Source organism: Cupressus sempervirens, chromosome 7 (assembly GCF_028749045.1).
Source record: "Cupressus sempervirens isolate cs-2001-9-10 chromosome 7, ASM2874904v1, whole genome shotgun sequence".
Classification (NCBI taxonomy): Eukaryota; Viridiplantae; Streptophyta; class Pinopsida; order Cupressales; family Cupressaceae; genus Cupressus; species Cupressus sempervirens.
The window spans coordinates 764,170,538-764,314,716 of record NC_143124.1 but is presented as its reverse complement, the minus strand read 5'-3'; positions in this window follow the sequence as shown (position 1 = coordinate 764,314,716).

The following is a 144,179-nucleotide window of genomic DNA, read 5'->3' as shown; positions in this document are numbered from 1 at the left end:
CAAGAAGAAAGAAAGCTCAAAAGAAAACAAGAAATTCATGCAATAAGCCTCTATGAAATCTTGGAATGGAGGAACAAGATGAAAGAAGAAATGAATGGAAGAAACAATGAAATTCAAAACCAATCCCATTAGCATGCAAATCTTATGGATCAAATCTCCAATCAAAATGAGGAAATAATGAGGAAAAGATAGATTAATGAAAGATTAAGAAATGATCTAAATTTGGAAAGAAAAATCAATGAAAGAATAAGAAATGAGATGAGGTCTGAAAAGAGAATCAATGAAAGATTGAAAAATGGCCTAAACGTTGAAAAGAAAATCAATGAAGGAATGATGAAATCTCAAGCAAACATCAATCAATTAAATTAAATTAATGAGAAAAATTTCTATAGGCAAAATGGTAAAGAAATAGTTGGATACAAAGAAGAAGGTGAATCCTCTAAACTTGTTGCTCAAAGGAATCAAAGACCCACTTTGAGCCACTATAGTAAGATAGGTCATACAACAAACAAATGTAAGAGTAATGGTAAAGAAAAATTCAATGGTAAATGCTACAATTGCAGCCAAAATGGTCACAAGGCTAATCAATGAAAAGAAAAATCAAAATTTGAAGGCAAGTGTCACAAATGGAAGAAACAAGGTCACAAAACATTAGATTACAGAACTAAGTCATTCAACCCAACATAACAAAATGTGAAAGAAATATTTGGTTGGTACTACAACACTTGGTGTAGATGTCATTACTATGGAGAATTTAGACACATTGGCATGAATTGCATTAAACATCACATGAGAAGAAAAGATACCACCATAAGATGTTTCACTTGTACCAAACTTGGTCATCTAGCTAAAAATTACATGAATACAGGCATAATTGATGATGAAAAGGAGACAAAAGAAGATAAAATCAAAAAGAAGATGAGACAACAATGGATTCCTAAATCTACTAAGCATTCCAGTTCAAGCAATGATGGTCATGTCACTCAAGAAGTGGGTACCTCCACCATTTCCAACTAAGTTATTAAGGAAGAATTGGAACTATGTTGTCAAGATCACATCCAAATAGTTCCAATTGAATGGAAGCAAATATTAAAATTAGTATTCAAGATACAAAAGGATTATCAAGTGAGATCGGTATTAGTTATCACCAATTTGACTTCTCTACCGAGCAAGGTTGGCTCATGGACTCTATTGAGAAAAGTCAGGAATAACAAGAACATGTTTGATTACCAAGTTCTGAAGCCTTTACTGAGAAATCTAAATAGATAGTTGATGACATCCTATCAAGAATGATTTCATCACACCTACCTTCATACCAAGCATTAATGATATTTTTTTAACAAAAGGCAGGAAATCAAATTCATTTTCACCAAGAAATCTAAGTGTTATTGCGAAGAAGTGAATTATAGAGTGACCAAGAAACTTTGAGTGGAATTTGTAGCTAAGTTCTTCAAAGTTTTCACAGCTTACCAAGTACCCATGGCATCAAGAAATAGAAAAAAAGAAAGGAAAGGGTCAAAGATGTTGGTCTAAGGAGTAGAATGGAAAACACCTAATTTCAAACTTGTGCCAGTGATTACTGAAACCCCCGACCCAAATGGAGCACAATCACAAATTCCTCTTGAGGTACTTCTCATTAACGACATCCAAACTCATTTCAAGTGTGTTATTTAGGAAATTGGAACCCTAGAAATGGATGATTCCCTAAGAGAATTGTGTGTTAATGGAGTTCTCAGACCCAAACATAAACATTTGAAAGACAAAGGTTTAACCCACATTCCTCACATGCCCCGAGGTTTCCAAATCAAATGGATCAGATACATTCTAAGTTAGGTGCACAATGGTTAGCTATGGCTTGATCAACCAATTTTGATTACCAAGAAAGTGATTCATCATATCACCAGCCTTTCGATGCTCACTAAAGTGAAAACAACCAAAACCATAGGTCGAGCTGAGCTAGAAAAGCAAATCCTAGCCAAGTGGGATAGTAGAGGTATGAACATTAGTAGCATAACTAAAATTCAACATACATGTGATAGCTCACAAGATTTATAGTTCTAGCCATCTCAATAGTGTGTCATGTGAAGCTGTTGACTTGGCATACAAGGTTGTGAAGAACAACTTGTCATATGATCTTGTAGATTTGTTGTTGAGGCAATTCAACAAGAACATGGAAAGTATTAGGACTTCCAAAAACAACCCTTGCAAATTTGATTCTTTGTTGACTTGTTTATTTTTCTATGTTTAGAAATTCTTCCCTTCAAAAGGCATAGTAGTATGGAGAAAGGATTTGCTAGTATTATATTAGATTAATGAATATATTTACAAATTCGATTCTTTGTTGACTTGTTTATTTTTCTATGTTTAGAAATTCTTCCCTTCAAAAGGCACGGTAGTATGGAGAAAGGATGTGCTGGTATTATATTAGATTAATGAATATATTTCTGAAATGGTAGAGAATTTTTTTAGCATAATGGATAACTATTTTGATGTCTTCAACGAGAAAATGAATAATAGATTTAGGATACCTAGGAAATTGGTTGAAGACTACAAAGATGATGTTTGTTTCATGGTAGACAGTGATAGAATCTACATTCAGGTAGTAAAACTTAGATTTGTATGGGTAAAACCTCTTTCCTATGAGGTAAACATTAATAAAACCAAAGACATTATTGAAGCCCTAGTGAATGAACCTATTGATCTAAAGGCACCATACTTTGGAACATAAGATGAGGCTAAGGCAAGGATAGAGCTTGAAATAAAAATTCCACAAATAGTTAACAAAGGTAAGAAGAGGATAGCTAAAATCAAGCACCTCTAATGTTAACCAAGGGCAAAGGAGAAGATATAGATGAAGAGGTAGGGGATGAGTCTAAAAAGGAAGAACCCTTGATGAAGAAAGGTAAGGTGATCATCACCAAGCCATCCACTAGAGTTTTTACAAGGAGGTCTATGAAGAAAGGTAGTGAAATTGTCTTTAGCAAACCTCCTCCCACCTTCCAAGAATAATTGAAACAATTGGAAGAAGGTGTAGGTATGACAAACTTCAAACCTTTGAAGTATGAAACAAGATTAGAGGTAGAAAAGAAATAGGTTCAAGAACTAGTGTTAACCAAAATGGGAAAAATGGAAGTATTCATCATATTAGATAGCCTCCCAAATCTCTAATGAATTATTAGAGAAAATAAAGCCAAGATGGGACCTTTCAATGCAAACATCAAAAGATATCTATGCACAAACCTAGAGGCAATTGCTACTTAGCATGACAGATACTGAGGTAAAAGTGTCCTTAAAGAAAAATGAGGATAAGATGACTCTTAGATTTAATACTTGTTCAATTTTGATCAAGGATATAGAGCATGTGGTTAAGAATGCCAAAAGTATGTGGAAGAATGTTTATCATTTGCATAAATAAAGTGAGTTCCCAGTAGATGTTAAGGATGATGATACTGATGATGAGGAAGAAGAAACTTACAATGAGCCCACACTTTGAAAATGAGGAAGTTGAAGAAGATAAAGAGGAAGAAGCTACTAATGAAGATAAAGAAGATGATGAGGAGACTGGCCCTATGAAGATAGAAGCCACAATCATTACCTCACTTCCTCACTCTCCAAGAAAACTAGCAGCCATATCAAGCTCGAAGACAGCTTTCAAAAGTTTGAATGTGACAATTATAGGTACTTCAAACATCCAATCACTCTTTTCCCCCACACAACTCAGCATGTCATTGATAGAAGTGTCTACCACTTCATCAACCAAGCTGTAGCCTCCCTCTTCTTTAGCTACCGAGTCATCAAGCATGAGTATAGTGGCTTCTACAATTTTGAGCTCTTTTGCAGTAAGTACTACAATTTTGGCTACTACAATTTTGGATACTTCTATAAGTACTTAAATTTTGGATTCAGTAAGCATACTGGTTAGTATTCCATCTATTGGCACTGTAAAAATTTTCATTGCTAGTCCCACTATCTCTACTATTGTTTCCATACCGGATTCAAAGGCATTAAGTAAAAGGGTAGCTGAACCTAAGGCTCAATTGAGTACAAGATTTTTGAAAAGAGGAAAGGAGATAGAAGAGGATATAGACTTAGATGAGGAAATAGAATTTCCCAAATGGGACTTTGATAATCTCAGTATGGATCAAATGCATATAGCTGGTCAACTCCTCCAAAAGATGGCAAAGTAGAAGAAATTGAGAGAAGAAAGAGATAGGGAACATAAAGTCATAGATGATGCCAAGAATATTTTGACTGAGTTGATAGGTGTTGAAGTTGATACTTCTCAACACATTTTGTTGCAATTAGAAGAGGCAATCCAAAAGTTTAATGAGGACACTAGCGGTCAAGATAAATTGATTGAGAAAGAAGATAAGAAATTTGATAATAAAGTACTTGAGCACATTTCTCAACAAATAGCTATCCAACAAGTGAAACTTTCCTCAATTTTGACCAATCTTGAAACCTCTTGCACAAATGTAACATCACTTTCTAGAAAGTTGTGTGATGTTACTGAGTTCACAAAGGAGATAAAGAGAAACCTGACAAAGATTGATGAAGATCTAAAGGCTAGTGCACAACAGTTGTAGCTTGCCTCTAGTTCAAGCTCTGTACATCATATGAAAATCAGATTCTTGTTAGATATGTAGGTATAGTTGTTTAGAGAAGAATCAAGGATTTGGTCTACATTGATAGATATTTAGAATATGGTCCTTACCATTGTGGATACAATGTAGAAGCAAATTGTTTATTCAAAAACATTGATCCATGACAACAACCTCTACATTGTAGATCACATGATACAACTATCTTTAGAAGTGCAAATTGCTCTCCATACATGCAAGATTTTGCAAGAGAATGGTATGTGCAGGATCATGGTGTGCCAAAAAGTGGCAATTTAAAAAATTTGTAGTTCTAAAATATCTCAAACCATTTTAAAATTTATTCCAACTTTTTTCCCACCCACCCAGATACTAAATGAAAACAATTAATATCTTTATAAGGTCTACTATATCTTTTGATACCAAACGTATATGGTCAACTTTAAAAACATCTTAAAAATCTGCTTTTGGCCTATTTTTATGTGATTTTTACTTCAAACATGTAGCTGACAAATTATTTTTCATGAAAATTTGATAAAATGAAAGGGGTTCTGAAAAATGTTCTTATCTTTCCATAAATGTAAGGTTTGTCAAATTATGAGTTTAGTAAGTAATTATTACTTATTTTCTAATGCAGTTATGTATAAAGTGTTGACTGACACACTACTTGAAAAATAACTATAACTTTTAAATGGTACAACATTTTGTAAATCCAAAAGATGCATCACATTCTATGTTTCTTCTACTATAAGGAAAGAAAATGAAAATTTGATTTTTGTAGAGTTTTGAATTAGTTAAGCTAGTCAAACATGAGAGTTTTTAACTCCAAAAATACTAAAGTCAAAAACTAATTAATTAATATTTATTTAGAATAAAAATACCAAAAAATATGTGTAACATCTAGGCATGAGTCTACTACTTATATCAAGAATATTATTTAAAAACATTATCATTTGATTTTGATTAAGGTGGTTACACATACGTCTACTTCTTATTTTTGTTCTAAATTTTTTGTATTATTGCATTAAAATTCAAAATTTTGACAAATAAATTTTTATTTTATTGAGATAAGTCCTAGTATTTTAGAAACTAGATTCAAATTTTTAGAGATTATTTTCTCTCAACTTTTTGATATAAAGTTAATAACAAGTAGAAAATTGCACGACAAGTTGACATAACCCTGATTTTTTGAGTTTTTATTGCCACTTAAGAGCATATTTTGGTTGACCATGATCCTACACATACCCAGAATTGGGATAAAACTCTAGCACTTGTACTTAAGGTACATTCTAAGTTTCTATCTCCTATCTCCATGTAAATAGGTTTTGAATAAATCTTTGGCATTATTGTCAAAAAGGGGGAGAGACACTTAGTGTGCTATATATGGAAAGAGACAGTTATTATGTTATGTATAGTGAGATACTATGTATATTGTATGGGAGAGAATCATGCAAAGGGAGAAAGTGTATATAGTAGAGAATTTTCAAATACAGTATATTATATATACTTACAAAGACAAATTTTGAAAAATCTCAAAAACAGTATACTATACCGAGCTAGTATCACATTGTGATGTATATAAGTTTTGACTGATAAGTTTTTTTGTCAGTAATGATAAAGGGGGTGATTGTTGAAATTTAGTCAAGTTTGTTATTAGTGAAAACACTTATTTAGATTTTGTATGGCTACCAAACTCATTGAATAGTCTAAAATATTTTCCATCTAATTCAATAGCCACCAAGCACTACAGTTCCTACTGAGCATTTCAGTGGTTACCAAGCTTTTAAGTTTCTACCAAGATAGTAGTTCATGTAAAGTGAGGTTAGTGTTAACTAAATTGTATAGAGATTAGTGTTTACCAAGTGTAGTCATGGTAAACAAGTAATTTATTTTATACCGAGTTACACAGTATCTACCGAGACACCAATGTAGAATGAGTTCAAGAATAAATTGAAGTGATTAGTATGGACCAAGCTTCTACTTCTATTGAGTGCATGATGATGCTGAGTAATGATAGTGGACATCGAGTATCAGAACTTCACCAAGTTAGTCCTTAGAACTCAAGTATCTACATATGGGCTAACTTTGTAATATTGTTGTTAACTTGTATGATGGTGGACTTTGTAATTATGTAAATTGGATTGATATATATTTAATGTATTGTATCATATCCAAGTGTTACAATTATGTGAAAAAGAAGCATGCTAATGTGAATCAGCCGCAGAAAAAGTATATTGTAAGGCCATATCAGAAAAGGAGTAGCAAAAGACAAATCCATCACATAAAGGTGATCGGTACTTCAAGGAATCTCTATCAGCAATTTAGTTATAAGTTAGAGATCCACTACTTCATCCTATGAGGTGAACTAGTCCAAATCTATTAACAATGTAGACTTAATAGTCTTTTATCAAATCTCTTTATCGAGTGCATGCTTCATTGTGTGTTTATAAAACCTCTAACAAGGTGGACCTAGTAGTCCTGATTACTCCTAATAGGGAAGATCACCCAAAGTGATCAACGTAAGCCTTAACTAGCAAACTTTATGCTACAGTATTAAAGTTTTGTGGGTATCATCCCCACCCAAGTTTTAGTTTCTATTTGGAAGATTTTTGGGTCACCAAATCATTTTGTTCAAGTGTTAGAAATGTTTTATGTTTCTCATGCATGCAAGTAGATCATATTTGATCAACTAAATGGTAATTGGATTATTACAATTAAGATCTAAATTTGATAAAGTTTTTGAGGTTACTGATTCACCCCTCCCCTCTTAGTAACCTAGCTAGTCTTGAATTTTTCCAATAGGAAGATCATGTTTCTAATTTGCAATTGTAGAGAGCTTGCAAATGGACTGGTGGATGCAAAGATCGAAGACTAATCTTGTTGAGGCATGATCATAGAGAGCTTGTGAATTGAAAATCCATGGTCCTGGTCTTGTCTTTTGGTTTCTAATTGTTCATGTGAGGTGGCAAGTTGCGATCTAACTTGCAAAAAATTTAGTTTTGTCACAAGGAGTGTAGGAAGGATTTTTTGCAGAGGGTTGGACCTTGAGATGATTGTGAATCTTCGTGATGTGGTGGAAAGGAGGTTCTCTAAGATATCTACTTAGTTTGAAGCTTGTTTGGTTGATTAAGCTAAGGAGGTAATTTCTCAGTTTGAAACTAGTTTGGCTGATCTAGATAAGGATAGGATGAGGAAAGCATTTTGTAGATGTTTGTGGAGTTGGAGTCTATCAATCCAGAAGAGAGTTGTTTGGCCAGTTAAGAGACTTGTTTGTGAGAGAAGATGTCATAGCAAGGTTGAGGTGGAGGAGTTTGGTTTTGTTGATTAGTTTGTGGAGTTTGATATAGAACCTATAGAGAAGTTGGAGGTTGTTGCTGAATATATTGCTAACCTTGTTGATGTTGGGATGGAGGTTGGTTTTCATGATCAGTTGGTTGGGTCTGACATGGAAATTCCAGAGAACTTGGTCATGGATGATTCAATTTCTATTCATGGTGAGTTGTATATTGTAGAGCATCTTATTGTGAGTAATGAGATTACTAGTGTTGTAAGTTTGGTATGTGTTGATGGAGATCTACATATTGCTACTGATGTGAAGTTTTTGCTGCTGGTGTGGATTCACTATTTGCTGATGTGGATGAGGGTTTGCTACTGAAGCATTATGTTTAGTTTGTTCTTAGGTGTGAGCATGTTGATTGGGTTGTTGATATGTATTTGATTTTGATGTTTCTGTGGATGAAGCATAGAAGTTTTATTTTCATATTTTCTCTATTGACTTTGATCAAGTGAAAGCCTTTGGTAATGATGAAATTGGTTGCAAATCTTTCTTTGGGCATCAAAGTATGGGACATACTTTTCTATTTACCTGGGAAATTTGATGCAAGAGCATAAAGCTTGGATTTTGGTGGAGTTATTATTTTCATAGTTAGGGATGTTTTGGAGACACATTAGGGAACCTTTCCTCATGATTTCATAGAGATTGGATGGATCGAGTTGAAGTTTGAGATATTTTTTACCTTGTTGTCGAAACTATGTTTTCTAGTTTTGAGGTGTTTGTTGCAGGATATCCAACTAATTTTGTGTAATGAATGAGAGGATACACAATTTAAATATTGAAGAGATCCTAGATTACTATCTATGGGTAAAGGTAAAAGTCCTAATTCTTTATAAGTTGGGAGATATGGCGATTCTCCTAGAGTATCATTTTCTAGCAGTTTGCGCGACATATTTTTGTGCATGACTTTTAGGATGGATGCACATACATCTTTGTTGAATCAACCTTTTTGAATTTAAGAGTTTGTACAAGAGCTAAAGTACTACCTATGGTTCAAATAACAAGTTCTAATTCAATTAGAGCTAGGAGATATTGCAATTTTTCTCAGGTATCAATTTTTTGGGCATTTAAATTATGAATGGTTATTTAGTTTGTGTTGCGGATGACTTGTGGCTTAGTTGGGTATAAGTATGGGTTCTTGTGGATTATTTTTGTCATTCATTCATGAGGGATTGATTCATTCATTTAGATGAGGAGTGAATGTGGGAGCAACTAAATAAAAAGTTTTCCCAAGTCTATGGATAGAGAGTCGAATGTGAGGTAGTTTACAATAGGATTTTGATGAAGTTGTGAGTGTGTGGATAGAACATCAAATGTGAGGTAGTTTAGGCTTGGATCTTGGATAAGTTGGAGTAGAGCTAGGGCTATGGCTAGAAAACAAGGAGATTTCTTGGTGGGCTTGCGAGCACAAGTTGAGATTTCCTTGGTGGTTTCTACCAGATTACTATTTTGTTATAGATCTAGACTAGCTAGAATTAGTGTTGTAGATCTTGAGGGATCTTAAAGAACTATTACTTGCTTTGTATTTGGTCATAACCGAGAAGGCCTTATAGCATGACACATTGCATGTAACAGTTATTTTATGAATAAATTATTGTGATTTGGTATTGCATCTTGCATTATTGCTTCTTGATTATTGTGTTTCCACTGTGTGGTTGGTTGTTGGGGGCTCGGACATCTCCTCTGGGGATTCTTCCTACCCTACACTATGTCAAGACTAGATAGATTATTACTCTTTTTATTATTATTTGTTAGCTTAATTATTATTATGTGTTAATCTTGAGTAGATTTGAACCCAAGTCCTCCCCAATGACAAGCTCACAATTACACCATGCCTTGTAGGCTCTTGGCTATATTGTGCTAGATTCTTAACTAATTGATCTTTTCACATTTTTTTTCAATGTATAACCTAATGCTTTATGTCATTAGTTTGGTACGAAAATGATAGATCTTAATATAAATAAATCAATGTCTAATATTAAATCATCTATCTATTTAAAACTCTATATATGACCATAAAAGGATTTTCCTTACCTGAAAACCACTATTTATCAAAAAAATAGAAGTTTGAATGTAAACTATATTGATTTAAAAATAAACATGGTTCATAATCATATTTATAATTTTATAGAGTTTAAAAGAAATTATATTAATAAAGAGAAAATTGATTCATAATAATTTTATGATTTTAAATAGAGATTTCTAACTAATAAATCAAATTGAATATCATTCAAATAAATATTATTTAATTACAAATGTGTAGATATAAAGAGAATAAATAACAAGGTTGATCTATATTACATTTAATATCATGGTTACATATTTCATTGCATGGTATCTTCCCACCATCTCTTGATAGTATTTGTAGCTAATTTCAAGTCTTATAAAGTCCTTCACACATTATTCAAAGTACAATCAATGAAGATAGGATTAATTCATGTATGATAGTTTTTCCTTCCACCCAGGCAATTATTTTAGGTGGGTTTCAAACATGGAAATAGTGAGAGATGATGAGAAAATGAGTGGAGCAGAAAAAATCAAATGAATGATTAGAAATGACAATTTGTATTATCTTTTCAATATGGAAAGGAAGTCATGTTTTTCCTTAGAATAGATAGAGATGATAATTGTCAAACTATCATGTTAAGGAAGGTGGAAATATATGAATCTATCATTTCCAGCATGAAAATATGGATAGATATTTGAGAAGGGTAAGAGAGACTTAAGGTTGGGTTGATTAGGAGTGAATGAAATACAACACGTCAAACTGCATGTGGAAATTTAGCATTAGAAATAATTGTGACCTTGTGAAAAGTTTTCCATATAGTATTCATTGCAACTACACCTATAATGATGTTGTTTTATATTGTATCATTAATGTTTTAAATGCTTTGTAATTCTTAGATTCTTATTCCAATAAAAAAACAAAAAAAAACAAAAACAAAAATGAATGAAGAGAAGTCTTTAATGAATAGTAACACGTAGTTAAAATGACTTAATTTAATCACAACAGTAAGAGTTTGTCTTATACAAAAGTTAACTTAAAATCTGATTTCAGTGTGCAATGGCTTGGATGGTCAATTTAATAGAGTATATTATTTAGTTGGTGTAGATGGTCAATTTAATAGAAATACATTGTTTGGTAGTCTAATTTTGTGAAGATCTGTTCAAGAGTTATTTTTTATCTTTATCTTTATGGGGCTTCAATATATTAAGAACCACAAAAAAATGTATTGTAAAGGAAAAATTATCATAGGTGTTACAGCAACATCTAATGTAAATATAGTATCAATTTATTGAACATTGAAGAATAGATATACACATAAATTTTGAATATGTAAATCTGAGGCCATACAAGTAAGAACCTAAAAAATAATCACTATTAATTCTTTCAAACTTGAGCAAGATAACCTAGATGTATAAATGAAATATTAGTTCTATAATTTCTTTTGAACAATGCATGTGAAATAGAATTTGATGTAAAATGAGGAAGAATGCATTCAATAAAAACAAAATTACAAGTGGGGCATAACAAGATGTGGTTTGGTGGGCTTCAAGCATTTGAAATTTAAGAATAAGAATGGATTAAAACACATTCAAATGTGTAATTGTGTGTTAATGAACAAAACACAAGTAAAGATGTGGATCTTTAAACTAAAAATACATAAAGAAGAAAAATAATCTCCATCAAGGTTGCGAACCCTTCTGGTAACAATCTTATTAATGTTGATAGACATTCTACAATGGCAAAATGAGTAGAGTGGGATGGTGTGAGTGTATTAATCTTAACGTTTATTCTTCTAGGTTAAATTTGACAACTATCTACATGTCAAAAGTTTAAATCTTATTATAAACAAAATATAGTTTTAATAATAATTTAATAAATACCACATAAAATATTTGTTCAAATTATAATATTTGAAGGTATAAAACATCCATTTTTTTAGAAATAAAAATAAAAAGCCTAAATTAGCAAAAAAAAAAACTAAATAAATGGAGATAAAGAAAATATAAATAATTTTAGATGTACTAAATTAAATTATAATTATTATGGAGTGGATATCTATCAACATTTCTTTAGATAGATTTAAGGTTAAATTTGACAACTATCTACACATCAAAATTTTTAATTTAATTAGAAAAATATATATATTTAAAAAAATAATTCAATCAACACCACATTAAATATTTGTTAAAATTATAGTGTTTGGATCTTAGGAAATATAAATTGTCAATTTTTTTAGAAATTAAAATAAAAAGATTAGGTTAGTGCAACAAAGTAAATGAAGATAAAAGGAAATATAAATATTCTTGGGTGTATGTAAACTAAATTTTAATCATTTTTTAGTGGATATCTATCGGCATTTCTTTAGATAGATTTATTTAAGATATCTATACTAGTTTTACAACCATCAAGAAGTAGATGACCAATACCCTTGTCACAATAATCTAACACATCATATTGGTGTCCCACTTACCTAATAAGATAGCCTCATCTTTACCAAATTACTTTCAAGTATCAATCAAGATATCTTGTTTTAACATGCATTACCAAAAACTTTGGCAAGACTAAAACATAAAAGTCTTATACTATTAAATTTCTAATTGTTTTATTTGATACAACTATGAAGATAGCTTTCTAATTGTTTTATTTGATTTAACTATGAAGATAGCTTTTCATTCAATTTAATAGCATATGAAGTTCAATTAACCAGTTCACATTTCCTTGCATAGTGTCCTTGTTAAGTTTAATATTGTCTCATCTTAGTCTGAAGAATAAGGTTCCCCTAAAACCACTCAATACTAAAAAAACCATGAATACATTAATTAATAGTGCTGATTTATTTGTAGTGATGGTAAGAATATCCTTAGACTTATAATCCTAAGCATAACTCTGCAATATCAAGAAAACTCCATCAATATGCCAATTTTTAACATATAATTTTCCATACATCATTGTTTCTTTCTACAATATATAACTCAATTCCCTTTTCTCCAATGTCATTCCTACAAAAGCATTCATTGAAACACTAACCCCCCTAAATCTTCTCAGAAATATGATAAAATAACAACATGCCTTGTGAAATAGGTCAAACTAGTGAACAACATTGATGAGTAAGGATCCATTGTAGTTTAGTTCCCTTTGTTTATGTCCTTCATGACAACTGAAATATGATCCTTTCAGGAAGCTTGCCAGCTAAGGAAAGAGGTTTGGTTAACCAAAATGCCAATTTTGGTGAGAACAACATTCCAAATCTTAGTGGCCGACCCATGAAAAGAAAATGCAAAGTCCAAAAAGTAGAAAACTTGGCCATGGTGAATTTATTTCTAGGTATACTAGAGAATCTATTATTGGGTGGGGAGGAATGATTGGTGATACAAGGGACTTTTATGTCATTTGATAGAAGAACTAGAGGCCAAAAAAGTCTTAACAAATTGGATGACATTTTGAATTTTATTTTACTCCTCCAATAGGGTAAGGAAATAATCATCGACAATGTTACCCTGCTTTTAACACCCACATTCTAAACTCCCAAGTTATCTCTGCAAAGTCAATTTTGATTGGTCTTTAAGTGTTGATGATGGTTTATTAACTATGATCTATGAAGAAAATAGTATCTTAAAGAGATTTCAAAGTTGAATCATCAAATTCAGACCAAAGTTCAGCTTCAAATTCAGAGTTAAGTTCAGAGAAATAATTATAGGTGTAGCATACTTGTATTAAGTTGAACTTGAACTTGAAGCAAAGGTTGCAACTTCAACTTCAAGTTCAAGTTCAAGTTTAGGTGTGTAGAATCCATGTTCCCATTTGAAGTTCAAGCATTGAGTTTGAGGTCTTTAGCATGTAGATCTATCAATCCAATTGCAGGTTAATGTTCAGGCTTTGAAAAACAAGTAACCAATGCAGGATTCATAACCTCAACCTCCAAGTCCAAAGTCATACACTCACGTCAAATGGTGTCAATGGTTAAGTGGTCCAAGCTCAGTTACATAGATGAACAAGCTAGTGGCATGATTTGCAAGCATCACCCAAAACACTCTCTTTACATTAAGAGCCCAAGTAAGTGGGAAACCATAATAGTCATAAAGCTTGACTAAGCCCTTTACTTTCTTCCACATTACTCATCTGTACTAAACCTCTGATAATAATCGATAGCCACATATATATCGGCCAAAGGCATTGAGTGAGTAACATTGAAAATGGAGATATCAAGATTAGTGACTTCACAGAGTTTCATCCTCGAATGTAAAGGTGACCGGATCTAAAACTGAAATTATGCCAAATAAGAGTCACCAAACAAGTGACATGTTTTAGATGTGCTGTCAACAAAGAAAAACAAAAAAAAAAACAAGTGAGATGAGAAGACACAGGCTGGGCAAGGAAGATCACCGTGAGAATGACATGGAACACAAGTACTCTATTTCTATGTAAAGCTGCTCCAAACATAACAAGAAGAAAAGTGCTTGAATAAGTCATCAATCGGGCCATGTGTTAACATAAGTCTAAGACAGTCGATTGATTTGGTGACCACCAAATATGTGCAAATCATAAGCACCTTGAAAGAGTCGCACGTAATGATAAGTGATACAAACTACAAGCGATGTGTCGGGTTGCATGGAGTGCAATAATATTACAATTAAAAACATCTTGCATGCATAGTGTTGAGCTTGACCTTTATCGGCATCTCCCAATGTCACCTCCAATATTCTTGGCTACCATCATGTGGTGTCTAGATTGGAGAAAACTATCATCCATACCATTCAAGCCACCTCAAAACAGAGACTATGACCACCACGCCAAGATGAAGGCTCTTCTATTATCAGTTTTTGTAGAATTTTGTTATAGGTATACCATGAATCGAATCTCTCAGTGCTGCATGGAATGAAATGGGAAAGCATATCAGTTATTGTCACATTCCCAATTTCCAATGACACTCGCAGATAGGAAAATAGAAAAGATCAAGTTGAAGTTGACAGAGAATATTGTTTGGAGGTTTTTGTTTTGTAGATTGTGGAGCGGATCTTTAAGAACATATCTCCACATCCATACAAAGTGTACTCATATCACCTAAGGTCGACTATAGCTTGTTTGGCAAAAAGATCTTGAAAGACAACTACAGATCCGATATGAAAATTTGCTTGTGGAACATGATAACATGCAAAAATGTATACAAGAACACAAGGAAAGAATAGCTGAACAAAATGATACTAGCAAAGGGGATGGAAAAAAACTTGAGCTGGCGCAGTCATCTTCTTACCAGGTTGATGTAGGTGGATTAGATACTGAGAAGGTTGTGGATGGCAGCAACCCCAAGTTAGCACAGTTGGCTTCATGCTAGGTCAATGTTGGGGAAATAGAAACTAAGGTGGTTGTCACATATGTATACACTAATCTAATGTGCTAGAAATACTAATCTAATGAAAGCATTTGCACATTAAACTAACATAACATATAAGAGAGATAAAGAGAAGACAAACTCAAATGAGAATGTGAGCCATGGATAGGCTCTCTCAATGCGATTTGTTCTCTTGTTTTTAAGATGTGTCTATGTGTAGATTGGGGATGTATGCTCAAATGCTCAAAGTTGCTTCAATGGTGGAGATGGATAATAGCAAATTGGTAGCTTTGTGAGCTCTCAATTTGGCATTATAAGGGTATGGGTATGGCTTTTGGCTCTCAAAAGGGCATGGTAACTTTAGTTCAAAGATTGTTGATTTGAAATGGCTTGGGATGGGATTCAATTTATAGGCTAAGGGCTTGAGGGATGGAGGGCTTAGATGAAAGGATGGGGAGATGGTGAAGGAGGGCTAAGATGCACTCAAAGGGGAGCACATGGATTGTATTTGTTTAGCACCAATGGAAAGGTGACACTTGTCACAAGGAGGATGAGTGTGAGAGGGTAGGGTAAAGGGTTGGTTAAGGGCATGATGAGTGGGGTTGAGTATGTAAGAGAGATGTAAGAGGAATGAGTGTGGAAGAGGGAAGAGTGTGGAAGATGGATGTAAGAGTCATGAGTGGGCTTGTAAGAGTCTTTTATGGTTTGTAAGAGCACTCATGACTTGGTGGTTGGGATTTTTGAGGGGAGACTTTGGTTTGGATTAGGAAAGTCTTAAACTTTTTTAAGGAATGTGACAACATTAGGGGGTGGATTAGGCTTGGGTTTAGGATTAGATTAGGAATGTTAGAGATGTGCAAGTGGATGGCATTAATTAGGTTGGGTGAGTTAGTGGCTAAGCTTGGTTAGTATGGGTGGATGGGGTGGATTAGGCTAAATGGGGGATTAGAGATAGGTTAGGGGTTTTTAGATTTGAGGATTTTATTTATCAAATAGATTTATTTAATAAATGAGGATTTTTGGAATTAGATAGAAGAATAGGATTTAATTGATAAATGATAGGTTATTTGATTTATCAATTAGGACTATAGATGATTAATTAAATTAATCAACTAGGGGATGACAAAGGATTAATTAAATAGAAATTTAATTAATGATGCCTTTTTAGATAACTAAATAGGATTACTAAAATAGTGTAATCAAATTTAGGTGTCTGCAACATATACCTTGGAAGTTTCATGTGAAGGCAATCATATTGCAATGCAAGACAAGAGGGCTCTTAATGATCATCATTCTTTTTCACCAGTCCAGGATGGTGTTGGGGAGGCTAGCACTTCTGGTCGAAACAAAGATAAGGTAGAAGATTCTGAAAAGGCTACAGCTATGAGGACTAAGCATGCACTTAAGTTGGATGGACCTAATGCTATTTTAGAGGATGAAAAAGCTGATCAAATTTGACATGACGAGGCCAAGCAGGTGGTTGTTTTAGATGAGAAGACTCTTGTTTTCCTCGGTGAACTTGAACAAATTGTTCAACATCAGAGTGACATAATGGACAGATTTCATAGCCAAATTTCTATTACAGATGATATGGGTGCTCAACATGAAAAGAAACATAATAGCGATATGGTGGCTCAGGCAATGGGTTCAAATATTGTTTTCTTATATGATAATGTTGAACAATCAGACCAATAGAATAAAAACATGATAAATCAATCAAATGGTGAGAATGGTGCTTCAATCGTTGAGAATGTCGAACAAGAAAACCAACATGAAACAAGGCATATTAGCAGTAGATAAGAGTTCCCTCATGATAGCTCATTATAGGAACGACATGTGTCATGAAAGAAATAATAAATCCTACACCTTTGGTTTCATAAATAACATAATATTGATAAACATGATAGATATTATGGGCCTAATCCGAGAAAGTGAAAAATTATGAATTGTTAATAATGCCAAGTGTACATCTCTATCCACACATTTGAGAAGGTGGAGGAAATTGGTTATTCCCAAGAATCAGTTACAAGGAAATTCAAGGGAGAAAAAGAAAGGAAATTACTTGGAAGGCAGGGGGTATAAAGGGAAAGGAGAAGGTTAAACAAAGGGTTCTTCTTTTCTGGGCTAGAAGTTCTACAGCTGTTGTAATAGGTGAGAAGACAACTCTGGTTGGAGAAAAAGGGAGGGTTGTTCTTTTTCTATTTTGGGAGCAAGTTCTACAGCTGCTTTAGGGGAAGAGAGATTGGTTTTGCAATCTGTTTATAATGGAAGGATGTGATAATACTATTGTCATTCCATTATGTTTCTGAAATAAAGAGGATATGCATGTGTTTGATTCTATAGTCTATACACTCATATTTCTGGTTTAAAGGATCTTATGGTCTTTTATTTCCCTATTTTAGACACAGTGATATCCATTACATCAGATTTGTGATGTATGTAATCTTATGATTGATGCATTCACATTTTTCGCATGCTAATACCTGCAACCCCTCTTAACTCTTCTGTAATGCAATGTGGGAAGTTGAATAAGCAATCATAGGGTTATTTATTTGTCTTCCTTTCTTTATTAATAAATTTGATAATCACATTCACCTGATGTTGATGGGCGGATGTTAGAAACCCTTTTGTGTCTTCAGGTTAAAGGAACAACCAAGTATCATATTCATTGAATATCATTTTTGAGGGAGTTGTACCTCTCAATTTAGAGGAGGATTATCAATAAAATGATAATCCATCCATCTGTTAGTATATTTTGTCTTTCTTTTTGGGTGTATTGAGTCATGTTCTATAATTCTTGTTGAAAGGAAAAACTGTTTACTAATAGACAAAATGGCCATTAACCAGCTAAGTGTTTGTGTTAGGAAGTGAAGTTTCTTGAACCCAACTTATAGAAAATGTATAGGCCAATAAATTTCCAAACTAAATTCTACAATAAGCACATATAATAAAGGTATAAGGAAGCCTTGGCGAATTGACCTATGCAAACCAAAAGTATGTTAGAGTAATTAGATATTTTCTAATTAACTCTAATTCGCTTAAGCTAAACTTTAGGTATCTAATAATTAATATCTTTTATTAATTATTATGTACAACCTAGATTAAATACTCTTCCTATATTTAATAATTATCTTGTAATTATTAAATACCCTAAAGTGTTCTACGTTACCCTTTTATATTTCGATCTTATTTATAAGGATGATCTCTCTTCATATTTTTATCATATATCTTTACTTTATCTGAGAATACAATTTTCATATTTTCAGACCAAACTGTTGCCTCCTCTTGCCTTTTACTTCTTTTTGACAAGTTTTCTACATGCACTTATTCGAGGGCTTCATGGATTTGAGTTGCATATTTGCTCAAATCCTACATGGTATTAGAGGCAGATCTATTGTAGCTTGTCTAGAATTTGGAGAGAAAGGGAGAACAAGGGTTTGACTGATTAGATCGAGATATTTTTAGGTATTTCTTGAGAAAATAGGGGGGTCACTAATTTTTAGAGTATTTTGAGGCAAAATGGACTTCATGGATGGATCCATAAGGTGCTAAAACACCTATGTCTATATAAAGTTTGTCCATTTTGAATAAAATTGATTTGGGAGGCAAGAAACACTTTTCCTAGAAGGTTGTACGATCTCCTACATGTGTTACGACGTGATTTTTTCAAAAAAAAAATTAAAAAGTTGGAAAAACGGCTGTAGCACCATTTTTTGGCACCGCAGCCAGCTTTCGGCATAGGCAACTTCTTTTTCTAGGGACAAAAGCTTTTTCTGACATGGACTCTATTTCCCAGGTGCAAAAGCTTTTTTTGGCCAAACTCTATTTTCTAGGCATGAAGTATTTTCCAGCATCATCATTCATTTTTCCTACCTCTGCCTGTCAATTTTTCTTGCTACTCTGGTGTCACCACCCACAAGCCACCACTCACCTCTTTGGCTGCCACCTCTAGCAGCACCACCACCTGTCACTCTTTGGCCACTTCTCCTCTACTCTATGGCCTCCCCACAAACATGGCACATCTAGCATTTGGGCCCATACTACTATGTGGATTCCATCTGGTAGTCCTTTTTTGCTACAATGGTTGGTTGGCCATCAAATTTAATGCAATGAAATGATGCCATTAGCATGATGTCAGCACTACATCAACCCTCTTGCAAGCCTTTCAGGTCCTTTTTTGACCTACTATTGGTTTTTATGCTGTAACTTGAGCATACAAAGGTCTTTTTTCAATCTAAAAAAAGCATCGAGAAGTTGGTTCTAAGATGGAGACAATGATGTGGGATTTTTCTAGCTTTGATGTAGGTTGGTTGCCTATTTTGGCAGTCAAAGTTGGATGTTCTATTTTTCACTTTGGTAGGCATATCTTGAGCATCCTATCTCCATTTTTCAAGAATGTTATATTTTTGGAAAGTTGGTCTAGTCCTCTTTTCATAAATATTGTAATTTCCTACATATCTTTCTCTATGATCTTTCTATCATGTTTTTCTTCTTTTTTGCACTATGGTGGATATCTTGGGTGTTTTAGGTCTGGGAATCATTTTCATGGCATGTGATCTTTTCTTTTGGGTTGTAAAATCTATTATATCAACTCTTTTCTCTTTCTGATCAATGTTGATATCATTTGTAAGCATTTTTATGCAAACAAACTAAGATAAAGTGCCATATTGCATCTGTATTTTTATTTCAATTTTTTTTCCTTTGTTTTCCTTCTAATTCAAGTAGTGTCATCTAAGGAAACTCATATAGATTGTTGTATTCTTGATATTCATTATGTATTGTGCCTTATTGTACATGCACTACTTTGATAAAATGCCATGGGGGATTGATGTTTTGCCTTTGTTTGTTATCTTCCTTTTTCCAATGAGTGTCCCTTCCATGACATTAACCTCATGATGTGTCTGAGACTGATCACCTCAGTATACACATATGTACTCTTTTGTGCATCTTGATCATGGTTCCTTGAGATGTAGTTATTTTGGCCTACTTTTCTAGTTTCCTATCACCTCACCCTTGTTTTCATTAGGGGAGGTTCTTCTATTGTTTCTAATGCTTCCTTGGTTTGTTGGAGCAAGCTATGTATTCAATATTTGATCTTATTTACTAGGTGATTACAGTGGCTAGATACCTATGCATTTTAGTGAGATGGATCATTTACCATTTAGACACTCTTATTTTAGTTCCTACTTTGGTTGCAACCTTCCTTGGTTTGATTGATCAGCTCTGCAAGCTTTCGTGTTTCATTTCATCTATATTTTTGAGTTTAGTTTTTTGCCTTTATTATTTGATAGAGCTTTGTAGCTTCTAAATACTTTAGTGATGTTCTTCATGATCATCTCTTATTCCTATCTTTTGGGACACTCCTCTAGTTGGATGCTTCTACAGTCCTTCACTAGTTTTTCAGCATCTTTTCCATCTCCTTTTGGAGTAGAGTTTCTCCCATGTGGTTTTATCTATTTCTTCTCTTTTCAAAGATTTGGTTGCGCTTGGGTACCTCATCAAGCCTTTTTTGTGAAGACCCAAATCTACTTTCAATAGTATTTTTTAGGTTTTTAGCTACTCCCTAAGTTTATCTTAGGGGGGGGGTGTTAGAGTAATTAGATATTTTCTAATTAACTCTAGTTCACTTAAGCTAAACCTTAGGTATCTAACAATTAATATCTTTTATTAATTATTATGATACAACCTAGATTAAATACTCTTCCTATATTTAATAATTATCTTGTAATTATTAAATACCCTAAAGGGTTTTACGTTACCTTTTTAGGTTTCGATCTCCTTTATAAGGATGGTCTCTCATTGTATTTTTATCACATATCTTTTCTTTATCTAAGAATACAATTTTCATACTTTCAGGCCAAACCCTTCCCTCCTCTTGTCTTTTTCTTCTTTGTGACAGTTTTTCTACATGTAAGTATTTGAGGACTTCATGGATTTGATTTATGTATATGTTCAAATCCTACAAAGTAGTGGAGTGGTGGTTATTAATGGTCATACAAGCATTGACATTTACAAAAAAAATTAAATTGAGAATATAAAATGTGGGCCAAATTCATGATCTTTTAGCATAGCTAAAATAAAAGGACATTCAATATGATCATATATATTATATTCAATTAATAAAAGTGTTTAATATTTTCATTAGAATTGATAGAAACCTATGTCAAAATTGATAGAATTCAATCACTAACAAACTAGTGTACAAAATTTTTCATTAAATCACCACCCTAGAAAATGGGTTGCAAATGAAAGATATGATCTTGGCCAAGAATTGTAACTCATTGATAAAATTCACTTCTTATGAAATAAACTGTGTACTATACACTTCAAACATAGGTGAGTGTTTGAACATAGAAAAAATATTACCATTAAAACTTCATGAAGAAAAACACTATCACATATAACTTTGAGAAAAGCTCTACCATTTTTAGCTTGCAAGATTAAAAAATTGGAATGAATTCCTTAGGGAGATTGTAGGGAATTCTTTGGAGATGATTGATTTCTAATGTGTTACATTCATGACTTGGTTTTTCATTGATGTCAATATATCAAATTTCTAAATAGTTCTGGTAGAGTAGCAAGAATAGTATTGTTTAGCATAATTCGAGGTTACTGATTTTCTTCTAAAGGGTTAGCAATATGTTATTCAATATTTATGGATTCTATGTCTATCTTCAAGGAAATAAATATGAATTTTCTACTGAGTTATAGAAGATGTGCAAAGGACTTGTTGTAGGACAATTTACAAGAAACTATATGTTGTTGTTCATGTTGTATCCTCTTGTCAAGGTTGAAGCTTGTTTAGAAAGTTTAGATTTTGGTCAAAGACATGTTTGTGATTCTATGTTTGAGTTAGAAGAACTAGAGGATCATTCTCTAGAGGTCATTGAAGTGAAAAACATTTATTTTTCACTATTAGGTTGAATATGTTATGTAATTGATGTAATTTGTAATATAATGTGTGGAGCCTAATTGTAATATCTTATGATGGTTCTATATTATTCATTGTACATTGGGAAATATTCAAGTTTGACTCAATTAGTTATTAGGACTTGGTATAAAGGAAAGAAGTTTCCTTAGTTGTAAAGTTTGTGTGATTTGTGAGAGAATATGTGGTCATATGTTATGTAATTTTATGGGTGTTTTGCATGGAAAATTGTGAAGGTCAAAATAGTGAGTAATGTTGAGAATAATTTATGGCCTTCAAAGGAACTCTATTAGAAAGATTATTTTTTATTTTAGTCAAATCAATTTTATTAGATATGTTATCATGAATTGTTTAGTTATAATAATTCTAAAGCAATTTGGACATTGGGTTCAAATGTCTTCCTATTAAATCCTAATAGGCTTCAAATGTATTCTGGAGTGTGTGCACCAAGTTGGTGTACAAATTAGTGGACACTAATAAAAATGATAAATAAAATCTTCAATAACCTGATCTATTTATTTTGAATTTAAAATAGTGGCCAAGCTTGGTATCCTAGACGTATGGCCTTTTATATTTTAATTATAACCTAATCAGGTTAGGTAGCCTAATTGGGTTATTAAAAAACATATTATTTGATGAAACCTCATTGATTTTTATAGAACTATATGTTTTTATTCAAACTTGTTGCCAAAGGAATTTTTGTGCCGGTAAAAATTAACAATGATTAGAAAAGGAGAAAACACAAACCCAATTGGGCTTTGAAGCTTTTAGTGAGATTTTTGTCATTTTCAAGAATGGCTTTATAAACAAGATATTTGTTCAAGTATTTTTATTTTTTATGTTTATATTTGTTATAAAATTAAGGTTTGTAATGTTTTTTCTTTTTTTTAAATATTAGATGCATCAAAGAATCCAAGAAAAGGAGCTAGAGTTGAAAAATCACATCCTACATAAACAACGCAAGCAATCCTTGGAGCACAAAACTCTCCATTGATTGTGAGATAGCCATAAAACCCTCCACCTTCTATGAAAAGCCTACAAAAACCTCCACTCAATGTTCCCCCTTGACATCCATGACCACCTATAAATCCTCAACTAATCCCATTAGATCATGTAAATGTACTACCCAGGAGGACCTCATCAACCTCCTTACACAAAGTACCTCTTACATTTCCTAAATAATCAATAGGTTGAGCTCATTTACTCTTAATCACCACTCAAACCTGGTGGATATGCTAGAAAGAATGGCCAAAAGTGCAAGTGAGATGTCTAGGGTAGTTACAAAATGTAGTTCATTAAGGGATATGTGTCATGCATTTTATGTTGATGGGTTATCATATCAATAAGTGAAAGATGATGTCATAAAGAAAGGTGATATATGCACTCTTTTAACTGATCCTATTAGTAGAAACTCGCTATAAAAACTACTAAAATATTTCCTATTCATTTGTGCATTAACACTAGGATGAGATTAGGCTTTTGGAATGGGTAGTCTATGGTATTTGACCTATAACCATGTAATAATTTTTAGGTGCCTTTAGTTTTTGAGAAAGTTGTATTGCAAGTTCATCCTTAGCAAGAAACCAAATTACTTTGACATCTACCAATTCTAGGGTGAAGGGAAAGGCTTTGCACAGGATAGACCAAGGGCCTATGTAGGGTGGTACCAACACATGAGAGTAGGTGTACAACATGAAAAACTATTTCTCATGTCATAGTCCTAGCAGTCATAAAGGAGTCTATTGATTTATAAACCCTTCATGTAGTTTTATCATTGACCAATATCATCATTCACCATGGTACATAGTTATTTGGGATAGTGGATGGATCATCACCTACAATACCTCCACCATCATCAAATGTGTCATTGGGGTCATCCCAAGCTATGCCAACTCCATCATCATCACCTATGCCACAAATGCCACCCCCACTTCTACCACCTATATCATCATCAAATGCATTATTAGAGTTATTGGGGAACCATCAACATATGTGTTTTAGTTGTCAGCATATATGTGATGGGGCACATATTGAGGTAACTGAGTATGAATTGGCATCCCATCCATGTATACAAGGTAGAGAGAGAGAGATAGAGAGAGAGAGAGAGAGAGAGAGAGAGAGAGAGAGAGAGAGAGAGAGAGAGAGAGAGAGAGAGAGAGAGAGAGAGATTTGGGGTTTGAGAGGGGGAGAGAAAGGTGGAAAGAGGTAGGGTAGGGGTCAGTGAGAAATTGAGGCTATGGGTTAGGAGTTAGATTGAGAGAGAGGAGTTAGGGGTTTGAGAGGGATGGAGATAGGTAGGTTAGGGATTTGTGTGTGTTTGTGAGGGGTGTAGGGGGTCGTTAAGGGTCAATTTGAGAGAGAGAGAGAGAGAGAGAGAGAGAGAGAGAGAGAGAGAGAGAGGTTAGTAAATTTTATAAAAAGGTAATAGTAATTTTTTTTGAAAATTTAATATAATTATAAGATATTTCAATAAAAATCAATTAACTTTAAAAAAATAGAGCGCATAGTTTATTATTTTTAGGATCTTGAGTCTAGGCTATCTTTAAAATCTTGATATAGATTAAGGAAATATGAAAATATATGAAAAATATTTTTAAGAAATAATTACTAATGATCAATTTTTACATTTTAGATTGGAGGAATGGTGAGTGATTTCATAATTGAAGGTACTTTTATTTATAATACAATAAAGAAGTCTTAAGAGTGTCCTTAATAAACCATTTTCATTAGTCAATTTTATACCCAAAAAAATTATCATCATAAACAATGAGGTAAGAATAATATACAAAGTCTCCTATTAATGATTTAATTAGAAAAGGTTGGTTTGACACCCTCAAATTAAGTTTTAGTGTGATCTAAAATAAATCTTAGAAATATTTAGAAGATAGAAATAAATATCTTTTACTTAAATTGACTTATTTTTTATTTGAAGAAAGTATATATACTTGACATTTTTATCACATATATCAAAAATATATTTGTGATAGGGATATTATATTAACTAATATTTCTTAAATATATTATATGCTATTTTGATAAAAATGTTTGACTTAAAAACTTTGGACATACATGCATACTCTTTTAGTATTAATATTTGCAAACACATTTACAATAAATAACTTTTACTAATTTTATTTCAAAAGCATAATGTCAACATTATTGTATCTTGGCTTCAAGGCATGTACAACATATAGTTTTTTCTATAAGGATATATTTGATCCCCAGCAACACACATAATCTTGAATAAAACAAAAAATTGAATTAAAATATTTTAAAAATGCATATTCTAAGTATCTATCGGTCATTTTTTTGAGTTGAATGCAACAAATTATTGTCAAAACATATTCATGAAAACAATGAAAATAATAAACTAAGTATTTGTACTTCTATTTTGAATACAAATACCCATTTAAAATTTCAAACCATTAAAATTGTACTTTTATTTTATTGATAACTTTCTCAATAGTAATGAATTAACTTTGGATTTATTTATTGTTGTATAAGACATCAAATACTTTTAGTATTTTTCTTCCTAAATCCAAAAAGTAAGATATCAAATTTGTCTAATTACAATAAGATCATAATGTAATTGTTGATGCGTTTTTTATGATTCACCAAACAATAGAACAAAATATTTAAATGTCTTATCCTCTCTTGAACAAAGTCTCATGTATGCTAAGATTGCAAGAAGATCATACGATGACCAATGTTTGTTCAATATCAAGTTGTGATAGTGGATAAGCTTGGTGGTTGATGTGATTTTTTGATGATCATAAGGGTCCTTACATGTGTTTACTCGGATTCATTTCAAATCATGTTGGATGTGGGAGCTATCTTTAGTTTTTTGCAATGAAGTACCTTTTTGGGGTTTTCACAAAAGATGCCAAAATAAAATAGGTTAGAGTTTAGAGATCCTAATCAATTCCTAAAGTAAATTATTATAATAGATGGTATTTTGGTGGAAAATTCCTTAATTTACCAAGCACCACTTTGCCAAGTTATACTACAACTTCACATGAACTAGTGCAATCTTTTTTCTTTTGTCTTTTTGATATGTAAATGGTCAAAGCGTTAAGAATTATATTAATAAAATAAGTAATGTTATAGGTATCTCTGTTCAAACAGGTACTGGTAGGAAAGGATGGAGAAGGAAACCTTCAATCTTTCCTACCCCAGGACTTTTGTCTAATACACTTTTACATCTTGAAAGGGGAATACACTTGTTTACATATATGTTAAGTTCATCGTCATTTTAAATAGTAATATCATAAACATCCTCTTTACTAGGTAGCTACAAGAATTTTAATATATATCTTGATAAGATCAATGATAGATTGAAGCAATGGACTTGAAACTTTTGTGTTTGAAAGAGATGTTGTGATCCCTCCCTCCCTTCCTACTGACATGGGCATGAAACTTATTTGAAACATTAGTACTATAAGAAATTAAAAATGTGTTTAATCTTGTGTAGAAACCATTTTATGACTAGTTAATTTGTGTCCTTTTTCTTAGGTAGTTGTTTCTAAGATTAGAAGTTTTTAGAATATGTGTTAGAGCTTTCTTTTAACATCTAAAATTAACCTTCAACCTATCTAGTTTGTGGATACTTTAATGAAATTTCATTGTTATTTGGATTATTTCTATGTCTTTGTTTCAAATTTTTGTTTTTTGTGCTGATTAGGGATGAAAAGATATCAAATTTACATTGCTTCCCAACATTATGTTAAACTGAGAAAAGGATACTCTTTTATTCTAATTAAATATTTATGACTATATTGCCAAAATTGAGGGTGTCAAAAGAGTCAAGTCAAGAAGTTTCAAAAATGTTTCATGCTTGTGATCATTAAAATATTGAGTGAAAAAATGTAAATAGGGCCAAAAAGAAAAGGTTTTCTACTGATTATATAGTGGTAGGATTAATGCAAGATCTCAAACCATTGAAAACTTAAATTATGCAAATGATAACAAAGATCTATATATGCAAAGAATCCATAGTAGCAAAGAAAAACAAGACACTATTCTAAACCTTGTCTGAGATTAAATTTTTTTATATATATTACTAGATTCAAATGTACATATAGGTTGATCATCAACATTAACATCAATGTCTATAGAATCTTTACACCAAGGGAGCCAACATTAGATAAATAGATCAAATCACATTCTAAACCATAGAGAGAACTAGAAGCGTCAAAGAAACTCAAGCTAGACCCAGATATAACATCCATAAGAAGAGAGAGAGAGAGAGAGAGAGAGAGAGAGAGAGAGAGAGAGAGTCTTAGTGAAACTAGAGAACAAGCTACCCAAATAGAAACCTAACATAAATAAAATATAAGCATGATACATATATTTATCTTGGTTATAGAGATAAAAATAGATTGCAAAGGAATTACAATGAGAAGCTCTAAAGCAAAAATGGAAGTGAGCACTGCAAAGAGTGAGACAAAAGGAAATGAAAGAAGGAAGGGAAAAACAAATGAACATAAGAAAAAGGGAGCTAAACTTGTAAGATGTCTTATGCCTTATGGTACCACTCCATGCCCCTCCAATCAACACAGATGAGTGTGTTGGTTGTGGCCAAAAGACACATACAATTATGGGTGATTTGTTCCATGTGATGCATAAAATACCTCTTGTCCTTCAAAATCAAGATTGGAAGGACTTCAATTGACATGTCCAATACATTTTACTCACTCCTTTTTGGAATGTAGAGGTCATCATCAATGTTCCCTAAAACTAGATCTAGCTTATTGAGAAAGAGTTCCTTAAAAATAGCCTTGCAGAAATCCCTATGAGCAAGTTTATCCCTATCCACATGCAAGATAGTTACAATGAACATGGCCAAAATATGAGTGTTATGCTTGGGCTTGTTAGCTAAAGCTGAAAAATCCTCACCTAGGATAACTTTGATGGCTTGATCAACTAGGTAATCCTTGGATTTGACCATCTTACTAAGGCTAAGGATAGATATTTCCCCTCAAAATGGCATCTCTCTATGACTAGGTTTCATCCTAATGGGCGTATCCATCCCATAGACCACAATGTTGAAGAACTCAAAATAGATAGCAAACTAACCCCTACAATGCATAATGACCTCAGCTACAAATTCATAGTGTTTACCTTGAAGAGTCTTAAATAGTTGGAGCAACATCATTAAAAGATGCCATCCCTTTTAGTGCTCGTGTTGAAAATTTAGGAGATCTTAAAAAAAGATATCTATAACTATTTGATACCATTAACTTGTCCTTCACTAAATACATTGTTTGTTACTCAATAATTTGTAAAGAATAGGGTACAATTTACTAAATTGAATGTTAAGTGGTACATGTGAAATAAATATTTAAGTAGGTAGATTAAAAGAGTCTTAAGTTTTAATGATTGTAGAAGGTGTAGAAAGTTTTAATTTCACCCATAGCTTGCTTAACAATTGGGTCTAAGTTATATGGTTACGTAGTTAAATTAATAAATGACCTCGCTAGAGACTAGAGCCAAAGATTTGATAATTTAAAGGTTAATAAACTAGGTGATTATGATATAAAACTCCCTAAGGATTGAAAAACTAGCCAATTAGTGCACATATGAAGTTTCATCAGTATTATAAATAGTGAAATTTTATCCTTCAGCTTTAGAGTTTGCTAAAGCATATGTTATTTTATTGCCTTCCCTATATATATATATGATGAAACCTAATATCTTCAAATTTGTCCACAATGCTTAGTGTTGTTTTGAGTTTTGAGTTTAATGTCCAATTTTGTCTACTTTTTAAGAGTGCATTAAGGATTATTTGTGGATATCCTTCTACTATTAGTTTTCTAATTCCTACATCCAAGCTTAGTTGAAGCCCTTCTGTGAGAGCTTCCAATTCTGCCAAGTTATTAGTTATCATCCCTAATAGTTTACCCCATTTGAGGATCCATTTGTTAGAGTTGGACATAAATAATCCTAACCTAGGTATACCTAAGTTACCCTTAGAGGCACCATCAAAATTTACCTTTGACTAGTCTAAAGGAAAGGGTTCCCATTTATAGTTCTCCCTAGCTTTCTTATTAGTTTTGTGTTAGGATTAAACCTTAGAAATCAATAGAAATTAAATGCAAATATAACCAATAATAGAAAATAATAGATCAAATAGAAAATAAAACAAGACACTAAGATTTAATATGGTTGACCCAATCCTAGGTCTAAGTTCACCAAATAGAAAGTCCAATATTTTTACAATCTAGCGGTTACAACTTGATTATAATCCATAATCCCTTATAGCTCAATACTACTGCAAGAACTGAATTTTGCATCACCTTATGAAACAATCCCTAACCCTAAGCCCTTTTATACAAGTATTCTTACCACTTTAGGGTTACAACATGCAAGCCATATGTCAGCCATATGTTAGGCACAATATCAGCCACAACCCAATTTTTTTTTTTTAGGGTGATGCCCGAAACCCCAAACAATTTATGAAGTATGTAGAGAACTTCCCTAATTAGTTACCACAAACTAAAAATCTACCACATGTGGAGTGATCAAAATCCACACTAAACAACAATATCCCACCTAGAGACTGATCCCATAGCAATATCACTACCACATGAGGCTCCCATTGGATCAAACTACCCTAGACTTTATTGTTCTTTTATTAACATTTAGTCTAGAAGACCAATCAAAGCTAAAGAGGAATGTAGCTTCTCCCTTGTCACTACCTTTGTAAACATATATGTGGGATTGTCATCTATATGTATCTTCTCTAGCTTTCTTTATCCATCATCCAAAACTGACCGAATGAATTGGTACCATAACTATATTTGTTTGGTCTTTGAATGAAAAGCTGAATTCTTTGCAAGATGAATGGCACTCTGACTATTTGTAAAAAATTAATTATTCTTCTGAGGGTGTCCCAATTCTTCCAATAAGAACTAAAGTCATATCATCTCCTTGGCTACCTCTATAGTAGAAACATACTATGCCTCTGTAGTAGATAAAGCATTAACCTTCTATAACCTAGAAACATAACTCATGGCTATCCCACCAGCAACAAATACATAACCTATAGTACTCCATCTGGTATCAACATCGCCTACCAAATTTGAGTCAACATAGCCCTGTAAATCAATAGGACAACCCCCAAAGTGTAAACACTTACTAAATGTTCCACTCAGATATTAGCGAATCCATTTAATTGCATTTCAATGCTCAATTCCTGAATGAATCATATACCTACTAATGACTCTCACTGCATGTGCAACATCTGGCCTTGTACATACCATAGCATACATCAAGCTTCCTACAACTAAAGCATAGGGTACCTTTGTCATCTCCTCCTCTACTTGTGTCCTACAATACATCTCCTTAGTCAACTTCAAATGACCAAGTAAATGTGCGCTTACAGCTTTAGCATTCTCCATAGAGAAACATTGCAACACCTTCTCAACGCAATCAGCCTGAGATAGTGTAAATTTCTTGTTCTTCCTATCTCTATAAATCTTCATACCAAGGATTTGTTCCATTACCCCCAAATCCTTTAAAGGAAATGTATGTGCTAACTAGTATTTTAGCCCCTTAATGTGATCCATGTTAGACCCATCTACAAGCATATCATCAACATATAAACATAAAGTAATGTAGTTATCATCATCAAACCTCTTAAAATAAACACAATGATCTAAATGGCATTTTCTATATCCATGCTCATGCATAAAACTATTAAATTTTAGATACCATTGCCAAGGTGCTTGCTTCAAGCCATATAAACTTTTCTACAATCTGCACACTACGTTCTCCATACCTTTGACCTCAAAACACTTTGGCTGAGCCATATATATCTCTTCATCCAAGTCACCATGAAGGAAGATTTTTTTAACATTAAGCTACTCTAAATGCAAATCTTCATTAGCCACAATACTTAAAATAGTACAGGTAGAAGTCATTTTAACAACATGAGAGAATATCTCATCAAAATCAATGCCTTGTTTATGTGCAAATCCTTTGACAACTAACCTATCTTTAAATCTTTTCTTACCTCCATCCTCTTCTTTTAACCTATAAACCCACTTATTCTATAAAGCCCTTTTACTTGCAAGAAATTTGCATAAATCCCAAGTCTTATTTTTTAGCAAAGAGTCCATTTCATCTTTCATTGCAAACTCCCACTTAATCTTATTATCCACCTACATAGCTTAATCATAACATTCAGGTTCACCAACATCTATTAGTAAAATAGAATACAAAGAAGGAGATAATCTTTTTGGAGGTCTAATTTGCTGTGTTGACCATCTAACATTCATTGGTGTCTGTGGTATTTGTTGTTGTTGTTGCACATCATGAGGAATGGTTGGAACATCATCTTTTGGAGTATCATCCAACACTACATAATCATCTTCTTTCTTCTCATGTTGCTGCAATAGATCTTTGTACAACACATTCTCATTGAATATGACATCCCTGCTTCTTACAATTTTACAATTTTCAAAATCCCAAAGCCTATAACCAAATTCATTAATGTCATACAGAATAAATACACATTTCTTTGACTTAGCTTCTAGCTTGGTTCTGTTAGTGTTTGAAAATGTTACCCATTTCCAATTACCCTGATGAGAACAAAATGCATCTAGGAGCAAATAACTCCCATTATTAACACATCCATTCAAACACCAGGCCACCTATAAGGCTATACTCCTTCTGCACTTCAGGCTCTGCAAAACCTAGGTGGGTGAACCTCTTTAGATCTGACTATGCGACCAGTGCAATACCCACTTTCAGGATCTAGAAAAGCAGATGAAACCCCTAATATCTCCTAGTGGTTTATGAAACAACATAGATTCTACAATAGCTAGGTGCAAACCAATATTATTCATAAATTGAGTGAGGGTTTAAAACTTTTATGTCCACTTCAACATGAAGGGAAAAAGATTGATTTATATTGAGAAAAGATAGCATGTTCAATATGCAGCAAAAACTTTAATGATCCTACAAACGACCAGTGCCTTATCCATTGGGGCAATCCTACACTCCAGAATTATGCATCCTTGAACATCAATCAACATATGGAATACGTTATTACACTCATGTTCAGTCTGTTCACCTTATGAAATAGACAAAAATATCCAATATAACCCCATACTTTCTCAGATCCTTCTTAATTGAATCTACAACCTTGTCTGAAACCACAAGCAATTATATGACTCCTTGAGTTAAAGGCAAGAAAACTTCAAACATACAACTGGGCAATTGCAAATAGGTTCAAGATCTTTGTTCTTGAACATATAACATTAAAAACTCAACAAGAAAGGAGACAAAATTATATTGAAATTCAAAACTTTCTGCACATTGTATTTATCTACTTGAAACAAGTACATTAGGAATGCATAAAACAAGATACAAGATCACAGTACTATATTAGAACTATCTATGAAATCCATATGCTATTCATACAAGCCATGCTGGGTATGTGGTTTTCATAGCTTGAGTAGAGCTCTAAGAACTGGAAAAATAGAAAACCAACCAACCCCTTCTCTAGCCTTGGGATCTCACTTAAATACTATGAGATGCAACAAGCCTTAGGCATAGAGAATTGACAAGTGTCCCTTAAAAAAGATATCACAAGTTTGTGATGGAAGAAAGAAGAAAAATGATTAATAGAACATCATGTAGATCAAATATTCTCCTGTAAGCTCCTTTTTTGTTACCACTTTTTGTTGATTCGGCTCTACCACTAATTTTTTGTGTGCGCAATTGCTAAGAGCGCCCTATCAATGACAAAATCAACTGTGAAAAATATGCACCAACCTAGGCCCATGGGTTTTGTTAAGATGACTACTGAATGAGAATCATCTTTACTTCCCACTCTTTACTGATCATGCCAGGCTTCAGAAATAACAAAATCATTACTTAGCATGCAGTACAAAAGCTAAAAAACAATGTGGTTTTTAAAAATAACAAAATAGGGATGCTCTGATCCCCAGCCACGTCTTCTTTCTTAACCAACTTCTTGCCATAATTTTCCATCTACAGACACAAAAAGGGGCGATGCGCACAAAAAGTGAAAAATACTATACCCAAGGGTATCAAATCTTCCTCAGCCTTTTCCAAAACTATGCACAAGGTCTCAAATATTTCTGCTACCCGGGCATCAAACTAAGATGCTTTGAAAATTTTTTTAAAAGATGATGTTTTTGCTGAAAAGGTTGTTAGCTTACAAAGCCTATTCCTTGTTCTTCTTAGCACCTTGGTGACTTGACTATGACACCTGATTACTAGCTTTCCTCTATCAAAAAACCATACACAGGCATACGAAGCTAACCATTTTACTTTTCTGAACCATCCTCTGAAAATAAATAAATCATTTTTCAAAGTATCAGTGTCCCAGAACCAACTACTCTTAACGAAAAATCCTTCCGCTATCCATACCCTCAGACTTAGTGAAATCTTTGGAAGCATCTTTTGAATAAATCACTAGGACTGAAAAATGCAGAGACTATGGTATAAAAACTCACCTGAAGCCTTTTCTTTTATCTCTGTAAGTTCTGCAATTTATCCTTGAACCAACTACTTAACACTTGTGCCAAATTTATCTCAATCTCAGCAGTATTTTTTTCCATTCAGAGATGACTCACGAATTTCTACTCGCACAAGTTGATATTGGGAAAATCTCACTTGTTACACTTTGTTCTTTACTTTCACATGTGAAGGTTTTCATGTCTCCTTAATATGCATAATGATACCACCTTCAATAGTAAAATATGCACCGTCGATCTTGAAGATCTTATAAGTTGAAACTGTGAGCATGACGGCTTCAAAATCCACTAGGCAAGCTGGTCCGGGATAACCCAATCATAATTAGCCATGTGTGCAATTTATCTTTTAGTGGGTGCTTCTTGCTTCTAATAAATGCAAACGTGCAAGAACCATAGATCTTAATTGAATCAATGACCTGAGTCTGCCCCACATGTCAAGCTTGCACACTCTCACACTTCTTATCTTGTGAGCATGTTGATATAGCGGGCCACCGCCCTTTGGTGAAAAAATTCTTGAATAACCATTGCACTGTTCCTCTATCACAAAACATGTGACACTTCAAAATGGCATGATTTGGTTAATTGTGATACGTGTCCACAATCCTTTTACCCACATTATAAAATTATACAGAGATAAAACAATGCGGGAAAATGCTAGCCCTTGATGCTGGCTTAGATCGACAGTGATTCAGAATTTCAATAATAGGCAGCCCATCACAATGATCCTGACCAATGAGAAAATACCTTTTATTGCACGTGTTTTGACAAACCTGACCGCAGCATTCAAAACTTTGGCGCCCATGACATCGTTACTTCCTTGCATTTTGGTCCCATTGTGCCATGTGTCGCAAAGTGGCACGCCCGCAATATTTATCTGCCTCTCATCTTAAAAATGCGGGTATGCCTCATTTGTCGATCTCACATAGATTGACGATGTTCATAACTTGTCCTCTTCACTTGTACGAACATCTCCTTGTGTCTTCATAAGGGACAGATGTCACTTATGCGCTTGCCCGCATTTTGTAACTTCCTCACATTTTGAAAATGTAGGCCAGCGCCCTCCGTTGATCTGAACAAGATCTTCAATCGGCGAGACTTGCATTGTAAGTTTGAAAAACAACTTTTTGGATTTAAAAAAATGTGTAAACCCTGATTACCTTAAACTTAAAATAGATTTAAGCAAAACATTATTTCAAGTTTGCCTAAGCTTTAAAAAGGCATGCCCTGAGCAAGAAAATGAGAAGGGGCTAAAGGATTTCAAAGGATGTGGTAAATTTGTATAAAGTAAAAGGTTCTTTGGTTAAATTCTGCATATTGATTGGGGTAGAAAGTAGATTTAGGATTTGTTCAAAATAAGACTTTGTCATATAACTCAGAATGACAAATTATCATCATGGAAGGCCTAGGAAAACTGAATGAAAAGTGTTAGAAACATTGAACACCTTAAGGATCTCAAATGGACAGCTGAGTGCACATTCAATTATGGGCATTCATAAGGCTTGAATTTCTCAAAATTTCAAATGAATGCTCAAAATGGGAATGCAATTTTGAGTGCCAACAGTGGCTCTGTCTGGGGAAGCATGTCCCTTGTGGGCATGGTAAGATTCTAGATCTCTAGGAGAAGCAGACCACATACCTGAAACAACAAAACTTCTCTCGAATAGCTTATTGAAAGCAAGGAAACAACTACTTCTACTATTTACAAACGATGACCCTGGGCCACCGAACTTCAATAAAATTGTTTACCTCTATCATAAACATGATTCTCATCTAAAATTTCATGAGGTAAACTAAAATTTCTTCTCCTATCAGTTTCACCAATCATATTATCATTATATAACAAATCACTTGGCAGAACAAAATCATCACTCTTACTTTCATAATGCATATAAAAACTTACTTCATCCTCAACCATTTTCTCATTACGAAAGTTCTTATCAGCATGCTTAAACATATCAGACTGAAACTGAAAACTCTCTTTATTTAATGACTCATGCATGCTATCATTTTCGAATATGAAGGCTTCATATTCAACTTGGGGAAAAGGATCACACATACCTTCAAACTGTGTATCCCTTTGCATAACTTGATAGGAATCAAATGAACAATCTAACTGATACTCACATATGTCATCAATATCAACATCTGAAACTAATCTGGGATCTTCAAATGATTCTTTGAGATCAGCAAGTGGATTAGTCATCACAGTAAAATATTCATCATAAAAATCATTGCAAGGTATAGGCAAATTTTCAATAACCGTCTCATCAAACACCTTGTTATCATAATCAGATGCAACATCATGATCATATTCACTGTCATATTTGGACAAAGAATAGTCTGACCTCTTACAATAGTAAGACAAAGTATCATCATAAAACTTATTCTCTACTAAATCTGAATCGTCCATGTGCTCTTCAAAAAGAGGATTGATAATTCCATGCAAAGCGCCATCATAGACATTAGGACAAGTGATGTGTTGATCAACATCAAACTCCTCACCATATAATAGATTAGTGAAAACTTTAAAACTATTTCTAACATCACTGTCATGGACACTTTCAGCATATGAAAAAGAAAAATTAGAATCATATGAAGACTCAACATCTACTCCGTCAACGAAGCATGTAGCAAAAAAATCTAAGTTATTTTCATTGTCTCCATATAGGTGATTCAAATGTCTTGCAAGAAAATCATCGTTTATCTTACCAATAGGTGCTGATGCATTAATCTTAGGATCAATCACATACTGATCATCACTATGCGTATCTTCAAGACATTTTTCTACACAATTAAGTACTATGTCCTTATAGATAACCTCTTTGTCTTCATATTGTGTAGACACATTTTCTTCATAACTTTTAATCTCAAACTAAGTTACAAAATTTTGAAATGGATACTCACTTTCAGATTTAGAAATGGTACTCATACCTTTACTAGCAAGAGAACACTCACTTCTATCATTGCTCTCTTCTTCCCAATCAACATCTGATTCACATAAAGATGCATATGTACTATCACAATCCTCTTCTTGACCTAAGCAAAAAGTGTCGCCATTGTCTTCACATGATGCTTCTTCACAATATGTCAGATCAGCAATTTCATCTTTATCACTTGATGCATCACTTCCAGGTTCTTCATCCTCATACTGAGATAAATACCTTCCCTCTTCCTGATTCGTTATGTTTTCAACACAATCTGAATCATCAATGGGAAAATGAATGACTGGATTTATATCTTGCCTGGATAACTCATCAAATGAATCAATTCTATCATTCGCTGTTGCAATACCATAAACATGTGCATTCAATTCAGCATGAATGCAATCATTTCCTTTTTGCAACAAAGAGATATCATGTTCACATGTTTTTATTTCTGAATCTTCAACAAAACTATTTACAACAATAGGAGTGCTTATTTGCTGATCTGAAATTAAACATTCTATATGACATTGATTTGTTCTTTGCACCTCATCTTGCCGGCAAACATTTCTAGAGAAGTGACTCTGAGTTAAGCCATATTTTATGTTATTCTCAATATCTATTGCTATCATAAATGCCTGATGCAAAGTTCTAGGTTCCTTATCTCTCAATAGATAGTTCATCGTTTTATCAAATGCACCAAGATAAACCACTAAACACATTTGATCATCTGGCTTGTAACTTTCAAGAATTTCATTTAAAATCTTTGCAAATCTCATATTGAATTCAGGAACTAACTCACCATTCCTGATTTGAATTGTCAAAAACTTATCAAAATAATTAGAGATGCTTACTCTTTCCCCGAACTACATCATGAAGGCTATCAGCAATTCATCACAAGATGAAACTTAACATGATGGTAAGAACGAAAACTAGTCCCTAACATTATCCTCTAAAATTTGAACAAACAATTTTATCTGAATGTCTTTATGAGCAATTTCAAAATCACCAACCAAGTCACTAAACAACTGAACATGCCGACTAGCTGAAATTTCATGGTTTCCACTAAACTTAGGTAAATACTTTCTGAGATCATAAGGCATAATATTTGGAAAACCATGAACACCATTAAAATTCAATGGCATATATCACCTGGTAGAGATGGATCTAGGAATTTCACTAACAGGCTGCATACTAGATGAGATGAAACTTGACATTCTTCAACTCAAGACTCGTTCATCATTAAATACTTTTAGAATTCATAATTTGCAGCAGATCTTCACAACCCTCTACCAAATGAATGCTTCAAATACACTTCAGAACTTTAAAACAACAATTGAAACCAAATCCAGCGAAATGTATAAAACATAAAACTATTCTCCTCTTCTTAGTGCTCAAACTTCACTTGATGGAGAATACATACGTAGAACTAACTTTCATGGGAAAGAAGATTGCATGAAAGTATAAAATACCTCAAGTGTTGCTATATGAAACCACTGATCTGCTGATTGGCCTTGTGCTAACATGAATTCTTCACACCACTGATCATAACCTTATAGAGTCGCCATCTCATTGAAGAGAGAAATGAAATCATAGCTGTGATTCATCTTTATCATTACAAATTCTTGTGACAATAGATCAAACAACACTTCCAGACTTATTTGTCAGAAACTTATAATAGATCTCTCTTCTTGCTTGCAAATTCATCTAATTTTCAGATCTACTTGATTCCAATGAAAACTCTTGAAAACAATTTATACATCACTGATCTACAATGATTCAGAGATCCTTTAGATAGAGTTGCTACTCACTATTGTGAGAAAGATTTTAAACATGATTCATAACACTACAGATCTGAATTGAAAATTCAACTTGAAAACTTTGTAAAACTTTTAAAAGCATTTAAAAGAGAGAAAACATCTTTCACCAATTCTGACTTTGAATTACAACAGTATTCTGAAAATGACAACTGGTTGACATGATTGAAGATGAACACTCTTACCAACACAATCTATATTCAAACTTGAAAAATACTACTGTAAATGGATAAAACTTACTGGGGTGCATGATTTGGAGTAAGAAAACTAAAAAGAACATCAGAGAACTTACTACTGAAACTTTTTAATGCACTTCTCCTGCTGTATTGAATCTCTTCTTTTCAAATTCTCAAGGTTTGTCTTAAATCTGATTCAATACATTCCCCAGCAGAGTCACCATTTTGTTGGTGACTCGGATGGGCCAAACCCAATTGAGAATAGGACTGAAATTTTCAATGAATGCCAGAGATTCTTGTCCTTTCAACAAAATACATTCCATCTTATCTCCCTAGCAGAGTCACCATTTTTTTGGTGTTTGAAAATGTTACCCATTTCCAATTAACCTGATGAGAACAAAACGCATCTAGGAGCAGCTAACTCCCATTATTGACACATCCATTCAGACACTAGGCCAACTATAAGGCTATACTCCTTCTGCACTTTAGGCTTTACAAAACCTAGGTGGGTGAACCTCTTTAGATCTGACTATGTGACCAGTGCAATACCCACTTTCAGGATCTAGAAAAGTAGATGAAACCCCTAATATCTCCTAGTGGTTTATGAAACAACATAGATTCTACAATAGCTAGGTGCAAACCAATTTTATTCATAAACTGAGTGAGGGTTTAAAATTTTTATGTCTACTTCAACATGAAGGGAAAAAGATTGATTTATATTGAGAAAAGACAGCATGTTCAATATGCAGCAAAAACTTTAATGATCCTACAAACGACTAGTGCCTTATCCATTGGGTTTAATCCTACACTCCAGAATTATGCATCCTTGAACATTAATCAACATATGGCATACGTTAATACATTCATGTTCAGTCTGTTCACCTTATGAATTAGACAACAATATCCAATATAACCCCATACTTTCTCACATCCTTCTTAATTGAATCTGCGACCTTGTCTGAAACCACAAGCAATTATATGACTCCTTGAGTTAAAGGCAAGAAAACTTCAAACATACAACCGGGCAATTGCAAATAGGTTCAAGATCTTTGTTCTTGAACATATAACATCACAAACTCAACAAGAAAGGAGACAAAATTATATTGAAATTCAAAACTTTCTGCACATTGTATTTATCTCCTTGAACCAAGTACATTAGGAATGCATAAAACAAGATACAAGATCACACTACTGTATCAGAACTATCTATGAAATCCATATGCTATTCATACAAGACATGCTGGGTATGTGGCTTTCATAGCCTGAGCAGAGCTCTAAGAGCTAGAAAAATAGAAAACCAACCAACCCCTTCTCTAGCCTTGGGATCTCACTTAAATACTGTGAGATGCAACAAGCTTCAGGCATAGAGAACTGACAAGTGTCCCTTACAAAAGATATCACAAGTTTGTAATGGAAGAAAGAAGAAAAATGATTAACAAAACATCATGTAGATCAAATATTCTCCTGTAAGCTCCTTTTCTGTTACCACTTTTTGTTGATTCGGCTGTACCACTAATTTGTTGTGTGCGCAATTGCTAAGAGCGCCCTATCAATGACAAAATCAACTCTAATAAACATGCACCAACCTAGGCCCATGGGTTTTGTCAAGATGACTACTGAATGAGAATCATCTTTACTTCCCACTCTTTACTGATCATGCCAGGCTTCAGAAATAATAGAATCATTACTTAGCATGTAGTACAGAAGCTGAAAAACAATGTGGTTATTAAAAACAACAAAATAGGCATGCTCTGATCCCCAACCATGTCTGCTTCCTTAACCAACTTCTTGCCAAAATTTTCCATCTACTGACACAAAAAGGGGGGACACGCACAAAAAGTGAAAAAGACTATACCCAAGGGTATAAAATCTTCCTCACCCTCTTCCAAAACTATGCACAGGGTGTCAAATATTTTTGCTACCCTGGCATCAAACTAAGATGCTTTGAAAATTTGTTTAAAAGATGATGTTTCTGCTGAAAAGGTTGTTAGCTTACAAAGTTCATTCCTTGTTCTTCTAACCACCTTGGTGACTTGACTATGACACCTGATTACTAGCTTTCATCTATCAAAAAACCATACAAAGGCATACAAAGCTAACCATTTTCCTTTTTTGAACCATCCTCTAAAAATAAATAAGTCATTTTTCAAAGTATCAGAGTCCTAGAACCAACTACTCTTAACGAACAATCCTTCCGCTATCCATACCCTCAGACTTAGTGAAATCTTTAGAAACATCTTTTGAATAAATCACCAGTACTGAAAAATGTAGAGACTATGGTATACAAACTTACCTGAAGCCTTTTCTTTTATCTCTGTAACTTCTACAATTTATCCTTAAGCCAACTACTTGACACTCGTGCCAAATTTATCTCAATCCTAGCAGTAATTTTTTTCGTTCAGAGATGACTCACAAATTTCTACTCACACAAGTTGATATTGGGAAAATCTCACTTGTTACACCCTATTCTTTACTTTCACACGTGAAGGTTTTCATGTCTCATTAATATGCATAATGATACCACCTTCAATAGTAAAATATGCATCGTCGATCTTGAAGATCTTATAAGTTGAAACTGTGAGCATGATGGCTTCAAAATCCACTAGGAAAGCTGGTTCGGGATAACCCAATCATAATTAGCCATGTGTGCAATTTATCTTTTAGTGGGTGCTTCTTGCTTCTAAGAAATGCAAACGCGTAAGAACCATAGATCTTAATTGAATCAATGACCTAAGTTTGCCCCACATGTCAGGCTTGCGCACTCCTGCACTTCTTATCTTACGAGCATATTGATATAACGGGCCAGCGCCCTCTGTCGATCTAAAGAAGATAAATGGTTGATGAAAAAATTCTTGAATAACCATTGCACTGTTCCTTTATCACAAAACACGTGACACTTCAAAATGGCATGATTTGGTTAATTGCGATATGTGTACACAATCCTTTTACCCGCATTATAAAATCATACGGAGATAAAACAATGCGGGCAAACACTAGCCCTTGATGGTTGCTTAGATTGACGGTGATTCAGAATTTCAATAATAGGCGGCCCATCACAATGATCCTAACCAATGAGAAAATACCTTTTATTGCATGTTTTCTGAAAAACCTGACCACGGCATTCAAAACTTAGGTGCCCATGACATCGTTACTTCCTCACATTTTGGTCCCTATGTTCCACGCGTTGCAAAGTGGCACGCCCGCAATATTTATTTGCCTCTCATCTTGAAAATGTGGGTATGCCTCATTCGTCGATCTCACATAGATCGATGATGTTCATAACTTGTCCTCTTCGCTCGTACGAACATCTCCTTGTGTCTTCATAAGGGACAGATGTCACTTATGTGCTTGCCCGCATTTTGTAACTTCCTCGCATTTTGAAAATGCGGGTTAGCGCCCTCCGTCAATCTGAACAAGATCTTCAATCGCCGAGACTTGCATTGTAAGTTTGAAAAACAACTTTTTGGATTTAAAAAAATGTGTAAACCTTGATTACCTTAAACTTAAAATAGATTTAAGCAAAACATTATTTCAAGTTTGCCTAAGGTTTAAAAAGGCATGCCCTGAGCAAGAAAATGAGAAGGGGCTAATGGATTTCAAAGGACGTGGTAAATTTGTATAAAGTAAAAGGTTCTTGACTGAATTTTGCATATTAATTGGGGTAGAAAGAAGATTTAGGATTTGTTCAAAATAAGACTGTCATATAACTCAGAATGACAAATTATCATCATGGAAGGCCTAGGCAAACTGAATGAAAAGTGTCAGAAACATTGAACACCTTAAGGATCTCAAATGGATAGCCGAGTGCACATTCAATTATGGGCATTCATAGGGCTTGACTTTCTCAAAATTTCAAATGGATGCTCAAAATGGGAATGCAATTTTGAGCGCCAATAGGTTCTATTTTCAAAATCTATATGAGGAAAAGGTTCACAACAGAAGGTCTTGAGAAAAGAATAGCTCACCTTCTTACCATTCCATGCTTCCTTTGGAATACCACAAACCAAAGGAGTAGAGGGACCTCTATTAATCAAATATACAACAATATTGACAGTCTTTTCTCACATATATAAGGGCAACCCAACATGCAACCTCATGCTCTATGCATGCTCCATTATAGTCCTATTCATGCATTTAACCACTCCATTTTCTTGTGGAGTCCTTGGAACAATTTTCTATCTACAAATACCATTAGTGGAGCAATAATCTTAAAACTCATGACTACAATACTCACCACCATTAATAGATTTGAGACATTTTAATTTCTTACCAATCTCATTTTCAACCAAGCATTTCCATTTCTTAAAAGTTTGAAATACATCAGATTTCTATCTAAGGAAATTAACCTATACTTTTCTAGTTGCATCATCAATAAATGTAACATAATAATGAGAGCCACTAAGAGAAAATACCTGAGCCGGTCCCCATACATTGGTATGCACAAGCTCTAATTTCTCCTTTTAAACTTCGTTCCCAATCTTCACAAAACTCCCTCTCTTTTGTTTTCTATACACACAACTCTCACAAAAATCCATATTAACACATTTTAGACTTGGTAAAACTTTCTTTGAATGAATTACTTTCATATCTTTCTCACTCATGTGCCCAAGTCTGTTGTGCCACAACATTGTATCACAAGTTACAATAGCTATTTGTTCTCCTTGATCAATTGTAGCAACTATTCCTAAACATTCATTTTTCTCTAAAATAATTAAAGTAGAAGGAACAATATCACCTATACAAAGATATAAGGTGCCTACTTTCACACCTTTTGCTACTACAATGGAACCTATTGAAGTGTTCCAATTTTTATCGTTAAAATTAACTACATAGCCCTTATCACCAAGTTGTCCTAATGAAATTAAATTCCTACTCAGCCTTGGGACATGGCTTACCTCATGTAGTAGCCAATGATTGCCATTTTGTAACTTAATCTTAACTTTTCCCTTTCTAACCATTTGGTAGGGTTCATTATCCCCCAAAAAAACTAGTTCAAAATCCCCTGAGACATAATCAATGAAATAACTTTTATGAGGTGTAGCATGAAATGAAGTACCAGAATCTAAAACCCATGAATCGTCAACACTTTCTAGAGATAGAAACAAAGCATCCTCTTCAAATTTTATACTTACCACATTTGCCTCCTTGTCTCCATCTGGTTTATCTCCTTCATTTTTCTTTTGAGTCCAACAATCTTTCTTTTTATGCCCTAGTTTTCCATAGTACCAGCAGTCTTTTGGTCCTCTTGATTGAGACCTTCTTCCTTTTGACTTTCCTCTTGATTTCCCACAATTTCCAAAATTATTTCCTCTCTCAGTTGTTCTGCCTCAACTTTGTGAGTTCAAAGTACTTCTTGATGTAGATCTTCTTGAGGATTTCCTATGAGTCTTCTCACTCAAAATAACACTGATAACATCATCATATTTTAGGGTACTAGATCGAGGAACATAATTACTCATAGTCATTACCAAGCCATTTTGGCTTTCAGGCAAAGAACACAAAATGAAGAGAGCCCTAATTTTTTCATCAAAATTGATACCCATAGAAGATAACTGACTAGTAATAGTATTATACTCATTTAAATGATCTACAATAGATCCACCTTCTACCATTTTCATATTAAAAAAATCCTTCATGAGAAATACCTTGTTTGAAGTGGATGACTTTTCATATAGTTTCACTAGGGTTTGCATCAATTTTTCTGTCATCTTCTCTTTTGTAATAGTAAATGCTACTAATGGTGCCAAGCATAATCAAATGCTTCCAAGTGCCTTTTTGTCCAAAATATACTAGTCGTCATTTGACATAGATCCATGATTCTTGGTTTTGCCTCCCAAAGGCTTCCATAAATCCTTTTGATAAAGATAGTCTTCCATTTGCATCTTCCATAACTAAAAGTTTTATGCATTAAACCTATCAACCCTTAGCTTACCCTCATTTGCTATTTCTCCCACTCAAGTGTGAGACTCCCACTTAGTTGTGAGACTTTTCTATAAAGGATAACTAAAAATCAACCTTGCTCTGATACCACTTGTTAGGATTAAACCTCAGAAAGAAATAACAATTACATGCAAATATAACCAATAATAGAAAATAATAGATCACATACAAAAGAACACAAGGTACCATGATTTAATGTGGTTCACCCAATCCTTGGGCTATATCCACCAAATAACAAATCTAATATTTTTTTGATCTAGAAATTAAAAACTAATTACAATCTGTAATCCCTTACAACTTAATACCGCCACAAGAACCAATTTTTGCATCACCTTATGAAAAAATCCCTAACCCTAAGCCCTTTTATACAACTATTTTTATCACTTTAGGGTTACCCCAAAGAATTTATGAAGTATGTATAGTGCTTCCCTGATCAGTCACCACAAACTAACAATCTCCCACTTGTGGATTGATCAGACTCCACACTAGACAACATTTTGGACTAAACCCTAGTAGATTTGATTAGTTTATTTCAATTATTTTTCATTAGAGCATCCCATTCTAAGAAAACTCTTTCTTCCTTGGTATGATTCCTCATATAATTATTAATAACTTCAATGATATTAGATTCTATTTTTTTGAGGAAAAATTTAGGTTTGTTGAAAATAATTAGTCAATTGTATATTGTCTTTGATGTTACAAAAAATGCCAAGTATCTACCAAGCTATCAATGTATGTCAAGCTCACTCATGTGATGAAAAAATTTTGTAGTATATGATGAGATGATTTAATGTCTACCAAGCTCATTCAGGCATCAAAGGAAAGTTAGCATAGATTTAGTGTTAACTGGGCTCACTCGGTTAACAAAGGAAAGTTGGTGTGGAACTACTATTAACCAAGCTCACTTGGTTACCAAAGAAAGTTTGTGAAGATGCAGTAATTACCAAGCTCACTTGGTTATCAAAAGAAAACAATTTTTCAGTTAGTGTCTACCAAATTGGGTCAGCTAACAAAGGATTTTTCCTATGATAGCATATTGAGTTTGATGAATTTATTTGTCAATTCTAACTGACTCAATGGATGAATATTAATTGTTTAAATTTGTATTCAAGCCAACTTGACAATGTACATTATATAAGTATAAGGTCAAGTTGTGGATTGAAGAAGAGAATTTGTGGAAGATAAGAAGATGAATTGATGCATTGCAAGGTAGGATAATGCCCAAAGGAAATGTCTTAGCCCCCAAAAATAACCATACAATTGAAACACACAAAAAAAGTAAGACAAATGAAAGATCTGATACCAAATCATAACTCTTTATTAATAAAATAACTATTTACATGCAATATGCCTAGTTGTAAGCCCTTCTGGGCTATGGCCAAATACAATAGAAAATACAATAATAGTTCTATAAGATCCCTCAAGATCCAATCCAAACCCTAATCCCATATAGTCTAGATCCACACTCTGGTAGAAACCTCCAAGGAGTATCTAAACTTGTGCTCGCAAGCCCACCAAGCAATCTCCTTGTTTCTAAACTACAATCACTAGCTCTTCTCAAAAACTTGTAACCCCACCACAATATTGCTATAAATTGCCTCACATTTGGTGCTCTATCCAAAGACTTAGGAAAAATCACCCTTAAGCTACTCCCAAAGTTTCTTCTCTCTCATCACTACTTAACACTAAGCCTAAACACCCTATTTATACTTATCGAAATGGCTTACAAAACATTCTAGATCATTAAATAATAGAGATGCTGACCCAACAATGGTCTAGACACATCCCAACATAAGGTATTATCATAAATTTTGTGATCAAAATTAATCCCACAAGTTGGCTTGCTTCAAAAATTCAAAAAACTCATCCAAAATGCTAACACTCAGCATCAACAAGAAAACTTAGCACATGAAGGATAACTCGGTATGCACTATGGATCTCAACACACACTGTAGAGGAAGATGGAATAACATGCTAACCCAAGTGTTAACATGACATGGGATAAATTCAACTCGGTATAAACTACAAAATTATTGACACTTGGCAATTTTTGTCACTTGAAAATGACTATAACTCAACAATAACTAGTAGAATGAACACAAATGAGCATGATAACATGTCAACCTAGGATGCTCCTACATTAGCCTCCCTAGGTAAATAGAAAAGTGTGTCCCACACTTTTGTACCCAAAGAAAGAGAAACAACCATCTTCATCTTTACCAAAGGCTTCCACTCCAATAGGGATAAGAACCAATCTGCACATCATCCACATTTGCATTAGTCTATCAAACACTAGAATCTCAACCATCTGATCAACATGCTCACTCCGAGGAACAAATTGAACATAATAGTTTAACAATAAAACATCATTCACATTAGCAACTAGTGAATCCACACCACCAACAACAGACTCCACATCAACAACAATATGTAGATCTCCATCAACACATGCCAAACTCACAACACCAACAATATCATTACTCAAAACAAGATGCTCTACAACATACAACTCATCACCAACAATAATCAGAACATCCACGACAAAGGGCTCTACAATCTTAATGTCAAAATCAACCATTTGATCATGAAAACCAATCTCCATCCTAATATTGACAAGGTTAGGAATTTTTGGTCTCATATTGGTTTTGACAATTGAGTGTCAACACACTTAATAAATTTCTAAGTTGATTATGACTACAATATAGACACCAAGCTACAATATGTGTCGAGCCAAAATTTTAACAAGTGATGAGTTATTCAAGTGCTAAGAAATTTTCAAGTGTCGAGTGATAATTGATGCCAAACCAGTGTATGTGCTAAGAAAAGTATAAGAGATGAGCAAGATAGAATTACTATAGGAGTTGAACAAGATAGAAATCATATATGTGCCAAGCATCATCAATAAGTAAGTTTTGAGTAAAATAGAATTAGCATATGAGTTTGTGCCTTCACAAACTCAAATGTAACCAATTTTTTAGCCGACTCAAGATGAATCTTGAAGGACCTAAAAGATAAGATCGAACCTTTTACATTCCCTATGCAATCAGCATGAAACCAATGAAAAAAAAATGAGAGATCATGCAACCAATTGGAAAAATGGAAAGAATTGAGGGGGAAAAGATGGATGAATCTCGATCATAGATTCATACCTAACCCTAAGTCTCAAAGCCTTTATAAGGAGGTCAAAACCCCATAATTTAGTGTAGAGTGGAAGAGTAAGAGGTAATATGGGAATGCATCAGTGAATGATAGAAAAATTTTAAGGGGTTTAAGGACTAGGAGGAAGAACAACATTGCAGAATCAAGTTGTTTAGAATAGAGTATTAGCACTACAAATAGAGTTATATCAAATCAAGAAGGATCAGATTAGATTGGATAGAATAAGGATCTAGAATTAGCAATTGAAGATTTTATGTCATTAGGTCAACACATTCTACTATACTTTCTAGCCATTGTGTTAGGAGGATAAAAAATGTATGAAGATAGGTTGACTTAACAGCGATTTTGTAGAACCTTTAACAAGGTTTTAAATCCTTTAACAGGGTGACATTCCAAGTGAGTGTTTGTAAATCCTTTAAATAGGTCACTTTTAATAGGGTTTAAAGCCTTTAATAAGGTGGGCCTTTTATAGGGAAAACTATTGATGATGGTCAAACTTTGTAACCTTAACTAGATACATATTGTTGCAGTGATAAGTTGTGGGTTTCATCCCCACCCTAGTTTTACCTTCTCATTTTGGAGTTTTTTTGGGTGACCAACTCTTGTGTTATGTATCTTCATGCATCTCTTTACTTTCATGTTAATTAGATATGTTATATGCATGTGATTGATCTCAGTTAAAAGTTTTAGAGGTTAAATATTGTTACTTCTTATTCACACCCCCACCCCCCCCCCCCCCCCCACTCCCCTCTCAGAAGTAAATCTTCCCAACTATAAATTCCAACAATTATTATCAGAGTTGAGATCTTCTAAGAAGAAGCCTTATAGATTGAAGAAAAGATCTAGAAATGGAAGTCTACAAACTTGGGAAGATAATCAAGAACTAGGAGATTGAGATACATCTCATTCTACATTCTCTAGAAAAAGTTGAAGAACTGAGAAAATACTTAAGGAGAATAAGAGAGGTTCCAATAGCTGAGAATGATACATAGTACAAGGAGATTGACACGTCAAAAGTATTTGCAAATGGAGATTCCAAAGAGTTTGATGTAGTCATAGCGAACCTAATGGAGAAGAATAGAGCTCAAGTAGAAGAGATTGGATCTCTCAAGATTAAACAAGAATCTCAAGCCATGATGCTTTGTGAAGTGACTAAATAGAAAAAAAAGAGCTATTGAAGATAAGGTTATGATAGAAGAAGACAAGATAAACATTGCTAATAGATTGGAGGAAAAGTCAATTGAGCTTGCAAGAATTTCCAACATGTAGCTAGACACCCTAAGCCAAACGATGAATGCTCATCATGGGCTAAATATCAAGGACATTGAGATCTCCACACTAAAGATACAAAATGAACAACTGAAAAATGATTTGAAAAGAGAAAAGAAAATTATAGAGAGTTTCAAAAAACCTAATGAGGCTATCAAGTATTTTGAGCAACTACTAAAATCACCAAGATCTAGTAATGACACTGTAGGACTAGGATACACCAGCACTTAATAAGGAGAATCATCCAAGACTACAAAAGAAAGAAGTGACAAAGGTAAGATTACTAAACCTACTTGACATTTTTATGGTAAAAAGGGACATACCTCTAATGTGTGAAGGAGCAAGAACACCCATCAGCATGAAAAACCTAAAAATATGGGTCACTATCACAAGTGCAACAAGCAAGGACATCAAACACATGACTACAGAACTAGAACCATCAGAACACCAAGATTTGAAGTTCACTACTACAATTGCAAAAATTATGGACATAGAGCTTTTGAGTGTAGATCAAAGCCTATGTGGACACCTAATCAACTAGAAAGGGATAATAATTATGGACATCACTATAATTGGGACTACAACACTAGGTAGAGATGTCACTATTGTCAAGAATATGGACACATCCCTGAAAATTGCATAAAAACATGTTTTTAAGGAAATTATAGTAGATGGTTGAGCCAAACTACATGCTTCAGTTGTTTGAAGGCTGGTCACATCAACAAAAATTTCCCAACAAAATCAAGGCACCCAACTTAGAGTTCAACAAAGGAAAAGAGAAGACAGAGGAGCAATGAATAAAACATGGAATAAGATAGATGGAGGTAGCACATCTAATGAAGGGATCACTTCACCCAAAAGGTCAAGTGGTCACACTTCATCTAACTAATTAAAAGAAGGTATGTGGAACTGATTTACAAAAGCTTTATCATACATCAATTCTAAGACAAGTAATAATTGAAAATGATAGATTAGCAAGAATTGAGATGCAAAGTTAAAACTTCAAGTTTTCACAAGTGTTGCCAAGTGAGACAAGTTTCCTTCAGATGTCAAGTAAAGATCTAGTACATGTCAAGTTGTCTACCAAAGTTAGTAGAAGCCAAGTGGTTAGTTGTAGCCAAATTAGTAGTGGATGTTGAGCGAAGGGAAATTCTAGTTGAAGCTGAGTAAGGGAAACTCAAGCATATGTTGAGTAGTTGGAAAGATAATGGAAGCCGATTAAAGCATAAATTCTTTAAGGAGCAGAGTAGACATCTGTAAATGCACTAAGCATTAAATGTTATGAAACAAGGCTATATGATTTCATTTTGAATCATTTTTCACCATCGCAAGAAAAAGAGCAAAGATGAGAAGAGTGCATAATGATTTCCAAGTAGAGTTTCAAGCATTTGAGTAGACTTCTACATAGATTCAGCATAATTTTGAAGATTCAAGGTATTTATACGTGTGCCAAGCTATGCATTTTCAAAATTTCTTTGCGTAGAAACCCTATATTACACAAATGGCCTCTAGTTCTAGAAAACTTGATGATAAAGAGCCATTTGAAGTTTAGTTAGTTTCAAATGAATTTTTGCAACTCAATTTTTGACCTATCCCTAAGGTTGCCTATAAAAATGACCTTGTTGGAGCCCTATCTATAATTCCTCCTAAGGTTATAATCATTCTAGAAGTTAGAAGTCATTATTATTGTAAAATAGGTGCTATTGGAGACATGGAAATTAGAGAGGCATATGATAGATTTTTTTAAAATGGAGTCTTGAAGGAAGAGTTTTGAATCATTGAGAAGAAGGGCTTAACCAATTTCCTAGAGTTTCCTACCATATTTAAGACCAAATGGATTAGAATTGTGTTTAGTAGGATTCATGATGGTAGCTTGTGGTTAGAAGATGGGCCAATTAAAATATAAAAAAGGATTATTCATAGGGCAATAGGGTATCCAACCCTAGATTGACCCAAGACACCGAGGAGTGACTCTAAAGAAGCTATTGAGAAGAATACTGGAGCCAAGTGGAACAAGAGAGGCATGACCATTATTACTAGTAAGGATCCTCTTGTTGATTTTTCTATTATAGTCATTTCCCACAAATTATACCAACCTACAAAACTCAATAGTGTTCCCTATATTGCATTGGATATAGGTTATAAACTTGTTAAAAAGTAACATATATATGATCTAGCAGAACTGCAACTACAATAGATCAATGAAAATTTGGGAGCTATAAGAAGAACAAAGGAAGCTCAATGCAAGTTTGGAGTAATTTTGATATGTATATTATTTTATGTACAGAATGAATTTCCTTCTTTTGGAAAGGTTAGCTAGAAGACAAATAGGTCCATAGTAGCCTAGGTGAATTAATATATTGAACAAATGGAAGCCAATTTTGAGACACTCATGACCAGCTACTTTGAAGATTTCAAGAAATCAATGAAACAAAGACTTAGGATTCTAGTCTCACTTGTGGAGCAGCATATAAAAGACATTTGTTTTCTTGTTGATATTGACTACACCTACATCCAAGCATCCATACCAAGGGTATGATGCCTTAGACCACTTGGGTATGAGATAAATATTGATGAAGCATCATCAACAATAATAGCTCTACTTACCGAAGAAGTAGATAAAAGTGCCCAGCATTTTGGTACATATGATGTAGTAAGATCAAAGGTGACATGGAATTGAAGACTACTTCTAGACTCAAGAATAAGAACAAATTAGTAAAGAAGCTCAAGGCTAAATTTGGAGAAGGGGCTACAGAAGTAGAAGATGAAGATGAAGAGGAGCAAGGGCAAGGAGCACTAGCACTAACCCAAGGCATGGGTGAAGATGGTGAAGAAGAAGAAGGTGTCGAGGAAGAAGAGGAAGTACCTAGGGCAAAAACTAAGAAGTGAAAGGCACAAAAGTAGCTAGCAACATAGCCTAAAGGCAAGAAGAAATCAAAGCCAAGCCCAGCAAAACCTAATATAAGGGTAGATACAAGGGCTACAACAAAGGTGGTAAAAGAACAAGAAAAGAAGAAAGCCACAAAGTAGGGAGAACCAGTAGAAAAGAAGTAGAGGAGAAAATATGTGGTACCTCTAGAGTTAGATGAAGAGAGGATAGAGTCTGATGACAATGAACAATTTAGAGTGGTAAGTCATCGCACTAAATCTAATTTAAAGAATATTTGTGACAATACAAGAGATAATGCATACTTATCTAGATTGAAAAGTATTGACTTCAATAAGTTGACAAGAGAAGAACAAAATATAGTGGAAGAATCAATATACACTATGATGGAAAAGTTCAAGAATACTCCACTTGAACTTGATAATACTATGCCTAAGGAACTATACTCTATTATAGAAAATAAATGGCATTATTGCCTCAATATGGAGAAGGAGATAAGAGAGTCAACTTTGGATCATGTGATGCCTGGACTAATAAAAGGTGAAATAAGTAAGGCAAGTAAGAAGCATGGGAGAAAATTTGTACCCAAATACAAAGCATTTAGTATTTTGCAAAATAAAATTGAAGATGTTGTGAAGAAGTCCACTCTCATGTGGAAAGTAATTTATGGCCTCTAGACAGTTAAGGAAGGATGAGAAAACTCCTTTGAGGGTAGGAATGATGAAAATAATCAAGAAGAAAATGACAAGGAAGAAGAAATAGAGAAAAGAAAAGGAAGAAGTTACAGTGGAGAAAGATACAATAGAGGGTGTAAAGGCAACTATTGAGGAGTAGCAAATAGATCAAAGTGTACAAGACACATAACTACCACCTCCTAGCCCTCCACATGGAACACCCACACCTATAGATAAAATAATTGTAAAGGATGTTCTTGACAACTCTGGTTAGAACATCAACCCATTGACTACAAAGGATCTTAGAAAGATCCTTCACTAGACTACTTTGTAATCACAACTATGTTACTAATCTAGTCTTGGTGAGTGTAGAGGAACTTTAGAAAGCTATAGATGAGATTACAAAGGAGAAGGTGAATCCACAAGAACCACCTTCACAAAATCCAATAACTACAATTGGAAAACCACAAGAGAAAGCAGCACAAGATGCATTTGCTAGGGTTGACACCATAGTTACAGTGACTTCAACTACCAAGGAGAAAGTAAAGGAGCATACAAGATAGAAGGATACCTCTATCACTACAACACAAGGACAAGATGCACCTCCTCAAATCACAATAATTGATCAAGGAAGAACAAAAGAGGATAAAATTTCTAAGGAGAAGGAACAAGAGGCAATTTAAACATTGATAAATTTGCCTACTATAGGGAGTCCCATTGGAACAACACACCAAATGAGCATTGATCTAGTACCTTTACAAATACTAGCTTTAGGCTTGAGCTCTACCAAGGTAGCAAGGGTACTTCACTATGGAGACCCTGCAATTGATGAGGAGATAGTCATACCATGCTATGACTATTAAACAATGAACATAGATTAGGTCAATGAACTACAAGAGGTGATGGAGAAGAAGAAGAAGCAAGAGATACGTAGGAGTGAGTATACACAAAGGCAAGCATTGATAGAAATTAAGGACATCTTTCTTGATGCTTTCAACTTGCAAGTACCTAATGAGATAAAGCCCATCATGGAGCAATTATCCAACATAGTGGACTAGGTACAAAATGAGGACCTAGACACTAATGTCAAATTACTTGAATGGTCTGAAAAGAAATTCCAAATGAAGGTAAATGAGAAAATATCTAGTGAGATAGCACTATCACAGGTGGAACTGGAAAATAAGGTAGAGAAGGTCAAAGCAATAATTGAGAATATATTCTCACTATACTCCAAATTGTATGACTCCTCATACTTCATACAAGAGACTAGCTAGAGGATATTGAGCTTGGAGAGGATCCTTAAAGTATATAGCATACGGCTATCGAAGTATCTAGCTAAAAGTGAGAATCCTTTTTCTACAACACTTCACACACAAAAAGAATTAGTTTTACTTACAATAGATGAGGGAAACACCAAGGCGAAACTAATACAAATCCAGTCTTCCATAACTCCTCACATGGAAGTTTTGCATAAAGAAATGGCCTATGCAGAGAATATCTTGAAGAAATATCCCAATCTTTCTACATTGGAAGGCCTAGTATACCTTGCAACAGAGACAGTCATCCAAATTAAAGCACTGGAAATTGCATTAGACAATTGTGATGTTTCTTTGAAGATCATGATGGAGGTAAATAAATCTTTTTTGGCTAAGTATTCAATTTATTCATAGGACCCTTTGACATAAATTTCAAAAAGGGGGGTTGATAATACATTATGAAGATATGGGGGAGATAATACATTATGGAGATAATAAATGAGGCCCAAAGGGGGAGATAATAAAATTTTGAGTTTTGAGGAGAGATAAGGAGATAAAGCCAAAATGATACAAAAACTACAAGGGAAGATGTGTTAAAGGGGGAGTAACAACAGAGCAGATAGAAATAGAGAAGACAAGGGAAGGAGTGACATGGTAGAGATAAAAAGTATCAAAATAATTAGCATGAGAAAAATTCAAAAAAAGGAGTTTTGGATACAGAAATGGCACATCAGCTTAAGGGGAGTTACAAGTTTTTGAGGTATATAGTCTCCTCCAAAATTTTCAACAAGTTTTTGAAGTTTTGTACATATGTCAAACAAGATGTATATTGTACTCAAAGAAATCAAATTAATAATGCTTAGTTAAGTGTTTTCGAAATTCATGTTAAAGGGCAAGATTGTTGGTCTCAGATTGGTTTTGACATTTGAGTGTCAACACACCTAAGAAATTTCTAGGTTGATGCCAAGTACAATATAGATGCCCAGCTACAATATCTGCTAAGCCAGAAGTTCAACAGGTGTCGATTTATTCAAGTGTTGAGCAAGTTTCAAGTTCTAAGTGATGATTGATGTCATGCTAGTATATGTGCTGAGCAAGACAGAGTTACTATAGGATTTGAGCAAGAAAAAAATCCTATATGTGATGAGCATCATCAATCAGTAAGTGCCGAGTAACATAAAATCAACATATGAGTTTGTACCTTCACAAACTTAGATGTAAACCATTTTTGATCCAACTCAAGATGAATCTCAAAAGATCTAAAAGATATGATTGAATCATTTACATTCCCTATGCAATCAACATGCAACCAATCAGAAAAATCGAGAGAGCATGCAACCAATTGGAAAAGTGGAACAAATTGAGCTGGAAAAGATGGATGAATCTCGATTGTAGATTCATACATAACCCTAAGACAAAAAGCCTTTATAAGGAGGTCAAAACCCCATAATTTAGTGTAGAGTGGAAGAGTAAGAGGTCATATGGGAACGCATGAGTGAATGATAGCAAAGTTTTAAGGGGTGCAAGGACTAAGATAAAGAAAAACATTGTAGAATCAAGTTGTTAAGAATAGAGTATTAGCACTATGAACAAAGTTATATCAGATCAGGAAGGATCAAATTAGATTGGACAAAACAAGGATCTAGAATCAAATATTGAAAATTTTAAGTCATCAAGTCAACACGTTCTACTATACTTTCTAGCCATTGTATTAGGAGGATGAAAATCGTATGAAGATAAGTTGGCTTAACAACTATTTTGTAGAACCTTTAACAAGGTGTTAAATTCTTTAACATGGGGACATTCCAAGTGAATGTTTGTAAATCATTTAGATAGGCCACTTTTAGTAGGGTGTAAAGCCTTTAACAGGGAAGGCCTTTTATACAGCCGACGATTGATGATGGTCAAACTTTGTAACCTTAACCAGTTACATATTGCTATAGTGATAAGTTGTGGGTGTCATCCCCACCCCAGTTTTACCTTATCATTTTGGATGGTTTCTAGGTGACCAAATGTTGTGTTATCTATCTTCACATATGTCTTTACTTTCATGTTAATTAGATATGTTAGATGCATGTGATTGATCTGAGTCAAAAGTTTTAGAGGTTAAATATTGTTACTTCTAATTCACCCCCCTCTTAGAAGTAAATCTTCCCATCTGTAAATTCCAACAAGGAATATCCTCAACAAAAACCTCTAGTTTCTCTTCAAGTTTTGTATCAGACTCCCAAAACTAATCAATAAAACCAATCTCTTACACCTTGACCTTGTTATGCCATCTTCTCGCTCGAACAAGTCCTTTAACTAGCTAGACAACTCTCTTCCATATCAATACAGTCCAACTCCAAAAACATTCACAAAATATCTTCCCCACCCTATCTATAACTCGATTAGCCAAGCTATCTTCAAACTGACCAATCATCTTTCTCCATCACATCACAGAGATTTCCAATCATCTTAGGGTCCAATCCTCTCAAATCCATCTCCCAAGATCTTTGTAAACCCTCAACAACAAATCCTTCCCTTGCTCATTGTGATAAAACTAAATTGTTTGCAAGTTAGATGACAACCTACCACCTCACATGAATAATTAGGAACCACATCACAAGTCTAGGACCATGGATCTACAATTCACAAACTCTCTACAACCATGCCTCAACAAGATTAGTCTTTCATCTCCACATCCATTGATCTATCTGCAAGCACTCTATAATTGCAAGTTAGAACCATAATCTGCCACCTCACATTAAAGAGATCTAGGACTCCAAAAAGATAATTCACCACGAGATCAAGATCTTCTTAGATCTACTTCTCTAACCCAAGTCCTAATAAAAATTGCCACAACTTCAATGATCGATCTACACACTCAAACAACTAAGCTTTGGTACCACTTGACATAGTACAAGGTAGGAGAATCACCAAAGGAGATATCCTAGCCCCCATTCATAACCACACAATGGAAACACAACAAAATAGTAGGATAAATGCAAGATTTAATACCAAATCACAATTCCTTTTTAATAAAATAATTGTTTACATGCAATATGCTTTGTTGTATGGCCTTCTATGCTATAGCCAAATACAATAGAAAATAAAATAATAGTTTTGCAAGATCGCTAAAGATCCAATCCAAACCCTTATCCCAGCTAGTTGAGATCCACACTCTGGTAGAAACCTCCAAGGAAGATCTAAGCTTATGCTTGCAAGCTGACCAAGCAATCACCTTGTTTCTAAACTCCAAAAACTAGCTTTTCTCAAAAAATTGCAACTCCACTGAATTGTTGTTGTAAACTACCTCACATTTAGCACTTTCTCCATAGACTCAGGAAATTCACCCTTAAGCTACTCCAAAAATTGCTCCTCTCCCATTGATTCTTAACACTAAGCCTAAACACCCTATTTATACTTGGAAAAATGGCTTACAAAATATTCTATATCATTATAGAATAGAGAGGCTGACCCACCAACTATCTAGACAAATCCCATGATGAGATCTTATCATAAATGTCATGATTAAAATTAATTTTGCAAGTCAGCTCACATCAAAAATATAGAAAACTTTTCTAAAATGCTAACACTCAACATCAATAGGAAAACTTGACACATGAAGGATAACTTGGCACACATCATGGAACTCGACACATAGTGTAGAGGAAGATGGTATAACATGCTAACCTTAGTGTTAACATGAAGTGAGATAACTTGAACTTGGCTTAAACTAAAAAATTACTAGCACTTAGAACTTACTACCACTCGATAATAATTGTAACTCGACAAAAACTAGCATAATGAACACAAGTGAGCACAATAACACGTTAACAAAGGATGCTCCTGCATCATGAATAAAGGAAGCAAATTGGAAGGATAAGAACAATATCCTAGTTGATTGAGCTACAAAGATTAATCTAATTAAGGAGGATCAAGTATGCAAGCTAGAACTAAGATTTGATTTAGAAAAGATATTTGCATTAGCAATCAGGTCAAGTCATAGTTACTCTCTAACAATTGTAAAATTGAATCAAATCTCTTAACAGAGTTAGCCTAACAATAATTTTGAAAATCCTCTAACAATGTGACAATTCCAGATTGAAGTTTCTGAAGACCTCTAACAAGAGCACTCCTAATAGGGTGAACTAAATATTTTAATAGGGTCGCATATAATAGTGTGTTTCATAACCTTTAATAGGATTGGCTCCTAAGAGGGCTCACTTCAAAAGAGTGAAAAATAGTAACTAGTTGCAATTGGTGGTTTTTTGAAATTGGGTTTCCAAGTTAAATCTTGGTGTCCCTTGGGTTCATTTTATTTCCTTTATGTGTATGAAACTAAATTAATAAAGGTTAAACACATTAAACATCTTAAGAAGTTTTTATTTCAATACTTACTGAGTGATAGTAATTTTTAGTGTTAAAACAAAGTTGTGTTGTGTTGACTGAGAGTTTCTATTCTAATTGAGTTACAACAAGCTTTCAGTTTTAGTAGAGTTTTTCATTGCATTTATATCTTGAGGGATCTTGGATTTATTTTGTGGTAACTAATTCAGCCCTCCCCTCTCATTTACTCTTATATTTCCAACAATTGGTATCAAAGCTTTTAGTGCTTGCAAAGAAGGTTTAAAGGACCTAAGCTAAATATCGAGATGTCTTATAGAAGAGAGATCACCAAGCTGATCATAGATAACTTCAAAGCATGGCAAGAACTCATGAAGCTACATTTGGCATCCATTAGTGACTCGAGCCTACAATACCTTGAGAACAAGTATGTGGCACCTACTAGAACTTTGATTGTGGAAGAAATTGTTGAAAAGAAGAATCATAACATAATGATGATTGTCATTGCTTCTACTCTCAATTATGTTGAATTTGATGAACTCAAAGATTGTGCTACTACTCATGAGATGTGGATCAAGCTAAAAGATATCTATAGAGGAGATGACAGTGTGACAAGAGCAAAGGCAGAAAGTCTAAGAAGTCATTTTGATTAGATGAAGATGAGAGAAAAGGAAAACATTGCAAAATATAGTAAAAGAATCAAACCAAGTGTTAGTACAATTAGAGCCTTAGGAGGGATAATAGTCGATGTGGAAGTGGTCAAAAAGGTACTCAGAACTCTTCTTCCTATTTATGCAATTAGAGTTTTAGTTATTCAAGAAATGAGATGTAATCCTAAAAATGATATAACTTTGGATGCACTGGTGGGAAGGTTGACAACCTTTCAGTTAGATAACTATGACAACTATGTTCCTAAATCTAGTAGCATTGAGTCTACATTTGAAGATAAGATTTCACTCAAAAAGAAATGTGGAAAATCTAAAAGAAAATAGTATGAAAGTGAAGATAGTTTTGATAGTGACATTGAAGCCATTAAAGCCCTACTTGCAAGAAGATTTCCCAAAAGCAAAGGAAAGTACAAAGTTAAAATTCCTCTAACTTATTTTTCCTATGATGAAATTGGTCAACATGTTGCAAGGTGTCCAAACAAAGAAGGGGAAGAAGAAAAGAAGTACAACAAGTACAAAGGAAAGAAGGATTTCAAAAACTACAAAGACTACAAGGACAAACATAAGAAATCCTATTACATGGCTAAAGATTCAGATAGTACTGATGATGATGAAATGGTTTATATTGCTATTAAAGATGATGAAGATGATTAAGATGGAACTTATCTCTCATCTTAGTAAAAATGACACATCAATTATTGATAGTGGCTATTCTCACTATATGACTGGTGATAAAATAAAATTTCAACAAATGGAACACTATGATGGTGGGAGTGTTGGATTTGGAAATAATGAACCTTGTTGTATAAAAGGAGAAGGTTGCATTGCATTAACCAATAATTTCAAATGTGACTATGCCTACTAGGAGGACTAAAGAATGATATACTGAGTGTGGCATAGTTGAAAAATATTGGATTCAAGGAAGAATTCATGAATGGGAAGGCCAAGCTACTAGATAGAAAAGGAAATCTAATTGGGACTGGCAATCAAACAAAAGGTAATCTATTCTACCTACATCTAAGTGAATGTTCATGTTTCATAGCTCAAGTAGAAGAAAGTTAGTTGTGACATAAAAGATTGTGTCATGTGAATTTTGATAACTTCATCAAAATAAGCTAGAATGAAAGAGTGAGAGGTAATCCAAGTTTGAGGAGACCTAGTATGGGCATGTGCAAAAATTGTAAAATTGGAAAGATGGGAAAGACATGATTCAAAAGAAAGAATTATCATTCTAAAGAAGTCTTGGAGCTGGTTCATACAGGCCTTTGTGGACCTATTGGCATATAGAGATATAGTTGAGATAATTATTTCATTTTATTTGTTGATGATTATTCTAAGATGATGATAGTTATGTATTTGAAAGATAAGTCTAAAGCTTTTGAAAAGTTCAAGTGGTATTTGGCTAGAGTTGAGAAAGAAATTGGAAAGAAATTAAAGTGCTTAAGGTTAGATAGAGGAGGAGAATTCATCTCAAATGGATTCAATGAATTCTGTAATGAAAGAGGAATCAAGAGATAAGTATCAGCCCCTAGTACACCTCAAAAAAATGGCATAGAAAAAAGAAGAGATGGATCTATCATGGATTGTACAAGAACCCTAATGATAGAGAAGAATGTTGCAATCAAATACTAGAAGGAAGCAATTAGTACAACAATGCACACCTTGAACAAAGTATAGGTGTAGAAAGACTCAAATCAAACTCCTTATGAACTATGATATGGCTATAAACATAATGTCAGTTATTTCAAAGTATTTGGAAGAAAATATTATATCTTGAAAGAGACTACGAAAGGGAAATTCGATGCAAAGAGTGATAAAAGGCATACTCTGAGGATACTCTAGCAAAATCAAAGCATACAAATATTTAAATCTAACTACTCATAAGATTATCGAAAGTGCACATGTAATGATTGATAAGTTTGCCAAAAAGAGTCAAGAGGAAAGCAACAAAGAACCTGAAAAAATTGCAGAAGCTTATTTTACTTTGAACCTAATACATTTCCTAATGTTCAAACAAACACAATTGGATATGAATAGACTTCACTCTCGAGTCCCCAAAATCTCTAGAAGCACCTGAGTTGTAGGTAGTGCAACCCAAATCATAGTCTAAAGGACCTAAGTCATAGTTAGAAGGACACAAGTTATAGCTAGTGCAACCTAAGTCATAGTTTGAAAGACCCAAGTTATAGATAGTAGGACCAGAGCATGATTCAGAAGATCATGAACTAAGCATAATGAGCCAATGAAACTATTTCTAATTCTAAGGTAGCTATACTTGCAATACATGTTGGAAAGCATCATGCACCTAAGAAAATAAATGGAGACAAATCAAAAGGCACTATGAGAAGGAACAAATTAAAAGGTAAATGTTTGCATAGTAAATTTGAAGCTAGAACTATTAAATATGAATTGGATAATTAGAGTTGGATTGAGGTAATGAATGAAGAGATTGAATAAATTGAGAGGAACAAAACTTGGACTCTTGTACCTAGACCCAAGGACAAAAATGCAATTGGCACAAAATGGGTATTCAAAAATAAGATGAATGAAGATGGAGAAGTATCAAGAAACAAGAAAAGGTGAGTACGCAAAGGTTATTCTCAAGAAGAAGGTATATATTATGGCAAAACTTTTTCTCAAGTTGCAAGATTAGAATGTGTTAGGACACTACTTGCTTATGCTACACATAAAGGATTCAAAGTGTATTAGATGGATTTGAAATGAGAATTCTTGAATAGAATCCTAGAAGAAGTCTACAATGAGAAACATGAAGCTTTATTAGATCCTAGTAAAAAGGATATGGTTTGTAGACTAAAAAAAGCTTTATATGGTCTCAGAAAAGTCCCTAGAGCATGGTATGAAAGATTGCATAGTTGTCTAGTAAAGATTGGTTTACAAAGCACAAGTGAAAATAATAGTCTATTCATCAAAGAAGGACTAGAAAATAAGATATTATTGTTAGAAGTATTTTTAGATCATATACTATTTATTAGATATGATGACTTATGTAAATCTTTTTCTAAAGAGATGAGTTTAAGGAATTTGAAATGTCAATTTTTGGAGAGGTCAAATTCTTTATTGGCCTATAGATTCAAAAAAAGAAGAATAGCATTTACATTACTCAATAAAAGTACATAAACAAGATAATAAAGAAAATTGGAATGGAGGATTCTAGACCAGTTGAACACCTATTTCTACTAGACATAAGATTTCCAAAAATGATGATTCTAAAGAGGTAGATTAGACTAGATACAAATCAATGATTGGAAGACTTCATTATGTAGTACACACAAGACTAGATATTGCACTAGCAATTGATATGGTGGCAAGATTTTCAGCCAATCCAAGAGAAAATCATATGATGGAAATAAAGGGAATCATGAGGTATCTAAAAGGAATTGAAGATTATGGATTATGGTACGAGAATAGAGGTAACTTTGAATTGAAAGCCTTTACTAATATAGATTGGGTAGGAAGTATTGTGGATAGGAAGAGCACTAGTGGTGGTGTATTCTTTCTTGGAGAGAGTCTTGTATCTTGGACAAGAAAGAAGCATAATTGCATCTCTCAATCTATAGAAGAGGTTGAATATTTTGTAGCAGTCGTTAATTATTCCAATATTGTTTGGTTCAAACAACTATTGGTAGGTATGAAGGAATAAATTAAGTATCTAGTACTCAACTTTTGTGATAACACTAGTGCAATTAACATATCAAAGAATCCTATGATGCATACAAAGACCAAGCACATTGAAATAAAGTATCATTTTATGAGAGAACTGGTGCAAGATAAAGATGGGAGATTGGAATATGTGAATACAAAAGAAAAAATTGTAGACATATTCACCAAGCCATTACCTAAGGATGCATTCTTATATCTAAGAGGTAAGTTAGGGGTCATTCCCCTATTTGAAGCTCACTAAATATAGTTTAGTGATGCATCAATTATGTATTTTGAAGATCAGTCAAGTTGATGCAATAGTGTAAGATCATATTTTATATGAATCTGTACATCAACTACATTTATATCCATTAGATGCAGTCTTTGGCATAAGATGTCAAAGAGGGAGAGTTTACTATTGTTATATATTAGAGAAATTTTGTGAAAGTAAAGTTTGATATGTCAAGAGGGAGAATTTCAAAGATGGAGAGCTTGCTAACATATCAAAGGTACTACAATCAGAAGATTTAGAGAATCGTTCTAGAGGGAGAGATTGATGAAATAGGGAGCTCACACTAATAGAGAGAGTTCTCATGGATGAGAATTGTAATGAAACTAAGGATATTATCTTTACTTTTGGTTTTCTATAAAATTTCATTTTATTATGACATGTTGTGTTTCCATCAATGCCAAAGAGGGAGACTTTTGAAAATAATGAGTCAATTGTATATTGTGTTTGATGTTAGACAAAATGTCAAGTATCTATTGAGTTGTCAATGTCTATCAAGCTTACTCAGGTGATGAAGATAGACTACAGTATATGATGACAAGATTTAGTGTCTATTGAGCTCACTTAGGCATCGAAGGAAAGTTAGCAAAGATTCAATGTTAAACTAAGCTTAGTCTATTAACAAAGGAAGGTTAGTGTGGAACCAGTGTTAATTGAGCTCACTCAATTTCCAAAGGAATTTGGCAAGCATGTAATGTAAACCAAGATCACTTGGTTAACATAGGAAAATCATTTTTGAGTTAGTGTCCACCAATTTGGGTCAACTAACAAAGAATTTTCTTTGTGACAGGATATTGAGTTTAATGAATTGATTTGTCAGTTCTAGCTGACTCAAGGGATAAACATTAGTTGTTTAAATTTATAATCAAGTTGTGTTGGCAATGTAAATGATATAAGTATAAGGTCAAGTTGTGGATTGAAGAAGAGAATGTATGGAAGATAAGAAGATGAATAAAGGAAGTGAATTAGAAGGATAAGAAGAATATCCTTGTTGACCAAGCTATAAAGATTAATCTAATGAAGGAGGATCAAGTATACAAGCTCTAACTAAGATTTGAATCAACAAAGATAGTTGCATCACTAATCAGGTCAAGTCATTGTTACTCTCTAACAATTGTAATAGTGAATCAAATCTCCTAATAGAGTTAGCCTAACGCCTATTTTGTAAATCCTCTAACAAGGTGGCATTTCTAGATTGAAGTGTTTGAAGAACTCTAACAAGGCTACTCCTAATAGGGTGAACTAAATTCTTTAATAGGGTCACATCTAGTAGTGTGTTTTGTAAGCTTTAATAGGGTTGGCTCTTAACAGGGATCACTTTAGAGGAGTGAAAAATAGTAACTAGTTACAATTGCTAGTTTTTCCAAATTGGGTTTCCATGTTAAATCTTGGTGTCTCTTGTGTTCAAGCTATTTCCTTTATGTGTATACTACTAAGTTAATAAAGGTTAAACAAATTAAACATCTTAAGAAGTTATTATTTTAGTGCTTACTGAGAGGTAATAATTGTTAGTGTTAACCAAATTGTGTTGTGTTGACCGAGTGTTTCTCTTCTAATTGAGTTACAATAGTATTTCAGTTTTAGTAGAGTTTTGTATTGTATTAACATCTTTAGGGATCTTGGATTTGTTTTTGTGATAACTGATTCACCCCTCCCCTCTTAGTTACTCCAATTATATTTCCAAAACGGTTGTAATTCCTCATTTTTAAATATTCTCCTATTTCTTTGCTTCCAAATCTCCCATAGGACAATGGATGTTGATATTTTGCAGAGGTTATTGTAGATTTTGGATTGTCCATATTTAGGCCAACTTTTAAGATGTTCCCAAAGGTTTGAATGGAGAGATGTAGACCAATTAAGTTTCTTACATGGTCATACCAACATGATTTAGAAAAACTACATTGAAAGAGGATATGATCTACCATCTTTGATTCCTTTTTGCATAAGTGGAAATCAATTTGTTGTGAGGATTCTATTTTGGGACATTGGCCACAAAAAATCCCCACTTTAGGAAGACTAGTTGGGTCCCAGCAAAGAGTGAGGGGGATTTTGATATGTTCCCATCTTTGAGAATTTATGATAAGATCATAGCCTAACTTAACTTTGTAGGTTCCTTATGTTGAAGCCCCCCATATTATTTATCATGACAATTGATGTTTTTGACCAGTCTTTGATTAATGAATTGCTTGTACTAGAATTTTTATTATTTCGTTAAGTTGTTGTTTTCCACTAATTTCTATTTCCAAATTTCTTTTTGGTTATTTATTTCTCTATATTTATAATCTTTGATAATTCTTCCCCATAGCTTTATCAACTTGAGTTTTGTGGGATCCAAGAGAGAGGAGGAATTGGCAGAGGGAAGCCCATCCCATTAATATTCCTAGAATAAAGCTTCTTCTCTCCTTCCTATATCCCAAGTAATATAATTATTGATTAAAGGCCTACATGTTGATCTCAGATTGGTTTTGACAATTGAGTGTCAACACACTTAAGAAATTTTATAAGTTGATGCCAAGTATAATATAGATGCCAAGTAATAGTATATGCTGAGCAAAAAATTAATCAAGTGCCGAGTCATTCAGATGCCAAGTGAATAAAAAATGCCAAGAAAGTTTCAGATGCCAAGTGACTAATAGATGCAAAGCAAAGTTCAAGTGTCAAGAAAGACAAAATTTAGTATGTGTTGAGCATCACTAACTAATAATTGTCGAGTAACATAAAATCAACATAAGAGTTTGTGCCCTCACAAACTAAGATGTAAACTATTTTTGAGATGACATATGGATAAATCTTGAAGGATTAAAAGATAAGATTGAATCTATTTAATTCCCTATGCAATAAAAATGTAACCAATTAGAAAAATGGAAAGATTTGAGTTAGAAAGATAAATGAATCTTAATTATAGATTCATACCTAACCCTGAGTCATGAAACCTTTTTAAGGAGGTTGAAACCCCATAACTCCATAATGTATACGAGAGTATATGAGAAGAGAATGCATGAAAGGAGAGAATACTAGCAAAGTTTGAAGGAAGTGAAAGGGGTGAATTGACTTAGAAGGAGGACAATATTGCAGTATTAGTTAACAGAACAATGAATCAAGATCACAGTAGTTTCATACTAGATCAATAAGGATAAGATTGGATAGAACAAGGATTTAAAATCAGCATTAGCAGATTGCAAGTAATTAGGTCAAGCATTCTACTATACTTTCTAAAAATTGTATTAGAAGAATGAAATCCTATGGAGGTTGGTTTAACAACCATTGTATAAAGCCTTTAATAGGGTGACATTCCAAGTGAGTTTTTTGTAAATCCTTTAGCTAGGTACACTTTTGATAGAGTCTTAAAATCCTTTAACAGGGTAGGATCAAACAATCCTTGTAAGCTTTTGACAAAGCAGGCCTTTCATAGGGAAGATGATGAGAATGGTCAAAATATGTAACCTTAATAGGTGAACTTTATTGCTGAAATAGTGAAGATTTTTGGGTGTCAACCCCACTCGAGTTTTACCTACTCATTGGAGGGTTTCTGGGTAATCATATCTAGTATCAAGTGTTTATATGGATGCATTTACTTTACCTATTATTTTTATATGTTAATGCATGCAATGTTTTTAACTTAAAAGTTTTATTGGTCAAAGTTTAAAACTTATGATTCACCCCTCCCCTCTCAGAAGTATAATTCTCACTTATTAATTCACAACATTACATTATAGCATGAAGTTCCAAGTGTTCGACCCTTGCGGAAGATTAATAATACAAAATAGAGAAAGGTGGTCATTATATTTGAGATATTTATTATATAATATTTTTTCCCATTTACTATCATTATTCATATACATTCTCCATACTAATTTGGCTCCAAAGGATTCATTCTACCAATTGAATTTTTTTATTCCTAACCCTCCTTGAGTCTTGGTTTTAAATATATTATCCGACATGATTAGTGCTTTTTTTTACTTCTCTTCTATCCTCTTCTAGAAGAAATACCTTAATTTCTTGTCTAGTTTGTGTCCAATTCCTTTAGGTAATGGGAGACATGAGATGTGATCAGATGGTATTGCTAATAGTAAATATTTGATCTTAGTTACTCATCCTACCTTGGTGAGCCATCTTCTTTTCCACTTGTCAGTTTTTATTTCAAGTTTATCAATATGAGGGTCCCATGTTTTCTCATTTATAGACCCTTTCTCTATCTATATTCCTATATACTTGCAAGGGAAAGTCCCTTTCCTATATTACATTGTTTGACAACTATTATTTTCCATATCTATTTTTTTGTTTAGGAAGAAGATTTCTAATTTTTCCTCATTTAGTTTTTATCTTGATGCTCTCATATAGGTGGAGATGCTTTCTTTATATTTTCTAGCTTCATTTAAATTACTAATACCTTCTATTAATGTATCATCTACAAATTGCTGATGTGTGAAATTGTTGACCTCTTTTGTGACATACACTCTTGTCGTCTCATTTTTTACTAGAGCCTTTTTTATGGCTCTTCTAAAGGTTTCTCCAATAATGATAAAAATAAACACTGAGATTGGATCCCCTTGTTTGATTCGTCTACAAGAGTTGAAGAATCCCTCTAGTGTTCCATTGATAAGAGTAGAAAATTTAGGTGTTGAAATACAATTATAAATTAGGTTAATCCATTTCTACATAAAGCCAAAGGCTTCTCCAGTCCACTTTATCATAGGCTTTGTGAATATCTAATTACATAATCATGCATGCTCATATTTTAGTTTATACCAAGTGTATTGATTCTTGGATGATAATTATTCCATCCAAAATAGACCTATTTTGTATGAAACTAATTTTCTCCTCACTAATTAATTTGGGGAGGAATAGCTTAACCCTATTTGTTATTGTCTTGGAGAGAATTTTTATAGATGGTATTGTATAGAGCTATAGGGTGAAAGTCTCCTAGATTCATGTGTTCATTTTTATTAGGGATTAGTGAGATGAAGGTGTTGTTGATTTTTGATAATAAAGAACTTGAGTTTCTAGTATCTTCTATGGCTTCACATAATTCCTCACCTACTATATGCCATCATTTTTGAAAGAAGAATGCTTGAAATTTGTTAGGCCCTAGAGATTTATTAGGATTCATACTAAATAAGGAATTTATAATTTCTTCTTTCATGAATGATTTATTTAACATCTTATTGTCTTCTTTAGTGATTAGTTTTGGTATAGATTCTAGCATCATATTTTGGGCTGTGAGGTTTGAGTGTTCATTGTTTAAAATGTCTATGTAGTAATATACAAAATTTTACACTATTTGTGTTGGGTTATCTATTATAGTACCTACATTATTCTTGTTCTTTGATATTCTATTGAAATATCTATTCCCAATTGTGTTGTTATGGTAGAATTTAGTATTTCAATCTCCTTCTTGAAGCCATGTTTCTCATGGTTTTTGAGCCCAAAATATTTCTTCTTTGTTTAGAATGTCTTCCTATTGTGCGTAAGTTCTTTTTCTTTTTCAAAATTTTCATTTTCTATTCCTTGCTGGATGACACTATGACACTTTTATTTAGATTATTTAATTCATCTTCTATCTCTCATTTTTCTTTAAATGTGTTTTTAAAGTGTTTTTTATTCCATTTTAGGATGTTCTATTTTAGTAATTTAAGTTTGGAAATGAAGAAAAACATTTTGGACCCTTCCACTTCTCCTTCTATTCACCATTTGTTAATTTTTTCCATGAAACTTGCATCCATAAACCACATTTTCTCACGTTTGAATGGATTTCTAGATGGTTTATGAGGTCCAAAAATTTCTAAGCTGGCTAGGAAGTGATCAAAGCCATAGATGATTGAATTGTAAAGTCAAATGTCTGCATATTCCCTTTGAGGATAAACCTATCCATTCTTTCTCCTATTTGGTAGAAGTCCCTTCACCTATTGAATCATGTGAGCTGACCATTCATTAAAGGAATGTCTATGAGATTGTCTCATTAGCACCATTCTTTAAAATTGGCATAGTTTGCATTATGGTTTGAGTTCCCCTGCTTTTTTATTTCAAATCTAGTATGACATTAAAATCGCCACCTATCCAGACATTATCTTCTTGGATAGAGTTTATGAAGTTACTAATTTCATTCCAGAGTATTTTATTTTCTTTCTTCTGAACTGGGCCATATACATTTATAATTATGAACTGTATACCTACTTTATAGCTTTAAACTCTTCCCCCCATCCAATTTTTATTTACTAACATTCCTTCAAAGTTTATTTTCAACAAATATCAGATCATACCAATTCCATTTGAAGCTCCCTCTGATTCCTTCAATAAAAATTTTGAAGTACCAAGTTTTTAAGTTAATGTCTCAACTTCTTGTTTACTTAGTTTAGTTTCTTGGATCATTATTAGTTCTAAGTTAAACAAGGTTAAAGTACACTTAAGTAATCACTTCTTGTTAGGGGAATTTAGTCCCCTAAATTCCAAGATGTTAACTTCATTTTGCAATAGATCCACTAGTCTGAATTATTCCCAAAATTCCTTTGAGAGTCTTTCTTCATTGTTTGTTTTCTCATATTCCCAAGGTTGTCTATGCATATTACATTCAGAAGGGTTGCTACTTCCCAAGGTATTTCATTGTCTTTGTTTGAGTATCTCATTTTTTTTATGGTTGAATTAATTGGAACCATTCCATTAGTTGGGGTTGTGTTGATTCCAAATTTAGAGGTTATAGTTTTTGGTGGTACGGGAGTAACTTGGAACCTGATGAATCTTGATCCTTTTGTTGACTCTTCTCTGCTATTGAAAATAGATTTCTTCCATTCTCTAGTGTGTGCCATAATTTATGTTTGTATTTATTAGAATATTTATGGCTATCTTGTAGACACTTTTTTCCTTTTTGTAGTGTATTTTGCATTTTTGATTCATTTGTATTATATTTTAAATTTTTTTCTTGATCTCTAATTACTATTCCTTATGGGGATTCTGGACTCTTGTATATTTGAGAGGAGACATATATGGTATTTGTTATTCTTAGAGTTCCCTTCTCCTTATTAGTGTTTAGTTGCTCTTTATGCAATTTCTTGGGTTCTTCATTGTCTTCTTTATTCTCCTAAGTCATGTCAACTTCTTTTTCTTGGAATGTCCAAGGTATATGTGGGTTATTTTGAAGAGAATGATTAATAAAATTTAAGCTTTTTCTATTCTCTATTTTTCCCAGTCAATTTTGTTTGAAGAGTCTAGATATTCCATGTTACCTATCTAGTGGACTATGTGTACCTTTTCTTATATCTATATCTTATTCACAATATCATTATGAATAAGGGTACACTCATTTATCAGTTGACTGTATCTTTTTAGATTTTCTTTTATATCCTCAATTGAAATGTTATGTTCTACACATTTTCCACATATCTAGATTTTTTTAATTTTCTCCTCAAGTCTGAGGCTCTTCTCTAGGTCTCGATCACTTATTTCTACCCTACTAAAATTGTTGACTTTTGATCCTTTTTCGAACATATGTTCACTTGGGAGGTTGTTGTTTTTTTATAAACCCATAATTTCCACACTATCTTGAATTTCTCCTTCTACTATGAGATTTCTTTCTTGAATTATCATACTCTATAGTTTAGTCTCCTTTCTACTAAAATATTCTAGATGTTCACCTTCGTTTGTGGTTACTTTTAAAGTTTCCTTATTATTTTATTCATTCTAATTTATGATTAGATTTCCAAGATTTATATTTCTTTTTTAAGGTATGAATTTTGATTTCGATGGATCTATTTATAGTGGATTATTAACAAGATATATGTCTTTGATTTTTCCTTCATATTTCTTATATTGTGAATTATAAATTGATCTATTTTTTATAATTCCAATAGATCCATTCACTTCATTTTATGAATTTAGGTTAACTAAAAAAAACTTAAACTATAGTTCTTTTTATCCACCTCTATCCCTATAAATTTTCCTAGTGTTGAATCTAATCTTACCAGAGTTTGGGAGTGCAGTATTTCCATAAGAATGTTTTTGACAATTAATCATTTTGGGAATATGAGATGTTGAACTGATGCCTTAGTGAAATTTGTCCATTTAATATAATTAATCAAAAATCCTTTAAAGAATCATAGAGTAGCTAACATAAATTTCTTTCTAACTAGTTTAGCATTAAAATGAATGTATGATAATCTATGAGATAGTGGAATTATGCTTACCTCTTCTAGTTTGAATGTTTGAAACCAACCCCTAGTATTTCTTCTCTTCTAAATATGCATAAAATACTTTCTTTTGATACTCACACCATTTTTCCTCCATAATATCATTATTGATGGTAATGGTATTTCTAGATTCTACTCTATTAAAATTTGAGGCAACCTCACTAGGGTTATGGTGGGTTGATATAGGGTTTTTTTGGTGAAGAGCAATATACAACTTCAGAAAAATGTGTATGGGTTTAGGTCTATCAACTAGTTTCTTAATAATGGTTTTACGATAGATGATCTGGTCCTAAAAAGGTTTTGATAGTGCTAGATTTATATTGAATTTCTGGTGGAGAGATGAAGAGGCCCTCCACAGCTTAAGATTTATACACATAGGTATATTATTAGCTTCCAAAATTACTATAAGCATTTGATGGTCCAGATTAGGTTTATGAGGGTGTCTAGATCTTTTTTCTAGAGAAGATGGATGTAAGTTGAGAAAGGGTCAAAGTGAAGAATTACTGATCTGATCATAATAATTCAACATTTTTCATGAAACAAACTTGTTACCTTGATTATTTTTGGTAGTCTAAACTCGGATATTTGGGCTAGATCTATTTGTCCCTACCTAGTTTTTTGTTTTGTTTCCTGTAGCCCTATTTAAACACTTTTGTCAGGTGTTTTCTTTTCCTAGTGCCTTAATGTTTTGATTGATGCTTCTCTTGCACTTTCTATATTGCATTATTTTCCAACCAGATCTTTTTTCTATAGGTGGTTTTGATTTTGATTCGGTCGTCCTCAACCTTTGGATTTATTTATTCATTATGTAGCTTTCAAAATGTAAAGAATCTTATTTTGATATTTGATAGGACTGGTTTCAATTATTCAATGCCTAGAGTTTTCTATTTTTCATCATTCTGGATGATCCTCATAGTTTCAAAGAAGCTTTTTGTATGTACGATAAAATAGGGTTTTAAGGATGGTATGTTTGCCTTCTGCTTATTTCCAATATTGTATTTTTTAGGTAGAGCCATTTCTATTTGAGTAAACCTATTATCTTTTATGATTTCTAATACAAATTTCACACTTAGAATTAATATAATTAAGATAAAAAAAGATACATGAACTAGTGGAATCTTCAAGGGTTATGGAAAATATTTTTATACCACCACATACACCATCATAAAGAAAAATATATATGAATAATAGAAGTTAAAAATATACATGAAAGGGGTTTAGGCTAACTTTTCATAATGATTTAGAATCTCTAAAAAGTTAAAAGTGTAAACCAAAGGAATTAATCAATACTATGAGGCCTCATCCTGACCTGTCATAACATAAATATTTTATTTACATTTTGATATTCAAGACTTAGATGGATAGTGGATTGTTTTATCTATCAAATTCAATATTTTTGTAGTGTTTTACATTATGATGTGCACTAAGAACCTTATATTGTGTATGAAATGATCAAACACATATGAATGCAGTTTTATGACATGATAGTATTAGATTTTAATGCAATGCAAAATGTTAATTAAATTATGATGATTTATGATATGCAGATAAATCATAAATTGAATATGATGATTTATGATATGCAGATCCATGTTAAATTTATTATGATGGTTTATGATATGCTGATTTGAGAGTCTAACACTTTGAATGATTTAATTGAATTGAATAGGAAAGGGAACTTAGTTTGAATTATGTTAATATTGATTTCATAAAATTTGAATTATGCATTTTATGATATACATGTTATATGACCTCCTTGGACTACTGATGCTCAAGTTTAATATGCAAGAAGTGGAACCATGGAAATTATTTGGGGGAAATAGGTTCCAAACCTTTGTGAACAATGTTTAACCAAGGTGAATCTTTGGAAGATTCAAAATCCTCATTGTGAAAGTATTTTTCTTTGTAAATGTGAGTTTTATTGCATGTGGAAATGGTTAATCATAAAGATGCTTTAGGGACATGTCATGGTGATGTGGAATGTGTTTTTATGTGTCACTTGACACTTGTGAACTTTGTGTGTTTTTATGGTTTTAAACATGGTAGCAATTTACCCTAAAACTAATTACCCTATTAATGAGTAAGTAAACCCACTTGACAAGGGGTAGGATGGGTCACAATCAAAGGAAATTCGAATTTGGACTTGCCTAAGGTTTTGAGGGATCACTAGGTGGTCCCAAGGTGTCTTTTATGTTAAAATAAGCTACCCATATGATAGTATATCAATTTAGAGACCTAATTTTGACCATGCAAGTGCCTAGGGGGGCCCTTTACCCATGCCTTCTTCCATCAATTTGAATTTGATGTTGTCACATGTGTTTTCTCCCATTCTCCCACTAAGTCAAATATAGAAAATTTAGAGGAGACAAGTTTGTAGGAGGAAGTGGCTAGGTGTCTTTTCTAAAATAGTCAGTGAGAAGGCATTTAGAGAGTCATGGTCAAATTGGTGAGTTGTTCACCCAATCTCTAAGTTTAGAAATAGTTAGGATTTTTTGAGGGATGTTAAAGAAGCTCTACTACAACTATCATTGCCTTTAGCTTGGACAAAGGTTGGTGATTCAAACCATGTTCTTTTCCTTTTCTTTTAGTATTGCAAAAAGAATCTGCAAGTATGGAGGAATTATGGTTGGTTCATGTAATTTTGTTGTGAATCTTGTATTGAAGGATTTGGCATTGTGTTGTGATGTTGTAAATGTGTATTGTGTTCTTGTAATTCTCATGGTTTTCTTTCTTGAATTTTTCTTGTTTTCTTTGGATGTTGAATATGATCATGGGTGTGAAGGCTTCACTCACCCTAGGGAGGGAAGTGAAGCCTTGGTTGAAGGGATTAGTTAGGCTCAACATTGTAGTTGAGATGATTTACCTCATGATGAGGAGTTGTTTTCTTTCATGGAGTATGGGCTCCATTGAATCCATTTACCTTTGTTGTTTGGGAGATACAAGGGGTTTTGTATGTAAGAAGGAGGAGTTTTTTTTATGGCCTTGAGAGGAAAATGCAATTGCAATATGATGTTTATGTTTGGTTATGGCATCTCCTTTTTATAGAGCCCACCTTCACTCAATGTGAAATGATTCCAATGCTGAATCAATGTGCAAGCCATGGAAGGGATTTTTTTTGTGTTATGTGTTGTGTTCATGCAATTTGGCAAGTGATGTGTGGGTGTATCCCATTTGGACCTTGTTTCCCCTACTTAGTGGGTGGCTTCATAGAAGCCTAGGATGGGAGGTGAGCCTCCATCGTTCCTAGTGTGTGTGTATGTGCATGTTTTGTGAAGATGGATTCCTTGAAGATGTTAGGGTTTCACCCTTGACAAACTTGAAAAAAAATCAAGTGGGCAAAGAGAAATAAATGTGTCATTTCACCTCAAATGTATTGTGATATCAAGCTCCCATTGTGGTATAAAAGAGAATTTTTATCATTATCTATTGGTTGAAATTGTGAACAGAAAGATTGAGAGATGGTATATGTTTTACTTGTAAGAAACATTCATTATGAGATTTGATGTATTATGATGAAGATATGAAATAAGATCCTTCTCCCTATTCCATTTGTAAATCATTTGGTAGAAATATTTCATAAATGTTGTGTGAAATAATATTTTAGGTAGAGTTCATCAATTCAAATATAGATGTTGCATTGTAAATATATATGTTATGAAATGGATGAAAGTTGTGATTCCTTGAAGGTTCATTTTGTGTGTTTGAAGATTAGATTATTTGGTTTTCAATTTCTATGGTAAAACCATCACATAATCCTAACTTGAACCAAGAAAATTAAATAAAGGTTATATATATATATATTCCAACTTAATCCCCATTACCTAGGTGTCACCTAGTTCATATTCAAACAAAATAAAATTACCAAGCAAAGGGTGGGTTGTGGTCCTCACTAGGCGGCCTTGCATTGGTATGCTTTTGAGTGCATGAAAATGGGAAATGGTGCCATGTTTGACATAGGAAAATCCCATCCCTAGGCATCTACCTTTATTTGGGAGATGTAAAAAGTGGGAAGACTTGAACTATACACATCCAACGACACCTCGAAAGAGGTAGGAAAACTTAAAAAATGGTTCAAGTTGCTTTATATTGCCTTAAGTCAACCTGCATTGGGGAAACCTGTTGCAAACTTTGTTTAATTGTTCCCTAGGAATTTTTAGAGGGATGTGACTTTTGGCATTCCACTTGGAAAAAGTGTGGAAGGGGAGTGTTGGCTCTTGATTTAATAGTTTAAAAATTAACCAAGAAACTAGACCAAAACATCTAAGGCCAGGAAATTCTTATGATGGATGCACTCAACTACAGTCTTGGGCCAACTATAAGGCATAAATCCTTTACTTCAAGCTATGAAAAACCTAGGTGGGTTAACCTTGATGTTCTAATATATGGTACTAGTGAAATTATACATAAATCTGAACCTATTGATAGCAGATGGAACCCTTATAATATTTTGATACTCATGCAATAACATAGGAATGAGATAGCTACAAACCATAAATTATGAACCCATAAGCTAAGTGAGGGTTAATTCCTTTTAGTCAACTACAAAACATGGAAAATTGAATTTGATTTTTATTAAAAGATTTGTGCAAATGACCTTCATAGTAGCTTGCATCTAATTTAGTGATTAGTGCCTCATCCATTGAAACATAGAGTCACTACCAGTAGGATGATTTAACTTGTTTGCCTTAAAATTATGTTTATCAACTGAAATCCCCAAATTCAATTCTTACTAGCATTCCCTTCATACACCCAAAAAACCTATCAAATCATTGAAGCATTTACTTAACTCCTTCAAACAAAAGCAACAATAGATATAATACACAACTCATCCAAGCTACCTTAGATTCAATGAACTTTATTCATTCAATCACAAAATTAATAACATATGAAGAATAAGAGAGAATAAGAGAGAATAAGAGAACATAGATAATTCATTATAAATCCCCTTTGTATTCATCCTTAAAAAGATTGTATTCATCAACTGGTAAAACTAAATGAAACTTAAGATATGGTACTTGATCTGTCATCAATTTCCATTTATCTCAGAGAAACGAGACATAAAATGACATGAAATCTGCACAAGAGTGGATTTGTGGCCTTCACTACTAGAGCTCTACTCAATTGGACAGGAAGTAAATTTTTGGAATATAGATGGAGTAACTAAGGGGGGGGGGGGGGGGGGGGGTGAATCAGTTACCACAAAAACAAATCCACAAATCCTTTAGATGTTTGATTACTACTATCACTCGGTAAACATACATAAATTTTGTTGTAACTTGGAAAATGTAGTGTATGTTAACTTTAAGTCATCATAAACATTCACAGTGATTAACATTCAAGCAAAAAAGAAATAACATGAACACGTGAGACACCAAATTTAATGTGGAAACCCAATATGGGAAAAACCATGAAGTAACTAGCTATTGATTTTCACTCTTTTGAAGTGAGCCCTATTAGGAGCCAACCTAGTTAAAGGTTACAATACACACTATTAGGTGTGACCTTATTAGAGGATTTAATCACCTTGTCAGGAGTGGCCTTGCTAGAGGTCTTTAGAACAATTCAATAGAGCTATCACCTTGTTAGAGGATTTACAAATGGTTGTTAAACCAACTTTGCTAAGAGATTTTGGAAACACTACTACTATGATAATAAAGTAACAATGAAATGACCTAAATGAGAAGCAATTGAATTTCTGATTACAGATCTTTATTCTGATTCACTAGATCCTTCCTGATCAAATATAACTTTGCTACTCCTCAAGGATATCTAACCATCCTTCAAAGTTTTCTCACACTTTCCTCTTCAAACAATCAATACACTTGTATGCTCACTCATACTTTTAGAATTCTCAACTTGATCTTTATGTTGGAATTATGATATATTTGTCATTAGTTACAACACTTATTCAATTCTGAATGCTTATTGAGCTCATCATTTAGTCTACAGTTCATACCAAGCATTCCATAGTGGTTATTGAGCAGAATAGTTCATACCATGCTGAACAGTGGTCACCGAGAAAATAGGAAGTTCAGTAGTTTTTACCAAGTTCTCAGTGTTCACCAAGTTATCAATTGAAATTAGTGTTTACCGAGTGATCAAGGTAAACGAAGGACTTAGTGTTTACCGAGTAATCAAGGTAAATGAAGGACTTAGTGTTTACTGAGTGATCAAGGTAAATGAAGGAATTAGTGCTTACCAAGTGAAGAAGGTTATCAATGGATTTAGTTTTTATCGAGTGACACAATATTCACTGAGTCACCAATGGTTACCAAGTTCCAAACTACTTAGAGTGATTAATATGGACCGTGCCTCTACTCTTATCGAGTACATGATGATGCAGTATATTGTAGTGGATGCTGAGTATCAGAAGGTCACCAAGTCAGTTTGAGGAACTCAAGTTCTCTACTATCTGGCTGACTCAGTAATGTTTTGTTCACTTGTGTTTGGCTGACCTTGCCAGTGTAAATATTGGAATGGTATATATGTAATGTATTATATCATTTGTGAAATATGATGAAATGTTGTATATCATTTTTGGTGTTGTATTGCAATATTTTGAGAAGAGTAAAAGCAAATCAACAACAAAACAAAGGAATATAGCAAGGTCAACATAGATGCAAAAAAGTTATATCTATCACATCAGGTGATCAGTGCATAAAGGATCTTATCAGCAATCAGTTGTAACTAGATCCACTACCTCATTCTAATAGGTGAATTAGTTTGTAAATCCTTTAACATGGTAGAATTAATAGTCTTTTGTAAATCTCCTAAAAAAGTGCATACTTCATTGTATGTTTGTAAATCCTCTAACAAGGTGGATCTAGCAATCCTACTTGCTCTTAATAGGGCATATCACTAGAAGTGATCATTGCAAGCCTTAACGGGCCAACTTTATACTGTAGTATTGAAGTTTTGTGGGCATCATCCCCACCCCAGTTTTACTTTCTAATTGGAAGGTTTCTGGGTCACCAAATCAGTGTGTTCACGTGTTATGAATGTTTATCTTTTCATGCATACAGTAGATTAGATGGATGAATGGTGAATATGTTATTATGCTGAATTGATTTAAAGTTTTAGAGTTACTGATTCACCCCTCCCCTCTCAGTAACCTTGTTAGTCTTGATTATTTCCAACACTTTCATATATACCATTCAAATTATCAAGTTGGCTTATTTACAACTTACAAACATGAATAATCATTACCTCAGTTAGCTAGAATCAATACTTGAAATAATTAAACTTTATTTATCAAATGAATAGAATCATTCATTGGCTAACCCATCTTGGTAAACACTATTCCTGATATGATTTCTTGTGTTAACCAATAGAAGATTGGTTAACAATGTGAACCCTACAAAATCCTTTGGAGACCAAGTGAACTCAGTAAATACTAACTTTCCTTCATTAACCATGAGAACTTGGTTAACACTACTTTCTGACACAATTTATTTTGATGACTGACTAATCTCAGTAGACACTGTCTATGTAGACTAATTTCTAGGAATGCTCAGTAGATACTAAAAATTGCCTTGCTAACCAACTGATCTTGGTAAGCACTATCCGCCGGCTAATATGACATTTGTGTAACATCAAAGACAACATACAATTAGACAATTGTATCCAACAATCTTCGTCTTTGGCATTGATGGCAACACAACATGTCATAGCATAATGAAATTTGAAAACAAGTCTTTAGATTTTATGCCACAAACTTCTCTAATGCAGTAATCTCCTTCTATGAAGGAATTACATAGCTTCTTCTCCAAATAGTAAACTTTCCCTCAAACAAATTTTAGAAAGATATGATAGTAAACTCTCCCTCTTTGACAACACATGCCAAAGACAACACATACCAAATGAGTATAAATGTAACCTGACTACTGATTCATATGCAATATTTCCTTAACTATGCTGCATCAAGTGATAGATCTTCAACTTGGTTCTTGTTGATGCATCACTAAAACTTTATTTTAGTGAGCTTCAGATAGGGGAATGACCCCTAACTTACGTCTTAGATACAAAAATGCATCCTTATGTAATGACTTGGTAAATATATCTACAATCTATTATTTTGTATGGACATATTCCAACCTGATTTCCTTATCATGCACCAATTCTCTAACAAAATGGTATTTTATAGCAATGTGCTTAGTTTTGGAATGCATTACTGGATTCTTTGATATGTTAATTGCACTTGTATTATCACAAAACATAACAACTAGTTCTTTGATCTCAACCTTCATGCCTTCCACCAACTATTTAAACCAAACAATATTAGAACAATTCACTAATGCTACAACATACTCTTCTTCTATTGTAGATTGGGTTGTGCAATTTTTTTTTTTTATTGCACAAGATACCAACCTTTTTCCAAGAAAGAATGCTCCTCCACTTGTACTCTTTCTATCATCAATGTTTCTTTCCCAATTAGCATCAGTAAACACTTTTAATTCCAAATTTCCTCCAATTTTATACCACAATCCATAATCTTCAGTACCTTTCAAGTATCTCAAGATTCTTTTGATTGCCATCATATAACTTTCTCTAGGTTTTGTTGAGAATCTTGCCACTATACCAACCGCAAGAACAATATCAAGCCTTGTATGACCTACATAATATAATTTTTGAATCATTGATCTATATAAGGTTTGATCTACCTCTTTTGAATCATCATCTTTCATAATCTTTAGTCTAGTACACATGGGGGTTCCAACTGGTTTTGAATCTTCCATACCAAACTTCTTGAGTATCTCCTTGATGTAGTTAGATTGAGTAATGTAGATACCATTCTTTCTTTGTTGTATCTAAAGATCAAAAAAGAAATTAATCTCACCAAACATAGACATTTCAAATTCTTTGTTCACTTGCTCTAAAAATTCCTTGCATTGATCATCATCCCCTATAAATAAAGTATCATCCACAAATATTCTACCAAAAACAATCTTGTTATCTAGTCCTTCCTTGACGTACAAACTACTGTTATCATTAGTTCTCTAGAAACTAATTTGAATAAGGTAGTTATGCAATCTCTCATACCATGCTCTAGGAGCTTGTTTTAGATGATACAATGCTTTGTGTAATTTTCAGACCATGTCCTTTTTGTTTGGATCAACAAAACCTTCAAGTTGTTCAATGTAGATTTCTTCTTTAAGAATACCATTGAGAAATGCTAATTTAACATCCATCTGATATACCTTAAATCCTATATGTGCTACATATGCAAGTAAGGTTTTGACACCTTCCAATCTTGCAATAGGTGCAAAAGTCTCACCATAATCTATGCCTTCTTCTTGAGAATATCCTTTACACACCAATCTAGCTTTTTTTCTTGCAACCTTAACATCTTCATTCAACTTATTCTTGAATACTCATTTTGTTCCAATCACATTTTTATCTTTAGGCCCAGGTACAAGAGTTCAAGTTTTGTTCTTTTCTATTTACTCCATTTCTTAATTCATAGCCTCAATCCAACTTTCATTTTCCAATGCATCTTTGACATTTGTAGGTTCAAAATCAGCAAGTAAATATGTACCTTTTAGCTTACTTCTTGTCATAGTACCTTATAACTTGTCTCCAATAATCTAATGTAGTGCATGATGTCTCCTGACATACTTGGCCAATACAAGTTCTTTGCCTTTTGAATGAGTTCCACTATCTTCATTTTGAGTTTCAACTTCTGGCTTTAGTTGATTTGTCTATAGCTCGGGTCCTTTAGACTCAATACACATTCGCTCAGTAGGTTCAGACTATGACTCGGTGTGAACTTCTTGCAACTCATTCACTGAAGACTCGAGAGTTGTAGTTTCTTCATTGATGGATATGTCTGGCAATGTATCAAGTTCAATGAAAATAAATCTCATGTATTCTTTTGGTTCCTTCTTGCTTTCTTCTTCAGTCTTTTTTGCAAACTCAACAACTTTCAGATGTGCACTTTCTATGACTTTGTGAGTAGACAAATTCAAACATCTATATGCCTTACTCTTGCAAGAATATCCCAAAAATATACATTCATCACCTTTCACATCAAATTGTCCTTTTCTAGATTCTTTCAAGATGTAACATTTACTTCCAAATACTTTTAGGTAACTTACATTGGGTTTATAGTCATACCATAACTCATAGGGTATTTTAAATGAGTCCTTCAATTGTATTCAGTTTAAGGTATAAACTGCAGTGCTGATAGATTCTTTCCATTATTTGATAGCAATGTTCTTTTCAGTCATTAGAGTCCTTGCACAATCCATGACAAATCTATTCCTCCTTTTAGCTATTCCATTCTGCTCGGGAGTTCTAGGAGCTGATACCTGTCTTTTGATTCCTCTTTCAATGTAAAAGTTATTGAATTCATTGGAGATGAATTCACCACCTCTATCTGATCTTAGGCATTTTAGTCTTTTCCCTATTTCCTTTTATACTCTTGCCAAATACCATTTGAACTTCTCAAATTCTTTTGACTTCTCTCTTAGATACATAATAGTCATCATTCTAGAGTAGTCATCAACAAAAAGAATAAAGAATTTTTCTCCAGTATAGCTTTCTATTCCAATAGGTCCACACAAATTAGTATGCACAATTTCCAAAATATCTTCAAACTCATAGTTTTTACTTTTTAAGCTAGTCTTTCCCATTTTACCAATCTAACAATTCTTGCATAAACCAATATCAATTTTCTTCAAACTATGAATGCCTCTTACTTTCTTAAACTTTCTTATTTTCACCATGTTATCAAAATTTACATGACATAACCTTCTGTGCCATAACCAACTTTCTTCAACTTGAGCAATAAAACATGACAACTCACTAAGATCATGATAAAATAGGTTACCTTTTGTTTGTTTTCCTGATCTAATAAATTTTGCTTTATCATCTAGTAGTCTTTCCTTGCCATGCACAAATTCCACCTTGAATCCAATATTGATTAGCTATGCCACACTCAATAGACTATGTTTTAGTCCTTCAACCAAATAGGCCTTATCACATACAAGCTCTTTGGTTAATGAGATTCGTCCTCTTCCTTTTATGCAACAAGGTTAATTGTTTCCAAACCTTACACTACCACCATCATAGTCTTCAAAGTGTTCAAACTTTGTTTTTTCACCAATAATGTGATGTGAACATCCATTGCCTATGATTCATGTATCATTTTTTCTCACATGAGAGATAAGTGCCATCTTATCTTCTTCATCATTATCAGATTCATCATTCATAGCAATGTAAAAAATATCATCATCACTATTATCATAATCCTTATATTCCTTAGCCATAAAACATGTCTTCTTACCTTTTTCCTTGAATGATTTGAAATCTTTACTACCATTGCACTTGTGACCTTTCTTCACATGAAAAATAGATTAGGGAACTTTACCTTTGTATTTTCCTTTGCCCCTAGAATATTTCCTTGCAAGTAGAGCTTCAACAACTTCAAGATCACTATCAAAAATTTCCTCTGATTCTTCTCCACTTTCTGACTGAGTGTCCTTTATCTTCTTGCCTTTTTCTTTTAGTGAAATCTTGGCCTCAAATGCTGATTCAATTTTATGGGAACTAGAACATAATTGTCATAGTTATCTAGCTCAAAGGTTGTCAATTTTCCTACTATGGCATCCAAAGTTATCTTATGGTTTGCTTCAAATCTTCTTTCTTGAATTGCAGATACTCTAATTGCATAAATGGGAAGCAATGTTCTAAGAACTTTACTTATAACTATTTCTTAATTGATATCTCCTCTAGAAGCTTTGATTGCACTAAAACTTGCTTTGATTCTTTCAACATATTTGGAAATTTTTTTATCCTCTCTCATTCTCATCTGATCAAATTGTCCTCTTAGACTCTCTACGTTGACTCTCCTCACATTTCCATTACCACTACAGATATTGTTTACCTTGTTCCACATTTCAAAGGTATTTTTGCAGTCCTTGATATCATCAAATTCTTCATAGCTTAGAGCAGATGCAATGTCTATCATCATGGTGTTATGTGTCTTCTTCTCCACAATGTTGTTAACAGATAATGTAGCAAAAGGAGTAGTATATTCTTCATCAAGGTATTTCAATCCTATATCTCTAATGGAAGCCAAATGAAGCCTCATGAGACCCTGCCATGTTGAAAAGTTATCTCTATTAAGCTTTGGAATTTCTCTCTTGTAAGACATCCTGATCTTTATCTTAGGTCCTTGAAACCTTTCCTGCAAGCACCAAAATCTCTGATACAAATTCTTGGAAATATAGATGGAGTGTCTAAGGGACGGGGGAGGAGGGAGGGGAGTGAATCCATTACCAAAAAAACAAATCCCATAGATCCCTTACATGAGATGCCAGATTTAACATGGAAACCCAATATGGGAAAAACCACCAAGTAACTAGTTAGTGATTTTTACTCTTCTAAAGTGAGCCTTGTTAGGATCCAACCTGGTTAAAGGTTACAATACACACTTTTAGGTGTGACCTTGTGAGAGGATTTAATCACCCTTTTAGGAGTGGCCTTGTTAGAGGTCTTTAGAACAATTCAATAGAGCTGTTACCTTGTTAAAAGATTTACAAATGGCTATTAAACCAACTTTGTTAAGAGATTTTGGAAACATTACTACAATGGTAAGAAAGTAATAATGAAATGACTTGAATGAGATGCAACTGAATTGTTGATTACAAATCTCTATTCTACTTCACTAGATCCTTCCTGATCAAATATAACTTTTCTGCTCCTTGAGGATATCTGGCCATCCTTCAAAGTTTTCTCACACTTTCCTCTTCAAAGAATTAATACACTTGCATACTTACTCATACTTTTAGAACTCTCAACTTGATCTTTCATATATATAATTCAAATTATCAAGTCAGCTCATTTAGAACTTATAATCATCAATAATCATTACCTCAATCAGCTAGAATCAATACTTGAAACAGTTAAAATTTATTTTTCAAATCAACAGAATCATTCATTGGCTAACCTAGCTTAGTAAACACTATTCTTGAAATGATTTCGTGTGTTAACCAATAGAAGTTCAGTTAACACTGCAAACCCTACAAAATCTTTTGGAGATTGAGTGGACTTGATAAATACTAACTTTCCTTCTTTAACCATGAGAACTTGGTTAACACTACTTTTTGCCACAATTTCCTTTGATGCCTGAGCAATCTTGGTAGAAACTGTCTACACAGAGTAATTTTTAGGAATGCTCAGTAGACACTAAAATTTTCCTTGTTGACCAACTGAGCTCGGTAAGCACTATTTTCCAAATAATATGACATTTGTGTAACATCAAAGGCAACAAACAATTAGACAATTGTATCCAACAGTAAAACTATTAAAAACCTTGGTATCACAATAGTGGCAAAAATCTCTAGAACTAGAACCTCTTCAAAATTGGGATCAACTGGTTTCGCAGTGAAAAACTAGAACCTTTATAACAAGAAAGAAAGAGAATGATATAGAGGAAAGAATTCTTAGATCTACTCTATGTCTAACATGTGTCCACTTGGAAAACTTCCTGTTGCAAATGAAAAACCTCTTTTTTCTTTCTACCCATGACATCTAATCTAGTTCTCATCATTATTTTGTAATAACCTTGAAATATCTCTTGCTCAATGATGAAAACCATTATGTTTTCCAAAATATCTGAAAACATGTAGAATGTTAATACAACCTTAATTTAACTAATCTAGATATGAAAAAACTTTCCCACAGCTACATTCATGCTACCTTTTATGTTTTTTCGGTTCATCACTTTACTAAAAATTGGATCTGAACTACCACAACTGCATGAATCTAGAAATTGGATACCTAAGACAAATCCCTACATAACTAGAACTAGTGACCAAATGTGCAAAAAATACTCCATAATCAAAAAGTTCATCTTCTCATAGTTTCGGCGATATATAATATGCCTATATGAGCTTATTGAGAACTTGTAGAATCTTGATTTGAAGAATTAGCTCCTATTATGGCTTTGAAATTGCACTTGGACAAAAATTTAACTTTCCAAAAAGTAAAAACTATAGCTTTAAATCCAAATCTTATTTGAAATTTGACACACATACCTTTTTGAGGAGATAATTTTAAAAAAAAAAAAAAAATTGAACTTGGCACCTTCTCCTTAGTTTTATCAATCTGGGTCAAAATTGTTTGACTGCTAGTGACACATATTAATTCTTGATTGGCTAGATTTTTGCTTCGCTATCTGAGATTCACCACGTGGTGGTCACATTTATACCACATGTCACTCATTGATTAGGTCACCCTGTTGCTTGCTAAGTCAGCCTTGTGCCACATCATCTTGACATAGCAACCATGTGACACGTGTCACCTTCTACCACCTCCACTCTAGTCACCTGTCCATCTCAGCTTTTCCACATCAGCACCATGTGTCACTTTATGGTTGGGTCACCATGTTACTTAGTTAATGTTCAAGCAACTTTTCTTTTGCAACATGGTGACTACCATTAGATTTGCCACATGGTACAATCTAGTGCCCTCTAATCTCAAACTACCACGTTAGTTTTTTCTTCACCACATGCAACCACTTGTCAGATTATGGTTCATCATCACCACCGCCACCAAGTCCCACAAACTTTCTTGCCAGATTTTCTAGGTGTTTTGGGAGGTCTCCATGTCACTTTCTTGAAAACCTCGCATTTTTTGGTGGAAACATAGTGACCATAGGATTCCAACCATTTTCTGGAGCTTTTCTGGCAACTCCTCAATTTGCCTGCTCATTCAAAATTTTCCCAGTTGCCTCTAGTTGTCCTAATCATCCAGGTCAGGCTCATCATGCAAGCTTTCCTTCCAAAAGGTTCATGTCTTTTCAAACACTTAGTATGTTTGTGTCAATGTATTTAAAAAATTGGAAATCCCTTCCTATACCCAATGTGGGATAAAGCACTCTCATGCCATCTCTCCAGCATGCCAGAGCTCTTCATAGAATCCTTCTACATTCAATGGGTAGAAGTCTGGTGCTATTAGTTTCAACAAAGTACACCCTTTGCCTTATAAAATATGTGTTGAGCAAGAATTTGGCTAGGTTGTCCTAGAAATAGGAGAAACTCCCCATTGGCGATGCTTGGCACTATTGAAAAACCACGTGGTTTTGAGAAAGTAGCTTTAACCAACATTGGCATGTGGACCAAAAAAACTATTACAATAGGGTAAAATATGCTCTAAAATGTTGGACGATGATGAGGAATCAATTGTGACCTTACAATAGTGGTCAACTAGCTTGAGCACCTTTGCCATTTTGGAGAAAATAAAAGTGTTATGAGCTTCCTACAGAAAAAAGTTGTGCAACACTCAAGTAGTGTGTTATAGAACTAAGAAGATGGGTTTCCCTTCTAGAATCTTGGAGCCTTCTCATAGTCTTGAAAGAGTCTTTGTACTCTATGAATTCTCTTGCAATGTCAAATGTTGTCTTCTCCTCCCTATTCACAACATACTTCTTTACCCCATCTCTTCATCAATTGATAGCCTTAATACCTTCATTTTATGGATTGCTCTCCTACTGTGTGCAGGTGACTTCCCTATTCCTTCCCTTTGGCTTCGTCCTCCTTATGTTGTAGTCTCCTCTGTGATTTGTGGCTTGTTCTCTTGCCACTTTTTTCCATGTTTGCACTTGCCTCTCCATCATGGGCACCTTTGGCTCCCTTGTGGCTACTTCCAAAGCTTTGGCTTCCTTGAAGAAATCTGCCTCTTCTTCACTTTGGACCTTCCTTTGAATGCATAATCCTTAATCTATTAATAATGTATCCATTAGTAGATGTAACTATTCCAAGTGGTTCATATTTGGCAGTTTATAAAGTAAAAGTTGAAAGTTCTTGTTTAATGGCATGACATGTGCATCATTACCATCAGTATTCTTCAATAAATAATTTGCAAGGTAAGTGATCTATGCTTTGATTTTCTTGCTCATTCAAGATTTCTCTGGATTGAAGAAGTTTACAAAATTGAAATATGGAGCCATGCCATGCCTTGAGGTTTTCTAAGCTATTGAAGTGTCCTTTTCAAACCAAGTTAAGGGATTGGAGAAATTGATAATGATCAAACCTAGGATTCATTTTATTTTATAATAGGACATATAGCAAACCCAATAGAGTGATGATCCATTTACTTAAAACAAGTCATAGATTGCAAAACATTTTTGATGTGACGAAACCCTCTTGACAACTTTCGAATGACCAAGTCTACATAAACTCAGATCTCTCTTTCCACGAACCAAAAAATTTCAACATCAAAATTATCAAATCACATCTTCTTTAGGGAAACCATCTTCCTAGTGTTAAGATCACATGTTTTCTAAACATTTTTATATGTTGCTTGCTAAATCTTTGATAAAATCACCTTCATTTTTGCACAAAACAATATGGAAACTTTAGCTCATTTCCTTCATACACTATACATGAGAACTCACATATGTCTATTTAACTCCACTAGTCATGTGTACACATCTTGAAAAAACAACCTCAATTCCTTGTTAATATGGTGAAAATAGCCGAGCCCTAAAGAGGGCCTGATTAAAAAAATAATAATTCAAACACGTGATTTCTCAAACTAGTCTATTGAACATTTGGGACTGATTCAAAGAAAATTTGACCATTGGCAAAAAAATTTGAAATACACTTTATACCTATCTGTAAACTGTTAACTTCACGCCAAGAGGTCATTTGACTAGCCTTAAAAATATAACCAAACATCTGACTATTCTCTGAAATCAAACACACTAATTCTCAGCTCTGCATTCTCTTACCCTGTTGAATCTCATCTCATGAAAAATTCTCAGTTAAAATATATTGACTGTCAAAGTTACCCTTTTAGAATTTCTTGCATGAAAACACATTAGAAAACTATATATTGCGTTTAGGTTTGGCTTTGAAACTAGGTAAAGTGATACTTGGGAAGACGAAAACTAGGGCATTAGTTCATTTTCATGAGGAAAATATAAATCTAGGATTAGGGCTCATGATGAATAACTAGGCACAAATGACAAGTGGTCAAAGTGGGCTACTCAAATTTGTAGACTAAAAACACTGACAAAAAGACATTTTTTGCAAATTGAATGGACCTAGGAAAGTGTGCAAACAAATTTGTCAAGATGTGGAAATTGGCATACTTAAAGAATTTTTAGAGTAGAACATAGTAGTACAATCCATTTGATCTCACCTATCAAGGATTTGAAGGTATGACATCATGAATAGGAGTTTCAACAACTCTACATTTCTTGAGACACGCAAAACATCATAAATTGCATTTGGAATCACATTTGAAAACTAATCAAATAGATTTGTCATAAGTTGAAAATTGAAACATAGTAAGTCTCTAACCTATAGAATGCAATGCAATAGGAATTATCTCATTTTGGTCAACTAAGTCAAAGTTATAATAAGCCAAATAGGGCTCTCTAGAATTTTAAATAATTTGCATCAACATGAAAACAAAAAATGACCAACTTTGAGGGTTTCAAAACCTAGTCAAGTTGATTTGAAATGACTCAAAATCTGAAACATAGGCTCTCTAGTATGGACACTAAACACTCTCAAAGTAGTGAGTCATAAAACATTATTGGGTGCAATATATTCAATTGCAAAAACAACCTCCTATCAATGTTTGACACTTAGGAAAAAATGTAGATTTGGATATTGCTCAAAATGGGACTTCACAAAATGGCTCAGAATGGAAATTTATCTTCATGGAACACATGGACATACTGAATTCAAGGTGTTAGAAACATTAAACAACTCTTAGGCCTCAAATGCAGAGACGAGTACATATGCATTAAAAAATGCTTATAGGGCTTAATTTCTTCAATGGTACTCAAAACTAGGGCTTCAATTTTGAGTCCCAATAGTGGCTCTATCTAGGGATGCAAATTCCTTGTGGACATGGTAAGGATTTATATTTATGGAAGAAGCATACCACACACCTAACAGCAAAAAATTCTCTTGAACAACTTTATATAAAGCAAGAAATCTACTCCTACTATGTACAAACGAAGGTGACAAGCCACCAAACTTCAAAAAAAACTCTTAGCTCTATCAAATACCTGATTCTCATTTACATCTTCTTGAGGTAAACTAAAAATTTCATTCTACTTTGTTTCACCCAACACATCAGCACTTTCAATCACTTTGTTAGGCAAAAAAAAACTATTATCATCACTTTCATAGTGCATATAAAAATCAGCATTACTTTCTTTATTTTTCTCACTATGAAAACATGAATTAGCATGATCATAACTACTAATATCTAACTAAAAATAATCATCACTAACTGACTCATGGACACCTTCAAATAGAAACACAAAATTTTGGTATTCTACTTCATTCAACAAGTTACATGAATCAATTTGTAACTCAATTTGTGCATCCGGATATGAAGGGAACGTAAAATCTGATTTCTCATAATTCGTAATATAAATACTCCATAAATTTGACTAAAAACTCATTACACTTTCCTTAGATTGTAACAAATGATTAGATACCAGATCACAAGAATCATCATGAAATTGTCTTTTCACAATATGCTGATCCGTATCAATGTTTTCCTAAAATAACTCATTAGAATAAACCAATTCATTACAGTGACTTTTCTCATCATATGAGCAATTAGAATGTATCTGAGCTTCATGAAAGAAAGAAGAAAATGAACTAGCAACAAACCTTATCTATATATCTTCATTCTCAACATAGAAGTCGTCATGTGTATTGATGTACAAGCTCCCATCACATGCACCTCCAAAACATGACATAGCACATTCTAAAACTATATCTTCTTCAACATCAAATTTAGGGGAAATGAATTCACCATATGAAAATGCACAACATGAAAAAGCATAAAAATCCTTGGATGGATTCAAATACCTTTCAAAATCATGAGCCAACAAATCTAAAATCTCATCAACACTTAACAAGACTTCATTATTAGTTTCTTCTCCTTGGCTGTGATTATTATCTAGATAACTTGACACATTTACAACAATAGACTCATTAGTAATATATTCTAAAAAATTAGAATTCTAATTATCACATTCATCTTCTTCTTTAGACAATACCTCAACAACCAGTATCTTAGCACATTCACATTCATCACTAGAAGAAAGACTCTTACTACTATTACACTTTTGGTCTTCCCTACAATCATCATCACAATGAGATGAATCCACATTATGCCTATCATCAAATTGTCGATTACTATCCTTCAATTCATAAAACTTAGACTCTTCATCTTTAATATCATTCTCAATGGATTTTTTGCATTCATTATCATTAGATTCATTAGCATTCAAAGCACCTTCAATCTCCATGATAAAATATTGGAATTCAAAAATCTTATCTAACCTTGACTTTGTTGACCAATCAACTAAATGTGGCATAAAAAATTTTAAAAATTACCATTGGCCATGATGACTTCTTGGGTCAGAAAGACTCATTAAGATTCATAACTACTGATTTGAACTTCATGTAATTTTGAAATCCATTAACACCCTTAATATTACCAATTATATTTCTTATGCCAATGACAGTCTTATTATGAATTTCTCTTTTTAGCATAGCAATATTTGCATGAATAATTACAAGAGTTGGCACATCATTTTCAGACCTACACTCTAAATCCATCTTTCAAAATTTTAAACTCATACCTCTATATTCTTAGTGCCGAAAACACTAGATGGAGGCAACCATTTTGTTCATTCAACTTTCTTGAAGGAAAAATACATGAAAATTGAAAATATCTTTATGTGTTGCTGCATTGAACATCTCATCTATTGATTGGCACAAGTGCAAACATGAAATCCTTCATACCATAGATAAAATTCTTATAGAACCACCACCTCCTTGAAGAGGAAAATGAAATCACAATAGTGATTCACCTTTTGAAATCAATTACTTCAACAGATACAAACAACCACATAAACTATCAATCAAGAAACTTATAATTTCTCTTTCCCAACAAACTAGATCTACCCACAAATACTAAAAGTATTTTGATATTTAAAAAAATGATGCACTGGCATAGAGATTTAGACTAGAGTCACCACTTACACTTAGTGAGAAAAGATTTGAAACAATTTACCACTTTTGAATTCTAAACCAAACTTTCAATATGGAAAAACTTGCAGATCATTAACACCTTGAAAAAATAATACACTTCATAAATCAATTCTTGACTCTAAAATTTTCTCAATAGCAATTTCAAAAACTGAACTAATTGAAGATAGACTTATAATAGTCATAGAACACAATTTACATCCAAATCTCACAACATATTGCTATCCATGAATAAAGCTTAACTAGGGAACATAAAATTCAGCAAGGATAAGAAAAGAACACCACAATTCCTCACTGCTATATTATTTTCCTTATGTCTCTCCTACTATATTGAATCTCCTTTTTTTAAATTCTCAAGGTTTGTTTACCATTCAGATTCAAAACAGTCCCCAATAGAGTTGCCATTTTGTTTTCTCTTGATTTAACAATTTTAAAATTAGCCATGAGACCAGACCAATACATCTAAGGCTAGCAAATTCCTATGATGGATGCACTTGATTGCAGTCTTGGGCCAACTATCAGGCATAACTCCTTCATTTTAGGCTTTGCAAAACCTAGGTGGGTTAACCTTGAGGTTTTGGTATATGGTACTAGTATAATGAAACATAAATCTAAACCTATTGATAGCAGATGGAACCCTTATAATCTTTTGATACTCATGCAATAACATAGGAATAAGATAGCTGCAAATCATAACCTATGAACCCATAAGCTAAGTGAGGGTTAATTCCTTTCAGCCCACTACAAAAAATGGAAAACTAAATTTGATTTTGATTAAAAGATTTGTGCAAATGACCTTCATATCAGCTTGCATCTAATTTAGTGATTAGTGCCTTGTCCATTAAAACATAGAGTCACTACCAGTAGGATGACCTAACTTGATTGCCTTACAATTAAGTTTATCAATTGAAATTCCCAAATTCCATTCCTACTAGCATCCCCTCTATACACCTAGAAACCCTATCAAATCATTGGAGCATTTACTTAACTCTTTAAATCAAAAGCAACAATCGATCTGATACACAACTCATCCAAGCTACATTAGATTCAATCAACCTTATTCATTTAATCAAAAAATTAATAACATATGAAGAATTAGGAGACAAAATAACAGAACATAGATAATTCATTATAAATCCCCTTTGTATTAATCCTCGGAAAGACTGAATACATCAACTAGTAAAATTAAATGAAACTCAAGATATGATACTTGATCTGTCATCAATTTGCATTTATCTTAGAGAAACAAGACATAAAATAAAATGAAACCTACTCAAGAGTGGACGTGTGGCCTTCACTACTAGATCTTTGCTCAATTAGATACGAAGTAAAACCAACAATAACCTTGGTATCATAGCAGTGAGAAAAATCTCCAAAACTGGAACCTCTTCAAAACTAGAGCTAATCAGTTTCACAATGAAAAACTAGAACCTCTACAATGAGGAAGAAAGAGAACGATATAGAGGAAAGAATTCCCAGATTTTCTCTATGTCTAACATGTGTCTACTTGGAAAACTTCCTACTAAAAATGAAAAACCTCTTTTTTCTTTCTACCCATGAGATCTGATCTACTTCTTATCATTTTTTTATAACAACCTTGAAATATCTCCTGCTCAATGATGAAAATCATTCTATTTGCCAAAATATTTGAAAACATCTAGAATGCTAATAAAACCTTCATTTAACTAATTTAGATATGACAAAACTCACCCACAACTACATTCATGCTTCCTTTTATGTTTATTTAGTTAATTAGTTTACTAAAAATTGGATTTGAGTTGCCCAAATTGCATGAAATTGGAAATTGACCCGAGAAAAATCTCTACATGACTCAAACCAATGACCACCAATGTGAAAACAATCTCCATAATCAAAAAAATTGTCTTCTCCTAGTTTTGACGATATATAATATGCCTTTATCTACATATTGGGAACTTCCAGAATCTTGATTTGATGAATCAACTCCTGTTATGGCTTTGAAACTGCATTTGGACAAAAAATTAACTTTTCAAAAGTTAAAACTTTAAATCCAAATCTTATTTAAAATTTCACACACATACTTTTCTAAGGAGATAATTAAAAATAAATTACAAGTTTGAACTTGGCACGTTTTCACTCCTTTTATCAATCTAGGTCAAACCTACTTGACCACTATTGACATGTGTCAATTCTTGATTGGCCAAATTTTTGCTTTGTTGTCTGGCATTCGCCATGTGGTAGCCACATGTCTGCCACATTGATGCAAGCAAGGGGAGAATACCTAGGGCCAAAGACTCACCCAACTATCCAAACCACCCTGTAAGAGTTAACACAACAGAAGCAAACACAAGGAACAACAACCAAAGGAGGAAGAAGAGAGAAATACTTTTATTGACTCATTAACACATCTTCATACATGCCTAGCTATAAGGCCTTCTAGGTTATGGCTAATTACAAACACATTCACATTCAAAGGTCCAACTGTAAATTTGCACTTTCAGTTTTGCTCTACAATTTTCTCTCCAAAAACATACCTAACTCTAAACCTAAACACTCTATACATACTTACCAAAATGACTTACAAATTATTCTAGAACATTACATACAAGGAGGGCCAACTGAATAATAGTCTGGACACATCCCAAGAAAAGATATTAACATAAATGTCATGATTGAAATAAATATCGCAAGTCAACTCGTAGAAATCATGTCCAAATACTAACACTCGGCATACACTGGATAACTAGGCATATGAAGAGCCACTCGGCATACACTGGATAACTCAGCACATGAAGAGTCACTTAGCATACACTAGGTAACTTGGTACATGAAGGAACTGCTATAGTAACTTGGCTTCAACTAAATACTATAGTAACTCGGCTCCAACTGAGTGCTACAATAACCTAGCTCCCATTGAGTGTTATAGTAATTCAGCTCCCACTGAGTGCTAAGTAACTTGGCTCACACTGAGTGCTAAGTAACTCAGCTCCCATTGAGTGCTATAGTAACTTAGCTCCCACTAAGTTCTACAGTAACTCAGCTCCCATTGAGTGCTTTAGTAACTCAGCTCCAACTAAGTGCTATAGTAACTTGGATCCCATTGAGTTCTATAGTAACTCATCTCCCATTGAGTGCTATAGTAACTTAGCTCCCATTAAGCACTATAGTAACTTGGATCTAACATGAACAATGAACAAAAATGAGTAGGATAACAAGGAAACTAAAGATGCTCCTGCATCAGACAACTGGGGTTGAAAGAAATGACTCTCTTAAGTCATTGAGAGGTCACAATCTAAGTTGAATCCAACTCAGATTGAGAAATCCATGAAGCATCTTCAATAGGACTGTTCTTCCACTTCACCAAATATTCATAGTAATCTTTTCCTCTTATGCTCTTGCCAACTCTTTCATATAATATCTATTCAACTTCTTCAATTTTCTTCTTAGGATAATCTTTATATACAAAAACCTCATCCTTTGACTCGTGATACTTATACAAATTAGCAATATTGAATATAGGAGATATATCCATGTCATCAAGTAACTCAACTTCATAAGCATTACCACTGTCAAACTTCTTCAAGATCTTACAAGGTCCAAATTTCTTCATCTTTATCTTATTGTATGTTCCAATTGGGAATCTTCCTTTCTTTAGATGAACGATCACCTCATCACCAACTTGAAAATCATGGTGTCTTCTTGATTGATCAGCATTCTCCTTATACTTCTGATTACTTTATTCCAACCTCAACTTCACTTCCTTATGCAAAGACTCCATAAAATCAGCAAATTCTTCTCCTATAGCACTTTTCTTTTCTTCACCAACAACATCTCTCAAATCTGATATACCTCTAGGATGCATTCCAGTAACAATCTCAAAAGGTGTCTTCCCTGTACTCCTTTTCACAAAATTTTTATCTACAAATTCAACTTGTGCCAATATCATCTCCCAATTATTTGGCTTATTCCCAACTAAACATCTCAACAAATTACCCAAGCTTCTATTCACAAGCTTTGTCTATCCATCTATCTAAGGATGGAATGTAGAACTAAACTTCAACTCTGTACCCATCTTTTTCCACAAAGTCTTCCAAAAATAACCAACAAACTTACTATCTTTGTCAAAAATAATACTTCTTGGTAATTTATGCAATCTCAAAATCTCTTCAAAGAGAAGTTTAGCAACATGCTCAACATCTGATGTCTTCTTACATGGTATGAAACATGCCATCTTAGAAAATCTGTCCACTACAAAAAATATGGAATCATACCCTTTCATTGTCTTAGGCAATCTAAGAACAAAATCCATACTAATGTTAGTCCAATGTTTCTCATGAACAAATAGGTGTATACAAACTAGTATTTTGATTCACCCCTTTTGCAACTTGACAAACTCTACAACTCTTTGCAAATTTCTAAATATCCTAATACATTTATGGCCAATAATACATCTCTTTCAGCAAACTCATTGTCTTATTAATTCCAAAATGTCCAGCCAATCCACCACTATGCTATTCCTTAATCAAATTCAACCTCACAGAACTTCTAGGAATACACAACTGAGTTCCTTTGAACAACATATCTTATTGAATGAAATATTCATGATACTTACCTATGTGATCGATTAGATTTGGTGCTTTACATTCTCTCCATGCCTCAAAAAAATTAGGATCAGCATCATACAACTCTTTCATTTCATCAAAACCAAGAACTTCAACCTTCATTTCAGTAAACAAAGAATGTCTTCTTCTTAATGCATTAGCAACTCTATTAGTAACTTCACTCTTATGGTTAATAACAAATGTGAAACTCTGCAAATACTCAACCCACTTCATATTTCTTTGATTCAATTTATGTTGACTTCCCAAGTATTGTAAAGTTTTATGATTAGTATACAACACAAACTCCTTAAGAATCAAATAATGTCTCCACTTCTTCAATACTTGAACAATGGCATAAATTCTTGATCATACATAAAATACTTCCTTTTAGCATCATTCAACTTTTCACTAAAGAAAACGACAAGTTTACCTTCTTGACATAATATAGCTCCTATTGCAATGCCACTTGCATCACATTCATCTTAAAATACTTTGTTGAAATCAGGGAAATCCAATACAGGTAATTTAACAACCTTTTTTTTTCAAAGTCTCAAAACTCTTCTCAACTCCATGTGTCCACTTGAATTCCTTTTTATCTCCCCTCATTGTCTCAGTCATTGCATTACAAACAACACTGGAACTCTTTATAAATTTTTTGTAAAAACTAGCCAAACCATGAAATGATCTTACCTCACCCACATTCTTAGGTGTAGACCATTCCAAAATTGCTTTAACCTTCTCAGGATCCATCTTCAAACCATTTTCTAAAATCACAAATCCCAAATACACAATCTCCTCTTGCATGAAAGAACACTTTTTTAGATTAATCAACAACTTTTCCTTTTTCAACCATTGCAATACTTGTCTAATATCCTCAAGATGTTCTTCCTTAGTCTTGTTGAATATCAAAATATCATCCAAATAAACAATCACAAACTTACCCAAGAATCTTTTCAAAACTTCATTCAACAACCTCACGAAAGTACTAGGTGCATTAGTCAAACTAAAACTCATAACCAACTATTAATACAAACCATCTTTTGTTTTGAAAGCAGTCTTCCATTCATTAACTTCTCCAATTCTAATCTGATGATAGCCACTCTTCAAATCAATCTTGGTAAAATACTTTGCTCCACTCAAACAATTTATTATGTCATCCATCCTTAGCATAGGAAACCTATATTTCACTATTATTTTATTAATGGCTCTGGAATCAATACACATTCTCCATTCTACATTATTTTAGGTGCTAATATAATAGGTACAACACATGGACTCAAGCTTTCTTTGATCAAACCTTTCTGTAACAACTCATGCACTTGTTTGTTATGTTCTTAATTGTCTAGAAGTGTCAATCTATATGGTGCTTTGTTTGGCAAACTAGCTCCAGGAATCAGATCCATGCAATGAGTTATACTTCTTACTAAAGGTAAACCATCAGGAATATCATCAGCAATAATTTCTTTATACTCATTTAGAAATTCTATAATTTCTATTGGTACTTGCCTATCACTATCTGCTATCACTTGGTAATTACTAGCTTCTACTGCTCAGTCATTACTACCAACACTCAGTCCTCTAGGAACTATGGCAAAATAGACTTCATTCCTTTTCATTTCCTTTTCAAATTTTTTCCCATTAACTATGCAAATTTTTATAGTAGTACACTTAACCTCATCTAGACTTTCAATCAAAGGCAGCAATGTTTATTTTTTCCCATTTACCCAAAGAGGATATTGATTCAATATTCCATCATGTGCAACATATCTATCATATTGCCAAGGTCTACCCAACAAAATATGACAACAATCCATAGGCATAATAACCCACAAAACTTCGTTAAAGTAATGTCCAATTTTGAACTTCACAAGGCATTGTTCACTTACCAACATCTTATGCTCATCCTTGATCCATGAAACATGATAAGGTTTGGGATGTTTTAGGATGTTTCAACCTCTACAACTACAACTTGGTAACCAGCTCTTCTGATGCTAGATTTGTAGAACTTCCACTATCAATGATCACTTTGTAGCATTTTCCCACCATCTTACATCTTGTCTTGAAAAGACTTCTCCTTAAAAATGGTTCCTCATCACTTCCCTTATTACATAAGGTTCTTCTCACCATCAAATTTTCTCTAGCCTTAGGTCCACTTGGTGAACCTTCACCATCTTCTTGAATCACAACATTTCTATTACCTTGCCTACTTTCAGAGGATCAACATTCAAAAGATCTATGTCCCTCTTTACCACATCTAAAACAGTTACCATGAAATCCACCTCTAGAATAGGAATTACCTCTTCCTTGGTAAGAATTAGTGCCTCCTTGGTAAGAATTAGCACTTTTCCATTTAGTCTTTCTTTTTTCATCATTCTTCCATTTAGATTTTCTCTTATCCTACATAGAACTTTAAAATAGATACCACATTCACCATAAGATCTACCTCTACCTCTGTAGAATTTGCAACCTCTATCTCTTTGTCTTTGTTCATGCTTCTTTGTCAAGATCTCCTCAACCCTTTAAGGCATACTCGTATGCTTCTTCCACACTTTCCAACTTCACAAAACTTATTTCATCTTGAATTCTAGATCTCAATCCATTAATGTACCTTGCAATTTTCTCAACATCATCATGTACATGTCCAGATCTGATGTCTAATATATAGAATTCCTTGGTATATTCTTTCACATTCATGTCCTTTTGTTTCAAATTTTGTATCTTTCTCAACAAGCTAACTTGGTAATTAGCAGGGAGGAATTTTTTCTTTACCTTGTTCCCCATCTTTGGCCAACTTCTAATCTTCTCCTTTCTTCTCCTTTGTCTATCAATTTGCAAGTGTTCCCACCATAGTGATGCATGACCTTTTAACCTAGTGACTTAAATCTTCACCTTTCTATTATCAGGAGTGTTTTCATACACAAAGAACTTCTCCATATTAGAGATCCAATCCAACACAACATTGGTATCCAATTTTCTATCATAAGGAACAACTTCTATACTAGGCTTCAAATTTTCCCTAGACAACAATCTTAACAATCTTTCCTCATCTTGATCTTCTTCAAGTTCTACATTATGGTTTGGTGTTGCTACTTCATCATCACTTACATCATCAAGATGTGCTCCTCTCCCCTGGGCTATCTCTATAGCATCTAATTTAGCTGCAATTTGTCTCAACCAATCCAATATAGCAACATCGACATTTCTTCTACCATGAACTATCTTTACAAATCAAGTTCTTGCAAGATCATAACCTCTACAAGTTATAGGTCAAATCTATACATCTTCCACCCTACAAAAAAATCCAAATCAAGATTCTACATAATACTATCTCCACAAGGATAAACCTCAAGCTCTGATATCAACTAACATAGGTAAGGGGAGAATAACTAGGGCCAAAGACTCACCCAGCTATCCAAACCACCCTGGAAGAGTTAATGCAATGAAAGAAAACACAAGGAACAACAACCAAAGGAGGAAGAAGTGAGAAATGCTTTTATTGATTCATTAAAACATCTTCATACATGCCCAGCTATAGGCCTTCTGGGTTATGGCCAATTACAAATGCATTCACATTCAAAGATCCAACTACAAATTTGCACTTTTAGTTCTACTCTACAATCTTCTTCCCAAAAACTTACCTAAATTTAAGCCTAAACACTCTATATATACTTGCCAAAATAGCTTACAGATTATTCTAGGACATTACATAAAAGGAGGGATGACCCAAAAATGCTCTAGACACATCCCAAGAAAACATCTTAACATAAATGTTGTGATCAAAATAAATCCCACAAGTTAGCTTGCTGAAATTGCGTCCAAATACTAACACTTGGCATACACCGGATAACTCGACACATGAAGAGTCACTCGGCATACACTAGTTAACTTAGCACATGAAGAGTCACTCAGTATACACTGGGTAACTTGGCACATGAAGGAACTGCTATAGTAACTTTGGTCCAACTATATGCTATAGTAACTCGGCTCCAACCGAGTGCTATAGTAACTCATTTCCCATTGAGTCCTATAATAACTTGGCTCCCACTAAGTGCTATAGTAACTCGGCTCCCACTGAGTGGTACAGTAACTCGGCTCCAACTGAGTGCTACATTAACTAGGCTCCCATTGAGTGCTACAATAACTTGGCTCCCATTGAGTGCTATAGTAACTCGGCTCCCATTGAGTGCTACAATAACTTGGCTCCAACAAGTAGAATGAAAAAAAAAGAGTGGGATAACAAGGTAACCTAGGATGCTCCTACATCATATGTGTCACTCACTGATTGGGTTGCCATGTCGCTTTCTGAGTCAGCATTGTGCCACATCATATCATGACATAGTGACCACATGACACATTTCACCTTCTTCCACCTCTGCTCCACTCACTTGTCCATCTCATCTTTGCCACATCAGAGCCATGTATCGCTTTCTAGTTGGGTCGCCATGTTGCTTGGTTAATGATCAAGCAACTTTTCTTTGGTGACATGGAGACTACTATCAAATCTACCATGTGCCATGATCTAGTGCCCTCTAATCTTAGACTACTACGTTAGTTTTTTCTTCACCACATACTACCACTTGTTAGATTTTGGTTTGTTGTCACCACTTCCACCAGGTCCCAGAACCTTTCTCATTCGATTTTCTAGGTTTTCTGGGAGGTTGCCATTTTTCTTGCTAGAAAACCTCCCATTTTATGATTGCAACATAGTGACCATTAGATTTCGGCCTTTTTTCTGCACCTTTCTAGAATCTCCTCAAGTTTTGTGCTCATTCAAAATTTTCCCAGTTGCCTCTAGCTATGCTAACCATCTAGGTTGGGCCCACCATGCAAGCTTTCCTTCTAAAAGGCTCGTGTCTTTTCAGACACATATTATGTTTGTGCTATTGTATTTAGAAACTTGGAAATCCCTTCCCACAACTAATGTGGGATAATGTGTTCTCATGCCATCTCTCCAATCCTTGGCATGGTAATAAGAGTACCAGCATAAGCATGCTAGAGCTCTTCATAGAATCCTTCTGCATTCAATGGGTAGAATTCTAGTGCTATTGGCTTTAGACAAACTACAACCTTTCCATTGTAAAATAGGTTGTCCATGAAACAAGAGAAGCTCATCATTGGAGATACTTGGCACTATTGAAAAACCACATGATTTTGAGAAACTAGCTTTAACCAACATTGGCATGTTGACCAAGAAACCATTACAAGAGGGTAAAATATCCTCTAAAACACTAGAAGATGATGAGGAATCAACTACGAGCTTGCAAAAGTGGTCAACTAGCTTGAGTACCTTTGCTATTTTGGAGAAACTAGAAGTGTTATGAGCTTCCTATAGAAAAAAGTTGTGTAGCACTCAAGTAGTGTATTACAGAACCAAGAAGATGGGTTGCCCTTCTAGAATCTCATAGCCTTTTCATAGTCTTGAAAGAGTCTTTGTACTCTATGACTTCTCTTGCAATGTCAAATGTTGTCTTCTCCTCACTATTCATAGCATGTTTCTTCACCCCATCTCTTCATCAATTGATGGCCTTACTACCTTCATGTCATAGGTTGCTCTCCTACTGTGTGCATGTGACTTCACTAATCCTTCCTTCCCTATGGCTTCCTCCTCCTTAAGTTGTGGTCTCCTTTGTAAATTATGGCTCATTCTCCTACCACTTCTTTCAAATTTTGCACTTGCCTTTCCATCGTGGGCACCTTTGGCTCCCTTGCAGCTCCTTCCAAAGTTGTGGCTTCCTTGAAGAATGTCACACCTTCTTCACTTTGGACCTACCCTTTAACGCATGCTCCTTAATCTATTAATAATGTATCTACTAGTAGTTGTAACAACTGCTAGCAATTCATATTTGAGAGTTTATAAAGTAAAATATTAAAGTTCTTGTTTAATGGCATGGCATGTGCATCATTACCATTAGTATTCTTCAATAAATACTTCACAAGGTAAGTGATCTATGCTTTGATCTTCTTGGTAATTGAAGATTTCTCTAGACTGAAGAAGATTCCAAAATTGAAAAATGGAGCCATGTCATGCCTTGAGGTTCTTTAAGCTATTGAAGTTTCCTTTTCTGACCAGGTCAAGGGATTGGAAAAGTTGATAATGCCCAAACTCTGGATTCATTTGATTTTATAATAGGATATGCAGTAAACCCAACAAAGTGATGATCCATTTATTCAAAAATAAGTCACAGACTACAAAACATTTTTGATGTGACCAAACCCTATATCTTGAGAACTTTTTGATGACAAAGTCTACATAAACTCAGATCTCTTTTTCCATGAATCAAAAACTTTCAAGCTCCAAATTATCAAATCACACCTTCTTTGGGGAAACCATCTTCCCAGTGTCAAGATCACATGTTTTATAAACATTGTTTTATGTTCCTTACTAAATCTCTAATAAAATCACCCTCATTTTGGACAAAACAATATGGAAACTTTAGCTCATTTCATTCATACACTATGCATGAGAACTCACATATGTCTATTTAACTCCATTAATCATGTGTGCACATCTTGAAAGAAAAACCTCAATGTCTTGTTAATCTAGTGAAAATAGTTGGGCCCTAAAGGGGGCCTAGCTAAAAGAAAAATTCATTTTCAAACACCTAATTTCTCAAACTGGTCTACTAAAAACTTAGCACTGATTCAAAAAAAATTCAACCACTGGCAAGAAAATTTGAAACACACTTTATACCTATCGCCAAAGTGTTAACTTCGAACCATGCTCTAAAATGAAACACACTCATTCTCGGTTCCACATAATCTTACCTTGTCAAATCTCATCTCATGAAAATTTCTCAGGAAAAAGATATTGACTGTAAAAGTTGCCCTTTCTGAATTGTCTACATGAAAACATATCAGAAAACTATAAATTATGTTAGGATTTGGCTTCGAAAACTAGGTAAACTGATAGTTGGGAAGATGAAAATTGGGGCATTAGTTTATTGTGAGGAGGAAAATATAAATCTAGGATTAGGGCTCATGATGAATAACTAGGCACAAATGGAAAGTGGTCAATGTGAGCTACTCAAACTTGCATACTGAAAACACTGACAGAAAGACATTTTTTGCAAATGCAATGGACTTGGGAAAGTGTGAAGACAGATTCATCAAGATTTGAAAATTGGCACACTTAAAGATTTTTTTGAGTAGAACATAATGGTACAATCCATTTGATCTCACCTATCATGGATTTGGAGATATGACATCACGAACAATGGTTTCGACAACTTTAAATTTCTTGACACCAGTAAAACATCATAAATTACATTTGGAATCACATTTGAAAACTAATAAAGTGGATTCGTCATAAGCTAAAAATTGAATCATAGTAAGTCTCTAACCTATAGAATTGAATGCAATAGGAATTATCTCATTTTGGTCAACTGAGTGAAAGTTAAAACAAGTCAAACAGGGCTCTCCATAATTTTGAACAATTTGCATCAGCATGACAACAATAAATGACCAAATTTGAGGGATTCAAAACCTAGTCAAATGGATTCAAAATGACTCAAAATCTGAACCATAGGTTCTTTGGTATGGATACTAAGGACTCCCAAAGTAGTGAGTCATAAAAAATTACTAGGTGTGAGATATTCAATTGCAAAAATAGCCTCCTTTCATTGCGTGACACAAGCAAAAATGTAGATTTGGATATTGCTCAAAACACGACTTCTCAAAATGGCTTGTAATTGAAATTTATCTTCATGGAACACATAGACATACTAAATGTAATGTGTTAGAAACATTAAATACCTCTTAGGCCTCAAATGGATAGCCGGGTACATATGCATTAAAAAGCACTTATAGCACTTAATTTCTTCAATGGTACTCAAAATTTAGGCTTCAATTTTGAGTCACAATAGGGAGTATGTAGGTTTAGGTCCTAAGGAATGTTTGTTTGGGAAGGATGTAGAGGCTTTTAATAGATAAGTTTGGATGGGTTAATGTAGGACATAGGAATTTGTTGATATGTTTTCTTTTAACAATTTAAAGTTATAATTAGGGGAATGTAGTCTTTGGTTACTATAAAGGAAGTTTTAGGTTTGATTGATGTGTTGATAAGGTGCTTAGGTTAGTATAACAAAAATTCTTTGAACATAGTATTAGGACAATGGTAATGGGAATAAAGTATATTGTTTTTATTTTTATTCTTTTTTGTGTATTTCTTGTTTATGTGTAGTGAAAGGCATGTGACTTCAATTAAATGAATAAATAAAAATTATGAAGGTAAGCAACGATGGACTTCATATTTTATGTCTTTTGGTGACATGCCATATTAATTCAAAATTAATTAAATACATTGATTTACTCTTTCATTTGGGATATGGGTTCTATAGGATAATTAATAATTAATTAATTAATTAATTGAAATAAAATCAAATAAATAATCAATAAATAATTAAAAATACCTAATTAGTAATGTATCAAAGTGATAGAGGTTGGAAGAGGGGTAAGATGTAAGAATTTCATTAAGGGGACAATTATAAAACATCTCTACATTCGCAAACTCTAGAACCAACTACATTAATATGAAAATTGAATTTCACTTGCATATACGGAATGTCTTAATTGGAGTATAGAAGGTTAAAGGATTATAAGCATGACATCATTATAACTTAGTATTACAATCATTGGTAGACAACTAGGTGACCTCTCATAGAAAACTTGGAAATCCATTTTTCGAATGGAACAAATATTGTTACCTCAATTAACCTTATCACCTTCAATCTTAGTGGTCAAATTTATAAACTTCCAACACCGTTGAGAAAATATAAATTGTTATCCCAACAACTCATTGTTTAGTAGAACTTTTGTAACAAGTATAGACCCATACATAAAATCTAAAGTACACCTTCAAAAAAAATTTGGTTGTGTTTTGCCTTATAAATTTAGGGCGTGACAAATACATCATCACATTCTCTATTACAATATCAATACTTTAACTAAACTAAACTTAAATTAAGTGATGGAATTTAAGAGAACAAGAAAGCACCAAACTTCAATAAAAACTTTATTATCCCAGCAGCTTATAGCAACAATCTCATAAAATCCTCCTCTTTATAAACAAGGAGTGAGACCTTTATAGAGGTTGTTGATTACAATAGATGGCCTAGATTGTAATGTGCTACTATGGAACCCAAAATAAATTAACCTAATAAGTCACTAATTTTGCCAAAAAAATAATTGAAGATACAAATAAAATAAGATAATATAGCAGAAGAAATAAGTCACATACATACAAACAATCCATAAATAGATTACATATCTTAGGGATTCCATGATGTTGAATCACATACATAAGTTTTAATAATACTAAAGCTAATACATAACAAAATCCACATTATAGAATAACCATAAGTATGAATCTAGAATGAAATAATATACAATTACATAAGATGCCACATGATATAACCAGAATGCATAATCATCCATTATACAGGTCATAGGGTATGAAAAGCTCAGAGAAAATACATCATGAATAAATACATCTTGTAAGATCTCTAGATAATCAAGTACAATACATCAGAATATGACCACCGAGCATAAACACATGAATAGAATGAAAGGAACAACTATGCAAGTACATCCAACAATGACATCTAGTTGTTGAATCTAAATGGTATAAGAAACACTAACCTCATGGAACCTAAATGGACCACTCCTATTGTGCTGAGAACATAATCTCTAGTCCCTTACAGACAAATAATCCAATAGCCATAATCATCATCTAGGTCAAGGGAATGCTAATAGAAATCTATCTCAAAAGTGTAATACCCCAAAATTGGCTCATTGCCATGATAACCAACTTTGGTTTATTCAACTATTCCTATGTCCTATTTTACTAGGCAATTCTAATTCTAAATAATTGCTTCTTGACCTAGGTGTCAAATGTAGGAAACCATAATTTGCATTAATCACACTATTTATTTAATTCTTAAGTATCGACTCAAATTAGCTACATAAACCTATTGATTTAATTTAATTTAATTATAAGTATTCTACTTTAATTAAATTAAAATCACTTCTTTAGCTAATGTACAAAGGAATTAAATACATTTAATTTAATAAGATATCTCCTCTTTTTAATTATTGAATTTAATTATTCAATTAGTTAAAGTTATCCATTTATGAGGTCATATTATATTTTATTAAATTAAATATTCACTCAAAGAAAGGAACTAGTCAGCCCCTTTTATCACTCAAAAGGTAGTTAGTCGGCTCCTTTTATCACTCAGAAGGAAGTCAGTCAGCTCCTTTTATCACTCAAAAAGGACTCAGTTAACTCCTTTTATCACTCAAAAAGGATTCAATTAACTCCTTTTATCACTCAAAAAGAACTCAGTTAACTCCTTTTATCACTCAAGGCCAACCAGTTAACTCCCATTTCATGAGGAAGTTACCTTTACGACTGGCTCTCCTCTTCAATCTTGACTGTCCATTTTAATTAATCTCGACCATCGATCACCTCTTGGATTTTATAAAAGAAGCTCTCCATTCCTCATTACAAAGGATGAATTTTAGAATTTGTCTTGAATTTATGCTAAAATTATTACTAACTTTGCTAACATTTTCATAGCTTTATTTCTTTCATTTTAATATCATTTAGATTTTAAATATGCATCCATTTAGCATACTATGCTTCTTCATTTCTTAGATTAATAATTGCATCTCTCATCTAGATTAATTGCACTTTCATTTAGCTACATAAATCCTTTGTTCTAGAGGTCTAGATGCCTACTTCGCATTCTAAGAGCAAAGGCATAATCTTTCTAGTTAGAGGGCAATAGGTCACTCTGTTAGAGTTTTTGAATAAATAATACAATGTTTATTTTGGGATGATCTCATAGGTAATGACCACGTTGAAGTGTATGTGAGGATCAGAGGGCCCCAATTTTGCATATACAGAAGGTACCAAGGCACAAGTAACATCTAAACCCAGAGGTGACAAAGACATGTAAGAAATCTACTATGTAAGTGGGCAAGTGTCATTGCTTGATTCAACTCTACGATTACCTTGGCAGCCTCTCTGGACTCTTGTCCCCTAGAGACTCTATGTGGCATCAATATTTTTATGTATAGACAAGGTATATTAATGAGGAAATGTCACAACCAAGCATCCTCTCTACTCTCATCCTAGCTTTTACTAGCACTCCATGCATGGGTCAGGTAAAATACCGACTCTTATTAATCCATTTTAAACACATTTAATGAAATATTATCACTTATTTATACAACCTACAATGGGTTACCCAAACAATCTCTTTAGTTCTTTGGCCTCTATTACAAGCCACTTCCCAACCTGCATAAAGATAACCTACCCTAAGCTCATGGCATAAAATCTCATAAGCTCACAATGAACACATCAACTTTATACAAGCAACTAGAAATCACAATATAACCATTGATCCATATCTCAAATATCAAATCGCATAACCGTGACATCACATATAGCATCATAAAGTAATAAGTTTTAGGCCTCTAGTAAGCATCCAAAACTATTCAACATACTAAGTCAAACCCAACCCTAGTAAGATAAACTATACATGCAACACCCCACCAAGGGATTCAAAAGAATTAACCTAAAGTTTTACTAAATTTTCCAAACATTTTTTTAAAAGGAAAGAATAACATACACATCAAACATAAAGTAGCGGAAGCAATAACATACAATCATGTAGAAGTAAACATAATAGATTACATTCCTTAAGAATCCCAAGACATTGAGTCATATTTAAATTTTAATTAATACTAAGTCTAATAAATACCATAGCCACATGAAAGAATAATTAAAAGTCCAAAGTTCATTAAATAATATACATTTGTTCTGAATGTCACTTAGTAATAAAATTCAGAATGCTCAATCATCCACTGTACATGTCACAGGGTATGAAAGGCTAAAAGAATATACATTTATAAAAATAGATTACATCATCCTCCTCAGATCCATGATACAAAGTACAATATAATTAATGAAACCATCCATAATAAAGATATATCTATCCATTATAGAGATACAACCATCCATCATAATACACAGAGATAGAATGAAATGAAATGCATACAAGGAAACTCCAACCATGATAGCAACAGATGGATGTCAATGGTAAGAGTAAAAGGAACTACCACCCGATCATGTGGAACCTAAATGGCCCACTCCCACTGCACTGAGGAGATAGTCTCAAGTCCTAAATAGGATATCAATCCAAATATCAAAAGTCCTCTTTAAGCCCAACAAACCCTTAAAGTAATCTAACTCAAAGGTTCCAAGATAAATTGACATCAAGGCCCAGAGGCACACAAAGACATGTAGGAAACCTACTTCACACAAATCATGCTAGAGTTACCCTGGCAGTCTCTCAAGACCTCAACCCCATAGTGATCCCTATACAGCACTAGTATCCTCTTGTACTGACAAGGCATACTAACGATGCAAGGTCATAACCAAGTGTTCTCTCTACTCCCATCTTAGTTTGTACTAGCACTCAAGGCATGGGTGAGAACATAAAAAGACTCTTAATAGGTTCATTTTACTCTCATTTAGTGTAGTGTTTTCACTTATTAAACAACTTACAATGGGTTATCCTGGCAGCCACTTAGGGCTCCGACCTCCATTGCAAGCCACTTTCTGATGTTACATGTAGATTACCTACCCTAAGCTCATGAAATCACAAATCAAAGAATCATAGTAAAACCACCTTAGCCCAATACAAGTGACTCAAAAGCATCCAAAGATAAATCACAATACCCATCAATTCTCTTTGAGCAACCAAAAAGTATCCCAAAGTATTGATTGAAGACTCAAAATGGTTAAGTCAAATATCTCATAGCATGAATCTCCCTATCCCACAAGACAATAAAAATAGTAACCAATAATATAATCACACAAATCATAGAGCATACCAACACATTACAAAGTGTAGGTTTCATAGTTTGGTTTGATCTGAAAATATATTGTTGAGTTAAATGTAAGGTTTCATGTTTTGTTTCAATGTATGTTTACTAAGTACAAAAGATTTACATTTCAACCCTTACTATTTAACCCATTCTCGTTTTAGAACAATTTACCCGAATCACAATAAGAATCATTTTATTATCTAGGAAAAATCACAAGTTCACCCATTAATCATTCACAACTTACGATTCTAATTTATTTTAATAATAATTTAATTAAGTATTCTAATTAAATATTATTAAATTTTGATAATAATTTTTGTTCCCCTAAAATATTTTAATAATAATTAATTAGAAATTTTAATTAAATATCATTACCTTTAATAACTTATTTTCATTAGATTATTAATAAAATAACTATTATTTTATTAATAAAATTATAATAATATTAATAATAATTTAATTAATTGTTTATTAGTATACTTTAATAATAATCCTTTTAAATTAATTTACCCTATGTTAATAAATAAATTAATAAATTCATTAATAAACATACTAATAAAAACTTATTATAGTTAACTTCTAAGTGATTATTATTTTTAACTATATAAAATGTTAAAAATAAAAAAGTTTAAATTTTAATTATATTAAAGTTTAAATAAAATTAAAATAACATAATCTACAATTTTAATAAAATAAAAAATTTTAAATAAATTAAAACTAATAACTAAGCATTTTTAGAGGCCCATCGACTTGCCTTTAAAGGTTGTTGTGCAACCACCTGCAGCCACATATGGCCTGTTGCAATAGGTAGTAGTACATTTGTGTACACATATGTACAACAAAGCTATGGGAGAAGGTAAGGTGGGGGGTGGGGAGTGGGGCTGGGGTAAAACCCACCTCCTCTAATATTTTTTTTAATTTTTTTTTTTTAAATTAATTAATTTTTTGTTTTAATAACAATCTTTACAAACAAAAAGACCTCCCCCTTTTTAATTTATAATAATACTTGCAATACCCTAATAGGGCAATTATGACAAACCAACCAAATTTATTTTCTACAATTTCCATTTCTTCTCAAACCCTTACCAATTAAATTAATAATTCTTAATCTATAGAATGAGGATTTTCTAATAATTCCAATCCTCACATAAACAAAGAAATGATATGAATACCAGTATATTCAGATGAAAAATTGAAAGATTCATTATAAACGAACTTTGGAAGACAAATATTAACAATCACGAAGAAGATAGGATTATCTAAATAACATAATTTAATTGGGTGAACAAAACCAAGAATCTACCTAGTACTGATGCTAAAATTGCAAACACCCAAAAAGATTTGTGAGAGAAATTTCTTCTCTCAAAACCTTCTCTTTGAAAATTCCTTCTCCAAAATTCGCAGTCCTTCCCAAAACTTTGGCCCTTTGAAAATGAACCCTCAATTGGTGATAAGGAGTTCTCTCCTAAAATTGGGGCACCAATTGTGCGATCACCTGAGAGAACTCTTTGTTCACCAGACTTTAACTCTTATTATTTTTTCTTTATCTTTTCCATGCGTGTTTATTGAATTATTAAATAACTTTATTTCATTTTTACTTGACTTCTCTTTTTAATTAATTTATAAAATCTAAATCTCATGCATGCATTATGTGATTAAAATAACTTTGTTAAATTCACTTGTTTTATCTTTTTAATTAATTTCTTATATTTTAATCTCATGCATACTTTATTCTATCTTAAATTTTTTAATAAATTAATATCTTTTTCACTTATAAATTTATTTCTAAAATGTTAATTGATAAATATTTATTAACTTAAATAATAATAGTATTTAGCATTTATTTAAAAATAAACTCTAAATATATTATTATTAAATTAAATAAATATTATGACATTCTAAAACTATTCTTATAACACTTATCTTTAAATTCAATTCTTTTCATTTCATTAATCTTCCAATTAATTAAATATAATTAAATATTAAAATACCATAATAGTTTTTCATTAAATTAAATCATTTAATTTGACTTAATTAATAGAAAAAGCACCAAAGACTTATAAAATGAAATATGAAAACCCATCATAGAAGAATACAAACAAGATCAAACTAAAGGGTTATAATCACGTATTAATGTCATTTGATGCATTCAGAGGGTGAATAACTAAGGTACTTGTCCTAATTTTTCTAGGACAAATGGGTTAAAGGTTTAGGATTTGGACTTAAGAATTTATCTCCCCTCTCTTACCATCGAGATAATACAATAGGGTACACTCATCCTGGAAATTTAGGGAAGTCAATACCCAGTACCTGCAATCTACATAAAATCCATGCATGTACAAACACATATATACTAAGTTAAATAGACAATGGCAGGAAGTGGTGCATCGTGTAGATCCTGACTAGTAGGTCACTACAACTCCCTTCCTTAACCACATTAGAAACACCATTGATAAAGAAAACATACATGCACACAATATAGATGTAGCATGTGGTATGTATCCATAAGAAAACACATGATAATCCATCTAACTAATTATCATCAATAACTGAAATTACTGAATAATCATCATGCACACATGAAGTATAGAGTACCAAGTAATCTCATCATATAATCAACTGAATGTGAAACAATATTTGATAATCTCAAAACAATAGTACTAATAATCAAGCATAAAATTGGCCTAAAAGAGTTCAACAATAATAGCAAAAATGTAAACTAGGGGCAGACACTACAATACATCACATCAAGTAATTTACCAAGTGTAGTTTCATAGTTCATTTATTTTGAAAACATTAAAGTTTAATTACAATGGGTTCAAGTTTTTTAATTTTCAAAGTGTCACATTTGCAGGTTTTTGAGTTCACAAAAGTAATAAAATTTCCTTAGTATAAATATCATTTTCATCAAAACTAAACCATTTCCAAAATAACATTTTCAAAATATTAAATGAGAAATGTTTTTTAAATAACAACCTAAAATACATATATTTAATTTTTAAAATAATATTCTATATAACAACATCTTATAATCAAATATTATTATTAAAATTACATAATAATTATTAAATTATTAATAAAATTATATATATTAATTTATTAACAATAATTATTATTGAATTAAATAATATATAAGAATAATTAATAATATTATTAATATTAATAATACGAAATATTTTAAAAATTAAATTAAATTTTTTTTCAAAACCCCAAATGTGATTTGCATATTCCATTCCCCAATTTTAGGAAGGTAATTTAGTGGCCTAGCTACTTTAGTAGCCTACTGCTTTAGCAACGTGCATTGTTAGTATAGACGAAGGGAAGGTCATTGCCCCTCTTCCCTTTTTTTATATGTTTTTTTTGTAAATTTTTTTTGGTGTAAGACAATAAAATTCCCCCTCGATTAAAAAAAGAAAATATTATAAACTCACTAATAAGGGCCTGGTATACATTTGCTTCCAAAAGGCCCTTCATTGAAGCTCAAATCTAGATGTCTCAATTCTTGCAGGGAAAATTAAGGTCTACACATGTAAACAACAATGATAACTATGTTAGAATGATTTAGGATAACTGAGGGGGGGAAGAATCAGTAATCCAAGGTCTAGATGTACCAACTAAAATTTTAAACACTTCAAATACTTTAGATCTAAACATCCAATAGCTCAACCTCTATAGTAAAAAATCATCAACCTAACTGCAGTCCACTATCCTAATATTTATCAAACTTGTAGAATGTAAAACATTAATAGTAAAAAAATATCAAATGACATCCACATATTGATAGATATTTTAGAATGGCGAATGATATTTTAGGTTGAGTTGATTAGGAGTGAACAAAATGCAACACATCAAACTGTATCATCTTAAAATGAAAGAACTTCCATGTTAAGAGTGTTTATTAATTTGCGTAAGTGGTCCAGGGTCATTTCAAGCACCTTGAATAGGTATTTGCATGGATCTGGTAGCTTTCATGCTATTCTTCTTCTTCTTCTTCTTCTTCTTCTCTCTCTCTCTCTCTCTCTCTCTCTCTCTCTCTCTCTCTCTCTCTCTCTCTCTCTCTCTCTCTCTCTCTCTCTCTATTTCTAGTCTATTTTTGACAACATGCTCTATGAAACTAAGGACTTTGACTTATGGGTCAAGGAAAAACTTGTAGGTCAAGGTCAACATTGACCTTGACCTAGTTCAAGGATGACCTTGACCCTGACATAGGGTAGTGTTGACCTCATCCTTGACTCTAGTTCTCATTTTCAATTTTTGGGAGTTTTGAGATCTCGAGCTTCAGAAAGTTTCTTTTCTTGCTTCTGGGTCAGCTATTTTAGGTTTCTGAATGGTAGACTCCTAAATTAAATTAAATTTATGTCCATTTCTAGGGGTTTAGGTTCATTGGGATCTAATACTCCCATGTTAGCCTTCTCTAGGAGTTTGTGCCCTAGATCACTAGATAAGGAGGCCTCCTCTCATTTTTCTCTAAGGCATAAGACACATTATGATATCAGATGATCGATGAATGACTACTATCTATGAGCAACTACCTACTTTTCAAGTGAGCAAGCATTCTATCTTTCAAGAATTCAAGTTTTCTATTGAAGATCAAGGATTGAAGCATTCAAGCCTTTGAAGGGATTTGGTTCAAACATTCAAGATTCATCATTCAAAACCCTAGATGTAACCATCACAGAGGTGTGATCTTTCTTCAAGGTCCTTTGTGCATCTCCTAGATATATTTATTCTTCTCTCAAGTTGCATTCCAAGCATACAATCATGGAGGTTTTGATTTACATTTGCTAATGTTATGCTTAAGTGTTCATATCAACAGGTACTTGTTTACATTTCAAATACAATTGCAAATCTGTTGAATATCATAGATTCATTGTTATATTTACTTCTACTACTTGCTAGCATTCCTTATTTCAATTCTTTTATTAAGGTTGATTCCAAAATGGGTTTGACCAAGGCAAACCCCTCATCCTAACAAAAAACTATTTTTCTTGTAGATACAGGTGTGGATCAGTGAATTGAAGAGCAAATTTGGATACCCTTCTCATAGAGCTCACAAGATCTACAAACATAAATTTTGTTAGAATAGCACAAGTCAAGGTTGACTTTTTGGGGTACGATTATGCCCTAGGGTAAGATTATGCCCTGCTATCAACATCAAGGTCGACGTCCCTTCAAAAAGATAAAAGATTTCTAAGTTTTCTTTATCTTGACATTTTCATTTTGGAATAGTTTGCAAAATTCCCTGAAACTATACATAGACATCAAAAATCAACATTTTCCTAATTCAAGTTTAGTATTTGTCTTCTATCTATTTTTGGATTTAAGCACATACCATTCATAATATAAAGACCACTCAACCTCCTTTCTCCCTATTCTTTGTTACATGATCCATTTCTACATTGATCACTTTCTTATGCTTAATCAATTTGGGTCATTCCTTTTGGAAATTTGAGTTAAGAAAGGAAACCTTATTTTATTTATATTCATTTAGGTGAACCCACGATAGTCAACTCTTTCTTTTTCATGTTAAATCTTTTCCTTTTATGCTCTTGTATTTTAAATTTTAAAATACAAAATAAAAAATAAAAAATCATGCATTTCATTACTATGAAGATTATTAAGATGCTTTGGTGTGTGGTTATGTTCCTTATTACTCTTCTTTTAGCATCTTTTTCCCATAATTATGATGTTTATTAGAGTATCATTCATTTTATTATGTTCCTGATATTTCATTTTATTCTCGCTTATGGTTTTGTGAATTTAATTGATACTAGTCTTCCTACATTTAAAACTTTTGTTCAAGATTCATGTGGTAGAGTTATTGTTCTTTTGGATTATGTGAAGGATTTGGTAGATGATATACCATCACTTAATCTTCCTAATCCAAATCTTATTATTCTTAATTTGATGCCTAATTCTTCATCTATTAATCCTCATTTTTGTTATGATGGCATTCAAGGTATAGTTTAGGATACATATGTGCATGACATCTTTGATTTACCTTATTCTCTCATTCATGATGATATTAAAGGAAAGGATAATGACACTTCTTCAAAAACCTATTATTCCATCTTATACAACTTTTTTCTCATGAACATGATAAACAATCACCTCCTATAGAAGATTTACATGATATGTATATTGCAAGATATAATATGATCACTTAAAAAGATTATAAAGGTTTAGGTCTTGGAGTTAACAAGCATGGTATTAAGTATCATGTTCATATACCCTCTAAACCGGATTTGTATGGTGTTGGTTGTCCAAAGTCTCAAGTTAAGGAAGGTGATGTTAATCATCATCTTCCTCTTCATAATTTTCTCCCTACACGTACGTTAGATAAAAATTATATGTGTCAAGAGGTGGCTAAAGAGGTATATGTTGAATTAATGAATTCCAAAGAAAAAATCTTTAAACCAAAGTATGCATGTCCTTATCATTATCATAATACACACTTATTTGCTGATTGTGGATATTTTAAATTTTATGTTTGTGAATGAGCTTCTTTAGGAATTATATCTCACTCTCATGTGGTTTTACAGTTCTTTAATAATTTTTATATAGGGGATTCCCCTCCTACTGATATAATATAGATCTCTTCTCCTCTTGTCTATAGACTGGGAAGCATGTAGTATATTTTCATTCAGTCTCCTCAAATCCATTAGGTCTTTTATTATGCTTAATTAGTATTCTTTCCTCCTATTTTTTCCATGATCTTGTAATATGCTCTATTTAAGATATAATTTCCAAGACATTTTTTTTGCAAAGGTATCCCTTGTCTTCCTCCCTGAGGGGCAATGTTCTTTCTTCTTTGTCTTTGTTTGGGGAACTACTTTCCTTAGCTTAGAGTACATATTTATAATGCAATATTATTTCTTCATATAGACCACTATTTTGACTATGGATAATCTATTTATATAAGAGGTTTTTGTCCTAGATCATCACCTCTTCTCTATGTTGCAAATTATGTTCTTTATAAACTCTTACCTTTTCTTTGGTGTTAGAGTTGTTTCCTTCATACCAAAGATTTATTTTTCCTCTTCATTATAATGGGCTTGGTGACTAAATCATTATTCCTACTTGGTTTATCTTTCAAAGATGGTATTTTATCTAGAAGTACTCCTCTATGATGGGGGTCTTGTTGATAAGATCTCCTTTTTAAAGGATACTTTTTCCATAAGTGACATATCCTTTTCATGATTATCTATGCTCTCTAATGTAGGGATCAATACCCTTCATTAAGACCATAGTGTATATTTTTTTTCAAAAGGATATTTCCTTGCCTTGTTTAGTAGGTATCCTCTTCTTCTTCCTTATCATGTCTTGTAGATAGCCAAGATAAGGAGGGGGCATATATAGGGTCTCCCTTGTACTATAGTTTTTTATTTATATGATAAATCGTGGAGGGTAATGCACATAAGTTGATAAATCTTGAAGAGAAACACATTTTTCAATTATATATATATGCTAAATCCTCTAAAGGTAATGCACATAAGTTGTTAAATCCTAAAGGGACACACATTGGTAAATTCTTTGAAGGTAAGAGATACACACTTTTCAAAATTTTCAATATGGTAAATCTTTCAAAGGTAAAACACATAAGTTGCTAAATCCTGAGAAGACACATATTTAATATTCATAGTGATACAAGAAAGTGGATCTATGGGTATTCTAGAAGTAGTTAGAAGATGCATTACAATTGCAAGAACATTTTTTGAGTGAACTATTAGGTTTGGCTACCTGTTGGGCTCTCCCTTTCTTTTGGTGATTCATGGTAAGGTGGGCATCTTATTGGTTGAGGTAATCATTTCTTCTTTTCTTTCTTTTTTGCTTTCATACTAGTAGGACTATATCATGAATAGGGTAAACTTTAAGAAAGCCGCCTCCAAAAAAAGATATAAAATATTGGTGAATCTTTCATTATTTTGAAAAAAAAAAATTATTTATATTGGCGAAACTCTCAATTTTTTATTCTAAATATGATTAATTTTGGCGATTATTTTTGAATCATAATTTTTTTTGTATGAAATATTGACGAATCTCAATAATAATAGGAAGTTCATTAATCACCATGGAATATTACAAATCAAAATTGAACATTTTTTTACCTTGTGGAATGTTATGAGAATCGTTACATATACTTTAAATCAATAGTGAATAATAAATATTGGTGATATCCCTAAATTAACTAATAATTACGATAATTATTGGTCAGTTCAATTTAATTTCTCCAATAATATATTATATTTAGGTAACTCAAATCTATTCATGTAATGAATATTGTGGTGAATATTTGAGTTTAAATTTTTCAATAAAATAAATTATTGAGCGATTTTAAATATTCTAGAACTAAATTTTATAAAACTATGGTGATTTAGGTTGTATCAAATCTTAAATTATTAGCCAAATTACTAGCCAAAAAATTGTAAAATTGGCCAATTTATGAATATTAGCCACTAAATTATACCCTAATCATGAAGCTATGTTATTTATAGTGTTGCTCTTGTCTTTATTATGTAATCCTTAAAAAAATTTATGATATCTTTCCAAATATGACATTAGTGAGAGAAATATTTCTTCGCAAGGTTTCTTATGCTAGTTGATTTGGGTTTGTTTAACTAACCCTTTTCTTTTATGTTGCTTTGATTTTGTTTTGTTTTCGCACCCTTGTGTGTGTATGTTGAGTTAGAATCCTTATCTTGGGGAATTATGTCCTTAGATAGGGTTTATTTTATCTTGTTATGAATCCACTTGGATCTCTTCTTTCTTCTCTTCCTTTACCAAGACTTTCCATCGAGTCCATACTCTTTCTAAAGCATGAGCTAAATGTATTGTCTTAAAATAGAAGAACTTCCATGTTAGGAGTATTTAGACCTTTGAGTAAGTGTTATAGGGTCATGTCAAGCACCTTGACTTGGTCTTTGCATGTATCTAGTAGTTTTCCCCCTATTTTGATTCCTTCTCTCTCTATATTGAGCCTATTTCCAACAACTTGCTCTATGAAACTGAGGACTCTAACTTTGAGGTCAAGGTTGACCTCGACCCTTATCTAGGTCAAGGATGACCTCAACCCTAACCTAGGGTAGGGTCAACCTCATCCCTGACCCCATCTCACATTTTCAATTTCTGGGAGCTTTGGGATCTTGGGCTTTAGAAAGTTTTATTTCCCACTTTTAGGTTGGCTATTTTGGGTTTTGGAATGGTAGACCATTAAATTACATTAAATTTAGGTCCATTTCTAAGGATTAAGGTTAATTAGTATTTAATACTCCCATGTAGCCCTTCTCTAGGAATTTATGCCCTAGATCACTATATAAGGAAGCCTCCTCTCATTTTTCTCTGAGGCATAAGACACATTATGATATTGGATGATCTATGAATGACTAATTTCTATGAGCAACTACATACTTTTCAAGTGAGAAATCATTCTATCATTCAAGCATTCAAGATTTCCATTGAAGATCAAGGATTGAAGCATTCAAGAATTCAAAACCTTAGATCTAACCATCATGGTGGAGTGATCTTCCTTCAAGATCCTTTGTAAATCTTCTAGATATATTCATTCTTCTCTCAAGGTAGATTCCAAGCATATTGATTTAAATTTTCTAATGTTATGTTTAATCTTTCATATTAACATACTTGTTTACATTTCAAATACAATTGCATGTTTGTTAAATATCATAGCTTAACTGTTAGATTTACTTCCTCTACTTGCTAGCATTCCTTATTTAAATTCTATTATTTAGGCTGATTCAAACTGAGATTTGACCAAGGCAAACCTCTCATTTAAACAACAAAACCATTTTTCTTGCAGATACAGGTGTGGAATAGTGAATTCAAGAGATGATTTGGATACCCTTTTCGTCAAACTTGTGGGGTCCATTAACAAAAAGTTTGTCAAAGAAGTGCAGGTCAAGGTTGACCTTTTAGGGTGCAATTGTGCCAAAAGGTAAGATTGTACCCTACTATTAGGGTCAAGGTTGACCTCCCTTCAAAAATACAAAAGATTTCTGGGTTTTCTCCATCTTGACATTTCTAGTTTGGAACATGATGTAGAATTCCCTAAAACTATACATAGACATTAGAAATAAGCATTTTTCAGATTCAAGGTTAGTATGTATTTTATCTATTTTAGGATTGAAGCACATACCTGTTATAAAAGAAAGACCATTGAACCTCCTTTCTCCTTATTCTCCATCACATGATTCATTTCTACATTGATCACTTTCTTGTGCTTAATCAATTTGCATTATTCCTTTTAGAAATTAGGGTTAAGAAAGGAAACCTTATTTTCTTTCTATTCACAAACTGCATGGGGAAATTTAGAATTAGTAATATTTGTGACCACACAACTCCAAAATATTTTCTCATGAAATATCTTCCATGTTATATTTCATTGCAACTACACATTTCAAAGAATGAAGAGAATTCTTTGATGGGAAATAGCATGCAGTCTAAATGACTTAATTTAATCATGATAGTAAGATTTTGTCTTATACAAAAATTAACTTTCAATCACATTTTAGTGTACAATGGCTACATTAAAATTGTTTGGGTGGTCAATTCAATGGGAGTATTTATTATTTAGTAGGTGTAGATGGTCACTTCAATAGAATTAAATTGTTTGTAGTCTAACTCTATTAAGATGTGTTTGAGAATTATTTATCATTCATGTCTTTATGGGGCTTTAACATACTAAGAACCACAAAAAAATGTATTGTAAAGGTAAAATCACCATAGGTGTTGGGGAAAATCTAAATATGGTATCAACTTATTGAACATTGAAGAATAGATGTACACATAAATTTGAAATATATAAATATGGGGTCATACAATTAAGACCCTAGAAATTAATCACTGCAAATTCTTTCAAACTTGAGCGAGATAAGTTGGAATTTTAAATTGAATATTAGTTCTCTCTTTTCTTTTGAACAATGTGTGTGAACTAGTATTTTATGTAAAATGAGAAAAACTCATTCAATAAAAATTAACACTATAAGTGGCACATAACAAGAGGTGGTTTGGTGGGATTCAAGCACCTGGAATTTAAGAATAAACATGGCTTAAGACACATTGAAATGTGTATTTCGCATTCATGAATAAGGATGTGGTTCATTAACTAAAAATAGGAAAAGTAGAAAATAATCTCTGTCAAGGTTACAAACCCTTCTAGCAACAATCTTGTTTAAGAATTTTATTGTATAGTCATCAAGAAGTGGATGTCCAATACCCTTGTAATAATAATTTCAGACATCATATTGGTGTCCTACTTGGTGGTCACCTAATAAGATAGCCTCATCTTTACCAAATTACTTTCGAGTATCAGTCTAGATAGCATGTTTTAAATTGCATTCCCAGAAACTTTGGTGAAACTAAAAAGTAGAATTCTTAAACTATTATCTTTTTAATTATTTTATTAGATACAACTATGAAGATGGATTTGCATTAAATTTAATATCATATTCAAATTTTAATTAACCAGTTCACATTTTCTTGTACATTTTCCTTACCAAGTCTAATGTTGCCTCAAAGTACCTCAAAGAATATTGTTCTCCTAAAGCCACTCAATATTAATAAAAATGAAGAATATATAAATTAATAGTTTTTTTTATTAGTAGTGATGGAAATAATATCCTTAGACATATAATCCTAAGTGTAACTATGCAATGTTAAGAAAACTCCATCAAAATGTCATTTTTTTACATATAATTTTGCAGACATCATTGTGCCTTTCTAAAATATATAACTCAATTCCCTTTTCTCCAATTTAATTCGTACAAAGGAATTCATAGAAACACTAAATCTCATGAATCTTATCATAACTCAACTACACTAATAACATATCTCATAAAATATGTAAAATTGGTGAAGAATATTGATGAGTAAGGAGCCAATATTTTAGTTCGATTCCCTTTGTCTAAGTCCTTCATGTTAGGCGAACTATCACCAATTTTGGTGAGAAAAACATTCCAAAGCTCAATGGTTGACCCAAAAAAAGAATGCCCAAAAAGTAGAAAACCTAGCCATGGTGAATCTATTTCCAATTATACTAGGAAATCTATTGTTGGGGTGAGAGTAATGATTCAAGGTAGTAAAGGGTTTTATTCCATTTCATTGAAAGACCAAAGGCCAAAAAAATCTCAAGAAATTGGAGTCAATTTTGGATATTTTGTTTATCCTCTAATAGAGCAAGGAAAGAATATTTGACAAAATGGCCATTAATCAGCTAAGAATTTGTGTTAGGAAATCAAATTCCCTGAACCCAACTAGAAAAAATTGTAGAGGCCAACAAATAACAATAAAAAATTGCAATAAGAACATATAGTCAAGGTCTTTATAAAAGTTTTAACACATAGTCTACCAACATCATCTTAGCCACATCAACATATCCATATGACATGTCAAGCATCCACATCATAGGTTGTACAATCTAACTTAGTGGCCATTTGGTCCTTCCATATCATTTTGTAGTACTAACATCATTGCTGATGTCACATGCCACATCATCAAGGGGGCCATTTTTTTTGTTGACGTAACCATTTCACTATGTTAAAATTGACAATCATTTGACCATCATTTGTAGGCCCAATTGAACTATTGCAATGGCCATTTGGACATCAAATTTAACTCGGTGTTTTGCTAATCAGACCCCTCTCCAGATTCAATTTTGATTTGACAGTCCGACTTTGGGATGTCATATCTTAGTCATCTAGGCTCTAAATTAGGTGCAATTTTTTTAATTTTGGCTAGAATTTTCTAAATTTTTTAGTGGTGTTGTTATTTTCTAGTTTTGGTTATTTGTTAGAAATTGTAGTTTTTGGTGACTATACCTATCTAATCTTGAATTTTGCAACTTCAATTGCACCATACGAGCTCATCTAGACTCCAAATAAGGTTCCATTTTTTTTGAAAGTGCATAATTTTTTGTCTACTTTCTAGATATGCAATTAGATTATAGGCTTGTGTGGACAGAAATATCACTTTCAAAAATAGGTCCTTTCTTTACATTATATTGCTTCAAAATTGGTGTACATTGCTTAGTTCTAGATTTGGACTCCAAGAGGAGGTTGTAAATAGTAAATTCAAAGACCACTAAGGCCAAAATTGGCAAGTGGCTATTGTAATCACACTAAGTATGGAGTGCCAAAATCTTTCATTTAGGGGGTTTCTTGATTGAGTGAATAGGAGGGGTGTCCCTTGGAGTTGTGTTCCTCTTTTCCTATTGTTATCTTTCATTTATTGCATCGTGGGAAATCTTAACATTCCAAAATTAACACCACATAACTATGTCGCATGGTCTATCAAAATATTGGGTAAATTGATGCATGATGAAGTTTCTCAATATGTAGATGGTTCCCTTCCTAAACCAATAGGTGATCAAGTATCCAAAAGTGATATCGATGCTTGGGTAAAGGCATATAGGATAGCCTTAAGTGATATTAGGATGGGAGTTGAAGATAGGATCCTCTATCAGATCCAAAAGTATGATACATCCAAGGAAGATTGGGATGCCCTCAAAAACCTATATGGTAAAGTGAATGAGTAGGATGTTTACAAAAGAGAAGATGAACTTGTCTACTTAGATCCTAAGACCTTTGATTCAATACATGATTTTATCATTAAGGTGAATGAATAAAGAACAAAGCTTGATGATTGTGGTAGTCCTATAAAAGATGACAGGTTGATCTATCTCATTCATAATAAGTTGCCATCCAAGAAATCCACATTTTCTTCTTCTTTCAACACCACAAAGACTACATTATGGGCTACATATAAGAAAATCACTTTTGATGATTATGCTCAATTGTTAGAGGATGAACAAACTAAGTTACAAACAATGGGAATTCTCAAGTCTTCAATAACAAAGGCATTGGTGGCTAATAATGAGGGTTCTCAAAATTTAGCTGGTGAAAGTGCAAACAAAAGAAAGGGCAAAAAGAAGAAGTGGAAGAATAGAAAACAAGAGGATACAAAAAAGTCAACACCACAATAAAATCAACAACAAGGAAAGTCTTCCTCAAATACCAACAAAAAGGGGGACACTAATCAAGAGAAGAAAAAGTGTGCCTATTGTAAGAAGATGGGTCATGATGAACATTAGTGTTATCATAAATATATTGATGAGTTGAAGAACATCTTGAAGAAACACAATGTTCCACTACCTAACGCTTCTAAGGAGAAAGGATCTTCATCTTTAGATTCTAACAAAAAAGGGCATTCTTTACTCACAAACACTATTAGTCAGTGAAAATGGATCATTGATTTAGGTGCCACACATTATATGGGTACATCAAAGCAAGATTTTTCTTCCATGACACATTTAGAAGTACCACACATCTTTGTAGGTGATGACACTAAGGTGGAAGTTGAAGGTAAAGGTGAACAATTGAGTGTTCAAGGATGTTCTATATGTTCCTAATCTTACTTCCAACCTTCTTTTAATCTACCAAATGACTCACTATGGAGGTTCAAATAAAGTTGAATTACTTCTAGATTTAGTGGTAGTGAAAAGAATTAAGGATGAATCAATGATTGCAATAGGTGATGCCAATCACGATTCAAGGCTTTACACTTCCTCTTCTGTTGTGCCAAAATAAAATGCACAAGCCTTGTTACTACATTCAAATATAGAAAGCAAACTGTGGCATGATAGATTTGGACATCTCAACTACAAATATCTTTAGTAGCTTAGCAACAAGAAAATGGTCAATGGTCTACCTCAAGTCCAATTTTTAGAAGGTGTTTGTTTAGGTTGCTCACTTGAAAACATCTAGAAAAATTGTATGAAAAGGGGAAGTCTTGGAGAGCACAAAGTGTTCTTGAATTGGTTCATAGTGATGTGGGGAGACCATTTCTAGTGCCATCATTTAACAAGTCTCACTATGCATTCACCTTCATAGATGACTACTCTCACTTTACTTGGGTTTTCTTCATGTCTCATAAGAATGAAGTATTTGAAAAATTTCTTAGCTTCAAGGTTCAAGTGGAAAAGCAATCAGGGCAAGCCATCAAAGCTCTCTGAACATATAATGCGGGGGAGTATGTGAACACAATTCTAATAGAATTCTACAGGCAAGAGGGCATTACCCTTTAGCATTCACTACCATCTATGCCACAATAGAATGGTGTTGCTGAAAGGAAAAATAGAACTCTCAAGGAGATGACCACTTGCATGCTACTAAACAAGTCTCTTGATCAAGTCTTTTGAGCTTAAGTAATTAATTGTGCTAACTATATTCAAAATAGGAGTCCTCACAAAGCTTTGGATGGTGTAATTCCTTTTGAAGCATGGACTGCTAGGAAACCTATGGTTAAGAACTTTAGAGTCTTTGGTTGTCTAGCATGGGCAAGAATTCCTCCATAGAAATGCAAGGCATTGGAAGCTCTAAGAAAACCTTGCATCTTTATTCGATATGTGGACTCACATAAAGCCTAAAATTTAATGGATCTAGAGACACATGATATATTCTATGAGATGAGTTTACATTTTGAAGAAATTTGTCCAAGCTTTACTTCTTCAAGTCCTCCTTCTTCCTTCTTCATTGAAGAGAGTGATAGTGAAAACAATGACTTGGAAGATGTTCATCCCCAACCAACATAGAGGCATTAGCTAGCAAAGGTTGAGGATAATCCTACTACATCTTCTTCCAATATACCTAGATGGGTTAAGTAGACATTAGATGTGATAGGACCATTGGTAGTGGATCCTTTAGTTAATAGGAGGACAAGATCATAGCACAACTCACTCCCACATGCTTATATTACAATTTCTTTAGATCCACAATCCTTCAAAGAAGCATCAAGTATTCTAGAATGGGATAGAGCAATGGAGGAAGAATATAATTCTCTTATTAGAAATGATACATGGGACTTAGTCTCTCTTCCCAAAGGAAGAAAATTAGTTTGGTGTAAGTGGATCTATCAGACCAAATTTGCAGTGGATGGAAGTGTTGATAAAAATAAGGCTCAACTTGTTGCAAAAGGTTTTTCTCAGGTAGTTGGCATTGATTACACTGAGACCTTTGCACCAGTGGCAAAGATGAATTCCATTCATTTGACACTAGCTATAGCAGTAGCTCAGAGATGGCTTGTTCATCAGAGGGATGTGGAAAGTGCATTTTTGAATGGGGATCTTCATGAGGAGATAGATATGGAGCAGCCATAGTGATTTATATTGGATGCTACCTTGGTTTCCAAATTGAAGAAGTCTATATATGGACTTAAACAACTCCCAGAGCCTGGTATGGCAAGATGGACTCTTTCCTTCTCTCTAAAGGGTTCATCGGATGTCATTCTGATCTAAATGTCTACATTCTTCAGAGGGATGATTCACATTTGCTTCTTGTGCTTTATGTTGATGACTTGATCATTATAGGGAGCACAAAATCCATTATTGATAGATTCAAGGCTACTTTGTAGGACAAGTTTTTGATGATAGACTTGGGTCTACTACACTATTTCCTTGGTATCGAGATACATCAGTCATCATCAAGGATAACATTATCACAACCCAAGTATGCTCTTGATCTACTTGCCCAGTTTTGCATGAGTGACTAGAAGGTTGCACCTACTCCCTTTCTTTTAGGTATTAAGTTAGAAACAAAGTATTCCACTCCACTTGTTGATGCAACTTTGTATAGATAGTTGGTTGGAAGCCTCGTCTACTAGACACATACACACTATGATATCTCATTTGTAGTTGGCATGGTTTCTTGCTTTATGCAAGATCCACATGAACTTCATTGGAAGGCATCTAAACAAATCTTGCACTATATCTAGGGTACACATACACATGGGATACACTATGCCATTGGTACAATACTTTAGTTAGTGGGATATACAGACTCAAACTATGTAGGGGACCTTGATTCTTGCAAGTCTACTTCAGAATTTTTGTTTCATCTTCGTTCTACCCCTGTTTGTTGGTAGTGTAAAAAGAAAAAAACCATTGCTCTTTCATCGATTGAGGCTAAGTATCGAGGAGCTGTGGATGCAGAAAAAGAAGCTATTTGGTTGTAGTAAATTTTGGAGGAGCTTGGTTTTGATCTACCCCAACCCACAGTCATCCATTGTGATAACTAGAGTGCTATTGAGATCTCAAAACATCCAGTGCAACATCAGTGCACCAAACATATTGAGTTTCATATGCACTACATTAGAGAGCTAATTCACGAGTAGTTCATCATATTTTAGTATTGTCCTATTGAGCAAAAGGTAGTCGACATCTTCACCAAGCCCTTCATAGAGGTTAGGTATCTTCATTTGAGAGATCTCTTGAGGGTGAGGGATTTTTCACCAGGAAGGGTCACATGATCCTTCTCTTCTCTATTGTACATACCTCTCTTTTTGGAGGAGGGTTTTTCTCGTGATGTTCCCTCTTTCTCCATTTGTAGAGAGATTTCATTTCCTTTCAACATTGTATTTGTACTTGGGTACCTAACATGGCCTAGTAGTCGAGACCCATTATGCATTTCATCATAGCTTTTGTGAGCATAAGTGAATTCCTCTAAGTTTCACTTAAGGGGTGTGTTAGTGTAAATAATTATTATTTACACTTTACTTAAGTTTAATTAGGATAAATTCATTACTTTATTATTTATTATGCTAGACACCTAGGAGTTGATGATATAGGAGTAAGAAACTCTATTTTAGCACATGTTGTCTACAACACTAGAGTTTGCATAATTAACTAAGTTGTCATGTAGACAACATAGTTGCTCACACTCTTAATTAAGCACATGGTGTCTACAAAATAAATTTACATGGCACACCTTTGTAGGCTTATCCTCTCATCATTGCACTAACACTTGTGCTTAATGGAGGATAACCCACTCTTGGTGGACATGTGCTTAGTTGTGAGGCTTATCATATTGCTAACTCCTAGACATCCTAGATGCATCTTAGAGGCCTTTATATATAGACACCTATTGTGTATTAATATATGTTAGAGTAAATAAATAATTATTTATTTATTATTTATTCTATTTACTTAAGCTTACTTAGGTTAATGCATTTATTTAATATTTAGTAGTTAATTATTGTAGTGATGAGTTGTTCACAACACAAGATTTTGTTCCTTTCTAGCATGTTCCACCTTTTTGTTGAAGAGTGCTTAGTTTTCAACCTTATCTTCTACCTCCTTCTAGCCTGTACTACAAGCTTTCTTGAGGCCTTTATAAGTGGTCTCTCTCTCATTGTAAATTCATCCATTCACATAGCAATTTTATTTTTTGTATTGTGAAATATTTTTTCTTGCTTTGTTTCCTTCATGCTGTTGCTCCTTAGGTTTCTCTTCAGAAAGCTATTTGTATTGTAGGTGATCTTGGTGAATGTAGAGTTGGATTTCATCAACTCCTACATGGTATCAAAACCTCCCTACTATTTTTTGTTCAAAGGATTTTTTTGAAGCCGTGACTCGAAGACACAAACCCTAGTTTGTTTGTGATTTTTTCTTCAATTAGGAGGAAGAGCATTTTTTTAGTATTTGGAGAAAAAGGAGAAAGAAGGTTTGGCATAACATGTCTGATATTTTTTGGGCTTTTTTCTTTATTTTTGGAGGTACGATGACGACAATTCAAGAAAAATAACTAGAGACGTGATTTTCAAACAACGATATCTTCCTCATACAAACTCATTTTTTCAAGCAACTTTTTTTGTTTTGGGGTAGGATTTCATGATCTACACATTGACATAGGTAGATCATGAAAGTACATATTTTTTTATCTACTTTTGAGATCTTCAATTAGATTATAGGTTCTGTGGAAAAAAATATTACTTTCAGAAATAGGCCCTAAATTGGCTATTGTAGTTGCACTAAGTATAGAGTGCCCAAATCATATATTGGGGGGGTTAATTGATCTCTTTTGCATTTTTGGAGAATATTTTATTTTCTATAATTTACTAATAAGACCCTTCTACTTCTATCTTCTTCTCTCTCAATGGCGGATCCATCTACGACCCATCTCACACCACACAACTATCACACCTAGAAGGCACAAATGACTAGGCTTCTCATGTCAAGGGGCTTATGGTCATGTCTAGATGAGAATCAACCTATTCTTACATGCCCTTTTGAGGTTCTTTAGCATAGGAATAAAATGAATGAGGCCATGGGATTTATTGCATTGAATATTTTAGACTGTCTACTATTTCACTTGGATGGGTTGACCACTCCATGGGCTTATTGGCTAAAATTTTAGACTTTATTTGGCAAAGTGAATGAGTTTTAGGCACTTCAACTTGATGCAGAGTTGACTTCTTTGACACCTAACCATTGAGGACTTCTTGATGAAGTTCAAATCTTTGCGTACACTTTTACAGGGATATGGGAAAACTGGGACAGATGATGAGTGTATCCTTTTGATACTCTCAAAGTTGAGAGGTAAATATCAAATATTCTCTTCCACTTTCTACTCCATTATGGATGCCTTGGGTGATAGACATAGAATGCCTTCATTTAATATATATTTTGATAGGTTAACTCATGAACAATCCAAGATCAATTAGATGGATTCACTTTCAGGTTCACAGTCCCAGGCATTTCTTGTTAAGGATACATGGGAGCAAAAGTTGAATAAAATAATAGATCCCTCTTCTATTGCTTTGTCATCTTCTAAGAAGAAGGAGAAAAAGAAGACTGAGACTTCTACATGTTCCTATTGTGGGAAAGGATCTCATGATGAGGCACATTATTTTCAGAAGAGATTGGATGGCTATGAGAAACAAATTGCTAATTTGCAAGCTCTCCTTTAGAAGAGCACTATTTCCTCTCCATCCTCTTCTACCTCACAAGGGTCTTCTTTTCAGGCTTCTTCCACCTCTTCAACATCTACATTGGATCTTGGAAAGGGTCATGCATTATAGGCTTCCATTGCATCTCATTCACAAGTTCCTTGGATACTGGATTTACGTGCTTCTCACCATATGACATCCTCTAAAGATGTATTCTCTACTCTTGAGGCTTCTTCTATTCCTCATATTCTCATGGGGAATAACACTACACTACCAATCTATGGGAAAGGTTCAGTTCACATCTAGGATGGTATATTCAATGATGTATTGTATGTTCCATCTTTGTCTGCTAACCTTCTCTCAATTTCTCAGATTACACGCAATGGATCAGGGAAGACAGTTGAGTTCATTGCTGATTCAGTCTTCATTTGAGATTGTGCTACAGGAGGTCTTATTTCTATAGGGGTAGTTGATCCTTCCACTCATCTCTACACCTTCTCACACTTTGGTCCACCATCTCCATTGTCGAAGCACACCTCCTCTCTCTCGCAGGAGCATCATGTGGTGCAGTCAGGATACTTGAACCTTTGTATTATTCTTGAGATCCCTATTTTGACTTCCACACGACATCCAGTTAAGGTCTTTTGTCTTCAGTAGGATTCTTCTTCTTCTACTCTGCATGATCCTCCAGCTCCATTCATTGAGCCTCTATGTGCATCTATTGTAGATTCTATAGTGGACATTCATGATAGTATCATTACACTTGCCTTGGGGATTCTCTTTCAGGATCTTCATATTTTTTGCTTTGATCATTAGGTAGGCCTTCCTCTCATTCAAGGGTTCCCTTTTTTTGTTCCCTTGTTTACTCTGCATTGAAGTTTCATTGGTTCGATCATTTCTACAGGAGCGCCATCATTCTAGGGGGGCTTTGGTGATTATTCTCATGGGGGGTTGGTTGTACTTATGGTTTTGAGAGAGTCTATTGAAACATTTCCATTGGAAGTTGTCCTTGGGGGGTGTTGTTGAGGCCTTCCTTCCTTCACTTCATATTGTTTTTTCATAGCATGTTTTTACCTCTTTTTTTGGTGGGGGGGGGGGGATTTTCCCATGAGGCTTTCCCTCTTTCCCCATTTTTAGAGGTTTCATTTCTTTGCATTGTACATGGGTACCTAACATGGCCTTGTTGCCAGGACCCATTCTACATTTTCTCTTAGTTTTTTGTGAGCTTAAGGAATTCCCCTAAGTTGCACTTAAGGGGGCATGTTAGAGTAAATAAATGATTAATTATTTATTATTTATTCTATTTACTTAAGCTTACTTAGGTTAATGCATTTATTTAATATTTAGTAGTTAATTTGTTGTAGTGATGAGTTGTTGATAACATGGGAGTCTATTCCCTTCTAGAATGTTCCACCTTTTTGTGGAAGAGTGCTTCCTTGAGGCCTTTATAAGTGATCTCTCTCTCATTGTAAATTCATCCATTCACATAGAAATTTTATTTTTCCTATTGTGAAATATTTTCTCTTGCTTTGTTTCCTTCATGCTCTTTCTCCTTAGGTTTCTCTTCGGCAAGCTATTTGCACTGCAGGTGATCTTGGCGACTCCAAAGTTGGATTTCATCAACTCCTACAATATATCAATTAAAATAAATTGAATATCATATTGTTATTCTAATCATACTGATTTGGTCTATTTTGTGCTAGTTATTGTGCTTCTTGGTCTTGGGTGATTTTTCCCTGAGTCAAATTCTTACAATCTTAAAGGGGTCAACTACGATGTTTGTTATTTTTATTGGTTAAAGTTTACAAATTTTGTGAGGGCTTATCCCAATTTAATCTATGTCAATGTTGAATATGGTTTTAGTCACTTTCAAACCTTTTATTGATAGATGTGGTTTCTTGATGATTGCCACTAGGCGATGTTAATATACTTTTAACAATATCTAGTCACCAGCCTTTGGATTAGTTGTACCACAGATCAACACCCCCTTGTTGCGTCTTTTATCAAAAACATTGGGTTAAGTGCATGGAAATATAGAAGAATTAGTTGTCAGCCTTAATATTTAAAAGAATTATGTTCACATAAAACATAACAAATGTATTTTTGTGTATGGACATTAAATAATTGAACTTTCTTTCAATGATAGCATCCCTTAAGACTTGAATTTTAGAGCATGAAGATTGAACACTTTTGGCTTCTTATTTCATTTTTTGAATACAAATTAACTTAAATTTACTCTTGAACCTCATTAAACTTATATGTTTTGCAAAAAACAAAACTAATACCTAAATAAAGATCTATTAATCTTTCTAGGCATAAGATTCTTTATATTCTAAATAAGTGAAAATATTTAATTTTATTTCTTTGAGAATTCTCTTTATATTCCTTAAATACGTATTGCATATTATATAATTATAAATGGTGATAAATGCTAAAGGGGATAAGATCACTCAAAAAATTTAGGGATTTTTTTTCTTCTAATTATTCATTGTAATACAAACACTCCATTAGATAAAATTTGAGCAGCAAAACCTAAAAAGGATGAAGGGGTGCTAATATAAGAATAGGGAAAAGGGAGATTCAGATATTTCCTATAGGAATAGAATGTGATCATGATATATAGTTCATAAAAATATACTTATCTTATAACCAAGTAAATTATTACTAACAAGATGTGATTTTAGATCATATGCATTTAAGAAAATGATAGAGGGAAATGGAAGTAAAGAACTCTCCTTGAAGCTAGAAGAGGAGGAATGAACTTCATATGTAGATTTGACTGTTGCAAAACTACTAAAAATATAAAATATTTTGGATTTAGAACTCTAAGACATGTAACTCTTGGTTATAAAAATTGTAGATTCCCAACGAAATGTTGACCTAATTTGGCCTTGTCTAAGAAAATCAACCTTGTCTTGGAAGCATTAAAAATAATGAACTCTCTAGAAAACTTGTCATTGGTTGTAAAACTCTAGTAATTTGGATCTAAATATGTGATACATATTCATGCATACAATAAAAAGGGGAAGTATTCACCTTGTATGAGAAACCCTCATGAATGGATGTTAGGGTCCAATAAACCCATGAAGATGCTTGTATTCAAACTTGAGATGTGTTTGACAATCAAAGATTTCCTTACAAATACATGGATCTAAACTTTCTTAATTATATATCTTGAATGAATAAATGCCTGATCACTTAAATGGAGAAGGAGAGAGAAGAATTGATGTGGATCCTCTTTCTTTCTTGTGAACTTGGTTGCATGGCCACTATGGGAGAGAGAATATTTTGATCATTGAGAGAGCATTTCCTTTTCTTTCATAGATATTGAAGAATGGAAGACTTGGATAACTTGAGATGGATGCTTGCCTTAAATTCTTGAGTCCACATCCTTAATTATCAAAATTGCACTTTCTCTTGAAAGTGCCAATAATTTCTTGACAAAAATGGATTTCTCATGAATTTTGGATAGATTTCACAGTATATGGATATAAAAATGAGAGGATCTGATCCCCTCTTATACTCATTTCATGGTTCAATATTGTTATTCAAACTACAAGTAAGATCCAAAAATGAAACACCCTCACATTGGGCTTGGAGCTTGCTTTAGATTAATACCCAAGGATAGGGCTGATCTTAATTGGCCTAGTCCATGTAGGGTTAATTACAAAGAAATTAGGGGTTCAGAAAGTGTGGAAATATTTAGCAGCAAAAAAATAAGATGTAGGAAATAAAGAATAAATACATTTGGATCTTAAAATCACTACAATTAGGTTGGATAGGTTCTAGTTCTTCCAATTAAATGGGAACTAACTTTTTAGGATGCAACATTTAGCTCTCACTTTAGAAAGAGTATGAGACAATCTTGTGCTCATGATAAAGTAGATCAACTACATTATATGATATCATCAAGGTCAAGGAGACAAGGAAACATCATGGCCGTAAGGAAATTAAGTCCCCATTAAATTCAACAAAAAGATAAAAGAGAAAGGGAGAGAAATAAAAAAAATTATCTCCACATCCATTCTAAAAATATATAAGAACATTTTTGTTGTTTAAAACCCAATAGGATTTCGAAGAACATTTTATTTCTTTAAAATTGATCAAGTTTTAGAGAACTTTGAAATGTAATTCGATATTGAACTTTACATTTTTTTTGGGACGGGCTTAATTATCAAGCTTAAGCCCTTTGTGAAATCTTTCATAACTCTATCAAATTATTGAAAGTTTATGATTTTTTTAGGATGTTTTCACTTTCATATCCACCAACTTGGTGCACACACCCCTCCTATACCATTAAGGTTTTTTTTTTAACATACACCTAATGGATGGATGCAAATGTCTTATAACATTGGGAACTTCTATATATGTGCAACCCATGGATGGCTATGGATCTCTTATACAATGGGGAATCATTATATGCCACATAGGAATGTTCAAGGGAGGCTCTATGTATGCCCCCTACCCTTTAGATGGAAAAATAAGTACTATTTTGTCATCTTAATGAAATGAAGAATAGTGATGAAAAACTTTTAAAGCCAAGACAATATGCATAAGTAGTGTCTATTCCAAATAAAATGTGTCATAACTCCTATGAGGTCATGTAAGGGATAAATGTCAATAAATAACATGCCAAAAATACAACACAGATCTGTGTACAAGATGACACATTTTTTAGTCTCCAAGGTGAGGGATTTATCTTACATGTAAATGCAATAGAAAATAATGAAAAGGGTTATGATCAAGGATGCATATCTTTAATATAAACCAACATTTATATGCATGATTGGGTCTCACCTTAGAAACAAATACCTCTTAACAAATGGAAAATTTGATCCTTGAAGAGAATGAGTGAGATTAAAATAATAGAATTTTCCCCCAAGTGTAGAAACAAGGATAAAGGGGACCTATTATGCTACTCACAAAGTGTACTACACTATCCATAACAAGGATCCCACAAGGAGTAGGAAAATAATGATACATAGTCTAGACCAACATAATAGGAGCTTGTATATTAATTAGAAAATTTACTATTAAAAAAATCTCATTACAAGATGATATACCAAAAAAATCAGTATCAATGAGTTGTTTGATTTTTGTAATATAAAACTTTATAGTTATTCTTAGAGTGATCATCATATCTATGATACATGAAAAGATGAAGAGTAATAATATGTTGGTTGAATTTATTTTAGTGTTTATGTCCAATAAAAGCCTTAGCACGAAGATGATTAGAAAAATTATCTCTTCATTAAATGTGAATGTACGAGAAATTTTATAATATGAGGTAGAGGGTGTAGATAAAGAGTCTAGGGAAAAATAATTATTCATAATGTTTTTTGTTACTATATGCAAATAAATATCTATCTAGGGACATGCACATCTTGTTTTGTTTTCTTCGTATAAATCTCTTTTTAATTCCTTTTTGTAGTAATAATAAGTTTATTTATGGAGCATTGTTTGATAAATAAATATAAGGTATTTATTTTTATTTTGTTTTTTGTTTCTATGTTTTTTCTTTATGATTGATTGTATCATCTAGCTAATAAATATGGGGTTTCAGTTTTTAATCCACATTTAGGTAAAAAAAGAATCAAATAATTAAAGCTTAAATATAGATGCCTGAACTTTTTTAATTGAAACTATTCTCTACAAATTCCACCCTTAAATATCCTACAACAATAATCTTCCTTATTCTCCACATGATTGGCAAGATGAAGATTGACAACTTTTTGAGTTGATAGAGTTGCATACCTCTCACAACACCACCAACACCCCCCACCCCCACACCCCCCTCTCCTCCCACACATTTGTAACACTTGAAGCCTTGGCATGAACACACTAGAGGTTCATAAGATATTGTAAGTGGTTCTTTAAAGAAACAACATCTCTTTCATGTAGCATAGTATTACCATTTATTATTTTACGACCTCATAGGACCTCCTTCTCCTAATTAGAAGTTCAAGACCCCATAGGAACCCATACTTGGAAACCTTAGTATGTAGGGAAATATGAGATTATGATGAGAAAAATAATTATTCAAACTCACAATGAAAATTATAAACTTTGACTTAAGTACTGTCAAGTAGATATTGAATTAATTATTTACATAATTTGAGAAAAGTTAATAGTAAATTTCTTAGAAATTTTAATATATTTATAAGATATTTCAATAAGATTACCTTTTAAAAAAATTGATAGCATACATTATTAGTTTTAGCATCTTGAGTCTAAGTTATCTTTAAAATCTTGATATACCTTAAGGAAATATGAATAAATGTGGACAATTATTTTTAAGAAAATTATTATTTATGATATTTTCTTACAATGGTTTAGATTTGAAATGTGACTAATGATGAGTGATTTCATAATTGAATATATGCTTTTAATATTAAAATTTATTCATATAGAAAAAGTTTACTAACCCATAAACTATAATGAATAATACATTATATTGTGAAAGCCCTAAGAGTGTCCTAAACAAACTATTTTCAAAAATATCATCATAAAAAATGAGGTAACAAAAATATAAAAAGACTCATGTTAATGATTTTATTAGAGAAGGTTGGTTTAACACTCTTGAATTAAATTTTAGTATAATTTAATCATAAAACATAGAAACATTTAAAAGATAGAAATAAATATTTATTACTTAAATTGATTGATTTTTTATTTGAAGAAATTATATATTTAACATTTGTGTCACATATGTTGATGAAAGATCAACCCCATAGCTCCCAAGAATCACCTCCATGCAAACACCTATCACAAAAAGAGAGAAGTAAAAGCTATGGAGGCTAGAATTCCTAGATCCACATATGAGAAATTCTTGATGATTATAAAGAAAAAAATTTATAATCAAAATTGAATCAATGTTATAATGACAAAGAGAGACCATCCTTATAAAGGAGATCAAAGCCCTAATAGGTAACTAACCTAGGTTGCATGATAATAATTAATAAAAGAATTAATTATTAAATGCCTAAAGTTTAGCTTAAGTAAACTAGAGCTAATAAGTAACTTAATAATTTAATCAATATGATTTAATAAATAATAATAAAAATTATTACTCTAACACCCCTTGTTACAATATACTTAGAGAGTAGCTAAAAAACTAGAAACTACTACTAAAAGTAAATGTGGGTCCTGAAAACAAAGCCTAATGAGGTACTCAAGCACGAAAAAATCTCTAAGAAGAGGAGAGATAGAGAAAACCACATGGGAAAAACCCCAATTCAAAAAGAGATGGAAAATAGGCTAAAATAAACTATTGAAGGACTAAAGAAGCCTCCAAACTAGAGAATGTCCCAAAAGATAGGAACAAAAGATGATCATGAAGAACACAACTAAAGCATGTAGAAGTTCCATAGCTCTATCAAAAGTAACTATTGATCTAAAGAACCTCCACTAAAATAGAACCTGACTAGGTAGAGAAGACTATAATCTACATTGAATCAGGAGGCAAACAAAGGAAAACAACTAAACTTGAAGATGCAGATGGCATAAAACACCAAAGCCTGAAGAGTTGATCAATTGAACATGGAAGGATGCATCGAAAGTAGGAATAAAAAGAAGAGTTTCAATATGGTAAATGATTCATCACACTAAAATGCATGCATCCACCTAGTATATAGGAACAAAAATTGAATACATAGATCACTTCATCAAACCAAGAAAGCATGAGAAACAATAGAAGAACCCCCCCTAATGCAAACAAGGGTGAGGTGACAGACAATTGGAAAAGTGGGCCAAAAGTACTACATGTCAAGGAACCATGATCATGATGCAAAAAAGAGTACATATGTGTATATTGAGGTGATCAATCCCATACACATCATGTGGCTAATTTCATAGAAGGGAAACTCACTAAACAAAACAAGATGGCAAATAAAGGCAAAACATCAACCTCCCATGGCACTTTAATCAGAGTAGTGCATGTACAATAAGGCACAAGATATGGTGAATCCCATAAATAAAATAATCTATTTGAGTGTCCTTAGATGGTATTGCTCAAATCAGAAGGAAAATTAAGGAAAAATAAGGCAAAACAACTAAAATGAAAATAAAGATGCAATATGACACTTTATCTTAGCATGTTTGCAAGAATGCATATAAATGATGTCTAAATAGACTAGAAGAGATATAAGGCTAATACAATAGATAGTACAACCCATGATGAATCATTTGAAGCAATGAAATTGATGCCCAAACTTGAACCAACTAAGATATCCACCAAAATGCAAAAATGCAAAAAATTGAATAGAATATGCCTGAAGCAATATCTAGAAAGACAAGAAACATTACTAGAAAGAGCTCTAAAATACCTTTCCAATAATATAAATGATTTCCAAATTTGTGAGCAGATGCTCAAGGTATATCACTTGGAGTGCAAAATGGAACCCATAACTTTGATAGAAGAAAAAGTCATCAAAAAAGCATCACAATTGAAGAATACCTATACCATTGTGACTTTCTCAGAACCATATTTTTGATGACATCTTGTTTGCAGAAAATGGATTATGTGTGCTTGATGTCCAAAAATTTGGCATGTGATGGAAAGAATATTTCAAATAACATTGAGCAAGAAAAAAAACAAAATAAGCATAAAACTTCCTTGTCAAACCATCACATGTGTGGCAACAAATAATACCATAAAAAATGCACAATTGCCAAACATCCCACCAACTCTCTGCCAATGCATTAAAGCTAAGTGTAGATTGGCCCATAAAGGAGGAAATAATTAGAACCATCCCAAAGGCTTTCCACAGTGGCAAATAGAAGGGACATGTGGGCGAAGGTGGGCCCAAGGACAGCTCCCAAAATCACACATGAACAATCTCATGCACTATTAACATAAAGGCACAAAAAGAATATGTACAGCAATCCTAGGTATGATCCACCAAAAAAAAATCACGGGCCAATAAAATGCATTGACAGAAGATGGCATGCCTTCAAACACCACTAAATAAAGTGGTGAACCATCATTGATCTAAAAACTACCAATCAAACTGTCGACGGAGCTCCCAAACAATCTACTTCCCCTAGGTGTTCTCACAAAATGGTTCATCCCAAAAAAATCATGTCATCTTCAAAATAAATCAGCTCCCCAATCAAATATTTAATGGTCATGTGAGTCGTGGAGTGCAGATTTCATGACGCTATACCCAAGACAAATGGCCTTTAGGGGTACAAGGCCATAGTCTCCAAAATAATGATGCAATCAAGAATACCATAATCAACCACAAAGAAAATGCAATTTAATAAATTACATGTAATAAATCTTTATGTTATTTTTGTAAAAGATAGAAAAATCATGACCTTGTGATGCATACCTAGGTCAATATAGTCTGGCTATGAAAAAATTTGACTCATATTTCAATAGCATCCAAACTTAATGTATTTTATATGGAAATTGGGGGTTTTGAGCTCTCAAAACTCAATGGTGATGTTTGTTTAGGCTCAAAGTGCTCCAAAAAATAGCCCCCTAGATCCAATACAAAACACTTCTAAAAATTGAAACCCTCTGGAAGAGAAAACTTAGATCTAAAAATCGATGCCAAATCTCTCACAAGAAGAACAGGGGCATAATGATCTAAATATTTGATACCATGTTGAAAATTATGAAATATTAACCCACAACTTCCAAGAATCGCCTGCATGTAAACACCTATCATAGAAAGAGAGAAGCAAAAGCTATGGAAGTTGGAATTCCTAAATCCATAGATGATACATTCTTGATAAGCAAAAAGAGAAATTGCTATAATAATAAGTGAGTCAATCTTATAATTACAAAGAGAGATTGTCCTTATAAAGGAGATCAAAACCCTAATGGGTAACTAACTATTAGAATTGCTTTAGAATAACTAAGAGTGGGGGTGGGGGTGAATCAGTTATTCAAGGTCCAAATTTTCTATTCAAAATTTTCACTAAGTGTAGTGAACCCATTCAACCAGTCATTCATCCAAGCTTTAACTTTTCTAATCAACAAATTACTATAAATCAACATGCAAGCATTAACACATAAGAAATCAACACATGAAATAGTGGTTTACGTGGAAACCCAATTTGGGAAAAACCATTAGTAGCATGCTACTCAATTCTCACTCTTCTAAAGTGATGCCCTATGAAATTCTTGCCTTGTTAAAGGCTTAGAACACACTATTAAATGTGATCTTGTTAGAGGATTTAACCACCCTATTAGAAGTGGGCCTAGTTAGAGGACTTTAGAGCATTCACTTGGAATGCCACCCTATTAAAGGATTTACAAATGGCTATTAGGTCAACCTAAGTCCATAGGATTTTTAGATCTAATACAATTTCTAGAGAGTGTTAGAAAATATTGACCTAATTACAACATACAACTTATTTTGTAGATCTTAGATCACTTCTCAACTCATACACTTACCTGACCTTTAATCTTTGCAACTCTTGATAGCTTGTCCTCCTTTCAAGTTTAGTCCTCTTGAGTCTCCATACTCAATGTGCCAATGCAATCATCTCTTCATGACCACTCACAGAAGTAGAGCCTCTATGCTCTTCCTTCTCCTATATGTCTCCTCCTTGACACCCTTCTAATCACTTCACAGATTTGGCTCTTCAGTAGTGATAGTATCAATAGCTCTTTGCTTCTTAGTCTATGAATTCTTAAATAGAAGTCTTGGAGTACCTTTTCCTGCTCGATTCTTCCATTTTTCAATTTCAATTCACATGGATTAGTTAGGATTCATTACATCTAACCCATACTCTATTTCCTCTAGAAACTTCTTGAATAATCCTTTAGAATTTTCCCAAAAATGGTTTACATATTCTTTGCCACCAACTCATCATCCTTATCTTCCAACTCATTTGCAAATTTCAATGTAACCACTATGTCAGCTTAGATTTGGTGAATCTTCATCTTTTGAAATAATGCAGTAGCTCAATACTATTGAAATAATGGTGCTCGTCACATAATATGTTACTCGACATCAACTGTGTTTTTCCTGATGCTTGGCACTTGAAGATCACTCGGCACCAACTAAAATATTTTTGATGCTCAGCACCTAATCTTCACTCGGCACATGAAGATCACTCAGGACATAGTAGAAATTTCAATTACTCAACTTCTACTAAGAATTTTCTTGGATTCAACTAACTTGTTCAGTACCCACTTATGATCTTAGTTTAAGCTTTCCAGTCAACCTTGTTACAACTTCTTCCTCCAATGTTTCTAAGTGTGACCAACCTCTGTATCCTTAAGTATGTCATCAATAAATTACTTAACCATTGTCTTACCTAATCCTTTCACTTCATTACAACATCATAACTCAACCTTTCTCTTAGGTGCTCTTGTTACATCTTGTTGATCAAATCCTCTTCATCAGTCAACTAAGTGATAGCACTTGGATCTTATAAGAAAATATCACCCCTACAAATAGTAGGTTTGACATCAATGATAGCACAATGATTGAAAACATTATTTTACAACAATCTCCCTCTTTGATCTTCAACAATAATGAGCTTTTCAATTGGATTTCCAACTATCTCCCTCTTTGCCATTGATGACAAACCAAACTAATCAACCATCACAATAAACTATTCAACCACAAGCTTACTAGGTTAGAATAGTAAGTCAAATGCCAAAAAGTAAATTGTAACATCACATCTCCTTCTACTATTTTGATTGCTTCATTTAAGCTTTTAGCTTCTCCCTTTTTGCTATTGTATCCTTGTTCTTTGTCTTTCTCCCTCAGTATTGCTCAACTTCTATCGTTTTGATCAACATCTTACAACTTATCCTTCTATCTTCTTTGATTAGTTTTAAATATCTTCTCCCTCTTTTTTGATTATTTATCTTCAACAGTTGTTGATCAGTTGTCTACTTCTCCTGTTTGAGAACAATGCTAAAGACATATTAGCATCTTTAATATGCAAGTGTAGCTTTTATAGGTTTATTCAATGTCTCCCTTTGTCACCTTTCTTGTGACTAATTTGAAATTTCAACACTTCTACTACTTTAGGCATGGATACCAAAGTAAACATCCTTTGCATCAATGTATAAAATCTTCAACATTTAGCTTATTTGATGCAAGGCATGCGTGCTTTTTGGTTCAAGTAGCCTTAGCTAGGGGTATCACCCCTAACTTACCTTTAAGATACTCAAAAGCATCTTTTGGTAGTGCTTTTGTGAAGATATTAGCAATCTATTCTTTTGAGTTAACATATTCCATATTCACTTGTTTGTCTTCCACCAGGTCTTTTACATAGTGATACTTGATTGCAATATGCTTAGTTTTAGCATGCATTAGTCGATTCTTTGATATATTGAAAGAACTTGTATTATCATAATAAAGTATCACAGGCTCAATTACCTCTTCCTTCATAACTTGCAAAAAATGTTTGATACATACAATATTGGTGCAGTTTATAGTAGCTACCATATATTCAGCTTTAGCAGTGGACTGTGAGCTGCAGCATTGCTTTTTGTTGGTCCATGTAATCAACCTCTTTCCTAAGAAAATTGCTTCTCCACTGGAGCTTTTCTATCATCAATATTACCTCCCCAATCTGCATTAGTGTAGGCTTTCAATTCAAACTTCAAATTTCTCTTGTAGTATAAACCAAATTCATCACTTCCTTCCAGGTATCTTAATATTCTCTTTACTGCCATTAAATGATTTTCTCTAGGATTGGCAAAAAATCTTGCTACTATTCTAATAGCTAATGCAATGTCTAGTCTACTATGTACAACATATTGTAGCTTTCCAATCATTGACCTATATAATGTCTAATTTACTTTAGCAGACTTGTCATTCTTGGATAGTTTATGGCCTATTGCCATTGGTGTGTTGACTGGTTTTGAGTCTTCTAGCCCAAATGTTTTGGGTACTTCCTTGATGTATTTGAATTGAGTTAAAAATATGCCATACTTCAACTGATGTACTTGTAATCCAACAAAAAAATTGATTTCTCCAAACATTGACATCTCAAATTCATGCTTCATTTGATCAACAAAATCTTTGCATAAAACATCTTTTCCTCCAAATATATATCATCAACAAAATTTTTTGATATCAAAGTGTCTTTACCTTCCTTAGCTTTGATGTACAAGTTGTTGTTGTCATATGTTCTTTCAAATCCTATCTTCACAAGATATTTGTGCAACCTCTTATACCATGCTCTAGCTGCTTGCTTCAATCCACAAAGTGCTTTGTGTAGATTGCAAACCATGTCCTTGTTCTTCTCATCAACAAATCCCTCTGGTTGTTCTATGTAAATATCCTCTTCTAGTATACCATTCAGAAAAGAAAACTTCACATGCATTTGGTAGACTTTGAAACCTTTATATGTAGCATATGCAAGTAATGTTCTTACTCCTTCCATTCCTGCAATAGGGGCCAATGTCTCTCCATAATCCAGTCCCTCTTCTTCTGCATAGCCTTTGCAAACCAGTCTAGATTTGTTTCTTGCTATCTCACCATTCTCATCAAGTTTGTTTCTAAACACCCATTTTCTACCAATCACATTCTTATTAGCTGGTCTAGGAACTAGAGACCATGTTTTGTTTTTCTCAATCTAATCTATCTCTTCTTCCATGGCTTTATACTAGTCATAATCTTGTAGTGCATCTTTCACTATTTTGGGTTCAACCTTGCTCAATAGACATGATTCACTTCTGAGCCTATTCCTTGTCATTACTCCAGCATCCTTGTCACCAATGATTTGATCTACAGGGTGATATTTTCTCACATACTTGTCTAATCTAGGTATAATCCTTCTTTCCATGTTTGATCCTTCAGCTTCAAAGTCATTTCATTCTTCTTCATCTAGCATTTCATCATTCCTTTCTTGCATGTTGTTTTCAAAATTAGAATGTGCATTTTCCACATTACGTAGCTCGGCTTCTGAATGCAACTCGACATTCACTAGTTGTGACTTGGTAGAAATTGTAGTTTGTTTTTGATTCCCAACTTGATTCATAGCATTGTCTTCAACTATCATTCCTTCATAGAAGTATACAAAGGATCTATAATCCTCTATTTTCTTTGACTCATTAACTTGAACTTCTGCATGCTCATCAAAATTTACATTTGCACTCTCCACAACTTTGTTAGTGTTAGCATTCAAACACTTATATGCCTTACTTCTAGTGGAGTATCCAAGAAATATGCCTTCATCACTTTTTGCATGAAAATTTCCATTTCTAGTATCTTTTAGAATATAGCATTTACAACCAAATACTTTGAAATGTTTAACATTAGGTGAATGACCATACCATAATTCAAAAGGTGTTGCATTTGTACCTTTCTTGACTTGAACTCTAGTTAGTGTGTAGACTGTAGTACTTACAACTTCTCTCTAGTACTTTAGTGCAACATTTTTCTCCATCATCAAGGTTCTAGCACAGTCAATAACTGACCTATTCCTCCTTTCAACAATACCATTTTGTGGTGGAGTTCTTGGTGCTAATGTTTTCCTTTTGATACCTTTGTCATTGCAGAATGTTTCAAACTCTCTTGATGTGAACTCACCTCCTCTGTCTGACCTTAGGCATTTCAAGTTCTTTCCTATTTCCTTCTCAACTCTAGCCAAATACCACTTGAAAATTTAGAATGCATTAGATTTTTTCTTTCAGAACATAGTAGTCATCATCCTGGAATAATCATCTACAAATACATTATGTATCTGTCTCCTAGGTAGCTTTGCACTTCTATTGCCACATAAGTCTATATGGACTAACTCTAGTACTTCCTTGGAAGTGTATATTTTTCTTTTGAAACTAGAATTAGTCATCTTCCCTAGTTGACATTGTTTACGCATTGTGTTTTTAGGTTTCTTCAACTTGGTCAACCCTCTGACCTTCTTTTTCTTGCTGATGCTAATCAAATTATCAACATTCACATGACATAGCCTTTTGTGCCACAACCACACATCATCAAGTCTAACAAAAAGACATGTTGCATCTTCCATATCTAAATAAAATAGATTACTCTTCATTTGTTCACCTTTTCCTATCAAAATTCATTAGTGTCATAGATCTTGGCAGTTTTGTTTCCAAATTCAACTTTGCAATGGACATTGCCTAACTATGATACACTCAACAAGTTGTAGTTCAATCCTTCAACATAGTATGCATTATCACATGATTTTTTTTGTGTAAGTTTAATAGAGCCTTTTGCATTGATTTGACATGGGGCATCGTTACCAAATCTAACACTATTTCCATCATATTGAGTGAAGGTAATGAACTTACTTTTATCTCCTATCATGTGATGTGAGCATCCACTTTCTATGATCCACTTGTCATTCTTGTTCACACAGGTAACCAATGTTGTTGCTTCATCTTCATCTTTTTCTAATTCATCCTTCATGGCTACATAGACTACTTCATCATCATTCTCATCAGAGTCTTTTTCAACAATGTAGCATCTCTTGCCTTTCTCTTTGTTGTCATCTTCTCTTTTGTTCCTATACTTGTTTCCTTCTTTATAGTTCTTCTTCTATGGACATCTTGCAACTATATGACCTACTTCATTAAAATTGAAACATATGATAGGGAGCTTACCTTTGAATTTGCCTTTACCCCTATGGAATCTCCTAGCTAGTAGTGCTTCTAACTATTCCACATCTTCCTCATTTGTGTTGCTATCACTAGATGCATATTTTCCTTTTCTTCTTTTCTTGGTTAATGTGTCCTCCTCAGTATCTTTTATTTTCATCTTGGTCTTAAAAGTAGATTCAAGGTTCTTAGGTTTGTAGTTGTCAAAATTGGATAGCTCAAATGTAGTAAGTCTTCCCACTATTCCTTCAAAGGTTAGTGTGTTCCCTTGTACACACCACAACTCTTGGATGGCTGAAACTCTTATAGCATAGATACAGAGCAGAGTTCTTAAGTATTTGCTGATAGTTGTTTCTTCTTCCAATTGTCCACCTATATTTCTTATTATACTCACCACTTATTTCATTCTTGTAGCATACTAAGTAGCATTTTCACCTTCCTCCATCTTCATGTCATCAAACTTTCCTCTTAGGC